The sequence below is a fragment of the Dreissena polymorpha genome, chromosome 1 (genome assembly GCF_020536995.1).
Source record: "Dreissena polymorpha isolate Duluth1 chromosome 1, UMN_Dpol_1.0, whole genome shotgun sequence".
NCBI classification, from domain to species: Eukaryota; Metazoa; Mollusca; class Bivalvia; order Myida; family Dreissenidae; genus Dreissena; species Dreissena polymorpha.
This window is the reverse complement of record NC_068355.1, coordinates 15,061,122-15,205,300: the sequence shown is the minus strand read 5'-3', so window position 1 is coordinate 15,205,300 and position 144,179 is coordinate 15,061,122. Positions and strand designations below refer to the sequence as shown.

The 144,179-nt window shown below is 35.1% G+C and overlaps 5 protein-coding genes across 8 annotated transcripts; 3 read left to right on the top strand and 2 right to left on the bottom strand.

Annotated features, from left to right (window-relative positions):
* Positions 1–13,355: 13,355 nt before the first annotated feature.
* On the top strand, positions 13,356–19,909 carry LOC127865144 (putative nuclease HARBI1). Its single transcript, XM_052405034.1, has 6 exons — positions 13,356–13,547; positions 14,306–14,445; positions 15,194–15,385; positions 15,976–16,048; positions 16,173–16,272; positions 17,350–19,909. The coding sequence occupies exons 1-6, from the start codon at positions 13,356–13,358 to the stop codon at positions 17,448–17,450; spliced, it is 798 nt and encodes a 265-aa protein (XP_052260994.1). The 3' UTR covers positions 17,451–19,909.
* A 21,287-nt stretch (positions 19,910–41,196) lies between these two features.
* On the top strand, positions 41,197–70,736 carry LOC127871942 (inactive hydroxysteroid dehydrogenase-like protein 1). 2 transcript variants are annotated; one of them, XM_052415244.1, is made up of 9 exons: positions 41,197–41,441; positions 45,562–45,684; positions 53,503–53,613; positions 56,451–56,509; positions 57,808–57,852; positions 59,133–59,167; positions 63,868–63,949; positions 64,967–65,194; positions 66,126–70,736. In XM_052415244.1, exons 1-9 carry the CDS (start codon positions 41,231–41,233, stop codon positions 66,291–66,293), a joined length of 1,062 nt encoding a protein of 353 aa, XP_052271204.1. In that variant the 5' UTR covers positions 41,197–41,230; the 3' UTR covers positions 66,294–70,736. The 2 variants fall into 2 exon arrangements, with proteins under 2 accessions (XP_052271204.1, XP_052271202.1); XM_052415242.1 differs by lacking the exon at positions 45,562–45,684 and adding an exon at positions 45,376–45,498.
* A 2,697-nt stretch (positions 70,737–73,433) lies between these two features.
* Positions 73,434–87,116, bottom strand: LOC127871910 (uncharacterized). The gene is made up of 2 exons (XM_052415195.1): positions 86,612–87,116; positions 73,434–86,258 (listed from the first exon to the last, which is right to left on the bottom strand). The coding sequence occupies exon 2, from the start codon at positions 86,137–86,139 to the stop codon at positions 75,556–75,558; it is 10,584 nt and encodes a 3,527-aa protein (XP_052271155.1). The 5' UTR covers positions 86,140–86,258; positions 86,612–87,116; the 3' UTR covers positions 73,434–75,555.
* A 1,051-nt stretch (positions 87,117–88,167) lies between these two features.
* LOC127871971 (delta-like protein 1) lies at positions 88,168–101,639 on the bottom strand. Its single transcript, XM_052415281.1, has 7 exons — positions 101,498–101,639; positions 98,250–98,437; positions 97,160–97,289; positions 96,221–96,372; positions 95,622–95,758; positions 92,454–92,576; positions 88,168–88,701 (listed from the first exon to the last, which is right to left on the bottom strand). The coding sequence occupies exons 1-7, from the start codon at positions 101,531–101,533 to the stop codon at positions 88,520–88,522; spliced, it is 948 nt and encodes a 315-aa protein (XP_052271241.1). The 5' UTR covers positions 101,534–101,639; the 3' UTR covers positions 88,168–88,519.
* A 5,359-nt stretch (positions 101,640–106,998) lies between these two features.
* On the top strand, positions 106,999–133,705 carry LOC127871957 (very-long-chain 3-oxoacyl-CoA reductase-like). 3 transcript variants are annotated; one of them, XM_052415254.1, is made up of 10 exons: positions 107,000–107,228; positions 110,118–110,240; positions 112,248–112,358; positions 113,209–113,273; positions 113,526–113,570; positions 116,818–116,934; positions 119,812–119,877; positions 124,684–124,833; positions 127,009–127,134; positions 127,765–131,590. In XM_052415254.1, exons 1-9 carry the CDS (start codon positions 107,042–107,044, stop codon positions 127,120–127,122), a joined length of 978 nt encoding a protein of 325 aa, XP_052271214.1. In that variant the 5' UTR covers positions 107,000–107,041; the 3' UTR covers positions 127,123–127,134; positions 127,765–131,590. The 3 variants fall into 3 exon arrangements, with proteins under 3 accessions (XP_052271229.1, XP_052271223.1, XP_052271214.1); XM_052415269.1 differs by lacking the exons at positions 127,009–127,134; positions 127,765–131,590 and adding an exon at positions 133,333–133,705 and having other exon boundaries at positions 106,999–107,228; XM_052415263.1 differs by lacking the exon at positions 127,009–127,134 and having other exon boundaries at positions 106,999–107,228.
* The last annotated feature ends 10,474 nt before the right edge of the window (positions 133,706–144,179 follow it).

The window sequence follows — 144,179 nt, the reverse complement described above, 5'->3', positions numbered from 1 at the left end:
CACCGTGAAACACTATTAAAGCAATTTTTTCTAACTCTTGTCATTTGGACTCAGATGTTCAATGCTAACGACAGGATTTTTTCTCACTCTTGTCATTTTGCGTGTAAATATCTAAAGTATATTGACCGCTCGTGACCGAAAACACAGTAAAAGCACGTGTTTCTATCTAACTCTTGTCATTTTTCTTGTGAATAAATTTAGGTTTATTGACTGCTTGCACCGTGAAACACTATTAAAGAAATTTTTTATAACTCTTGTCATTTTTGGACTCACGTGAAACACTATTAAAGCAATTTTTTCCTAATTCTTGTCATTTTTGGACTCAGATGTTCAATGCAAACGACAGGTTTTTTTCTAACTCTTGTCATTTTGCATGTAAATATATAAAGTATATTGACCGCTCGTGACCGAAAACACAGTTAAAGCAAGTGTTTCTTTCTAACTCTTGTCATTTTTCTTGTGAATAAATTTAGGTTTGTTGACTGCTTGCACCGTGAAACACTATTAAAGCAATTTTTTCTAACTATTGTCATTTTTGGACTCAGATGTTCAATTAAAACAACAGGATTTTTTCTAACTCTTGTCATTTTGCGTGTAAATATATAAAGTATATTAACCGCTCGTGACCGATAACACAGTTAAAGCACTTGTTTCTATCTAACTCTTGTCAGTTTTTTGTGAATAAATTTAGGTTTATTGACTGCTTGCACCGTGAAACACTATTAAAGCAATTTTTTCTAACTCTTGTCATTTTTGGACTCACGTGAAACACTATTAAAGAATTTTTTTCTAACTCTTGTCATTTTTGGACTCAGATGTTAAATGCAAACGACAGGGTTTTTTCTAACTCTTGTCATTTTGCATGTAAATATATAAAGTATATTGACCGCTCGTGACCTAACACACAGTTAAAGCACGTGTTTCTTTCTAACTCTTGTCATTTTTCTTGTGAATAAATTAAGGTTTATTGACTGCTTGCACCGTGAAACATTATTAAAGCAATTTTTTCAAACTCGTCATTTTTGGACTCAGATGTTCAATGCAAACGACAGGTTTTTTCTAACTCTTGTCATTTTGCATGTAAATATATAAAGTATATTGACCGCTCGTGACCGAAAACACAGTTAAAGCACGTGTTTCTATCTAACTATTGTCATTTTTCTTGTGAATAAATCAAGGTTTATTGACTGCTTGCACCGTGAAACATCATTAAAGCAATTTTTTCAAACTCGTCATTTTTGGACTCAGATGTTCAATGCTAACGACAGGTTTTTTCTAACTCTTGTCATTTTGCATGTAAATATATAAAGTATATTGACCGCTCGTGACCGAAAACACAGTTAAAGCACGTGTTTCTTTCTAACTATTGTCATTTTTCTTGTGAATAAATTAAGGTTTATTGACTGCTTGCACCGTGAAACATTATTAAAGCAATTTTTTCTAACTCTTGTCATTTTTGGACTCAGATGTTAAATGCGAACGACAGGGTTTTTTCTAACTCTTGTCATTTTGCATGTAAATATATAAAGTATATTGACCGCTCGTGACCGACAACACAGTTAAAGCACGTGTTTCTTTCTAACTCTTGTCATTTTTCTTGTGAATAAATTAAGGTTTATTGACTGCTTGCACCGTGAAACACTATTAAAGCAATTTTTTTCTAACTCTTGTCATTTTTGGACTCAGATGTTCAATGCAAACGACTTTGCGACATCCTTTGCGACAATGCTCCTAACTCTTGTCATTTTGTATGAGCGAGTGTCTAACTCTTTACAAATAAGGCTAACCTATATTTAGCACGGTCCTAATATTCGCCCATCATTCGACATTGTCCGTAAAGAAAACGACGAAAAACGATGTAATTAATTAAACACTTGCCAACGTCAAATGGATTAGAGGTAACCAGCGTCGAAACAAATAGCTCACATATTATATTGATTGTGAAGTGGATTAATCCAAGACTTGTTAACCGAATATCCAGGGTTCGAGCTAACCTTTTTCTGATGAGTTCTTATTCATTATGTCTGTACTATGTTTCATACTTGACTTATATAAACTTACTGCAATTAGTATACTAAGTAAATTATTTGGAAATTTTTTTAAGGTTCATGGGGGGGGGGAGATAAAATTCATTAAAACTTCGCTTTGGTTTTTCTTCATTCAATGTGGTACAATATGGTCAAACTATATATCATTTTAAAGCTAAAGACGGATAGAATAACATAAACACATTTTTGACATTCAATATTTATGTGCTTTATTCATAATTTGGTTTAAAACCAATACATTTTTACAATAATTTAAAAAATCTCAATCTAAAGTTAGGAAGGATATGCACTACCTTAAGTTGAATAAATACAAAGCTATATACATATACAAGGTCAAGTTAGCAACATTTCACAAAAAAAATATTGTCATAAAACAACAAATGAGTTTTTATTCAACTGCCTTTTTTGGATAAATTTCCTAAACAAAGTTCTTAAAATAACTAAAACGTAACTACTTTTTAAAAATCCAGGTATGGTGGATAATAAGAGTCACAATTCTATTTCAAAGGCTTTACAATTTTGTTATTTACCTCTCAACCAAATTGCAAATTTTAAACCATCTCAAATTGAAATAGATTGCATACGACATATAAAATTGTGAAAGAATATAAAGAAATTGGAAAACCGATTGATTTTATATTTCGATTCCTTCTACCCATTTTGAAAGCGTGGCACTCGCTGTGCTCCGTACAAAAACGTGCACAACAAATCGGTCGGAACCACGTGTAGTGGTGAGAAAACCGGGTATGTGTATACACATACCTGAGAAAGCACATACATATTTTGACAGTTGGGTGGCAACTAGTAAAACAACTTTTAACATTAATCAGCAAGAGTTCGCACTAAATAACAGAAATGACCACGTAGAGATATCATCACTTACCCTATTTCAAATATTTTCCAGCTGAAAATTTCCCCCCACACCTCATTTTTAGTTTATTTGTATTGTTTTTTCTGGAGCCGAAGTGCATCTCACAGAATATCCATCCAACTTCCGTTGTTTTTACGTTCGGTATTAAAAACTCCGTTTAAGAGAATTATTTCTAATTTTAGATTGTTAAAGCGATGTATTATTATATATTATCAATAGAATAGTATACCGTGATGAATTGAACGGAGTTACGTATCGATCATTCTGTCAGTCTGTAAGCGTACTATTTTAAGCGCAATAATATATGTACATGTGTTTCGACAACAATTGTAAACATTGGAGAAATACTTCTTACATAGTGATTCTTTTGAGTGTTTATGATGTCTTATCGTGCGGTTTGCAAACATCAACGGAAAGATTACAATCCAATGCATTTGTCATTGTCAACCGTTTGGAATGTCAATTAGGCGATTAACGAGTTTTTATTATGTTTCTTTCAATTTTATTTATTTTAAAATGGCTGCCCCCATGGTGATGAAATGACATATGTTCGAGTTTTGATATTTCTAGATATGTAAACTTTTTTTACTATTTAAGCGTAAAACTTACCCTCGTCAATGTTGATATTATTCACTAGTTATATAATTTTCCGCCGAAATACGTGGAATAAACATGATTCAGATTTTTGAAAATCATGTATATTTAAGTGTTCAAATCTCTTTGTTTTTTGTTTGATTTTGTGGATGGTATGATACGTTGATGTGCAAAATCGGTAGCAGTTTGAAGGAAAAACATCCTTTGAAGCATATATTTATACATTTTCAATGTGACACTCTTCCTTTAGTCAAATTTGAGTAAAATGCTAGGGGTCCCACATTTTTCAAAATGAAGCCTCTACATGAACCTTAAGCCTGAAATATATATTCTATGTTAATGTTATTCTAGTTTTTCCCATTTTGCCCCACATATAATAGCGCAGCAAGTAACAAAATTACTCAATCGCAATGCACACGTGTTCTTTGCTAGATGGGCGAGTAGAATCGGTATTAAAACGGAAATAGTATATACTGCAAAGCTTTAGTAAATGCAGGGTTTTTTCTGCTTATAGTTATCACGAAAATGATTGCACTTTAAGAACAAATTATTTTCGCATATCATAAAATATTTAACATAAGTCCATTCTGAGTCTCGAACTAGCGAAAACCTTGTTAGTGACTTGGCGTTGTTACCATAAGATTATCGTCTTACGGGTTCTTGACTTTCTTTAATAGAATTTAAACAGGTCTCTTAACATATACGTATCAATTATGCACGATATTGATTTGATTACATAAGGGTCGTTTTGAAAATACGGTTTTGTGTAAGTACTGTGTCTAGTATTGAGCAGAGACAGTAAGGTAATAGTTTAGCGCTAAAATGCACGGGTTTCCCTTTACAACTACGCTCCCGATAGGGAAAAACAACAAAAATACAACATATTCTTTGGTAAGTCATTGGTATGACCGACTGACTGATACCGTGTATTACTTTTTTATAGTCATCAAACATACATAAAAACATGAATACACACAAAAGCTTTGTTACAACATACAACATAGTCTACAACAACGCCAGGCATACTGTATGCCGGCACGAGTCCCTCCTCGTAGGCAACTTATAAGGCAGTCACGCCTATCAACAGACTACTTCGACACTAGGCATACTGTATGCCTACACGAGTCCCTCCTCGTAAGCAACTATGAAGGCAGCCACGCCTATCAACGTAGACTGCTACATCACCAGGCATACTGTATGCCTACACGAGTCCCTCCTCGTAAGCAACTATAAAGGCAGCCACGCCTATCGTCTCTTTCGGAGACCGAATCCCCCAGTGCGATAAATAATAATTATTATGATACTGGTATACATGTATAAATTGAATACATTAAATGCGTACGCAATGTGGATAAACGCATGACCTGTTGTAAAAAACACATTCCTGAATTTCAAAATTAGCTCGTACCAGGGTAAAAGCATGTAGATTACACATTTAAACAATAACGTTTGTAATGTTACTCGTACTGTTATTCAAAACAAAATAAAAAATTAACACATGTATCGATCAGTCAATCCCAACGCTGAATGACTGAACAGAGTTACTCGACCACGAGTAAAACGCTCTCTTACAGAGCCACCTATCGGAAACTACATTGACAAGGGAAAGTAGTTTTCGTCTAATTCGCACGTGCTCAAACGACGAAAACAATATTTATCGTTTTGGCATTTGCATGCGTTGTAAATTTATTGATTCGCCGTTCCATGTGTGTATAGACCGTTCCATAATCGATAAATTGACCGCCGCCATATTGTCAGTCATGTGACTGTCCGCCATTACACTGCTGCTAACTTGTTCGAGTCTGCGATTCCAAAAGCCAAAGACGTAGAGAATACCCGCTTCACCGTTGTCGGATAAATAAATAACTTAATGAATTAATGTGAGGCGATTATCACATTTTTGTTGTTTAAATGATTGTTTGAAGTTGAGATTGATTGTTACAAATAAAATGTTTAAAATGCTTTCGTGTATTTGTTTTTTTTTATCTGTAATCAAGTGGTAATCATCGGCGAAAATTTGCCTGTTCAGTCGCTCATACTATGTCTTTGATTAGACTTGTTACTTTTAACGTTTCACAAACAATTCACGCATGTATTGTTGTGTTGATTTTAATAGCCGCAACTTCAAGCAGATTATATTTTAATAAATACTTATAAAAGATTCTCGCGCAATTAATTATCACTAATTGTTTGTAATTGATCTCATTTGGTAAAAATCTACATTCCAAGATCATTACATATTATATTAAGTATGATATTTTTGATACGCCTTCCATTATTGTTCTTGATCTAACTGATATCAGAGATAAAAATTGTGGTTTGGATTTATATTATTTTTTTTTAGATGGAATTTTGTCACGTTAAAAAACGAGCTTTTTATCATGAGAGAGTGATATTGATCTTGACGACCTTTTATGTGATTATTCGGAAGATGAAGAGAATGCGATCTATGTGATATATCTATATTTTCATCTTTGAATCATTTAACAGCTATAAAGCTAAACATACTAAAAATTGTATTTTATAGGTCTTTGAAGTAACGCAAAACAGATGGATAACGACACCAAATGTTTAGTCTATTAATCCACACAAAAAAAACTCCGATAAAAAAACACCTAAATAATATTTCAAAAATATATTATTAAGCGCCAAACGAATTTATTTATACATTTATTTGCAACTTTAAAAAAAGCGGCATAAGCATCAAATTAAAGATTATCTGAAGACTGAAAGGCCGACAATTTGACACAATAAAGAGCTCTAAGCATAAGCCGTAATATTTTTTTTGCAGAAAAGCTTCAATAAATTACAATAGTAATACATCTAATTATAAAAATATACTTATCAATGGCATGAGGACGCTAGTGTGATAAATAAATGAGTGTTAGAAAGTGTAAGGAGTGCTTTGAAAATGAACATACTACAAAGCCATATTAAAAGCAAAGGACATGACAGTACATGTATTTACATGTAATTTTAATTTGATGGGTTTTGTACAAAGAATGACGCTATTGAGGAATATTAACATACAACTGAAAAAACACAACTTTACATGATGCAAATTGAACTGTGTATTCATGTATATTGAAAACTCGTTACTAGTGAGTATGAGTGACACATATCTAACATTTTAACACACATATATTTATATACACATATATATTTTTAAATATTTTTTACCACTGTTTAGTGTCAAATATAATTTATTGTTTTATGATATCGTTCGTGCATTGCCGTAACATCAAATCTTCATACGGAATGACGTAGTTTTAATTAACCGATACCCGCTAAATACGTTAAATGTTTTATTTTTATTTTTTTTTAAATACTTTATTTGTTCATAAATTAAACGGGCTAGTATCTTTACGGTGTACAATTTCTGATATTCTATATTGGACATAACTTTTAATTTGTAAAATATGTAACATATCTTATTTACGCAACTGTTAAGTATGTCGGAGGTAAATTATCTTACCAAATTACTGCTTAATACTACCAGGAAGATGAGACATGGTGGCATCATCAATTGTGTTTAATGACCAGACTGTCATCTGCCACCCAGTGTGGTTTATAACACCATGTGGTTAGTTAAGTCTGGACAATATCTGATCAAAACGAGATAATCGGATTATGCAGAACAAAGGGGCAATTAAACACTGGAATGCAAAGGCATACACGATTTCAAGATTGATGCAAATAATCAAATGAAAAATATTGCATTTAAATTAATAAAATGCTTTTTTTAATGTGTCAATGTGTTAGTTTTCCAAGACAACCAAGACCATGTTATGACGGCCTTAGAATTTAGAAAGAAATTCATCCGCTGAATAATCAGTGCTCTCTTATATATGTTACCGATTGTTAAGCAGCAGTGTAATGGCGGACGCGGAGAGAATTCAGGGGAGATAATTATGTAATGACTAAATTATGGAACGGTCTATTTGACGTGGATTAGATATGGGTGTTTAATAAAGGCTGATTAAGGTTCATGTAAAGTGTAAAACGGCGTATGCTTCACATAGGAATACTTCTATACATATTATGACAATTAATTCAATTTATATGGCAATGGGCTCGTAAATACTTGTAGAACATATCAGTAAATGATAATAAAAAATATGATGCAAAATGTTGCTTTTGAAGAAATTACAGCGCATGCATATAATTATCAAAATAACAAATTGAACAAATTCCTTTGGTCAAAATATTGTATACACTTACTTTTAGGTACTACAAATGAAAAGTCCACATAACACACACCAACAATCCTAAAACATGCAAAAGAAAAACATCAAAAACTGCCAAAAGTTAACAAAACATATTGGGAACTACTTAAAGGTTCATGTAGAGGCTTCAGTTTGAAAATGTGAGACCCCTAGCATTGAACTAAAATTTGACTAAACGAACATTTTTACATATTTGCTTAAAAGGATGGTTTTCCTTCAAACTGCTACAAATTTTGTGCAGCAAAATATCATACAATCGAAAAAATCAATCAAAATACAAAGCGATTTTAACACAAAAATAGACATTATTTTAATAAATCTGAATGGTGTTTAATAAACGTACCCCAGTATATCGGCGGAAAATTATATAACTAGTTAATAATATCGACTTTTATGAGGGCAAGTTACGCTTAAATAGTAAAAAAAATACATATCTAGAAATATCAAAACTCGAACACATGCCTTTTCATGACGATGGGGGCAGCTATTTTTTAGTATAATAAAATTGAAAGAAACATGCTAAAAACTCACGTATCGCCTAATTGACATTCCAAACGGTTGACGATGACAAATGCATTGGATTGTAATCTTTCCGTTGATGTGTACAAACTGCATGATCAGACCTCATAAACACACCAAAAAATAACTTTGTAAGAAGCATTTCACCAATGTTTACAATTGTTGTCGAATCACATGTACTTTTATTATTGCGCACAAAATAGTACGCTTACAGACTGACAGAAAGATCGATACGAAACTCCGTTCAATTCATCACGGTATACTATTTTATTGATTATATATAATAATAATTCGCTTCAACAACCTAAATGTAAAAATAATTACTTCAAACGGAGTTTTTAATAACGAAAGTGAAAACGACGGAAGTCGGATGGATATTATGTGAGATGCACTTCGGCTCCAGAAAAAATAATACAAATACACTAAAAAAAGACGTGTGGGGGGAAATTTTCAGCTGGAAAATATTTTAAATGGGGTAAGTGATTATATCTATGTGTGATAATTTCTGTTAATAAGCTCAATCTCTTCCTGATTAATGTTAAAAGTTGTTTTACTTATCGCGACAAACTGTCAAAATAATGATGTGTTTTCTCGGGTATGTGTATACACATTCCAGGTTTTCTTACTACTTCACGTGATTTCGATCGATTTGTAATGCACGTTTTTTTCTACGGAGCACAGCGAGTGCCACGCTGTCAAAATGGGTACAAGGAATCGATATACAAATGTATAAAAAGTTTCGGTTTGCCAAAAGGAACACATTATTCAAAACGGTACAAGGACAGTACTTGTTCAGAAGGAAGAAAGAAAAAAAACATGATACTTAGCTGTGTATTTCTATGTAAAACTATGATTTCTAGAGTCGTCTGCACAAAACTCATAAAATCGTGTTATTGATGAGCAATATCTCCTTTTATCACAATGATTTCAACCCAGTCAAACATATTTCATATATTTATAAAAAAATTTACAAGTTTATATGTCGTCTGCAATTTCTTTCAATTTGAGATGGTTTAAAATTGTCCATCTGGTTATAGCAAAATTGTTAAGCCCTTGAAATAGAATGGTGACTCTTATTATTCAAAATACCTGGATTTTTAAAAAGAGGTTCAGTTTAGTTATAGGTGGAAGGGATTTTGCTTCACAGAAATCTGAACAGTTGTTTCGGTTTCCAAAAATGTGGTGAACTGAGTTTTGGATGTCTTTTTCTTACTTGATGTAGGCATGATGTAGATTTTCTTTTTTGGATCCTGATAGCACATCCGGCAGTACTTACTAATCGAATTCAAAACGCTTTTGTAAGATTGTTCCTACCTTTGTAATGAGGAATTGCCTCCACTAGTTTTTCCAAATTGGAACGAAGACACTTACAAACTTGATGAGAACATTCTAATTTCTGAACATGACTTCCCCAAACTGGAATTTCTTCATGTATATTGGCATACACTGAATAAACACCATCACCAACTAACCACATATACCGTAACCCATGCATTTTCTCTGCCACACGGAATCCCTCACGGATGATATCAGCTTACATGGCTTGAGAATTGGAGTTCAAGTTCTTGAAGTATTGGTGATGTGGTACTGTTTGATGATTATTTTCAGCATGTGAGCATATGTAACAGTACTTGTTTCTTATACCAATGAACACAATTTTATCAGTTCTTTGTCTAATAATAATGGCAATACCACCTCAATATAGATATATATTTATTTCACTAGAAAGTTTCAGATTTCCCGGAACTATTATACAAATAAAACATACAGTATTCAACAACATGTACGAAATATCTATTCTTATTTCATTTCATTTATCCCTGCTAAATATAAAAGTCTCATCTGAAAGACTGTTCTTAATTATTAGAGGCCGACCCCGGGGATCTAACCTCCAACCTCGAGATCACCAGTCTTGAGCTCTACCGGCTGAGCTAAGGGGGTCAACTCTTAAAGTACCTCACAAGGTAAAGTCTTGTATTGCATATTCCTCTCCCATTTAAATAGCAATTCAAAGTCAAACTATAGCTGAATAATTTATGGCATGTGTGGCCCAGTAGTAACGACGTCAGACTAGCGACCGTAGGATTACCGTAGGAAACGGACTTGAAAGCGATTAATCTAATTTGTAAAAACTTATTCCGCAATCGAGCTAAAATAAATTATCATGCAAAGTAATTTATGGTCTGTATACTATAATCATATATAAATATATATATATATATATATATATATATATATATATATATATATATATATATATATATATATATATATATATATATATATATATACTGACATTCCCTGTATAGCGGGGTGTCGATACAAGACATATATATAAGACTGGGAAAGACGGCTAATTGGCTACCTTAAAACAAATTACGACCATGTGTATGTCCTGCTCGAAATTTAAGCGGCATAAAAACATCCGGTTTCAAGGAAGTCGACAGAACACTATTTCGATTTACGATCTAGCAATACTATTTGTGGGATCGGCACAATGAATAAACATGTTGGGCACACGTACATATAAAACCAAGTGAACACTTACCTTTCTATAAAAACCTTGTTATCGTTCAAAAATGCATTTGTCTTGTCATGTTCACTTGTTCAGCTAGGCGTTATTTGCCGGAAGTTTATTCGGAATTTTTTTTTTTTGAAATTCGATCATTTATACATTATTACCAATCCATTTTTTCTTAAATATTTGTAGTTTGTTTATGAGGTAATTGAAAGTTATGTAATCGAATAAATATCATATTTAAGCAATATTTAACAAATCCGTATATGCGGATAAATACAAATTGCTGACCAAGATGGACGACAGATGAAATTAAATCGGGAGGAGACTCAAATGTATCAATATTCTATTGAATTAGTGCATTTCGTGTAAGTGTCATTGTTATTGAATTAATCTGAAAATTATATATTTTCAGGAAATATATTTTATAACATCATAACTCCTCTTGATCGCATGCTATGCAAGTGGAAACTTAGACTGTTTCCGAAAGCTAAAAATAGCGACTCTTGGGATAGATATGTTCATTTGAAATACGCATAATGTCGTTGTGGGGCTTTATTTACGCAATTCAATGGTAGTATTACCTTAAATATAACTGGCCTTTACTATTGGTGGTTTTATTTGGTTCATGTGTGTGTTTTTTTATGAATTTGAGAATTTGCCATACATTGGAGTATTTTTCTAATAATGACATCATTACTAAGATTTGTGAGTGTTTTTTTTTTTGGAAAATGTATACATATATCGAAAAAATATGTAATTATTGAAACCATATGTAAATTTCATTTATTTATTTTAGATATTAATGATCATTTTAATATTTTTCGTTTTTTTCTATGTGTGGTCATTTTGACACATAACATTAACCTTAACATACCATCAACTCCCATCATATGGTCGTTTGTTAAACTAATATTTTAGCATTGGTTTTTAAATATAGTAGTTTATGTAAGATGGGACCCTAACTCTGTTGAATTGCTGGAGAAGGATGTCGCAAAGTTTGCAGACGTTCTAAAGATTGTTATGCCCCTGAAGGAGGACATATAGTGATCGCACTGTCCGTTCGTCTGTCCTGCCGTCTGTCCTTCAGCCTGTCCGTATGTCCGTCTGTCTTTCCGTCACACTTTGCGTTTAGGTTTTGAAAAATGCTCATAACTTCTTTGTCGCTTCAGAGGTTACCTTCATATTTGCTTGGCATGTGTTTATGGACAAAACCTTTTCATACGCACACAAAGTTTGACCCCTTTGACTTTGACCTTGAGCTAAGGGTCCGCGTTTAGGTTTCAAAAACTGCGTTTAGGTTTCGAAAAATGCTCATAGCATCTATGTCCCTTCAGATGTAACCTTCATATTTGGTATGCATGTGTATATGGACAAGGCCTATCCATAAGCACAAATTTTTTACCCCTTTGACCTTGACCTTGAACTCCGGGCCCGCGTTGAGGTTTCGAAATCTGCGTTTATGTTTCAAAAAAACGTTTTCCGGGGGCATATGTCTTACGACGGAGACAGCTCTTGTTCAACTGAACGGTGCCACGAATTTTGATCAACGTTTCACATTTAAGACATATGAGCGACAGAAGAATTGTTTTTGAATGCATGTGTAACTCAGAATAATACGTCTAATACAAATACTCATGCCTAATGTTTCATTGTTTTATTACTTTAAGGAAAAGAAACTTCGTAAGATAACCAAGAACAATGATGATGATGATGAATGATGCTTTGAATGATTTTGAGAGTATGTAATAAACAATTCAATCATAACTATGAGTAACAATATTTAGAATCGGCCGGGATCGACAACGGATTTAATTGACTTCATGACCTATTGTATAATGAATACTTGATGTATTGACATATCGACAATGATTGTGTCACGGTACGACATAACGACGCGGATTACATCCGACTATACATTGGTAGGCTTCCAGAAAGCTGCACGATACACATATCTTTGCGGATTTCATTATCCTTTACTAGTTACCCATAATCATACCAAGAATCGCCTGTCATTTTGGATAGGTGAACTTCATTTAAATAGATCATTAAAGCTGTAGTCAATTCATTGTACTAAATTGATTTGTTGAAATGCAGTTCTTATGGCATCTTACCGATCAAATTTCTAAGCAAATCGCATTAGAATCGGTAGCATATTTTTTGCGCGATATGAAGCCGGTTATGCATACGGAAAATGGGACAGGAACTCCGGCAGTGGTTCCTTGGCTGTCCAGGCGAACAACACATGGACATGCACCAATTCGACTTGACGCCTTCTCATACGGCTCAGTAACAGGGGCTGCATCCTGTGTTTACTTTCGAACTACATCGGATATTGGCATTGTTTCGTACGGTTGTAGTATTTCTACAAATGTTTCGTAGCCTGCTGCGAGCCGTTTCATCAACGATTTACGACTAGTTGTAAATTACGTTTTACATAAATTACGACGTTTCAGTGAATTAGCGTTTCATCAAGCAAATCGTAAATTTATCTTACAGAAATTTCATACATAAATATACGACTGGGTAAGGGCAACCGTAAATTAACGTAAAAATGGCGGTCGTTTTCCTCGTCGACGATGAAAGAAGATCGCAAAGTACCGATTCCAAGGCTGTTTAGAGAGAGAATAGTTCTCGAAAACTTAAGAGATGAGGACATTGTATCCAGATATCGTTTAAGTAGGGGCGGTATAGAGCGTTTGGTGGTTTTGATTGGGGAAGAAATAGCACCAACTTGCCGGCGATCTCATGCCATTGATCCCGTCACACAGGTATGTAAAAAGTGCGAAGAAACTTTTGATTTACGCAATTATAGTTATAAAATTGTATTTATTTTCAACCAACAAAGTAGAATTTAACCTTACAACTTTAGAGTAGTTGCCCTTTACAAGTTTGTTTACATAGCAATTGACAACAGTCAACACACATTTAATCGCAAAACAATCAAACGATGACTTTTGTATCTTTAATGAATAAAAGCTTATATTGATAATTAGGTTTATCTTAAATTGTTGTGGTGCTTAATCATAATTAATGTTTTACTCATTTTATATTCGTCGATGTGAATTTATCGAAGAAAATAAATGAAGACTTATTTACCCCACCCGCTAATGATGACCTTGTAATACTTCTACAAGTTGTGATTGAAAAATACTTAACAAAACAACAAATGTCTTTAAAATCATACGGTTATCCAAAGAGTCTCTTAAAATAAATTGAATGGTGATAATACCATCATGATTAAGAAAATTACTATGCATATAATTATGATGACATCAAAATACTGTTTGTGTTTGTTTCTATATTGTTTTCATTTGCTAACAATTTATTTAAAGATAATTCAATACTGCACCCAAGTCTGCAGTGCCCAATTATGCCATATAACTCTACAATCCCATTAAGATCTACTCTAAAGCCATTTAAAGTATTTATTTTTATCATATTCCCTTTTTGTGCATTTGTTCCCTTTGTTTGTTTTGGTAATGTGAAAATGAAAAATCATATATTTAATTTATTCTTTTATTTATAGATTTTAGCATCATTGAGGTATCTTGCTAAGGGAGATTTTTACTCGGAAGTGGGTGATATCCACGGAATAAGCAAGTCGAGCTTCTGTCGGATTTTACAGAAGTTCATCTCAGCTGTAAATCAAAAGTTGAAAAATATCAGGTAATATTCCAGACCCATTCCAAAAATGTACTTAATGTATCATTTATTTTTGTATGCGTATAACTGTAGGCTCACAATATATGGATGATAAAGTTGTTTGTGCTATGCATAATGAAGATTCATTTATTTTAGGATAAACCCAGAGTATATTATATTTTCCATTTTCGGATGTTTTCTTCCTGATATATATATCTTGCGCTTATTTGAATCATTTTTACTTGCATGTTTGAGTTTGTATGCCCCCAGATCGCATGATCAGGGTATATTGTTTTTGGCTTGTCTGTCACTGTTTGTGTCTGTCACAAAACTTAAACCTTGGTAATAACTTTTGCAATATTCAAGATAGCAACTTGATATTTGGCATGCATGTGTATCTCATGGAGCTGCACATTTTGGGTGGTGAAAGGTCTGTGTTATCCTTCAAGGTCAAAGATATGGCTTCAAAGCGGGCAGTCGGGGGCATTGTGTTTCACAAACACAGCTCTTGTTAGTTATATCATAGCAATTCAAGTCAATTCATTCTCATCGGATCATTTAAATTATTTAGAATTGAAAATGATCAAGCCTCATTAAAACCTTAACCTAAGCTTATACAAAATAATGTCATAGACTTTCATTTAAGAGCTACAACCTGTAGCTACAATATGATGATCTTAAATTGTAATAAAACTATTTTAATAATGCTCACTTAATTATTTTTATTTTCAATTTTATACTCAGTTATATAAAAATATATTTATATTTTTAGATTTCCACAAGGACCAGCTGTTCTGCTTGTCAAGCAAGAATTTTTCAGAAAATGTCAGCTGCCAAATGTAGTTGGGGCAGTCGACGGGACCCTTGTACCCATTATCAAACCTGCTGAGGCTGAAGAGGCCTATGTGTGCAGGAAGGGGTTCCATGCCATTAATGTACAGGCTGTCGTTGACGCCAACATGAGGTAAATGTAAATATAGTATTATGATTTTTTATCATCAAATAATATATAAAAGAGACATACCATAAATTGAATCAAGCGCAATTGTCATCATCAAATAGTGTTTATTTATGTACATGCCCAAAAAACATTATGGCCCCTTTTATACTTAGATAATTGAATATTAAATTAAATGACACACCCCCAAAGTATACCCTCCTCTCCATGATGGCTTACGTTATACTGTCAAGCACTCGAATAGTCGAGCACGCTGTCATCTGACAGTTCTTGTTATAAACAATTGGTGGCAAGATGAATTATAGCAGATAAATGGTCTGTTACAACATTTTAACTAACTCTTTTGACCTGTTTATTCTTTTCAGCTCAATTCAACAGTAAAAAATGCCCATAATATCTTAAAAGAAAAAAAAACATGCTGCATCTTGAGAAAGGAGAGTCAATTTTAAACTGTGTTCACAGAAGTGCCTTCATATTATTTTTCAGGACCTCCGCCATTATCAGATAAAGACATTGGCAGAGTCAATGCAAAGTATGTACTGTGGTTATCTTTAAAACCTGGTTCAAACTTACACAATCATGTACTATTCTTTAAGGTTCACAGATGTCGTGTCAAGATGGCCTGGTGCGACTCATGATGCTGCGGTGTTTGATAGCAGTGGCGTAAAGGTAACCTAGTTGCATTTATTTAATTTACCATAAAATAAAATATACTTAAGCTAGGTTGGTGAAACTTATTAAGATGCTATATCATAGACAAAGTGACTGTTCAATAAAATAGTTTAATTTACAGGAATATCTGAGCACCAATGATGTGGGTCATCTGCTAGGGGATAGCGGATATCCATTAAGGACCTACCTCATGACCCCTGTACCTCATCCCTCCAATGATGGTGAGCAAGCCTACAACGACCATTTATGTAGAGGACGGATAGTCGTAGAATGAGCATTTGGTGTTTTGAAATCACGATTTAGGTAATTTATTATATAAGCAGCGAAGTATAAGTCTCATCGCGACAGTTGTCAACTTCTATATAATCATTAGTTTCAGCTTAACTACTAAAATGTTTGAATTCATGACTTCATTAAGCTTTTTTTTAATGAATGAGGATTTTTGCATTAATGTATATTTGTTCAAAAAACAACATTGTGCATACCAGTAACTTGTGGATTTTCGGGTTAAAATAAAATGATATTCTTATTCATTTTATTTAAACTCTTCAATATGATCTTCACTCTGTGAAAAGGGGGTTTAATGCATGTGCGTAAAGTGTCATCCCAGATAAGACTGTGCAGTCTGCACAGGCCAATCAAGGGTGACACACTCTGTTTTTATTGTATTTTTATGCCCCCTGTAGGGTGGCATATAGCATTTGAACTGTCTGGTCATCCTTCAAGGTCAAAAGTAAAAAAGTACATTCTGAGGGAACTAATAAAAGGGAAATAATTTTTAAACCTGCCAAATTATAAATTGAAATTTTATTTCAAAGCCAGCATCGTGTTTCTGACAAACATCTCTTGTTCGTTTAAAGGGAGACTCATCATGACAAAAATCCAGTTAAGGCGGAACGTGTCTGCCCTGATTAGCCTTAACGGATTACACAGGATAATCTGGGATGACAATTTACGCACATGCATTAAACCACCTTTTTCACAGATCGTGGCCCATAAACATTATGTGTATCCTCTTTTTATATGAAAGCGATTGTTCCAGTGTATTTAAATTAAATTGGGCATAAATGGTGAATACAGAAACAAATAACATGTTTTCATAAGCTATTGACAATTTGTTTCATAGAGAAACATACTGTATTTCTTTATATGGACATCAAATGGATCTCATTGAAAACCGCAAATTTTAGTCATATAAAATGTCGAAAATTTTGGTGCAGATTTTTTAACGAGGAGTGCCCCCTGCATCTTTGAGTATCTAATTGCTATGTTAAATAAAGATTTGGGTTAATTTTTAGATGTCTGCATCGCACTGGTGGATGCTTGCCTTTCCAGCCTAATAAGTGCTGCGAAATTGCAACAGTTTGCATGCGCCTGCACAACCTGTGCTTGGAATTAAACGTCCCTCTGATAGACGAAGAAGTTGGGGACGAGATTGAGCAGGAGGTTCCAAACAATGCACCAGTGCAGGGAGCAGCAGTCAACAAGAGGCAGCAGCTGATTGAACTGTTTCGTTAAATGTTAGTTCTTTTATGCCCCCCCCCCCCCCCCCCTTCGAAGAAGAAGGGATATATTGTGACGCGCTCTGAGACATAGACAAAACAAGTCTTAAAAATGTGTGTTAATTAACATCTGATAAAGACAAAACAAGTCTTAAAAATGTGTGTTCATTTACATCTGATAAAGACAAAACAAGTCTTAAAAATGTGTGTTCATTTACATCTGATAAAGACAAAACAAGTCTTAAAAATGTGTGTTCATTTACATCTGATAAAGACAAAACAAGTCTTAAAAATGTGTGTTCATTTAAATCTGATTAAGACAAAACAAGTCTTAAAAATGTGTGTTCATTTACAGCTGATAAAAACAAAACAAGTCTATACAAGGGACAAAATTGTCACAAAACCAGGTTTTCATTGTGAAAAAAAAATCTGATAAAGGGAGAAAACTAAAACTGAACTTTTGAAATGAACAAACAAAATTAACCCCCTTTGTAAGTTTGTTTTAAAAAAAAAATCTATTTTTAGTCGTGGCGACCTTGACATTGGAGATATTGACGTGATTCTTTCGTGCGACACACCGTCCCATGATGGTGAACAAATGTGCCAAATGATTTTAAAATCTCACAATGAATGACATAGTTATGGCCAGGACAAGCTCATTTATGGCCATTTTTGACCTTTGAACTCAAAGTGTGACCTTGACCTTGGAGATATCGACGTAATTATTTCGCGCGACACACCTACCAATGATGGTGAACAAATGTGCCAAATGATTTTAAAATCTGACAATGAACGACATAGTTATGGCCCGGACAAGCTTGTTCCGCCCGCCTGCCCGCCAGCCAGCCAGCCAGCCAGCCCGCATTCGCAAATCTAATAACCAGTTTTTTCCTTCGGAAAATCTGGTTAAAAATGTGTGCTGAATGATTTCTCAGAGAAAAAGGGTTAAATACATATGCGTCAAGTGTCGTTCAAGATTTCAAATGGGCGCAATAGGGGGCAATGTGTTTCTGACAAACACATCTCTTGTTATACTTATAAAATTGAAAATTTGTTAAAGTTTTGTGTTTAGGTTCTTTTTATTCCTAAAGTATCAAAGCTATTGCTTTCATACTTGCAACACTTACTAACTATCATAAGGGGACTGTGCAGGCAGTTATGTAACTCTGACTAGCATTTTGACAGAATTATGGCCCATTATATACTTAGATAATTTAACTTTTTTCAGTTGATAATTAACCCTTTCAGTGCGGGAACCGAATTTAAAAGGCCTTTGCAAACAGTTTGGATCCAGATGAGACGCTACAGAACGTGGCGTCTCATATGGATCCAAACTGTTTGCTATTCTGATAGTATTCTTTGAAAAAAAATGAAGAAAATGCTTATTTTACAAATTCAGCAGACGACATTTTAGCAGACGACAAATTTCCCAGCATGCAAAGGGTTACTGTAAGTTTATCCTAAATCGTTGTGTTGCTTTATAAATGATTTATGTTTAACTCATTAAAATCTTTGTTGACGTGTACTTATTGATGGCAAAAATGATGACTTATTTACACCACCCGCCAATGTTGAACGTGTAATACATCTACAAGTTGTGATCGAACAGTTCTTAATCTCAAAGATGTTGAAAATCACACGTTTATTTAGCGGGTTTCTAAAAAAAAATTGAATGGTGATTATACCATCATCATGAAAATCAATATGGCATCAAAATACTGTTTGTGTTTGGTATTTTCAATATTAAAGGCTTGATTGGTCTTTGTCGGCTAGGGTACTATTTGCATGTACCCCGGATACTCTTAAGTTTCCAGATGATAACTCAAGAATTCTTACGGCTAGGATCATTAAACTTAAAAGTTACATTGATCATGACTGCCAGATGACCCCTATAGATTTTTAGATCACTAGGTCAAAGTTCAAGGTCACAGTGACTCGAAGCAGTAAATTGTTTCCCAGATGATAACGCACGAATGCTTAGGGTTAGGAAAGTTCATGGGGATATTGGTCATGACCGACAGATGACGCCTATTGATTTTCAGGACTCTAGGTCAAAGTTGAAGGTCACAGGTATTATAACGTATTCACAAAATAGGTATGAAAATCGTTTCAGATCAATAACTCGTCAAAGAATTGACCGATTGGCTTGATACTGAACATTTGCATTGGCCTTGGTATGATGCTCTGTTAAAGGTTTTTAGCTACTGTTATAAACTGTTATATATAGTTTAATCTCTAATTTAACAATGGAATTTTTTAGTATTTGTATAGACATTTTTAGCATAATAATGTGTACGGTTTTTGATAACAGTTCCAATTACACTTGTATTCAATAAATAAAACAGAAGAACATTCACATTTTAAGAGTTTTTTCTAATATTTTTATTTAGTTTTATTATAAATTGTCAGATGAATTACAACACCATGCGGAGTTGGTATATTGTACTTCCTAAATTATTAATCTACCTGTTCAAGTTTTTCGTAATTTTATAGGCATTTTTATCCTAATGATATGTATGGTTTTTGATAACAATTGCAACTATACTTGTATTCAATTAATAAAACATAAAGAACATTCACATGTATTTATTATTATTTAGAAATTACAATATACCAACTGGGCACAGTGTAATAACTCGTCTGACAATTAATAATAAAATTACATCATTTAGTTTATACGGTTCATAGAAACACTTAACACTTAACATCATCACAGTTAAAACCAATTTACAATAAGGGAAACAATTGCGCATTTAAGAATTTCATTTTCTTTAAAGAAACCAGTTCCTCGAGATTTTTGTTAATGTCTTTCAGTATGGTATTTCTTTCTCTTGATGCAATCAGCATCTCCTCCTGGGTTTTCGTCACACTGCTCCTACATGCTTGACATGTGGCTGCAAGTAAATAAATAAAATACATTATACTTTATTCATTCAACAAAATTATATTTTAAACAAAACATATGGCACATTCATGTATCATTTGTGGTTAACACAATAATAAGACACAAAAATAAGTCTACATGACCTGGTATTGATTCTGAAAGTTATTTTAAGTATTTTGAAATTTATATAGATTTATGAATTTAAACTTAACATTTGTTTGCGACACTAATGCCAAAATTACATCCTTCAGTTTAATGATGTAGAAAAATAATTTTTTTAAATACACAGACCCACAAGTTCATACCCTGGTTAAAAGGTTTATGTAATAAAGTGTAATTAAAAATACAGCAATACTTTATCTCCATATAACCAAGAGTAAAATGACAAATGAAGAAAAAATAGAAAACACAAATTGCTATATTTTAACTGTTGGAAATTATAAGTAGCCAGCTTCACAATAATTAATAGAAACAAGTAATAATTACTATTTGTTGTGTCTGTCTTCCGTTTTTTGTTTTCTAATTTATCACAGCTGCTTGATGCAACTTCTGTTTGAGTTTTTAAATTTTCAGTCAATTGAAGTGGTGCAACATTTTCAGCCAGTGAAACCATTTTGTTTTCTGGAAAAGAAAGAATCAAAACTGCATTTGTGATTGTAACACAGTTTTGCAGCAACAATTGTTATAAATCTATGTTGATTTACAATACGTATCATAAATTATTGTGGACAATTGATATATAATACAGAAAGGCAAAAAGCATTCCTACTGAAAAGGCTTTTTAAAGTAATATATAATGACATTGGCGAATATGGCAAACGACAGCAGAAGCCCTAAATAATGTTATATTGATAACTAAAACACATATAATATTGATCACTAGAGAAAAAATGAAATAAACATATGTTCAATAACTGAAGTTTTAATTGATTTTCTTGAAAAGGCTGACACAATGACCTAAACAATGAACACAATGAACACAAAATATTACCAATGTGTGTACATTGCACTTCTTCAGTCTCAAATTTCTCCTCAATGAAGGATTCTGAAAATAAAGTCAAAATGGAATCAATAAGGCAATGCAAACCTACTTCAACTTTTCATATATTAATAATCCTACCAGTCAATTGTGCTCAAGGAAATGCTAGTACGTTTTCTTTTTTTTATCTTGTTCATTTCCTTGTACTCAATTAGGAGTGATATTGTATTAAAAACTACAGATTAATTTGTAAATAGTAACATATTTATGCTATTTCATAAGCTCAATTTTATAAAAGAGGGTTCACAACATTTTCATGTTGTCATTGTGTCTCTTAGATTAACAAGAGCACCGCAAATGGGATGCAAACGCTCGGCTGTGGGGGCAGTTTTTATTTTTACCTTAACCCTTGACCTTAGGGATTACATTCACTTTAACTTTTCACCACTCAAAATGTGTAGCTCCATGAATTATACATGCATGCCAAATATCAAGTTGCTATCTTCAATATTGCAAAAGTTATTAGCCAATGTCAAAGTTTTTGGATGATGCAGACGGCGGACGACGAGCTGGCTATGACAATACCTCGGGTTGTCTTCATAAACAGCCGAGCTAAAAATAAAACATGGATTTTCGCTTTTCTTAGACAATATGCTATTTTTGCTAATAGCTAACATCTCATGAGGATTTTTATTATATGCTGGTAGTTTATGTATATTAATTATTCAGATTACCTTTAAGATTGTCTAAAAAAACATCCCCCTCTGCAGTGACACCCTCAATGGACGCTTTCGGAATGACAGTCAGCACCTGAAATTGTCGTTGATCCATTTAAAAAGTTCCCTTCATAAAAGATGTAAACTTAAAACAAAAATTGATATGGGATCTAGTTAGAGTCAAAAAGAAAAAACAACAGACCTACATATTTACCTCATGGCCTGAACAAGGCTGATAGATTGTGGTCAGTTAAATGTTCAAGAACTTAATCCATAATTATAGTAATATAACTAAAAAAATTCTACTGTCAATGTTGATCTACAGAAATTTGCAATACAGTCTGGAATCAAAATTAATGAATAGGAATTATTGTCTAGAGTGAAATTCATTGTTTAATGTTCACAAATTAAATTTATAACTACCTTTTCTTCAAGTGGTGACTTGCGCAGGTCCACCACCTGTTTTTCCCACTTCCTTTTTAATTTTTTTTTCTTTGGCCTTTGTGGAACTCTAACAAATATAACATTTATTTTAACTACACTTACAATAAAATGTATTTGTATCAATAAATATATAGAGGATATTTGTTGGATTTGGTGGAATATCGATTTTATTTCACGAGTGATCATAGAAAACAATATTTTCACGAGTGGCGCAGTCACGAGTGAAAATATATATTTTCTATGATCTCGAGTGAAATAAAATCGATATTCCATCAATCGAACAAATTTTCTTTTTATTTTATGTTTTTTTCACTGTTTATTTACATTGTTAATGAGTTCAACTGGATACTTTCGCTGGATTTATGACGTCATTTCGTTGAAAAAATGACGTCATATCACAGTAAAACTGTGACAAATTTCGATATTTGTCACTGTTATTTTTCACTGTTTAAAACAGTGGAATACCAGTTTTATTTCACTAATATTTTTCTATAAACCACCGGAAAGCATAATATAAACATCAATATACAACAGAATTGTCAACATCATAGAAGCAATTACAAGTTATTAAGACACATGAAATTTACACTGAGGTTTAAAATACTGCATATTTATATGGCATATGGAAAAAAAAAACACTTTAATGCTTTGTTGAAAATTGAATGAAACATAAATCACACACACATACAACTTACTTTTAGGTCCACCCATTTTCTTTTTGCCTCATGCAAACTTCTACCGGGTCCAACTGCATTTATGCTGCATGGAATTAAATAACATTGAAAACTTTTATCTGAGAAATCAATTATTTATACCATGAGACAGTAAGTAGGCACAAAAAAACTTATTACAACATCTTTAAAATTTTGGTTGCTCAGCTATAGAGAAACGAGCCCAGAACCATGTACTGTACATGTTTTTGGCATGTGTATCTTATACATTCTTGAAATAAAATATAAGATAATTGAACAACAACATTACTGACATGACATGACAATGCATTACGTATGTCTCATTCAAGTTATTGTGAGCCAGAATTTAATAATTTCCTAGGCCTAAATAAATCGATATGAAACTGCTAATTGAGCTTCAATCGCCTTTCTGCATAGAAAGAACAAAAACGACTACTCTAAGCAATATAGTTTAACTCATGAATATGAAAATATGCGATAAATTTAACTTCAACTTTAAGATCAACAAAATGAACAAGTTGTCAACTCACATTTCAATTGTTTCCTTCCAAAACAAATCCTTTTTCCGGCGAGGTATAAAACCCGGAAATATCCGGAAAACCCGGAAATCTTTAAGGTAAAACCCGGAACCGATATAAATAACTTCATTATTATTCGTCCGATATTAATTATAATGGTACCGTTGTAAAGAAGATCCTCTACAGATTCTAACCATATCAAAATATTTTATGGCAGGGTCGTAGTCGGCTTGTAAATCGCGGACAAAGTTGGCCTGTTTTAACGTTTTTTTTTAAACACGCAAATGCCGAAAAGAAAACCCGGAACCGATATAAATGGTTATAACTTCATAATTATTCGTCCGATATTAATTATAATGGTACCGTTGTAAAGCACAGGTGGTTAGCGTGTGGCTATGATATTAATTAGTGAAAACATCATTTTGAATGATAAATAATCATATTATAACGAAAAATTAACTTGTCTGAAAAAAAAAATTTCACTATCAAATATATATATAACAAGGTATGCAACTCAAAATCACCCCAAAACGGGGTGCATCGCTTTGAACAGCCATATCTTCATCAATTGTGCAGCGATTTTCACGATCTCGGTCTTATTCAACGCAGAAATGAATTTCCTTTCTGGAAATGTATATGTCTTGCAATATTTTTACAAATGCTGGGTCAACTTTTAAGAAATAACACGATACACAACACGCATGACCCAGTTGACAGTGATCATGTATTCTTTAAGACTGAAATCTTCACGGAGTAAAGGGCAACTTCCCTACAAAGTTCATGTAGTTCGATACCATAATTCAATAAAACGTATGAAAAAACATTATTACCGTTCTTGTCGTTACATTCTGCATCAAGACTAACTGTCCAGCGCCGTTTGAAACCTTTGTTTACATACATTTCAACTAACTGACATTTTAAACATACGAGTGATTTCATTGGTCCAATGCGGAGGTGTGTCTTTACAACTGGATATTTCATTCATAAAGAATACATGATCACTGTCAACTGGGTCATGCGTGTTGTGTATCGTGTTATTTCTTAAAAGTTGACCCAGCATTTGTAAAAATATTGCAAGACATATACATTTCCAGAAAGGAAATTCATTTCTGCGTTGAATAAGACCGAGATCGTGTAAATCGCTGCACAATTGATGAAGATATGGCTGTTCAAAGCGATGCACCCCGTTTTGGGGTGATTTTGAGTTGCATACCTTGTTATATATATATTTGATAGTGAAATTTTTTTTTTCAGAAAAGTTAATTTTTCGTTATAATATGATTATTTATCATTCAAAATGATGTTTTCACTAATTAATATCATAGCCACACGCTAACCACCTGTGTTGTAAAGAAGATCCTCTACAGATTCTAACCATATCAAAATATTTTATGGCAGAGTCGTAGTCGGCCTGTAAATCGCGGACAAAGTCGGCCTGTTTTAACGTGTTTTTGTACACACGCAAATGCCGAAAAGAAAACCCGGAACCGATATAAATGGTTATAACTTCATTATTATTCGTCCGATATTAATTATAATGGTACCGTTGTAAAGAAGATCCTCTACAGATTCTAACCATATCAAAATATTTTATGGCAGGGTCGTAGTCGGCCTGTAAATCGCGGACAAAGTTGGCCTGTTTTAACGTTTTTTTTACACACGCAAATGCCGAAAAGAAAACCCGGAACCGATATAAATGGTTATAACTTCATAATTATTCGTCCGATATTAATTATAACGGTACCGTTGTAAAGAAGATCCTCTACAGATTCTAACCATATCAAAATATTTTATGGCAGGGTCGTAGTCGGCCTGTAAATCGCGGACAAAATCGGCCTGTTTTAACTTTTTTTTATCACGCAAATGCCGAAAAGAAAACCCGGAACCGATATAAATGGTTATAACTTCATAATTATTCGTACGATATTAATTATAATGGTACCGTTGTAAAGAAAATCCTCTACAGATTCTAACCATATCAAAATATTTTATGGCAGGGTCGTAGTCGGCCTGTAAATCGCGGACAAAGTCGGCCTGTGTTAACGTTTTTTTTATCACGCAAATGCCGAAAAGAAAACCCGGAACCGATATAAATGGTTATAACTTAATGATTATTCGTCCGATATTAATTATAATGGTACCGTTGTAAAGAAGATCCTCTACAAATTCTAACCATATCAAAATATTTTATGGCAGGATCGTAGTCGGCCTGTAAATCGCGGACAAAGTCGGCCTGTTTTAACGGTTTTTTTTTACACACGCAAATGCCGAAAAGAAAAACCGGAACCGATATAAATGGTTATAACTTCATTATTATTCGTCCGATATTAATTATAATGGTACCGTTGTAAAAAGAATATCCTCTACAGATTCTAACCCTATCAAAATATTTTATGGCAGTGTCGTAGTCGGCCTGTAAATCGCGGACAAAGTCGGCCTGTTTTAACGGGTTTTTGTACACACGCATATGCCGTAAAGAAAACCCGGAACCGATATAAATGGTTATAGATGCATTATTATTCGTCCGATATTAATTATAATGGTACCGTTGTAAAGAAGATCCTCTACATTTTCTAACCATATGAAAATATTTTATGGCAGGATCGTAGTCGGCCTGTAAATCGCGGACAAAGTCGGCCTGTTTTAACGGGGTTTTTTTTACACACGCAAATGCCGTAAAGAAAACCCGGAAGCGATATAAATGGTTATAAATGCATTATTATTCGTCCGATATTATTTGTAGTGGTACCGTTGTAAAGAAGATCCTCTACAATTTCTAATGATATATAAAATAGTTTATGGCAGGGTCAGAGTCGGCCTGTAAATCGCGGACAAAGTCGGCCTGTTTTAACGGGGTTTTTTTACACACGCAAATGCCGTAAAGAAGACCCTGAAAAGGAAAAAGGGGTTATAAAAACATTATTATTAATTCGTAATTAATTATAATGGTACCGTTGCAAAGAAGAACCTCCACAGTTTCTTACCATGTTAAAATATTTTATGGCAGGGTCAGTGCCAACCTGTAAATCGCGGTCAAAATTGACCGAAAAATACCGTTTTGTTTTTGTACACAAAACAATGTCTTGAGGAAAACACGTAAAAGCTAAAAGGGGCTATAAAAGCATCCTTTTTCTAACCGACCATACATTTTTGGTACCGTTGTTATGGTTTTCTTCCACTGTTTCTAAATATGTAAAAAAAATTGTGAGAAAGCATAATATGAAATAAGGCGATGCATCAAAGCGAGCTCAATTAATCTGTAATAGAAGAAACCACGGACTCTAGATGACAATATACAATATACGCACCGTGAAGAAACTAACACACAACTTATATACAGATAATATTTGAATTAAATCATTAAAGGCACTTCCTAGCAGAAGAACCTGGAGTTCGTAAAGACTGTTATTAAAAAGTAAGGAAATGAACTTTCAATTATTACTTTAATCAGCAATTCAACAACAAACGGGCCATATTAAAGGGTTTCATGTGACCTAATGAACTGAACCGTTAGCCCAAAACCCCGCCCAAAACAGATTGTCATACTATCCGTTGCCAGCCTTGCAACCACAATTTACCTACGAAGGTCAGATCGGGATTCGAACCCGAAACCACCCATTAGCCATCTAAATAAGATATGATTCCGGCCTGGGTTGCTCTACCAATTAAGCTATTCTGACCGTTTGAAAAATATATGGGTAAACTGCAATTCTGTTGAATAGCATGATTAACTTGCTTAGAAAAACGTTTCCAAAGAATTACATGTACATTTCATTGAAATTGTTTTATGATTTAGAACGATATATTGTCAGTTCAAAAGGTCACACGAGGCAATGTTTGAAAAGCCCACAAAAGCTTCCGTTTGTAAAATGGTGATAATTTGCCGACTGTGTAGTTCATATAAACCCTTATTTTGCACAAATCTGGAAGAAACATATATGGATCGAAAACCAACTGCAGTTAAGAGCAACAGAACAGTCCTTGTAACTAAGTAACTTTTTTGTTTTAAAATCGCACAAAAGCTGCTGTTTGTAAAATAGATAATATCACCTTATGTCGGCACACATCTGAAGTATATATGATTCGAATACCAACTGCGGATAAGAGCAACTAAACAGTCCGGGGCAATTGCACTTTACCGGTACGCACTATAACCCAAGCCCTTATAATTAGTGTTAAGTTGCGTAAATTTCGGAATCCATGATGGCAGCGTACCGCTAAAGTGCAATATAGTCAACATAAATAAGGAGTTAAAGCGGGACTGCACGATTTGTGTCAAATATGTTAATCAGCAATTAAACAACAAACAGGCCATATAAAACGGTTTCATGTGACCGGACGAACTGATGAACTGAACGGTTAGCCCAAAACCCCGCCGAAAACAAATTGTCACACTATCCGTTTCCAGCCTTGCAACCACAAGTTTACCTACGAAGTTCAGATCGGGATTCGAACCCGAACCCACCCATGAGCCATCTAATGATACCGGCCTGGGTTGCTCTACCAATTAAGCTTTCTGACCTTTTGAAAAATATGTAGGTAAACTGCAATTCTGTATAATAGCATGAATGACTTGCTCAGCAAAGGTTTACAGTTATTCGCACATCCCTGCTCATAGCAAAACACAATTGACTAACATAAAATCTTTTTCCGTAAATTTATAAATCTTTAATCGAAACATCTTCATTCATTTTCATAAGATAATGTTTTATTAATTTTGCATTGCCTTGTGGCTTTAAATTTAAATTAGCAGATTTGTGACGTATATCGTGTGTGGTCATTTCAGTGACGAAAAAAACTAGTTTCACCTCAAAATATTTAACATACAGTCCACACAGGCTAAACAGGGTCGACACTCTTCGCTGTTATGACATTTTTCGTTTAAATGAAGTCTCTTCTTAGCAAAAATACAATTAAGGCGGAAAGTGTCGTCCCTCATAAGCCTGTGCGAACTGCACAGGCTAATCTGGGACGACACTGTACGCACATGCATTATGCCCAGTTTTCTCAGAATACGACACATAGTTTAAACGCATTTTCGATAGAATTAGCGACGACATATGAACGTGGTTTGTTTTTAACAGTTAATTATTTATTCAAAGCATCATCAAATGCAAAACGTATTTAGGATTGTTTGTTTGTCATGCATTATTGTAAACTTCGATAAGATTAAAAAAGAGCATACATGTGTATGTGGTTAAAAAAAATTAAGATAAATTGAAAGAGAGCATAATGTGGATGTGCATTTCGTTTGACTCTCTGGCTTTTAATGACAAGTCGGACGTGGCATTTTAGTTAACAGTAAAATATTTGTTAAAACATCGAACGAGCCCAAAACGCATTTTGGATCTTGTGTTTGTCATGCATACTAGATAACTTCCATAGGCATAAAATAACTCGCTTCTACGTGATCGCGGTTTGTAAAAAAAAATGGTCAGAATGGTTAGCGTTTGAAACAAACGTTATCAATAATGGTGTGGTTTAAATTAAATTGCGAAAAAGTGACGGAAGTACAAAAATGGTTGTGCATATCATTGTAAATATACCTTTAGACTTTTTTTCGTTGTATATTCGGAGTCCAATGCAATCAATGACGATTTGTCCGGTATACTTATTGAATTATCTGTCTATTTGTAAATCCAGTATGAAATTTATCAAACCCATTTTGATACTTAAAATACTTTCAAATATATATGCATTTAAATACAAGCAAAGTTCGGATTTCAATACACATATCTATACTTAGATTCTTAAAACCATACCCATATCAGTAATTTTAGTCGAAAAACTCACCCCGTATTTTTGGCACATCCCTATATACCCGTATATAGGAAGTTATCCCCCCCCCTCTTTTTCCGGGGCTGGATGTCGAAGGCATAAATTGCATTTTATTGGACGAGATAGATTAATTTGTTATAATGGAAATGACACTTCAAAAGTAACTGTACTGGAGGATATCATTACATTATATCTAAATAGATATCATATATCTAAACATTAAGATATAATTGTTGTACCATAATCACATACCTTTATCTCAGTGCTTGTTCATCTCAAATTACCATGTGCAGTATGGACACAACCATTTTTCATCTTGGTTTGTCATTGTGTACCCAACACATCTTTTGTGAAACCATCTATTCAATTTGCATCTTTTATTGTCACATTCCACCATATCGCCAACTATTTCAGGCAACTTACAAGCGCAAAAAATCTTAATAGAACAACTTTTTGCTATTTTACACGGAATTTTTGGCATTTTTTCTATTTTTGGAAATGTTGTAAAATGTTGTTTAGTAATACATTCTAATAAATGTGCTCTCATTCTTGGTATATCATATCTGATAATTGAAAAATCTACATCATAATTGTTGTGTAACACCTCAGTAAGATTTGCAATAGCAAAAACACCACAATCTGTGTAATAAGGTTGACGTTGTACGTCGGGTATTTGTACTTGTACACTGCGCTCTCCATTTTCATAGATTTGAGCGATTTGAATTGAAATACTACTGTTTAGAGTTCTTGGAGATTTTAAACTGTCCACCACAATAACATGTCGATCTTTCTGTGATTGGTATGATAATACCCAGTGATTACTGGCGTTGTAATGTATTTGGGCGGACGGGGGATTTTGTTTCGTTAAACGTTTATTTATATCCCAGGTACCTAAATCATGATTAAAGTACGGAGCAAGAAGTGTGTTCTGCATCCCACTGTCAAGCGCGAATTGTTCTTTTAGCATTTGCTGACATTTGTTTATTATTGGGTCGTTCAGCCACCCAGATGGATTTTTAACTAGCTCTAAATCTATTGTAGATATATTTGCAATTTCTACATTATCGTCTTCCGCGTCATCAATGGTCATTTGATTAAAACACGTCTGTTCACTGGTAAATGAATCATCGCTGCTTATATTTAAATGGTTTTCTTCTTCGAGAACGTCTTCTGCAATTGAACTTAAATTGTTGTCAAACTTTATTTGTTTACAAGAAGTGAATGAATTGTTGGTGTTCCGGCTTCTTTTTTTAGACGTTGGTGTTTTGGGGGTTGATGCTATTAAATTGGCGAGCTTTTGTTTCAGCGATGTGTCGCAAGATTTTCCAGTTGGTGTCATGAGTATTGAATCGGGTGCTGGGTTAATTTCGAAGTCGGCTTTTTTCGGTTTCTTTTGTCCCGTTTTTTTGGCAACACGCGGTTTGCTATTTTTTCGAAGAAGCGTGAGATTTTTAACCGTGCGTTTATCACAGATTCCATCAATACCAAAATATGAATCATTTTCTGCACACGTGAAATGCAAATTATTTCATTGCGAATGAGATGCTAATAGACTGATGTAATGACAGCGATGAATTGAAAGAATCTGTTTGTCTTACATGTACACTATACATGAAAGGAAGGTATCATTAATCTCGTTTATTTTATATATATTATTATGAAAAATTATTCCGTAAAAGGCATAGTCAAACGGAAAAACTTTTCATGGTTATTATAATATATCATTTCTTAACTAAAATGAATGATATATCTTTGGATAGTTGTCAATTTTGTGGTTTAAAATTGAAATGTCATAAGATGTAACGTCTCTTACAGAGTATATTATATATACGATTTTGTAGTGACTGTCATGTTTTATACATAGCACACACAATGCACCCATATCCGATTTTTCGTCATTTAAAGTCAAAAGTTTCAATTGGTTGCATCAAAATATCACTCACTACAAGTTGGTTTTTAACTACTTCAAAAAATGAAAATGTCCCTTTAATTGACTATAGAGGATTTGACACCATTTTGTTAATGCTGTTAGTACAGATGACATAATAGTTTCAGATTTTAATTCGCACCTTTCGCTTAACTCAACGTTCAATGGCACGCGCACTTATTATTGTAACTAATGCAAGCTAAAATTAATATGTGAATACTTTCTAAAAAACCACTATCCTGCGAAAATGGATCTTATTTAAATGTGGTTCCCTCTTATGTTGTCCGTCGACTTTAAGAATAATGTGTCAGTAATAAAAGTATTGTACATATTCACATGCTTTGTAATAAATGAAAGATGCAAATGTGTCCAATCATCTTTTTCAGTGCGCTTAATGTAGCTTCTTTACCTGTGACTACGTGCTTATTTTTTCGAAGAAATGAAAGATTCAAATGTGTCTTATTGATATAATACTACATGCTATACTGCCAGGGTCATGCGAAAATGGATCTTATTTCTTAATATCCAACTTAATTAGCGCCGTCTTTATTAAGGCTATGTCTATTTAAAGAACAGATTACGGGGCGCCTAGATTACAGTGAAGTTTATACTAATGTGCAACAATGATGTGGGTCCACTCTCGTTGTTTATTTTAAATGTACATAACAATTTGGCAATAAATGACATCAGTTATTTTCAGTAAATCCAATTTGTTCATAACAGTAGCCAAGTGCCTGAGATAGAGCTGATAAATAGGGATAACCACAGCGGGTGGCTAATACACAGTGTAGACTTCCCCTGTTTTATTATTGGAATTGTTTTTTATCTGATTGGCATTTATGAAGTGTATTAATTCGGGTCTGTTGGCGATCATTTTATGTGCAAAACTGTGTATCTTACATACTTTCAATCGTTATGCTTTTAAACACAATTTCATGAAACCATTTAATTAAATACATTGGCGCGTTGGAACATGAATTATAAATCAAGCTGAGTGGTATCAGTTTTTAAATCGCATAACTCGCTTAAATCAACGTTCAATATCACGCACGCTTAACAAAATTATAAAAACATCACGTGATTCATTATATTGGTTTAAAAAAGTATGTACACATATGATATGTATTGTTATATTTTGTTTTTGTTTTTAATCAACAAGAAAAAATAAAACATTGTCATATATATAGCGCTTTACCTTTGCAAAATTCTACATTACATAAAGAAGTATCGTATTTGTTAAAGTGAACATGCTTGACATATTTATAATGCATTATTACAAGTAATATAGTGCACACGGAATTTGACCTTTAACTTTATGCAATCCACATTTTTAAGCGTCGTATTGTAACAGTAGCAGACAACAGGCATCAGGTTAATAAGAATAACTGATGTATTTATAGAACGTGAATAAAATCACCAAGTAACATGTTTTGAAATTACAAATAATAGTATAACATTATTCATCTATCAATGGTCATTAAAAGCTATGTTTAAAAGCAAATAATATCAAAATGTTTGCCGAAATAAACAATTGTGCTGTGTTTGTGTCACGCTCTATTGGTATTTAAGTCGGTCCATACAATCACCGAAAAGCACCGAAAGGCACTCAATTTCTCTCTCTATATATGCAATATATCGTTTCTAGCGTGTGTTAACGGGTTTAATTAGTTATTAATGGTTATATGAATGTATGTCTATACTACATTTTGCCCAAAATTGGATTAATATCGGCAATATACCGACCGAATAGCAATTCATGTGAAGACCGAAAAGCAATCAATTTCTTGTATATAAATGAAAAATTGCGTTTCTATTGTGTGTAACGGATTAAATGAGTTATAAATGGTTATATTTTATGCATACTTATACTACCTTTTGTTTATTATGATGTATTAATGCCCAAATTTGGATAAATATCGGCAATATACCGCCCGAAAAGCACTTCATGTGACGACCGAAAAGCACTCAATTTCTCGCTATATATATGAAAACTTGCGTTTCTATTGTGTGTAAACGGAATAAATTAGTTATAAATGGTTATATTTCATGCATATTTATACTACCTTGTGTTTATTATGATGTATTAATGCCCAAAATTGGATAAATATCGGCAATATACCGACCGAAAAGCACTTCATGTGAAGACCGAAAAGCACTCGATTTCTCGCAATATATATGCAAAAATGCGTTTCTATTGTGTGTTAATGGACTAAATTAGATAAAAATGGTTATATTTCATGCATATTTATACTACCTTGTGTTTATTATGATGTATTAATGCCCCATATTGGATAAATATCGGCAATATACCGACCGAAAAGCACTTCATGTGAAGACCGAAAAGCACTCCCGCGACAGCACAGAATCACCGAAAAGCACTCAATTTCTTCATATTTACATGAAAGTAAGCCATAAGTGCCGTTTATAATGGATTGAAAACATGTACGTATTAATTAAGTCATTAATCACTTCGTTAAATATTGATTTAAGTGTAAAGATCACGCACAATAGTATTTTTATTTGCAACCGAAAAGCACTATCGCGCCAGCATAGAATCACCGAAAAGCACTCAATTATTCTATATATACATGAAAGTAAACTATAAGGGCCGATTTTAATGGAGTGAAAAAATGTACATATTTATTTAGTCAATAATGACTTCGTTAAATGTTGATTTAAGTATAAAAATAAAAAAGGCAGTTCTTCTTTTCATTTGCATCAAATTAAAGGTTAAAGACCGAATGTTTAAAAAAAAACTGCTATTTTATGAATATATATCAAGCACGTACACTTAACCAAAAAATACGATATTTCTTTATTTAATGTAGAATTTTGAAAAAGTAAAGCGCTTTATACATAACAATGCTTCTTTCTGGTACTTCTTGAGTAAATAAACAACAATGTACAGCATATTATATTTGTACATAATTTATAAAAAGAACTATGCGCGTCCCATTGAACGTTGAGTTAAGCGAGAGTTGAGAATTAAATTACACATTCATTGTTTCATTATTTCTTTTTTAAATTGAAATGATTAAAAAAATAAGTCAGAAAACCAGCTTTTCTGCATTAAATGACCTTTAACAAAACGCCATCAGACCCGAATGAATACACGTCATTTATTCCAAGCAGGTAAATAACAAATACTATAATAAAACAGGGGAAGTCTACACTGTGTATAAGCAACCTGCTGTGGGTATCGTATCAGCTCAATACACAGGAACATGGTCATAATGGCTACTGTACTGGAAAAATTGGATGTACAGTCAAAATAACCAATTTCGTTTAAGTCTACACTGTGTATTAGCAACTTGCTGTGGTGATCTTATCAGCTCAATACACAGGAACATGGCTACTGTACGGAAAAAAATGGATTTACAGCCAAAATAACTGATTTCATTTATTGCTGAAGTGGTGTGTATTTAAATTAACAACGAGCATTTATCCACCTCACCGTTGCACATTATATTAAATTAATTAATTTAATGAACTAATTAACGGCGGCGCTAATAAAGTGTGAAGGTGGAAATTAAGAAATAAGATATATTTTCGCATGACACTGAATACACACGATACATGGATAAAATATAAATAAGACACATTTGAATCTTTCATTTCTCCAACAAAATAGCACGTAGTCACATATATAAGATAGCTTAAAGACCAGAAAACAATATAAGTTAGACACATTTGCATCTTACATATCTTAAAAAAAACAAACATGTGAATCTAAAGCAATACATTTATTACTGACACTACCTATTCTATATGTTGGCGGACAGCATAAGTTCAAAGAAGGAACCACAATTAAATAAGATCCATTTTCGAATGATAATGATTGTATAGCAAGAAGTCATATATTAATTCTAGCTAAACTTGCATTAGTTAAAATAATTGTGTTCATTAAGTTCACATCAATCTGTTCTGTAAAAAGAGATAGAACAGATTAAAGACGGCGCTAATAAAGTGTGAAAGTGCGCGTGCCTTTGAACGTTGAGTTAAGCGAGAGGTGCGAATGAAATTACACATAATTAAAAACTGATACTATTGTGTCACCTTGCATTGTGCTAACATCAATAACTCAAAAGTGTCTCGATGCTCGCGCAATAAATGGTTTTAATGGAACCATTAAAATCGCTATTATTAATACAAAGCACATTAACTAAAATTCATGCTGCAATTTCTATTTAAGAGTTTCACGTCAATTAGAAAAACTTAAAACATTTACATCAATTTACGTATAAGATGATAAACAGCATGAAGTGCTTTTCGGTTGGTACATTGCCGATATATTTATAACTTGCTACCAGTTGATTATAACTATATATTTTATTTGATATTTTACATGACTGTCTTAGTCCTCTAAGCCGAAATGATCCGTAAACTAAAAAAGTTTCTTTGTGTCGTATTACTTAAACTAAATTTTGATTCACATCGTGCATCGAATCATTTCTGTCGGTCATGTCGGTTGATATTCATTATTTTTCTGGGATTGTTTTAGTATGATGCTGCTGCCTTTGCAAATATAACAGAATAGTTTATTTTTGACTTAAGCATGTGAAGCTCATCGTTATTAACATACATATAAATAACAGCATGCGTTGAAGTACACACAAAAACACACATAATTTTAAAGAATAAATAATCTAAATAAACACGAAATATATTTCGTGAACATATTTCGTGAGAATGGTACATGGATGGGTTTAATACACAGTGGTCACACAATGTTATGCATATAGGTTTACAAAAATATAGATACAGTTACATATTTCTGACCTTATTTTTTTTTGTGAAAAATGTACTTCTATTTAACACTACATATATATGACATTTTCTCTTATTTTAAAGCATGTTAAACAATACATGGCTAGCTTTCTTAATACAGTTTTGTTTGTGCTATTAAGTAGTTTAATAAACATGAACATATTCGGTCGGATTCTATAATATTTCGGAATTAATGCATTCCTAACATCATTATAATAAGGACATTTAAGAACAAAGTGAAATTCATCCTCGATGTCATTTAGGTTACATAATATACATTTGCGTTGATCTCTGTCAATAAGTGTATATTCAGTTATTATCCTTTATAAAAGTGCGGCTCGTGTGAATTTGTGAATAGCAGAAGCATTTGTCTGCTTAATTAAGATCCGTGTTAGTGTTCGTGTGTCGTATGAATAGATATCGTTGCAGGAAATTACAATGATCCGTAAATTTAAGATCTGTACAGTATTGACGAAATCAGAATGAAGTATCTGGCTTATTTGGTATTTTTCCACACATGTTTTTCTTAACTTTTATTTAATTTAAATCCGTTTATAGGAACTCTATATATATATATAGCGAGAAATTGAGTGCTTTTCGGTCTTCACAGGAAAAGCATTTCGGTCGGTATATTGCCGATATTTATCCAATTTTGTAGTATAGACATACAATCATATAACCATTAATTAACTAATTAAACCCGTTAACACACACTAGAAACGATATATTGCATATATATAGCGAGAAATTGAGTGTATTTTCGGTGCTTTTCGGTGCTATTCGATGCTTTTCGGTACTTTGCGGTGATTGTATGCACCCGTAAATAACTATGTATAGACATCGTGAACAATACATAGTGAGCAATCTACCCATATATACAATATATAATCATATCATAATATATATATATATATATATATATAAATATATATATAAATATATATATATATATATGTACTGTGCACGGTACTTACCGAAAAGAAAGGCGCAACTTCAAAAACGTCCCTCTCGTACATAAACTGGAGCGTTTTATATCCAGAATACGAGAACACTGTGTACGATCCCTTACACAAATAATCAGACAAGTACTTTGTCTGGCTATGTCCCACTACTAAAGGCATTGTTAGTAAATAAAATCAAACACAACAATTCGAGCACAAGGTCAATTAACACACTTTATATCAACACCGATTCATAAAATGTTTATATGATTTATATCGTGATCAAAGCTAGACTTGTATTGCAGTTATGATTTTTTTTAACAAAAAACTTCTTATTTAAGTATTCGGATCGGAACGATTTGACAACAAGCTGTATATCTACCCAAGACCCAAATCTTCGATTGACAGTAAGTAAGAACAACATGCCAAGAGCAGATATACAAGGGTGGCACTAACCTGTGATCGCGACCATTGTATCCTTAATTGGCAGTTGTTGTTACTGTGTCCCCGGAAAATTTCAGGGTATTGCATGAATCATGTCACGAAATTGACATTTAACTGGTAATATCAATGTCAAAAGTAGCAGTAACAGACATAGTTACCGTGACTTAGTGGTCTAAGGTGCCCATCTACCTACCCAGGGGTTGTGGATTGATATGGCATCTTTTCATATTGGTATTAACACGGCCGTAGGAATAGGTCCATTGTTTACATTACAATGGTATCAAATAATGTATGGTCGGTTGGGAAAGTGATGATTTTATCACCTTTTCCGGGTAGTCCTATAGGCATTTGCGCGTGTAAAAAACGTTAAAATAGACTTTGACCGCGATTTACAGGCTGAATCTGAACCTGCCTTAAAATATTTTTAGATGGTTAGAAACTGTGGAGGTTCTCCTGTACTACAATACCATTATAATTAATATCGAGTCAATAATACTGTTTTATAACCCCGTTTACCTTTTCCGGGTTTTCCTTAAGGCATTTCCGTGTGTAAAAAAACCCGTTAAAACAGGCTGACTTTGACCGGGATTTACAGGCGGACTCTGACCCTGCCATAATTTATTTTGACATGGTTAATAAGTGTGGAGTATCTTCTTTACAACGGTACCATTATAATTAATATCGGACGAATAATAATGCATTTATAACCATTTCGCTTTGATGCTTCGCCTTATTTCATATTATGCTTTCTCACAATATTTTTTACATATTTAGAAACAGTGGAACAATACCGTAACAACGGTACCAAAAATGTATGGTCGGTTGGGAAAAGGATGCTTTTATAACCCCTTTTAGCTATTCCGTGTTTTCCTCAAGACATTGTTCTGTGTTAAAAAAACACGGTATTTTTCGGTCAACTTTTACCGCACAGCGATTTACAGGTTAACACTGTCCCTGCCATAAAATATTTTAACATTATTAGAAACTGTAGAGGATCTTCTTTACAACGGTACCATTACAATTAATATCGGACGAATAATAATGCATTTATAACCATTTATATCGGTTCCTGGTTTTCTTTACGGCATTAGCGTGTGTAAAAAAAACCGTTAAAACAGGCCGACTTTGTCCGCGATTTACAGGCCGACTACGACCCTGCCATAAAATATTTTGATATGGTTAGAATCTGTAGAGGATCTTCTTTACAACGGTACCATTATAATTAATATCGGACGAATAATAATGAAGTTATAACCATTTATATCGGTTCCGGGTTTTCTTCTCGGCATTTGCGTGTGTAAAAAAAAAACGTTAAAACAGGCCGACTTTGTCCGCGATTTACAGGCCGACTACGACCCTGCCATAAAATATTTTGATATGGTTAGAATCTGTAGAGGATCTTCTTTACAACGGTACCATTATAATTAATATCGGACGAATAATAATGAAGTTATAACCATTTATATCGGTTCCGGGTTTTCTTCTCGGCATTTGCGTGTGTAAAAAAAAACGTTAAAACAGGCCGACTTTGTCCGCGATTTACAGGCCGACTACGACCCTGCCATAAAATATTTTGATATGGTAAGAATCTGTAGATGATCTTCTTTACAACGGTACCATTATAATTAATATCGGACGAATAATAATGAAGTTATAACCATTTATATCGGTTCCGGGTTTTCTTCTCGGCATTTGCGTGTGTAAAAAAAACCGTTAAAACAGGCCGACTTTGTCCGCGATTTACAGGCCGACTACGACCCTGCCATAAAATATTTTGATATGGTAAGAATCTGTAGAGGATCTTCTTTACAACGGTACCATTATAATTAATATCGGACGAATAATAATGAAGTTATAACCATTTATATCGGTTCCGGGTTTTCTTCTCGGCATTTGCGTGTGTAAAAAAAACGTTAAAACAGGCCGACTTTGTCCGCGATTTGCAGGCCGACTACGACCCTGCCATAAAATATTTTGATATGGTTAGAATCTGTAGAGGATCTTCTTTACAACGGTACCATTATAATTAATATCGGACGAATAATAATGAAGTTATAACCATTTATATCGGTTCCGGGTTTTCTTTTCGGCATTTGCGTGTGTAAAAAAAACCGTTAAAACAGGCCGACTTTGTCCGCGATTTACAGGCCGACTACGACCCTGCCATAAAATATTTTGATATGGTAAGAATCTGTAGAGGATCTTCTTTACAACGGTACCATTATAATTAATATCGGACGAATAATAATGAAGTTATAACCATTTATATCGGTTCCGGGTTTTCTTCTCGGCATTTGCGTGTGTAAAAAAAACCGTTAAAACAGGCCGACTTTGTCCGCGATTTACAGGCCGACTACGACCCTGCCATAAAATATTTTGATATGGTTAGAATCTGTAGAGGATCTTCTTTACAACGGTACCATTATAATTAATACCGGACGAATAATAATGAAGTTATAACCATTTATATCGGTTCCGGGTTTTCTTTTCGGCATTTGCGTGTGTAAAAAAACCGTTAAAACAGGCCGACTTTGTCCGCGATTTACAGGCCGACTACGACCCTGCCATAAAATATTTTGATATGGTTAGAATCTGTAGAGGATCTTCTTTACAACGGTACCATTATAATTAATATCGGACGAATAATAATGAAGTTATAACCATTTATATCGGTTCCGGGTTTTCTTCTCGGCATTTGCGTGTGTAAAAAAAAACGTTAAAACAGGCCGACTTTGTCCGCGATTTGCAGGCCGACTACGACCCTGCCATAAAATATTTTGATATGGTTAGAATCTGTAGAGGATCTTCTTTACAACGGTACCATTATAATTAATATCGGACGAATAATAATGAAGTTATAACCATTTATATCGGTTCCGGGTTTTCTTTTCGGCATTTGCGTGTGTAAAAAAAAACGTTAAAACAGGCCGACTTTGTCCGCGATTTACAGGCCGACTACGACCCTGCCATAAAATATTTTGATATGGTTAGAATCTGTAGAGGATCTTCTTTACAACGGTACCATTATAATTAATATCGGACGAATAATAATGAAGTTATAACCATTTATATCGGTTCCGGGTTTTCTTTTCGGCATTTGCGTGTGTAAAAAAAAACGTTAAAACAGGCCGACTTTGTCCGCGATTTACAGGCCGACTACGACCCTGCCATAAAATATTTTGATATGGTTAGAATCTGTAGAGGATCTTCTTTACAACGGTACCATTATAATTAATATCGGACGAATAATAATAAAGTTATAACCATTTATATCGGTTCCGGGTTTTACCATAAAGATTTCCGGATAGTTCCGGGTTTTATACCTGCCCCAAATTTTACTTTAGTTTCTTACTTTATCATAATTCCGGGATTTAGACGTTAGCACATATTCATGTCTTATCAATTCGTCTAAAACATTAAACCAGAACAATAGACTTAAGTTTTAAACATGCCTTCGAGTAAACTATGATAAATGTTTAGAGAGTACAAGCCTCGATTATTTATTATAATGTAACCTTTAAGCGTAACCCAAATTCAATTTAGTGGAGTGTATTCTATAACAAGCGTCTAACGTACAGAGTTCAAACATGGCTGCTATCGACCGGTTCGAGTTCCTGTTTCAAGAAGTTGTTAAGGTTTTTGGTGATATTCGGGATGTGTTTGCATATGTAGGAGCTATATATACATCCAGAAAATTGTTGCATATTTTACGAAGGATTTGTGGTTGTCTCAATGTCCATTTCGTCAGCCGACTTTCAGATAAATGTGACCTAGCACAGAAGTTTGGAGAATGGGCAGGTATGAGGCTGCACACAAATAATATTTATGCTATCTGTTGAAAAAATAGCTTAATTTGATGCATAGCAAGTTGAACTCCAAAATGTTAGTTTACCAACAACGTCATTACCTTCATATGCGTCTAGAATTCCACCCAGGAAGGCATGATTTAGCCTTAATAAGAACATGTTATGAGGGTGTGACCCCTTATGTACCATTCCCTTTATGTACCAGTCCCTTTATGTACCACTTTGAGACTTTATGTACCACCTATATATTATGAAGGTGTTGTCCATTCATTCATAGCAGTGTGAATGGGCATTAATATGTGTTGATTGAGTCAAATTTGAGTTAATCAAATATTGTCTTCTACAACATTGCAATTCATTGTACTCAATCATTTATTTCTTGCTATCAGACAAGTTTTGCCAATTTGGAAAAAAAGTTCAATAAAACTGATTAACTTAGTAACTCAGTTCTTACTAAGTAAAATATTGCTAAATTATATGTTAAAAATAAAAATGTAGCAATCTAAATTACATGTACAAAATAATAAAAAAATCTCAATTAGAGTTATAATTGAAATTTTGTTCACATTCATAAATTGTTTTATTTTCAATAGCAAAAATAAAATGATAAAGCTAAAATGAAATGAACCTTATGCAATGGTTACAGTATCTCTAATGAAGACTAATGACACTTTCTGGTGCTCAACAGCTCTAAATTCCCCACATATGCCAGGTGTGAAATGTCATGTTTTTTGAGTAAACATCCCAAACCAAATGGGTCCTTCTTCACAAGTGACACATTCCTCAAATAATTAGACCAATTAACAACAACATTTATACTTTTATACTTTTATTTTATTTTACATAACAATAACATAGTCCAGCACATAATCTCATAACACATTTTCTAAATCAAATCATAATTTTTTATTGTTATTCTGTTATATTGTAATTTTAATACATATATAAATACTTCATACATAAAAGTAGCACATGAAAAGCCAAACACATTTATCATTCACAAAATTGAAAATGAAATACTTTTATTTGATTTTTGGCAAACGGTACAAATGAAAATATACATTAAAGTAGCACATGAAAAGCAAAGAGCATTTATCATTCAAATCATTAGAGGTTTTTTTTCATTTATTGGCAAACAGTACAAATACAAGCATACATCATAGTACAAAAAATAAATGAAAAGTTCATAAAATAAGGGAGTTTATTTTATTTTTTCTTTAAACAACAGTACAAATACAAACATACATCATAGCACATGGGAAATTTAAATATACTTAAATTTCAGGTAAGAATATGAATCATTTATTACTACTGGGGCTAATAATTTATACTAAGACAGTCACTGACACACAAGCTGGCATAAAATATAAACTATGGCAATATATTAGTCTAAATTCATAAATAATATGTCACAAAATACATTTAATTGTGAGCACACCTTCATATTAAACCATGTAATATTTATCTCTATATATTATATATGTGGTACATAAAGGGTCAGATAGTGGTACATTAGTCTAAATTCATAAATAATATGTCACAAAATACATTTAATTGTGAGCACACCTTCATATTAAACCATGTAATATTTATCTCTATATATTATATATATGGTACATAAAGGGTCAGATAGTGGTACATAAAGGGGTGGTACATAAGGGGACTGGTACATAAAGACTATAAAGGGTGACATCCTGTTATGATGTTTCTTTCTAAATATTAGACTTTGTTGTTTATGTTAGGATTTATTGGGATTTATTTGGAATAAGCCTATCATAAACTTAAATAATGCCATAAGGCTTAAAAAGGGGCAGGAAAACTTCTGTAATTAAGAGTCACAGGATCGTAAACTAAGTATACAGTTATTCAAGAGTCGGCCTAGGGTCACCGTTGCACATATGCTCATAGCTACCATGTGTGTAAGTTTCAAGGTTCTAGTGCTAAAAGTGTAGGAGATAGTGGCTAAACAAATGGACAGAAAAGCGAAAATAAATCTAATAAAACATATCTCAACACTCTCAAAATATTTCTTCTACAAGAAATGTTTTTATACATGTAGTTCATGAAATAATCGAAAGATGTAACTTCTGCTGGGAATGATGAGATTTGCCCCCTTATCCAAATGCTTAAATCACTCAGGGTTTTTTGGGTTGTGGGGGAAGGGGCCTTTAGCCCTTATGTGGGGGAAATTTTCAGTTGGAAGGTTTTGTGCTTGAGAATCATTTAAACAAATTTTATCATATATGTATGTAATATATTCAAAAGCCACAATAGCCTATTTTAGATACCAGGATGGGGTGCCAGGGCCCTCAATCTATCAAATCTGCCGCCGAATTTCGGCGGCAGTCCCCCACCTGAAAAGTATACTTTTTTCCCCTTTTGGGGGGAAAAATTCCCCCTAAAAAAAAAAAAAAAAAAAAAAAAAAAAATTTTTTTTTTTGTTTTTTGTTTTTTTAATAGAAAGATATGTCTCAAGATTATTATATCTCAATTCTATTTCAATTTAATCTTATAAACATACTTTATTATGAAAAATGCAATGAATATAGTGCAAACATGTACAAATGTAATAATGAGAGAGTAATTAAAAAAATCCCCAAAAAAGGGAAACGCCGCGAAAATTCCCCCTCCTAAGGGCTGCGGACCCCTTCCCCCAAAGTAGTGTGAGGGCCCTGGGTGCCGTTTCATAAAACATACACTGGTGACTAGAAGCTGATTCTTGTCACCCCAGGGTGGCATGAATCGGCTTCTAGTCACCCCTGGGTGACTTGCGGGCCATTTCAGGTTGACAATGACCCTATGAGCAATAGTAGCCAATGTTTTTGTGTATGCAACTATTTGTACATGTTCAAAGCAATGGTTTGATGTCGTTGGCATTTTTATTGGTTGGAAATGTGCCCTTCACACAGGCAAAAGACATCAATTTGCTTTCAAAAACTCAACCATGACACCACTTATTAATATCCTTACCTTTCCAAAATTGTTGTGATTGTGTTTTTATTCCCCCGAAGGAGGGCATATAGTGATATAGTCTGTCTGTCCGTCACACTTTGCGTTTAGGTTTCGAAAATTGCTCATAACTTCTATGTCGCTTCAGATAGCAATATCATATTTGGCATGCATGTGTATATGGACAAGGCTTTTCCATACGCACACAAATTTTGACCCCTGTGACCTTGACCTTGAACTTAGGGTCCGCGTTTAGGTTTTGAAATCTGCGTTAAGTTTCGAAAAAAGCTCAAAACTTCAAGCTTTTATAGGGGGCATAAGTCATCCTATGGTGACAGCTCTTGTTCTGTACTTTTTTTGATGAATTAATCTTTGCTGAATCGCACTACATTTCCGGATTTTTTAAATAATGCGAAATATATTCAAAAACATATAAAACTAACTCACCCTGTAGAATTATCCTTGAATTTTAAAAACATCCGGTCCTAAGTGCCACCTTGGAAGTAGCATTGGGTCAAGTTAACATATTTTAATGCATTAACAGGGTTAAGTGATCAAATTGGCATTTTATGATTGAATAAAATGTTAATATTTAAAAATTGTATTTTTACCAATTTACGAATAGTGACTATTATGCAATGGTACATCAAAAGTGTGTGCAAGACAATATGTTTTTTCACATCTGTTAGCATGACAGGCATACTTCTTTCTTCTAATAATCAGTGATTTACATATGTTTCACCAAATTTTTGCTAAGACACTGGGACATAGCCCTGCATTTTACTTGATTTTAATGTTTTTGTGTTTTAGCTTAGAAAAGCACAAACAGATGATTGGAATTTTAGGAAAAGTGGTACTGATTTTGAAAATCAGACAAAAGGACATTGTGAAAGGCCTGATATAGGAATAATCTAATGCCTTAAATCTAATCTTAAATTATTATGGACAGTGTGACAACTTTGTGAATCTCTTTGCAGTCATCACAGGAGCCAGTGAAGGAATTGGCTTGGCTTATGCCAGAGAACTTGCCAAGCGTAACCTCAATATCATTCTTATCAGCAGGCGCTTGGAAAAGTTACAGGCAGCAGCAACAGCAATTGGTAATGAGCTTCAATAATGGCGTAACTGTTTATCATTCTTTGATATCTTTAACACTTTTACAGTGGTGACAGGTAGCAGTGAGGGAATAGGGCGTGCTTATGCTAAGGAACTGGCAAAAAGAGGAATGAATTTGGTTCTTATTAGCAAGCCTGAAAATAGGCTGTACAAGGCAGCAAAGCAAATAGGTATCATAAATATTGTTGGTTTTGTCTTTGGCCTCAATGTTCTTGATGTTGTCAGGTGTTTCCTACTTTATATGTCCCCCACCACTATAGTGGGGGACATATTGCTTTTGCCCTGTCTGTTGGTTGGTTGGTTTGTGTGTTTGTTTGCTCCAACTTTAACATTTGCCATAACTTGTGCAATATTTAAGATAGCAACTTGATATTTGGAATGCATGTGTATCTCATGCATATTTTGAGTGGTGAAAAGTCAAGGTCAAAGTCATCCTTCAAGGTCAAAGGTCAAATATATGGGTCATATGGGTTAAAATTGCTCATTTAATGTACACTTTTGCAATATTGAAGATAGCAACTTGATATTTAGCATGCATGTCACATGTATCTCATGAAGCTGCACATTTTGAGTGGTGAAAAGTTAAGGTCAAGGTCATCCTTCAAGGTCAAAGGTCAAATATATGGGGACATAGTGTTTCACAAACACATCGCTTGTTTGTCTTACACTGCATAGGAGAGATTCTTTTTGTAGTTTGAAAGGGCAGACATATAAGCTTATTTTTATTGTAACATCACTCTCATTTTAGCTCAACTGAGCACAAAGTGCTTCGTGTAAGCTATTGTGAACATTCTGTCTCTTGCATTTGTCTTCATGCTGTGTTAAGTTGCAGTGTGCTACTTCAAGCTTGTTACCACCTTAGAGGCCATAATTTTCATCCAATCTTCGATAGAATTTTGATCTGACAAATATAGGTCAAGCTTGAATCAGTGTCACCTGTGTGTAAAAACTAGGTAACAAGGTCAAATCTTAGAAAAATCATGTGACCCTCTCTAGATTTCTTATTTACGACACTATCTTGATGAAATTTCAAGACCAAGCTCAAATCTGGGTAACAAGGTGTCCAAAAACTAGATTGCCATGTTAATTAATATTAGAAAAAACTTGTTATGTCTATATAGATATAAAAACATGTATTGCAAAATCTTTATGAATCTTGGTGACAATCTTTATCTTGACATTTTCCAGGCAGGGTTCCAATATAGGGTACTGGCACTCATAGGTTGCCATATCAAATCTTATGAAAAGTGTAGACACCACACTTATGGCTCAATCTTGATGAAACTTTGGCAGTTTTTTATCTTGGCATTTCTTAAAGCTGAAATTAAATCTTCATATTTTGCGTCGAAAAAATAGGGTTACCAGGTCAAAGCTTATAAAAACTTAGTTACCACTAAGTGACTTTAGAGGCCACACATATGACTCAAGCTGAGTGAAATTTGGGCAGGATGTTTATTTTGACCGTTTCTAGGTTAAGATTTAATCTGGGTCGGGTGTGTCTAAAAATAAGGTTGTTAAAAAAATCGGTTCCCCGCTGAAAGATACATTTTTAACTCTGTCTTGATGAAACTTTGTGAAAATGTTCATCATGTCAACATGATGTCCAAGGTTTTAATCTGGATCACATGAAGGAAAAAGCTAGATCTCAGGGTCAATTCTTCATGATTTGGTGACGGTGAGCACTTAAAGGCCATTATGTCCTTCTTGTTTTTTTATTCTTATTACTGATAATCATTTTTCCATAGCATTGGCTTATCTGCTAAAATTGGAACATTTTATTCAATTTGTCAGATGGTTATTTCCTTGCAACCTTATAGCTCTTAATCTTTCCAGATAACAGAAATGTAGGCTTAGCATAATCTTGTAAGGTTACTTGTTTTAAGAATGAATGATATTGTATAAAGGTATTAAGAATGTGTAAAAAAAAAATATAACAGGGCGAATATGTCCATTTATTATGCCCCCCTTCGAAGAAGAGGGCGGTCCGTCCACCAGGTGGTTGTCAGATGATAACTCAAGAACGCTTGGGCCTAGGATCATGAAACTTCATAGGTACATTGATCATGACTCGCAGATGACCCCTATCAATTTTGAGGTCACTAGGTCAAAGGTCAAGGTCACAGTGACCAGAAATAGTAAAATGGTTTTTGAATGATAACTCAAGAACGCATACGCCTAGGATCATGAAACTTCATGGGTAGATTGATCATGACTTGCAGATGACCCCTATTGATTGTGAGGTCACTAGGTCAAAGGTCAAGGTCACGGTGACCCGAAATTGTAAAATGGTTTCCGGATAATAACTCAAGAACGCATACGCCTAGGATCATGAAACTTCATGGGCAGATTGATCATGACTCGCAGATGACTCCTATTGATTTTGAGGTCACTAGGTCAAAAGTCAAGGTCACGGTGACCCGAAATAGTAAAATGGTTTTCGGATGATAACTCAAGAACGCATACGCCTAGGATCATGAAACTTCATAGGTAGATTGATCATGACTTGCAGATGACCCCTATTGATTTTGAGGTCACAAGGTCAAAGGTCAAGGTCACGGTGACCGGAAATAGTAAAATGATTTTCAGATGATAACTCAAGAACGCTTTTGCCTAGGATCATGACACTTCATAGGTACATTGATTGTGACCCGCAGATGACCCCTAGTGATTTTCAGGTCACTAGGTCAAAGGTCAAGGTCACAGTGACAAAAATCGTATTCACACAATGGCTACCACTACAACGGACAGCCCATATGGGGGCATGCATGTTTTACAAACAGCCCTTGTTTATTTCAAGCTTTGTATTCTTCAAAATTTGAAATATTATTTTAATTTGAATTCCATTATTTATTCCAAATATTGTATGTAAATAAGTAAGAATATATATGGCTAAAAGTCCGTTTACATTTCCCTTTAGGCAAATCTCGCAGTATTGATAATGTAGAATGTATATGATTTGTTGATTATCGTAAAATGAGAGTTTATAAAACGTTCGTTCTTTTATGTTAAGCCATCCATTAAAATAAAAACTAATCATATTTTTTAAATACGATAATTAAACTGGGAAATTTATTAACTTAGTTGTACAATAAATAATTCTTCCCAAAAACACTAATACAGTAAAAACTCTTTTTATGACCACTTCGGTATTACGACCAACTCGCTGAGACGACCACCATTTTTCAGTCCCAATATTTTCCTTCTATATTTCAATGGTCGTTACATTCACTAATTCGACCAACCCGCTAATCCGCTATTACAACCACTTTAATCAGTACCAATGAACGAAATTGCTCTGAATTGACACCCACCAAACGACCAGTAATGTTTACACCTTACTTGATTTGGTGCTGTGGTTCAATCGGGTTTGTGTACAAAGCCATTGTGACCCAAATAACCACAATTGACGACAACTGTTTTTGGCATCGATTTGCGACGCAGGTGATAGATTTTCGGCACTTGTTATTCTTTTTAACCCTTGATTCTTAATTGACTTATTAGCTATTATACTCGAGTATTTGATGAGTATATTGGTAATTGTTTGGTAAACACTTAAAAGATTAAATACGGCAAATAATTTGACAGTTAGGATAACTGAGTAAGATGGTTTTGTTCGTGATGGATATAAAAACCGACCAGTATACCATATCGTTGTTCAAAATGGATAAGCAAAAACGGAAAGACTTGTGTTTAAAAGAAGATTGATTTGATCAACGCGATTGATGGAAAATCTTAACTGCAGTTGGCCGATTTATTTGGCATTGGAAAGACTCGGGTGTGTTAATTGTTATTTTTTTCCGTCTTTCCAAAACGTTCTTTGCTTGGCTCTGTGCTGTCATTTGGTAGTTGGACACGAATCCGCTTTATGAGATTTTTATGCAGCTTATAACTTATTATGTTGTGACCAAACAAAATTGCATAAGCCATAGGAAAAAAAGCGCTATTAATAGACATTGCCCGTTATTAGAAACTCCTGTTTAAGCTATGTTTGAAAAAATATGTCAGATGTGAAATGTTGTCTGCAATCCTTTCTTTTAATTGTATAACTCATTCTAAATGTTTTTATTTTTCCTTTGTAGATTCAAGCTATTCTAAAAAGAACAGCAGAATTCTTTAAGTAAACCTTAAGGTCATATAAGGACGGTGTCATGATGAAAAGTACATGTACATGTTTTTTTCACTTCATGTTTGAAAAGCGGGACATATTATCTTTGCACACTGCATAAATAAATTACTGTTATATTTGATGCAAAAATATTAAAATTCATTGAATATCAATGTTTTTGTATTATCTGTCCATCAAATTCATGAAAACTCAGAATTAAGACCACCTCCCTATTAAGACCACTTTTCAAAAGTCCCACAGGTGGTCTTCATAGCGAGGTTTCACTCTACTTGTATTAAAAAAATGCTTTTGATAGTTCTATTTAACATTTTCTAGAGGTCTTTGCTTAAATTGGTTGAATGTTGTTTCAGTATTATATAATGATATGTTATTTAGGTAGCTGTGTTGTTTCAGTCGCATAATGATGTGTTATTTAGGTACATATATCTGTGTTGTTTCAGTCACATAATGATATTTTATTTAGGTATCTGTATATTGTAACAACTGCAATTTGAATCGTCAGGCAATGTATTATTTTATCACCTTTCTTTGTTTATGCGTTAAATGTTTTGGCATATAGTTTAGAATGCAAGTATTAATTTTTTTGGTCAAGCAGAAAGAAAATAAATATAATAACTTCTTGTCTAGATATTATTGGATTTGCATTACTTTGATAATAATGCAATTAATTATTGGTGACTTGCACGAATCTATTATCATTTTATTTATGACACTTTGTAATATTCGATTGGACGTCATTTTGACAATGTTTCATCTTATTTAAAAAGGTATTATACTATATTCTTACATGATGCAGTACATTCTGAATTTCATTTTTAGCTCATGAGCTATAGTCATCACCTTGGCATCGGTGTCTGGTTAAGTTTTGCGTTTAGGTCCACTTTTCTCAGAAAGTATCAATGCTATTGCTTTCAAACTTGGTACACTTACTTACTATCATAAGGGGACTGGGAAGGCAAAGTTAGATAACTCTGGAGTGCATTTTGACAGAATTATGTGCCCTTTTTATACTTAGAAAATTGAAAATTTTGGTTAAGTTTTGTTTTTAGGTCCATTTTATTCCTTAAGTATTAAAGCTATTGCTTTCATACTTGCAGCACTTACTAACTATCATAAGGGGACTGTGCAGGCAAAGTTATGTATTTCTGACTGGCATTTTGACAGAATTATGTGTCCTTTTTATACTTAGAAAATTGAAAATTTGGTTAAGTTTTGTGTTTAGGTCCACTTTATTCCTACAGTATCAAAGCTATTGCTTTCATACTTGCAACACTTATTAACTATCATAAGGGGACTGTGCAGGCAAAGTTATCTAACTCTGACTGGCATTTGGACGGAATTATGGGCTCTTTATACTTAGAAAATTAAAAATTTGATTAAGTTTTGTGTTTTGGTCCACTTTACCCCTAAAGTATCATAGATATTGCTTTCATACTTGGAACACTCGCAAACTATCATAAGGGTACAGTAAAAGGACAAGTTGCATAACTCTGGTTGTCATTTTTACGGAATTATGGCCCTTTTTTGACTTAGTAACTTTGAATATATGGTTAAATTTTGTGTTTTGATCCACTTTACTTCTATAGTATCAAGGCTATTGCTTTCAAACTTCAAATACTTTCATGCTATCATGAAGTTACTGTACCTGGCAAGTTGAATTTTACCTTGACCTTTGAATGACCTTGACTCTCAAGGTAAAATTATTAAATTTGGCTAAAATTGCCATGACTTCTTTATATATGATAAGATTTGATTGATACTTTGACAAAACTACTCTTACCTGACATACCAAAATAGACTCCACTCAAACTATTCCCCGTGCCCCCCCCCCCCCCCCGAATCCCCCTCCCCCTAATTTTTTTTATTGTTGTTATGATCAACTCACAAATGACCACCACACCCTCACACTCTCCCCCCCCCCCACCCCAGCCCCCCCCCCCCCCAATTTTTTTTTTGAAACAGTTAAAAAACACAAATATTTATTTTTATTATTTTATTTTTTAAATACGGTCCGACCATCGCACACAAGAATCCCCTCCCCATCCCCCCCCCACCCACCCCCCCCTATTTGTTTTCAATTTTTTTCTTTTAAGATCATCTCACAAATGACCACCACACCCTCACACTAGTATAACCCCCCCCCCCCCCCCCCCCCATCCCCCCCCCCCAATTTTTTGTTTTGAAAGGGTTAAAAAAACACAAATATATATATTTTTATTATTTTATTTTTGAAATACCGTCCAAACCATCGCACCCAAGAATCCTCGCCCCCCCCCCCCCCCACAATTTTTTTTTGCATTTTTTTTTCGCATTTTTTTTCGCATTTTTGGAAGTTAATGTAATAAATGTCCACACCCCCACACTATACACCCCTGTTCACTCCACCTTTCCCTCCTTTGTGATTTAAATTGAGAGTCCCTTCACCTTTAAAAAGAAAATAGATGAGCGGTCTGCAACCGCAAGGCGGTGCTCTTGTTGATCTACAGAATAAACCATTCAAAAGAGTCCCTAATAATCATCACAGAATATCATATCATAATAAAGGGATCTTGCTGCCTGTCATAATAAGGGCCAAATGTGACAAATTTTAAAAGTGGTGATAAAAAATTGTTATATCCCCTTCAAAGGAGACGGGGTATATTGTTTTGCACATGCCAGTCGGACCGTTGGTCGGTCTGTCCACCAAATGGTTTGCAGATGATAAATCAAGAACAATAAGGCCTAGGATCATGAAACTTCATATGTTCATTGATCATGACCAGCAGATGACTTTTCTCGATTTTCAGGTCTTTAGGTCAAAGGTGAAGGTCACAGTGACTTGAAACAGTAAAATGGTTTCAGGATGGTAACTCAAGAACCCTTAGGCCTAGGATCATGAAACTTCATAGGTACATTGATCATGACTGTCAGATGACCCCTAAATAATTTCAGGTCACTAGGTCAAAGGTGAAGGTCACAGTGACTCGAAACAGTTTAATGGTTTCTGGATGATAACTCAAGAATCCTTTGGCCTAGGATCATGAAACTTCATAGGTACATTGATCATGACTGTCAGATGACCCCTAAATATTTTCAGGTCAATAAGTCAAAGGTCAATGTCACAGTGACTCAAAACAGTTAAATGGTGTCTGGATGATAACTAATGAATGCTTAGGCCTAGGATCGTGAAATTTCATTGGTACATTGATCATGACTGGCAGATGAACCCTATTGATTTTCAGGTCACTAATCATCTTGATATTTTGTCTTAACATCGATTTTATAGATATCTTGGACAAGTTTGAAATTGGTAATGGTCCGTGGACAAATATGGCCGCCAGGGGGTGGGGCAGTTTTCTTTATATGTATATAGTGAAAACATGTGAACTGTCTAGAAGACACATTTTTAGCCCAATCTTCATGAAATTTGGTCAGAACATTTGTTTTCCGGAAACGACGGTTGAGTTCGAAATTGTTTTGGTTCGGTTAAAAAAAAACATGGCCGCCAGGGGGGGGGTCTTTTACCATATTTTTACATGTATATAGTAAAAAAGCTTGTTTGTTTTGCCTAATCATCATGAAATTAGGTCATCAATATTATCAACAGTTCCGATATTTTGACTGAATCCTGCCTTAGCCTCTATGAAGACATAGTAGTTTTTAGCCCAATTGCTAAGCCTATTGTTAATTACCTTAGTGAATAATTTCCCCTAATTAAACATACATAAATTACATGAAATGTTTATCTTTTTTGTGAACAATTTCTTAGTTTGATGTGTTATTCCAGACTCACTTGCTTTGTTCAAATCTTCAAGTTGTCCATTCTTTAGCAAACTTTTTATTCAAATACAGCCATTGGATCTGTAAGAGTTTGTTGTTACAGAGGAGGAATTCCATGTTAAAACACAGTGTGTAGCTGTGGATTTCTCTGTTGGCAAGGATACTTATAATGTGATCTGGGACAAAATAAAAGACAAGGAGATTGGAGTTTTAGGTAAGTAATTCTTTGGTTTATGTGTCCAGATGTGATCTTATTTTAAAGGCTTGCATACAATATGTATGGAACTTAATTTAATGCCCTAATATTTTATTGAAGCATAACAAATTCAGAGATTCTTATAGCTTTGAACAAGATTAATAGTGTTAACTCTACAGTTAACAACCTTAAAGGGGCCTTTTAACGTTTTGGTCAATTGACAAACTTAAAAAAGTTGTTTCAGATTCGCAAATTTTTTGTTTTAGTTATGATATTTGTGAGGAAATAGTAATACTGAACATTTACCATGCTCTTAATATCCATGATATGCATCTTTTGACGATTTGAAAACCTGAAAATTATAAAGCGTTGCAACGCAAAAAGATTGAATAATTTTGAAAGTTCTGTTGTTGTCGTTATATTTTGTGAAACTAAGGGGATTGCTTATATAAAGTAAAAATATGCATTCCTACAAAGTATGAGCACGGATGGCCAAGTGGTATAAGTGGAAGACTTTACTCCAGGACTTAAGGGGTCAGTGGTTCGAGCCCAGTTGAGGGTAACTTTTTTTTATTGTTTTCTTGTTGGTTTTTTGTCCCCTACCGGTTTCACCGGAGAGGACTTATGGTTTGCACTCTGTGTGTCCGTCAGTCTGTGAGTCTGTCACACTTTTCTTGATCCTGTAATAACTTTAAAAGTTCTTAATATTTTTATGCCCCCTTCGAAGAAGAGTGTGTTTATTGTTTTACTCATGTTGGTCTGTCCACCAAATGGTTTCCGGATGATAACTCAAGAACGCTTAGGCCTAGGATCATGAAACTTCATAGGTACATTGATCATGACTGGCAGATGACCCCCATTGATTTTCAGGTCACTAGGTCAAAGGTCAAGGTCACAGTGACTCGAAATAGTAAAATGGTTTCCGGATGATACTTCAAGAATGCTTAGGCCTAGGATCATGAAACTTCATAGGTACATGTACATTGATCATGAACGGCAGATGACCCCTATTGATTTTCAGGTCACTAGGTCAATGGTCAAGGTCACAGTGACTTGAAATAGTAAAATGGTTTCCGTATGATAACTCAAGAATGCTTAAGCCTAGGATCATGAAACTTCATTGGTACATTGATCATGACTGGCAGATGACCCCTATTGATTTTCAGGTCATTAAGTCAAAGGTCAAGGTCACAGTGACTCGAAACAGTAACATGGTTTCCGGTTGATTACTCAAGAATGCTTACGCCTAGGATCATGAAACTGCATAGGAACATTGATCATGACTGGCAGATGACCCCAATTGATTTTCAGGTCAAAGGTCAAGGTCACAGTGACTCAAAACAGTAAAATGGTTTCCGGATGATAACTCAAGAATGCTTACGCCTAGGATCATGAAACTTCATAGGAACATTGATCATGACTGGCAGATGACCCTTATTGATTGTCAGGTCACTAGGTCAAAGGTCAAGGTCACAGTGACAAAAAACGTATTCACACAATGGCTGCCACTACAACTGACAGTCCATATGGGGGTCATGCATGTTTTACAAACAGCCCTTGTTTCATGAAATTTGAAACATGGATAGATGGCAATAAGGGCATTATGCACGTCATTTCATGTGTTCCTACGTCAAAAATTCTGGTTGCTATGGCAACAAATATTAGAAATATATATATATATATTTCTGACAATGGTGGAGCCAGTAGGGGACATATATTGCTTGGCAATAGTCTTGTTAGTGGAGATTTTTAGGTCCAATGTTTAAATTTATCAATATAAAGCATTTAATGAAATCTTCAATGCATGCCAAAATCTCTGAAAAGGCCCCTTTAAAATATTTTCTGAGCTGGAAAATGTACTTAGCGTGGTGTGACTGTTGTTTAGGCTTTTTTAGTTGGAAACCTTTGCATTTTGAAATTATTTATTATGCCCCCCTTCAAAGAAGAGGGGGTATATTGTTTTGCAATGTCGGTCGGTCCTTCTGTCCGTCTACCAGATTGTTTCCGGATGATAAGTCAAGAACGCTTAGGCCTAGGATCATGAAACTTCATAGGTACATTGATCATGACTGGCAGATGACCCGTATTGATTTTCAGGTCACTAGGTCAAAGGTCAAGGTCACAGTGAGTTGAAATAGTAAAATGGTTTCTGGATGATAACTCAAGAATGCTTAGGCCTAGGATCATGAAACTTCATAGGTACATTGATCATAACTGGCAGATGACCCTATTGATTTTCAGGTCACTAGGTCAAAGGTCAAGGTCACAGTGACTTGAAATAGTAAAATGGTTTCCAGATGATAACTCAAGAATGCTTACACCTAGGATCATGAAACTTCATACATGTAGGTACATTGATCATGACTGGCAGATGACCCCTATTGATGTTCAGGTCACTAGGTCAAAGGTCAAGGTCACAGAGACTCAAAATAGTAAAATGGTTTCCGGATGATAACTCAAGAATGCTTACGCCTAGGATCATGAAACATCATAGGTACATTAATCATGACAGGCAGATGACTCACTAGGTCAAAGGTCAAGGTGGTTTCCTGAGGATAACTCAAGAATAATTAGGCTAGGATCATGAAACTTAATATGTACATTGATCATGACGGGCAGATGACCCCTATTGACTTTTAGGTCACTTGGTCAAAGGTCAAGGTCAAAGTGACAAAAAACGTATTCACACAATGGCTGCCACTACAACTGACAGCCCATACGTGGGGCATGCATGTTTTACAAACAGCCCTTGTATTATATGTTTTGTTTGCAGTTCTTCTCAACAAAGATTGCACCATGTATTTATCACTATTTTAGAATGTTGTAAAATATTGTCTGGTGGATGTGTGTTTCAGTAAACAATGTTGGTGTCATGTATGATTTTCCACAACTGTTCCTTGATGTTCCAGAAGAGGTAAGGTCTGTTATTGACTTAGCTTTGTTAATTTTGCACAATGGTATACATTATACTGTTCATATAGTCTGGGTAATTTATGTACATCAGGCGTATTTTGTTTTTATTTGAACCTATACTTGGTGTTTGTACATAGATCTTGAACATGCTCTATCCTATACATGGTGACGGTGTGTGTACATAGATCTTGAACATGCTCTATGATCAGAGCCTCCTGAATAGTTACATTTGTATCATGATGGACATCATATTTATAGAATAAGATTAGAATGACTTACCATATGTACCAATAACCAGAAAGAGATATGGATACGTGCATGGATATAAAATAAGGCTGTTTTGTCTACTCCCTCATCTGCAAAAAAGGTAAAGGTCACACTTAGAGGTGTTAGGTCAGAGTTTGATACGAAGCAGCTTTTCAATATGTTTGCTTTGTCATTTATAAGGCAATATTTTGAAAACACTGCTTGAAAAGAACACCTTTGTGAAGATGGCCTGTTGTGTGTTACGCCAGTTCTGTTACCTCAAAGGTAAAGGGCATCACTTTGCGGTCAATTTCATTCTTAAGCACTTAAAAAACTATAAAATGACTCAATTAAAATCAATGTTTCACTGTCAGGTGAAAGTTTAAATTCGGTCATAAAACAGCTTTTCCAGACTTTTTTTTCATAATTCGGCATGTTATTTAAAAATTTGCCACAAAAGTTCATCATCTGGAGAGGTTAGTCAATGGTCATGGTCACATTTAAAGGTCAAAGGTTAAATTTAAGCATTCATCATGCATTTATAAAATACCACACATGTTAGGCATGCGAAGTTGGCCTGTGGCATGAAACAGCTGTTGCCTTAGTTCCAAGGTCAAGGTAACTACTAGTTGTAAAAGGTTAGTTGAAACAGTTACTTACAGGTCAGATGAGCATTTTTGGCAAAGTACTGTTTGTCTTCTCTGTCCCTTCATAATTTATCATGCAATTTAAAATCTTATGTTATATACTACATGTTATTGACTAAAAATGTTAACCATATGCAGAAGATAAGTCACACACATACAAATTCCTTGACCCAATTGAGCAAAAGTCATGGTCACTCTTTAGGTCAAGCGCCAAATATGTGCAGTTTGTTTAATAATTACAAGAATTATTAACAATGTTCTCAACATGTTGCAGATGAGCATGTACCTAGTTTGAATACCAATATAAAATTAAAAACATAGAGAGTCTGTTCAAAACCAGTTTGCAGTGTGGTTAAACTTTGTTCTTACAAAGACAATATATGAACTTTCTTTCATATGTTTTCAGCGACTTTGGCAAATTGTGAATATTAATGTGGCAGCAGCGACAATGGTGAGTTGAAATTCTCTATAGTTTAATGTTGCCAGTCATGAATTTAAAGCCACACACTTTGCCTCTGACCTTGAAATGAAATACATGTTAATCAATACATATACTTTAGATGCAATTTGAAAGAGTTCAAAATTGTCATTAAATCTATAGCCTAGTGAGCAAGTAATTTTACCGCTTTTAAACCAAAAGTAGGATTTCTATTAGTATAAGTCCATTTGACAAACGCGATTATTTATAAGTTTTAAAACACAAAAAAGACGGATTTCTACCTTGTAACCACCAGATATATTCTAATCAGCAGTTAACATTAAATCTTTAGCCTAGTACCAAGTAATTTATGATTTTTTAAACGGTACCGCTCTTCAACAGAAAGTAGGATTTCTATGTGTATACGTCTGTTTTTACAAACACGATAATTTTTAAGTTTTAAAGCGCAAAAAAGACTGATTTCTACCTTGTAACCACCAGATATATTCTAATCAGCATAGATAACATTAAATCTATAGCCTAGTTAGCAAGTAATTGATTATTTTTCAAAAGGTGCCACTTTTAAAACCGAAAGTAGGATTCGTAGACGTATAAGTCCATTTTGACAAACGCGATTATTTTTAAGTTTTAAAGCGCAGAAAAGAAGGATTTCTACCTTGTAACAACCAGATATATTCTAATTGGCATACATGTAGATAAAATATGTTTCTTATTTATACATAAATTAACTATGCCAAATAAGTTGTGCGGCTTTAAGTCATGAGCATGGAAAGTTATTGGCAGGTAGTATAACTTATCTTAGTAAGTGCTGTTTGTCCCCTACCGGTGAAACCATAGGGGACTTATGGTTTGCGCTCTGTCTGTCAGTCAGTCAGTCTGTCTGTCACACTTTTCTGGATCCTGCGATAACTTTAAATTTTCTTCATATTTTTTCATGAAACTTGAAACATGAATAGATGGCAATATGGACATTTCATTTTGTTCCTACGTCAAAAATTCTGGTTGCTATGGCATGGCAACAAATATATACATAAAAATCTGTTAATGATGCAGCCAGTAGAAGACATATATTGCTTAGCAATAGTCTTGTTTTAAATATACCCGTTAATCAAGTGAAAGGTGTACTTGTTTGTTAGATAAGGACCTTTGAGTGATTCATTTAAGTTGTAATGCATTCAATTTCTCAGTAGGTTATTCTTTGGACACTGAAATTTGGATGCCTATCTCTTTAAGAAATTTTGAGTTCAGAATACAGTTGTTCTAGTATTCTCTCTGTTTTTTTACTTCTGTAGATGACACATATGATTCTGCCACAGATGGTTGAAAGGTGAGTTACGCTTTACTAGTATTTGGGTTATACAAAATATCTTTTTGGGTGATAAACAAAAAGCAAATCAAAAGAGTATGGTTGTGGTAAATATTCATGATTATACTCCATCTCTCCCTATGTTCTTTTCAGTTGTTGTACTTAACTGATGGATTCTAATGGCAAATAAAGTTTAATCTAACCACTAATACTCTTGTTAGCATACATGTACATGTACTTATGATATCAGATTTTGTCTATCGATTTTCCTTCTAAGACTATGAAATAATAAATCAGGAACGAGGGATACATATTAATGTATTTAAATACACAAAAACGTTCATTTACGTTATGCATGGTGAGATTTTGTAATCACCTAATGTTCCTCATATGTCATTATTAGTTAATATGTGTCTTTAAAATGTCTAGAGGCTGCATTTATCGTCAGATCTTCATCAAACTTGGTATGAACATTTGTCCTAATTATATGTTTGCTGTTCTACAAGCTGTGTCATGACACAGGTAAAAACATTGATCACTTAGTCGATTAAAAAAACAACAAGACATTTGACAAATGTTCATGAAACATTGTCAGAAAATTAGTCTTCATTATATCTTTGCTGAGATTGAAACTAGGTCATATGGGGTCAAAACCTAGGTCAATATATCTAATTATTATCCCCACGCTTTTTGAAAAGCATGGGGATATTGTGGTTATCTCCTGGGTCTGTCCGTCTGTCTGTCCCTCCTGGCCACTATCTCCTCTTACACTATAAGCACTAGAACCTTGAAACTTACAGACATGGTAGCTATGAGCATATGTGCGACCCTGCACAATTTGGAATTTTGATCAGACCCCTGGTTCAAAAGTTATGGGAGTTGGGGTGGGGCCGGGTCAGAGATTTTTCTGCGACCGCGATTCGAAAAAGGCTCACTGTGTCCTTTCAGATATTGCTTTCACATTTGGTATGCATGTGTATCTAGACAACACCTATCCATGCACACATACCATTTTTTACCCCTGTGACTTGACCTTGAACTTGGGGTCAGTTTTAAGGTTTCGAAATCTGCGACCGCATTTCAAAAAAGGCTCATAACTACTGTGTCCCTTCAGATATTGCTTTCATATTTGGTATGCATGTGTATCTAGACAACACCTATCCATGCGCACTAAATTTTTAGCTCACCTGTCACAACGTGACATGGTGAGCTTATTTGACCGTGTGATGTCCGGCGTCCGTTGTGCGTGCGTGCGTGTGTGTGTGCGTGCGTGCTTCCGTCAACAATTTGTTTGTGTAGACAGTAGAGGTCACAGTTTTCATCCAATCTTTATGAAATTAGGTCAGAATGTTTATCTTGATAAAATCTGGGTTGGGATTGTATTTGGGTCATCTGGGGTCAAAAACTAGGTCACTAGGTCAAATAATAGAAAAACCCTGTGTAGACAATAGAGGTCGCAGTTTTCATCTAATCTTTTTGAAATTTGGTCAGAATGTTCATCTTGATGAAATCTGGGTTGGGATTGTATTTGGGTCATCTGAGGTCAAAAACTAGGTCACTAGCTCAAATAATAGAAAAAACGTCAACAATTTGTTTGTGAAGACAGTAGAGGTCACAGTTTTCATCCAATCTTAATGAATTTTGGTCAGAATGTTTATCTTGTTAAAATCTGGGTTGGGATTGTATTTGGGGTTCTGGGGTCAAAAACTTGGTCACTAGGTCAAAAACTAGGTCACTAGGTCAAATAATAGAAAAACCTTGTATAGACAATAGAGGTCACAGTTTTCATCCAATCTTTATGAAATTTGGTCAGAATGTTTATCTTGATGAAATCTGCGTTGGGATTGTATTTGGGTCACCTGGGGTCAAAAACTAGGTCACCAGGTCAAATAATAGAAAAACCTTGTGTAGACAATAGAGGTCACAGTTTTCATCTAATCTTTATGAGATTTGGTCAGAATGTTTATCTTGGTAAAATCAGGGTTGGGATTGTATTTGGTTAGTCAGGTGAGCGATTCAGGGCCATCATGGCCCTCTTGTTTACCCCTATGACCTTGACCTTTAACTTGGGGTCAGTTTTCAAGTTTTGAAATCTGCGACCGCTATTCGAAAAAGGTTCATAACTACTGTGTCCCTTCAAATATTGCTTTCATATTTGGTATGCATGTTAATCTGGACAACACCTTTCCATGCGCAATTTTTTTTTTATCCCTGTTACCTTGAACTTGGGGCCAGTTTCCAGGTTTTTAAATCTGCAATCGCGATTCGAAAAAGGCTCATAACTACTGTGTCACTTCAGATATTGCTTTTTATTTGATATGCATGTTTATCTGGACAACACCTTTCCATGCACATAAAATGTTTGACCCCTGTGACCTTGAACTTAGGGGTCAGTTTTCAGGTTTCCAAATATGCGACAGCGATTCGAAAAAGGCTCATTACTACTGTGTCCCTTCAGATATTGCTTTCATATTTGGTATGCATGTGTATCTAGACAACAGCTATCCATGCTCACACAATTTTTTACCCCTATGACCTTGAACTTGGGGTCAGTTTTCAGGTTTTAAAAATCTGCGACCGCGATTCAAAAAAGGCTCATTACTACTTTGTCCCTTCAGATATTGCTTTCATATTTAATATCCATGTGTATCTGGACAACACCTTTCCATGCGCACACAATTTTTTACCCCTGTGACCTTGACCTTGAACTTAGGGCCAGTTTTCAGGTTTCAAAATCTGCGACCGCGATTCAAAAAAGGCTCATAACTTCTGTGTCCCTTCAGACATTGCTTTCATATTTGGTATGGGTGTGTATCTGGACAACACCTTTCCATGCGCATACAAAATTTTACCCCTGTGACCTTGAACTTGAGGTCAGCGTTCAGGTTTCAAAATGTGCGACCGCGATTCGAAAAAGGCTCATACCTGCTGTTTCACTTCAGATATTGCTTTCATATTTGGTATGCATGTGTATGGACAAGACCTTCCCATGTGCATGAAATTTTTACCACTGTGACCTTGACTTTGAACTTAGGGTCCCCGTTTAGATTTTGAAAACTATTATGTGGTTATCTCGGCTGTCTGTCCGTTTCGTTCTGGCCACTATCTCCTCCTACACACTATTAGTACTAGAACCTTGAAATTACACACATGGTAGCTATGAGCATACCGTATGTGCCACAGTGCACTATTTTGAATTTTGATCTGACCCTTGGGTCAAAAGTTATGGGGGCTGGGGTTTGGGCTGGGTCAGAGATTTTCACTCATTTTTTTAGGTTATTTTACATTAACTTCTTCATTTCTACTCTTCTACACCCATTTACTTCAAATTGATACTGAACATCTCTTACATGTATGACAATATGGTCAATCTCAACTATGCATGGCCCCTTTACCAACCCTGGGGCGCCCATGGGTCAAACATGCGGTGTGGGGATACGCGTAGGCCTCTGCCGCGCCATTTCTAGTAGAAAACTCTTCTGAACTTACTCACAGTGCATTCATACTCCAATCTACATGCAACTTTGGTCAGAAATGCTTCACAATTATATCTCAGCAGAGTTCAAAAGTTGGTCAAGTTGGTAATACTTAATAATAAGGGAAAATAAGGATACAACTTGCTATCACTCTAGAGGCAATTTATTGCTCAAGCTTCAAGTAACTTCATAAGAACATTTTACCCAGTGCTATCTTGGGGAACTTAATTTATAGTAACATGGAGTCAAACAGTAGGCCCCTAAGTCCGAGTTAATATAAAGTTGTTAACATTTTACTAACTTAGGGCCATATTTTTTGGGCCAAACTTTTAAACCTATTTCAAACTTAGTCAAAAACTAGGTAATGTACAGTAAAAAACTAGGTCATTAGGTCTAATTTAATTAATAAATTAAACATTTTGGAGGCAACATATATTTACAAGTGTTAGTGAAACTTTGCCTGAAAAATGTTCCCAATGAAAGGTTGGTTGAATTTGAAACTTGGTCATATAGGTTCAAAAACCCCGGTGGGTCAATAGCTGGGAGATGTATTATTGCAACTAGACACATAGGCGTTTTGTATTAAATACATCTAGTTCTTATTATCTAGGTATAGAACTTTGTTAGTTTTGTTCAGGGCTATATCTTAGATATGATACAACATTTCAACATGAAATTTCATGGATAAGAAGAAATCAATATGAAAAAGTGCCATGCACAAGATCCAAGCACTTTCGTTTCTTTGTTAAGAGTAATTGCATTTTGTTGTTTTTGTATGACATAACTTTTAAGGCTTTACCTCACTGATACAATGTAGACAACAAGATTTAAACATGAAACTTCATGGGTGTGCAGATATCAACAAAGAAAATTGCAATTCATAAAAACAATTACCTTACAATTAATTATTACCTTATAATTATCAATCTACACTTAATGATTATACTGTGTATCAAAAATTTGCACAGATCCGTACACAAAGTTTATTTGGCGGATGATATCAAGTCAACAAATGTGCTTATTTACTTTTGTTTTTAAAGGAACATTTTCACAGAATGGCAATTTCTAAACATAATTAATTATAATACATTCAAAAAGGATGTTCTATTTTTTTCAAGCAAACCAAAATATTTTTCTTATTTGAGTGTTTTCCAGATACAATAGTTTTGTTAGTAAAGTGTCGGTTTTGTTTAGGTCCCTTTGAATGTTTTAAGATGATTTATAGCTTCCTGTATGTGATTTCAGGGGTAAGGGAGCCATTGTGATAGTGTCTTCAGGGGCTTGTACACAGATCACACCTATGATGACAGTTTATGCTGGAACTAAGGTAGACATTCCTCGTGGTTCCAAATATGATGTTGGTGTTGCATTTTTTATGCCTCTGGTAGGGTGGCATTTAGCAGACTGTCCGTCAGTGTGTCAGTATGTGTGTATGTCAGTCTGTCCGTCCATCCGGAAAAAACTTTAACGTTGGCCATAACTTTTTCAATATTTAACATAGCAACTTGATATTTGGCATGCATGTGCATTTCATGGAGCTGCACAGTTTGGGTGGTGAAAGGTGAAGGTCAAGGTCATCCTTCAAGGTCATATGTCTAATATATGGGGCCTGTCAGTCCGTCCGAAAACTTTTACATTAGCCATAACATTTTCACTATTTAAGATAGCAACTTGATATTTGGCATGCATGTGTATCTCCTGGAGCTGAACATTTTGAGTGGTGAAAGGTTAAGGTCAAGGTCATCCTTTAAGGTCAAATGTCTAATATATGGCATCTGTCAGTCCGTCCAAAAACTTTAACATTGGCCATAACTTTTTCACTATTGAAGATAGCAACTTGATATTTGGCATGCATGTGTATCTCATAATGCTGAACATTTTAAGTGGTGAAAGGTGAAGGTCAAGGTCATCCTTCAAGGTCAAATGTCAAATATATGGTGTCTGTCCGTCCGAAAACTTTAACATTGGCCATAACTTTTTCAATATTGAAGATAGCAACTTGATATTTGGCATGCATGTGTATCTCATGAAGCTGCACATTTTGAGTGGTGGACGTTCAAGGTCAAGTTCATCCTTCAAGGTCAAAGGTCAAAAAAATAAATAATTCAAAGCGGCGTTCTCATGAAGCTGCACATTTGAGTGGTGGAAGTTCAAGGTCTATCGCTGAAATGAATTATATTGTGAATTCTTAGCACTTAAATATTTACCAAATTAGTTGTAAACTATTAAAAATGAAAACAATATATAATTTACATTACACATTTCAAATAAGTTCACTTTAACAAATGTCATAGTTAAGTCTTATTTTTGTTCAATGTTCACTACATGTATTTAATATTTTCAGAGTTTTCTAGATTATTTTGCTCAAGGCCTGAGATACGAGTACAAAAACAAAGGTATAACAATTCAGTCCTTGCGGCCATTCTACGTTAATACAAAGATGACAAGATACAGTAAGACTCTCACGAGTCACAGTTTTCTCGTGCCTTCTGCTGAAAACTTTGCAAGCCATGCTGTGGCAACCCTTGGTCACAGTGGACGTACAACTGGCTATTGGCCACACACGTTACAGGTTGGTTTGAAACATGCACATGTTTATTTTTTAACCCTTAACCAGGTTGATACGTTTTTGACGCATTTGTAGTCCCTGAGAAAGTTAAATTTAATTGAATACCTTTCTTACTTACTTAAGTTTTAAAGGCTTCATTTCCAACCCATTGATACTGATAAGCATCCAAATGCATAAAACCTGAACGGACCGATAGTTTCTCGCAGACTGTTCTTGTTTTATGCTGTTTGCACATAGCTTTTTTCACTTTGCTTCTGAGCCATTTTCACTTTGCATCTGAGTGGGAAAGAGGTAGGCAAAATGGATTTGAAAAAAAAAATCATTGAATAAAAAAAAATGAAAGAATGAAATTACCATCTTATGAATACCGGGTAACTCATTTAATTTTATTGTGACACTATGAGATATATTATGGTTTTGTTTTGTTTTAATCATGTGTTACTTGCTTCATATTCATTATTCCTACATAAGATGTACAAGTTAAAGTACATTTATATTGATAAGTTAAGCTTGGTATAACAATTTATCAATAAAGAATGCAGATTTGAATACTGTTCACAATGTTGATGTTTAACAGCCAATAAACACTCTTTAGTCATTTTGATGTACAGTTAATAAACCGCTCAGACTTTCTGAAAACACTATCGAGACAATTATACACTGATATAAGGGCATTCTAGAAATTAATAAAACAAACAGCATGTTTACCAAGCATTAACAGGGTTTAAGCATACTTATTTCTTACCTGGTATCAGTGTTTTAATTTTAACATTTATGTTACTTAAGTAAATTAATCCTAAATTTTTTTGCCATCAGACTAAAATTCTGTTGAAGTTTTAACATGTTCATACTATGATAATTATAAGTGATGAATAGTTAAAATGATGAATTGTTTGATTTTTTTGAATTCAAAGCTATTCTTCTTTCAATGCAGATGTGGTTGTTCGAGTCCATACCTGAATGGCTGTGGATGTGGGGTGCCTATCGCCTAAACCAGGCCCTACAGAGGCAGGCATTGGAACGTCTAGACCTCAGGAAGCCCAGGGTCAAGTCAGCTGACAGCATGGACAACTTTGAAGAATTACTGCAGACCAAGCCATGATATGGAGTCTGATTGTGTGATTATAAGATACTATACAGTGCTTTGATTTACTTTAAAATAAGATACTCTGCAGGGCCTCTCCATTACCTATGGTTGGATGGTCTGATAACTGGTAATGCTATTATATTCACTAGATAAGAATGATGTCAGAAACACTTCATTTCACTACTGGACCTTGAATCAGCTGGTCTGAGTATTAGATTTACCATGATGACATTTTGATGATATGAAGCCGCAGTAATCTTCTGTCTGGGTTGGCATGGTCCAATTTCAGATGTATCTTCTAATGTTCTAGAGGTTAGGAAAAACACACTAATTCGTTGTAAGGTACCGCTGACTTATTTCAAGACTTTTAAAAATAAATGAACTTAAACACAATTATGATTTGAATGGAATTACCATTTGTGACTTATTCGGTCAGAATTGTGTGTATCTGTGAGTGACTTTTCCCGTAGTCAAACGATTGGGTTGTTTGATTACAATGAAGAGTGCTTTTATACACTATAATATCAGAAATCTGCAGACATCATGTTCATAGTGGTGTTCTCTGATTATGGTCGCAACTATTTTAGTGCTTAATCAACACTTGACAATATCAAATTTATGTAGATTTGTTATGTGTTTACACACTTTGTAAGAATTTGAATGTGTTTTCTAATATAAAATCAATAATATTGAAAATCTAAGGAGAAAAACTTGTTACTGTAAGAATTATCTACATTTAACATCCTTTACCAAATTGAATACCTAAACAATCAGTGTTCCTTATAGTAATATCCACAATTTCAACGCTAGATGTGTTATGATTACATAAATTTTTGTAGATACAAAATGCTAGTTTTTATCAGAGACGTAGATAACATGTTACAGAGGTGTCAATTTTCAGGATTATTCCTGAATTCAGGATTTAAGCCCACAAGGAAAATTTTTGATAATGATATAAAACAGAGGACTGTTTTGGTTATTTTAAGCATTCTTGTCACAAAATGTCATCTTCAACACAAATTATTGACCTTTGGAATTTTGTTTACAAAGGAAAGATAATTTAATTAATAATTAAAACTCTTTTGACTCTGTCCCCCAAATTCTAGGGTGATTTTCAGGATTTAAGATTTAGGCCAATTGACACCCCTGATGTTATCTACGTCTCTGTTTTTATTTATTTGTGACACAATTAATATATCTATTCATACAACACACAAACACTAAAATGGTTCCATGTTAGTGTTCATGTGTCGTATAAATAGATATCGTTGCGAGAAATTAAAATGGAATTAAATATGCAAAACAATAATAAAAACAAGCATTTTATATCTACAAACATCTATTCTAACAGACCACGTCTGGCATTGAAATTTCGGAAATTGCCATAAGGAACAATGATTGTTAATTGTTTAGCTTTATTTTACGAAATATTGTACAAACATTTTGTTGATTTGAACTAGTCATGTTATTTTAATTGAATTGAGTGGGTTGAATATCCTGGTCAGATGTGTAAAATGTATGCATAATATGTTCTTTGAAGTCTTACCTTTGTAATGGTAAAGTAGCTTGAAATGTATAAGCAATAAGGCATTGTGTTGTTTATATAATGTAAAACAGTTTATTTTTTTGTTTTTTTTTTTATTTGAAGATGCTTTTTTGTGTGTCCCATGTATGGAAACTAACGTATTGTCACTCAGTAGTTAGAACTCTCTTTTTAGCTCACGTGAGCACAACGTGCTCATGGTGAGCTTTTTGTGATCGCTTTTTGTCCGTCGTCAACATTTTGCCTTGTGAACACTCTAGAGGCCACATTTATTGTCTGATCTTCATGAAATTTGGTCAGAACATTTGTCCCATTGATACCTCAACTGAGTTCGAAACTGGGTCATGCTGGGTCAAAAACTAGGTCACTAGGTCAAAAAAAAGAAAAACCTTGTGAACACTGTAGAAGTCACATTTGATGCTCAATTTTCATGTAACTTTGTCAAAATGTTTGTCTAAATGATATGTTGGTTGAGTTCCAAAATGGTTCCGGTCCGTTGAAAAACATGGCCGCCAGGGGGCGGGGCAGTAATCCTTATATGGCTAAAGAGAAACCTTGTGAACACTCTAGAAGTCACAATTTTTGCCCAATCATCATGAAACTTGGTCAAAACATTGGTTTCATTGATATATCGGACGAGATCGAAAATGGTCCAGATCGGTGAAAAAACATGGCCGCCAGGGGGCGGGGCAGTTTTCCTTATATGGCTATAGTAAAACCTTGTTAACACTCTAGAGGCCACATTTATCGTCCAATCTTAATGAAATTTGGTTGTAAGATTGGTCTCAATGATATTTGGGATTTGTTCGAAAATGGTTACGTTTGCTTGAAAAACATGGCTGCCAAGGGGCGGGGCATTTTTCTAATATGGCTATAGTAAAACCTTGTGAACACTCTAGAGGCCACATTTATTGTCTAATCTTCATGAAATTTGGTCAGAAGATTGGTCTCAATTATATCTTGGATGAGTTCGAAAATGGTTATGTTTGCTTGAAAAACATGGCTGCCAGGGGGCGGGGCATTTTTCCTTATATGGCTATAGTAAAATCTTGTTAACACTCTAGAGGCCACATTTATTGTCCGATCTTCATGAAACTTGGTCAGAAGATTCACACCAATAATATCTTGGATGAGTTCAAAAATGATGCTGATTGGTTGAAAAACATGGCTGCCAGGGGGTGGGGCATTTTTCCTTATATGGCTTAAGTTAAACCTTGTTAACACTCTAGAGGCCACATTTATTTCGAAAATCTAGTTCGAAAATGGTTTCGGTTGCTTGAAAAACATGGCTGCCAGGGGGCGGGGCATTTTTCCTTATATGGCTATAGTAAAATCTTGTTAACACTCTAGAGGCCACATTTATTGTCCGATCTTCATGAAACTTGGTCAGAAGATTCACCCCAATAATATCTTGGACGAGTTCAAAAATGATGCTGATTGGTTGAAAAACATGGCTGCCAGGGGGCGTGGCATTTTTCCTAATATGGCTATATATCATGCTTTAGTAAAACCTTGTTAACACTCTAGAGGCCACATTTATTGTCCAATCATCATGAAAATTGGTCAGATGTTATGTTCCAATGATATCTTGGATGTGTACAAAAATGGTTCCAGTTGGTGGTAAAAAACATGGCCGCCAAGGGGGCGTGGCATTTTTCCTTATATAGCTATAGTTAAAACTTGTTAACACTCTAGAAGCCATATTCATTGTATGATTATCATGAAACTTTGTCAGAAGTTTTGTCCCAATGAAATTTTGGACAAGTTCGAAAGTGGTTCCAGTTGCTTGAAAAACATGGCCACCAGTGGGTGGGGCATTTTTCCTTATCTGGACTTATGAATCTTCATGAAACTTTGTCAGAATATTTGCTTAAATGATATCTTGGATGTGTACGAAAATGGTTCTGGTCTGTTGAAAAACGTGGCTGCCAGGGTGTTCACTAGTCATGAAAGTTGGTAAGAACATATTGTTCTAATGACATCTTGGGCCGCACAGAACAGGTCAGTTCCTTTGAATCTCAGGTGAGCGACTTTGAGCCTTTCAGGCCCTCTTGTTAGTTGCTGGATTTAGAGTTTTCCAAATGAAATTAAACTGCTTATTATTTAATGAATACTGTTAAAGTTAATTATTGGAAATAATTGTAATCATTCTTACTGAGATTTGCCTGTTGCTTGAAGCTGTAATTTAGAATTTGTTGTAAGAAAATGTAAAACCTGTGATTGATTTATTGTTTTCTCCTTTATGCATATTGTACATTGTATACGTGACTTTTAAAAGATTAATATATTATATGATGCATTGGGGAAGTACAAGTTTTAATAGTTATGTAAAATGACAGATGAATCAAATGTTATATATATATATATATATATATATATATTGTTCTTTCGTAAGTTCTTGTGAATAAATTGTTTTGAAAACCTGGAATTCATGTTTGTGTATATCTTCGCTTTTTGCTTTTTGTAAAGGAATAATCATACAAGAAAGGATTCATGCTTAACAAATCGTTTTGGTGCAGTGATCCTATCATGTGTAGATCTGTGATCCTATCATGTGTAGATCTGTGATCCTATCATGTGTAGATCTGTGATCCTATCATGTGTAGATCTGTGATCCTATCATGTGTAGATCTGTGATCCTATCATGTGTAGATCTGTGATCCTATCATGTGTAGATCTGTGATCCTATCATGTGTAGATCTGTAAAGTGGTAGAAGAGGTAACACATGCAAAGGGATCTTCAGCAAAACATGTTTAAATGTTTTATGTCAAGTGATATTTAATTGGCGGGATTAGTTTGTATCAAACATCGGGGATTGGTGATTTCATTAATTGCTCTTTGGCAGATTTTTTTGTTTTGTTTTTTATGCATCACAGTCCATCGTTAAATTTAGGACAGGTTAATATGAAATTGACATGCTTGTTGTTTTATATGTTCTATGGCGTTTATAAAGAATACTTTCTATTGACGCTAACTAAAGAACTCATGTCTCAATAAAGCTTTAGCAAACATCAATGTTGTATGCATTGCAATTCGCCAGTCACATGAACTCTGTGTCATAGTTTTTAGCTCACCTGAGCACAACGTCGCCTTTTGTCCGTCGTCTGTCGTCAACTTTTGCCTTGTGAACACTCTTGAGGCCTCCTTTATTGTCCGATCTTCATGAAACTTGGTCAGAACATTTGTCCTAATGATATCTCGACCGCGTTCGAAAGTGGGTCATGCAGGGTCAAAACTAGGTCACTAGGTAAAAAAACAACAACTTGTGAACATTGTAGAAGTCACATTTGATGCCAAATCTTCATGTAACTTTGTCAAAATGTTTGTCTAAGTGATCTGTTGATTGAGTTCAAAAAATGGTTTCGGTCCTTTGAAAAACATGGCCGCCAGAGGGCGGGGCAGTAGTCCTTATATGGCTATAGAGAAACCTTGTGAACACTCTAGTAGTCACAATTTTTGCCCAATCATTATGAAACTTGGTCAAAACATTGGTTTCATTTATATCTCGTACGAGTTCGAAAATGGTTCAGATCGGTGAAAAAACATAGCCGCCAGGGGGCGGGGCAGTTTTTCTTATATGGCTCTAGTAAAACCTTGTTAACACTCTAGAGGTCACATTTATTGTCCAATCTGATTTTCATTGATATATCGGACGAGTTCCAAAATGGTCCAGATTGGTGAAAAAACATGGCCGCCAGGGGGTGGGGCAGTTATCTCTCTATGTATATAGTGAAAACATGTGAACACTCTAGAAGTCACATTTTTGGTCAAATCTTAATGAAATTTGGTCAAACCATTTGTTTCTTAGATACGTCGGTTGAGTTCGAAAATGGTATGGATAGGTAAAAAAACATGGAGGGGGGGGTCTTTTTCGTTATGTTTATATAGTAAAAAAAGCTTGTGAACACTCTAGAAGTCACATTTGTTTGCCTGATCATCATGAAATTTTGTCTAAACATCGATTTTATAGATATCTCGGACGAGTTCGACAATGGTCATGATCAGTGAAAAAACATGGCCGCCAGGTGGCAGGGCACTTTTCTCTATATGTATATAGTGAAAACATGTGAACAGTCTTGCCCAATCTTCATGAAATATGGTCAGAGCATTTGTTTCCTGGATATGGAGATCGAGTTCGACAATGGTTCGAATCGGTAAAAATAACATGGCCGCCAGGAGGGGGTGGGGGGTCTTTTTCCTTATATTTATATAGTAAAAAAAGCTTGTGAACACTCTAGAAGTCACATTTTTTTAAACTTTGTCAAAATATTGGTTTTATTTATATCTTGGTTGAGTTTGAAAATAGTCGTGATCAGTGAAAAAACATGGCCCCCACTCCATATAAGAGCACATGTAAACAGTCTAGAAGACAAATTTTTTGCCCAATCCTTATGACATTTGGTCAGAAGATTTTTTCCTGGATGCGACGGTTGAGTTCAAAAATGGTTTTGATCCATCTAGTAACATGAACGCTAAGGGGGGTGGGGTCATTTTCTTTAAATTTATATACTACAAAAGCTTGTTAACACTCTCAAAGTCACGTTTTTTGGCCAATCATCATGAAACTTGGTCAAAACATTGGTTTTATTGATATGTTGGATGAGTTTGAAAATGGTCAGTGGAAAGACATGGCCGCCAGGGGATGGGGCAGTTTTCTCTATACCGGTATGTATGGGAGAAGCATTTTCCTTATATATATATTTTCTTTAATCTGGTTATTAAAAACATGGCCGCCAGGGTTGGTGGGGTAATTTTCTATATAGGCCTATTGTGAATACTTTGGAATACCTTATTTTTAGCTCGGCTGTTTTCGGAGAAAACTCAAGGTATTGTCATAGCCTCCTTGTCGTACGCCATCCGCCATCTGGGCGTCGTGCTTAAACCTTTACATTACCTCTAAAATTAAAGTGCTTCCACATACAACTTTGAAACTTCATATGTACATGCACCTAGACGAGTTCTATACGCCACACCCATCTTTGAGTCACTAGGTCGAAGGTCAAGGTCACTGTGATCTCAAATATAAAAATTGAACTTTGCCTCTAACATAATATTGCTTCCACCTACAACTTTGAAACTTCATATGTCCATATACCTTGATGATTTATACACGCCTCACCAAATTTTGGGTCACTAGGTCAAAGGTCAAGGTCACTGTGACCTCTAATATAAAACTTTAACTTTGGCTCTAACATCACAGTGCTTCCACATACAACTTTGAAACTTCATATGTAGTTGCACCTTGATAAGTTCTACATGCCACACCCAATTTAGGGTCACTAGGTCAAGGTCACTGTCACCCCTTAATAAAAATTCTGACAAGCTTTCGCAGCCCAGCGTTGGCACCCGTTATTCGGTGCTCTTGTTAAAGTCAGTCTTCTCATACCAATAATTTGAAATATTTGCTGAAGAGTTTTAATCTTTGTTTCTTTCCATCTTTATCTCAGATGAGCGACACAGGGCCCTTTGGGGCCTCTTGTTGAAATTTTATTCGATAGCTTTTGAGCTTGCTGTCAAATGCGTCAAAACAATGCAGCGTAATTTCTGGCGCCTGGATATATATTAAAAATTGAAATTAATATACAATTTTGTGAAAATAAAAAAAGCATGATTCTTCACATTATGAAGTCTATTTATTTATAATTTAATTCATTTAAATCATATTGCAAACAAGACAAGACGATCAATTAAGACACAAGTAATTGGATGCATGTGAAACATTAGATCAATTACAAGCGTCAACATTCAATTATACGACCCAGCAAACCATAGGCCCATATCACTTACATGTGTCCTATGCAAACTTCTAGAACACATTATCGCATCTAGCCTATCCACACACTTTGCCAAACACAGCATACGCTATGAGCTGCAACACGGGTTTCTCGAAAGGCGGTCCTGTGAGACTCAGCTTGTGGAGTTAGTAGATGACTTAGCGAAAACTCTTTCATCAGGTAAACAGACAGACCTAATCCTGGATTTTAGTAAAGCCTTCGACAAAGTCAATCACCTCAAATTACTGCATAAACTTAAGATACATGGTGCTTCTGACCAGACCATATCCTGGATCCATTCCTTCCTAATTGGCAGATCCCAATCAGTTGTAGTAGATGGTACTAAGTCTGACCAAGTCCCAGTTACATCTGGAGTGCCTCAGGGATCTGTCCTCGGCCCTCTCCTCTTCCTTCTATACATAAATGACCTCCCTTCCCTTGTTACATCCCAAGTTCGCTTCTTTGCTGATGAAACTGCCATCTATCTTACAGTGACATCCGAGGCGGACTGTCAAAGGTTACAAGACGATCTCCGCAAACTAGAGAAATGGGAAGAGCTATGGGACATGGCGTTTAACCCTGGCAAGTGCCAGGTTCTCCATGTCACACGGAATCGAAAGCCCATTGCGTACCAATACAAGCTCAATGGTCAAATCCTATCCCCAGTTAAGGACGCAAAATACCTTGGTGTCGACATTTACCATGATTTAAGTTGGAACACACATATCTCCAGGATCACAACAAATGCAAACAAAACATTAGGTTTCCTCAAACGTAACATCAAGACAAAACATGAAAAGGTCAAATCACTATTCTATCAAACACTAGTACGTCCCCAACTTGAATATGCTTCCCGCGTACGGTCACCACACACTCAGGTCAACAATCACAATATAGAAATGATTCATCGGCGAGCAGTCAGATGGGTAAAAAATGACTACACCCATTACACCAGTGTCACACAACTGCGTAATACACTCAACTGGCGTACCCTTGAGAACAGACGCATAGATGCCAAACTCGTTCTTTTCTACAATGTCTACCACCATCTTGTGGCCATATCCCTCCCATCTTATCTTGAAGTCCTAACCAGGTTAAACAGACACATGCATCCCCTCAGTCTCCGTCAAGTCCATACAGGTTACGATTACTTTAAGTACTCTTTCTTCCCCCACACCACAGTATTGTGGAACAGGTTACCCCACCCCGTCGCAATGCTGCCTGACCTTGAGAGCTTCAAACAGGCAGTAGCCCAACTTAGCCACTAAATCCATGGGCATTGTTTTTATCCATTTTTATCCCTTTTATACTATATGACTTTTAAATCTCCTAACAACCTAACAACACTATCCTTAGTATTGTACAAATTTTTACTTTGCTGAAAGATATCTTTCTCAGCTTTCACTCTTTAACTTTACTAACAGCCAACCCGCACCCTGCCCATAATACTCGCGAGAGGCGTGAGGCAGTACTATGAAATAGATAGATAGATAGATAGATAGATTGATAGATAGATGGATGGATGGATGGATGGATGGATGGATGGATGGATGGATGGATGGATGGATGGATGGATGGATGGATGGATGGATGGATGGATGGATGGATGGATGGATGGATGGATGGATGGATGGATGGATGGATGGATGGATGGATGGATGGATGGATGGATGGATGGATGGATGGATGGATGGATGGATGTGTCTCAAACTTAATGCATTTTGTAAACATTGAGGCAAAATACAAACACATTCAGAGTGTCTGCAGTTTCAAAAAACAGCATTTACAATAATGAAAGCAATGAGATTTGTGTACGATAACATAATTTTAGTAACGTATCCTTATATTTTGTACCAAGGTGTACAGGTAAAGGTAGAACAATAAACCTTTATAACATCCAACAAAAAATTATTTACGAATATAGTTATGAACATACATTATTGAAAATTCATATCAATCCTACTCGGGGATCTTCAAGGACTCGAATATATTCCATAATTCCGTTGAATATTGTCTATAAACACCCGTGTAGTAATTAGCTAGAGAATCATAGTATGCATTAGTTTCTTCGTTCACATTGTCAACCGTTTGTTCAATAATAGTTTTTCCACGTTCAAACAATCGTGTCAGTTGCGCGTACGCATTGTTAAATCGTTCCTTGATATACACCTGAGCATTAAGGAGCGGCTTAACAATGTAATGGTCAACCCCAGTCTTGCAATAGGACCACAATGCCTCGACCCTCTTTAGTGCAGTTTGGAGGAGTTCGCGGGAGTTCTGGAACGCAGTAACGGTCACTGACGTAGATATATCCTTCACCCGTTGATATGTTTGCAACACAACCTTTTTGCTGTACTCGTACGACCGATAAACGGTTACTCGTATTTTCGCCAGAGTTAACTTCGCAGGGCCATTGGCCAAACTAGTATTGTGACTGTATTCGTAAGTTTCCTTGTGAGGGAATGGATACGTATTGTTAGAAGTTAAATCGACTTCGTAACGGACTTTAGCAACATGGGTTGTTGATACAGATGTATGTTGGCTATCGTAATGTGACTGAATCTCTGACCAATCAGTTGACGTAGTTGTGGTCACTTTAGTTGGAAGCTCGGTAGGCGTTACACGGTTAAAAAGGACATGTATTAACAATGGAACTTGAGTTTTTGCTTCTTCAGTAGACCCATCATGCGTTGAGGTAATGTCTGTCTCCAAACGTTCGTTCTGATAAGACGTACTTGCTATGATGTTCAGTTTAGTTACATATGCTTTCGGTGAACTCAAATCCACTACGTCCGTAGTTTGTAACACCGCCCCTGACACATCTGGTGCTACAGATGAAATTATTGGTAGAATTGATGATTCTGTGACAGTTTCAGACTTGACTCTGGTTACAGTTTCGGTGGTTTGTTCTTCTGACTGTGTTGAACGTTTCATTTCTTGTGTAGTGTCTATTATATTGAACCATTCAGTATTATCAAAATATTGATTTATCGGGTTGATCGTGAATCCGTTGTCAATATACGTATCATCTCCTCCACTTGAAATCCGTTGAGAAGTTTGCAAAAATTGTTGCGTCGAAATTAAAGTAGACATTGACGTTTCTACATCCAGTATAACGTTTTCTGTTGTCTGTTTAACATACGGCGATTTTGTCGTTGTAATGTGTATTGTGGCAGTCTCTTCTGTCACTACTGGCCCTGGTATGGATGATGTTTGGAAATAAGTGTGTGAAGCCTTCGGAGGTATGACAGTACTGGTACTATTATCCAGAACTCGTACAGTAGCAGGATCAACAGTGATGCTAGTAAAAGATACATTCGTAGAATGTATTATGTCTGGGTCTTCTTCACTGGTAAATTGCGCCAGTTGTTCTGTTGTCATCTCGCCATACACAATCACTTTTACATGTGTTGTTTGTCCATCGCTTTTCAATGTTTTATCGGATAGGTTCAATAAACCGTCTAAGCTTTCTGTAAAATTATTGCCTTCAGTGTAAATCTCAATATTTGTTTTGGAAGACTGAGACCTAGAGGAAGGTGATCTAGTGGTATATGAGTTGGGACTGGTATCATTTGCATTATACTCTGTTACCCCTGCTTCTGCTAAGGAGGATACATTTTCATTTGTCAAATATGCTGCGTCAACTTGGGGTGTTTGGGATGTGTTTAAAGGTAATATATCAGACGAATTTGTGGATGTTTGTACATCATGTACTATATGACCGACATGTGAATGTGGTGATATGGTTTGTTCTGTGTATTCTGATGATTTATCCATGCCTTTTGAAGAGGTGATACCTGTTTCGTTCATTGAGATTCTATCAGTTCTACTATGGGTTACCTTGTCACCTGATACGAATTTAGTCGTTTGTGGAAACTCTTTTGTCTGTTTAATCGACATCGTATCTGTACGTTCTTGATTATCTTCCGTCTGATGAGTTATTTCTGCTGGCGATATTGTTCCCAGGGTTGTAAGAGATGAAATTCCTTGTCTACCTGACTGATTATTAGTAGTCCTGTGAAAAAATGATTTGCTGGTTTTGTGTGTATATGGTTGATTTGTTTGCTCCAGCCTATTTATATGCTCGCTATCGGTTGTTACATCATAAAGGTCTTGCATTGTTGATGTCAAATCTGTGTATAAGAAAGTCGAAGTTTTTAATTTAACTGCAACAGCATCAGTGATGCTCGCATCGATTAAAATGTTTTCTTGGCTCGTCGGTTTGGTTTGTAATTCGGTTTGAGAAAACACAGCATCAGTTGTGAATTGAATATTATCCTTCTTTGTTTGTTGTATGGTAGAGAATGGCTTTACTATTGAAACATCGAGCGAATTCGACGGAAATTGACCTATTGTGTCTTGTCTACTAACTGTCGTTTCTGTAATGTCAGTTTTTAAAGTAGCTTCTGTGTTTTGAACACTTGATTCTGCTGTTGATGTCATTTGAAATAATGTCATGTTGTGCTTATCCGTTGACGATATTGTTTGGTGTAGACTTTCGTCAATAGCTCCAATGTCGATTGATACGTCAAATTTTGGTTCCAATCTCGGTTCAATGGTTTGATGTGAAACGTCTATTATATTGAACCATTCGGTATTATCAAAATATTGATTTATCGGGTTGATCGTGAATTCGTTGTCACTATACATATCATCTTCTCCACTTGAAATCCGTTGAGAAGTTTGCAAAAATGGTTGCGTCGAAATTAAAGTAGACATTGGCGTTTCTACATCCAGTATAACGTTTTCTGTTGTCTGATTAACATACGGCGATTTTGTCGTTGTAATGTGTATTGTGGCAGTCTCTTCTGTCACTACTGGCCCTGGTATGGATGATGTTTGGAAATAAGTGTGTGAAGCCTTCGGAGGTATGACAGTACTGGTACTATTATCCAGAACTCGTACAGTAGCAGGATCAACAGTGATGCTAGTAAAAGATACATTCGTAGAATGTATTATGTCTGGGTCTTCTTCACTGGTAAATTGCGCCAGTTGTTCTGTTGTCATCTCGCCATACACAATCGCTTTTACATGTGTTGTATGTCCATCGCCTTTCAATGTTTTATCGGATAGGTTCAATAAACCGTCTAAGCTTTCTGTAAAATTATTGCCTTCGGTGTAAATTTCAATTTTTGTTTTGGAAGACTGAGACATAAAGGAAGGTGATCTAGTGGTATATGAGCTGGAACTGGTATCATTTATATTATACTCTGTTACCCCTGCTTCTGCTAAGGGGGATACATTTTCATTTGTCAAATATGCTGCGTCAACTTGGGGTGTTTGGGCTGTGTTTAAAGGTAATATATCAGACGAATTTGTGGATGTTTGTACATCATGTACTATTTGATCGACATGTGAATGTGGTGATATGGTTTTTTCTGTGTATTCTGATGATTTATCCATGCCTTTTGAAGATGTGATACCTGTTTCGTTCATTGAGATTCTATCAGTTCTACTATGGGTTACCTTGTCACCTGATACGGATTTAGTCGTTTGTGGAAACTCTTTTGTCTGTTTAATCGACATCGTATCTGTACGTTCTTGATTATCTTCCGTCTCGTGGGTTATTTCTGCTGGTGATATTGTTCCCGGGGTTGTAAGAGATGAAATTCCTTTGCTACCTGACTGATTTTTAGTAGTCCTGTGAAAAAATGATTTGCTGGTTTTGTGTGTATATGGTTGAGTTGTTTGCTCCAGCCTATTTATATGCTCGCTATCGGTTGTTACATCATAAAGGTCTTGCATTGTTGATGTCAAATCTGTGTATAAGAAAGTCGAAGTGTTTGATTTAAATGCAACAGCATCAGTGTTGCTCGCATCGATTAAAATGTTTTCTTGACTCGTCGGTTTGGTTTGTAATTCGGTTTGAGAAAACACAGCATCAGTTGTGAATTGAATAGTATCCTTCTTTGTTTGTTGTATGGTAGAGAATGGCTTTACTATTGAAACATCGAGCGAATTCGACGGAAATTGACCTATTGTGTCTTGTCTACTAACTGTCGTTTCTGTAATGTCAGTTTTTAAAGTAGCTTCTGTGTTTTGAACACTTGATTCTGCTGTTGATGTAATTTGAAATAATGTCATGTTGTGCTTATCCGTTGACGATATTGTTTGGTGTAGACTTTCGTCAATTGCTCCAATGGTTAGATGTGAAACGAGAAAAACTGTCCCATTCGAATCAAATGAAATATTGGCCATTTGCAATGGCAATGTTGTCTGTGTTTGGCCAAGTGGGTCAGCTTGTAATGTAGTCAAATGCAAACTAACGGAAATATTCGATTGGGCTAAATTCTCTTCTGATCGCTCGGAGGATGTTGGAATATTTGTTTCAAACAGATGTAACTTTGTAAACGACTGAGTGAAATTGTGTTGCTTGGCAAATGACAATCCTTTTATGTCAGTAGGACTTATGGGTTCTGCTAAATAAACATCCGATTCACTTGTTTCAGAGGTACGATTTAGAGACGATGAAATGATATCTGAATGCATACCTACGTGTGTAAAGGTTTCGTTAATTGACGGTGTTTGCTCCGTAAATGGAATATGACGATCGTCTGTACTTTCATGTGTATGTTTCGTATCTGCAGTTATGAAAGAATCTAAAGTAGTCGATGTATTATCGACGAAATCGTCTGCACTTGCCATAGTTACTTGAGTTGTTGTTTCCGTGAGTCCACTTTCAAAATCAAATACATGTCTTTGCGTAGTAAAATCGATCAAAGTACCGGCTTCACTTTCCTTATCACTGAAATCATCAACTTTTGTTATTAATATATCAAGATAAGTTACTTTGCTTATGGAACTGGTTCCGCTTTCCAACGCTTTAGATATTGTGGTCGAACCTTCATACATTGAAAGTGGATGCATTTCTGAGGCAGGTGTAGAAGAATTGACAAGTAAAACACCAATCTCATTATGTGTTTCATCATTGGAAGGGGTTGAAGACACATCAGAGGCAATTGGACGTGAGTGATGAACATGTTCTGTACTCATTTCAAAAGTTCTGTTCTTATTGGGAATACTTTCACTTTCTTCAAGAGGCGTTATTCTATATGTAGTTGATGTAATTTTAGAACTATATTGTTTTGCTTTCCTTAAATGCATTCTTGCTGCCATCCAGGGATTATGTGGCATTTCTTTTTTCTTATCACGTGGTTTATACATCTGTTCATTCTTGCCCTCGAGATGCTTCCTTGCTGTCAAAGCAGAGTTCAAATTACTTGCGTCATGTTCTTCCTTATCGTCAGTTATGTCTGGTTCGTCTGTATACAGATCAAATGCGCCTGTTGACGATTCACTTTCAACATAAAATACGGTGTGAGTGGAACCGACCGTGGTTGGAACTGAATCAGTTCGACGCTCTGTACCATGAGCTAACTTGGTATATAACGGGGAGTCAGTTTCCATCTTTAAAGATGACCTAGTAATTTCCTTCTCTTTTGACATGATTGACGTGCTAATTGTTGTTGGAACCTTTTGCAAACTCAATTCAATGCTTGTGTTTACTGATTGGACAATTGTCGGTGAGCTTGACGTGCCGTCAGTGATGTGTGTAGTAGATAAAATTGATGGCGTTTCTCGATTGCTTATCCATTCCTCCGCCAATTTTTCGGACATCGAAATACTGGTAGATGTATGTTGTGAAGACCTGTGTGTGACGTTCTGCCCATCTTTTAGAAAGTATGGTGTACTTGAATTTATTTCAACAGTTGTTTGTGTAGAAGTCTTTTGTACTGGTGCAGTAACATTTATATATTCGATCTCGTCATCGTCATCAATAAGATTAAATTCACTGTACTGAACTTTTTCACCAGTTTTATCAACTTCAATTTCTTCTGAAGTTATTTCCCAATACTGTGTTGAAGTTTTACCCGTTGAAGATTTATCTTTCGAAATATTTATTTGTTCATCCCATGAATTAGTTGTGAAAACAGTCGAAAACCTATCTGCTAAAGATTCAGTTACCATCTGTCCTACAATCCTTGTGGTTTCATCTTCACCGCTTGAAGACATTTCATCCGGGACATATGTGTTAATAGTATCGTAGCTTGTGTTCGCCGTGAATTCTACACTTCTTGTCGTGGATTCGTTATCTGTTAAGTCAGCTTTGAATATTGCATCTCCAGATCCGAATTCGTTACCTAAAGAAATTGTTTTATTATCATACCTATGTGTGCTGTTTGAAATGTCATTAATGTAAGAGACGCTAGCATCTCTGGTTTCCGTTCGTCCACTTATGTCATCGGAGAAAATCGATTCGCCAAATCCCAATTCGCCGCTTGATATTTTATCATTGTCATAAGTTACCTTTAAATCACTAGTTGTTACTTCATAACGAGATACTGTAACGGTAGTCAAAATATGTTCACTGCTGGGTATAATATCGCCTTTGGTATCATTTTCGCCATTTGTAACGGATACAGCAGTTATTTCGCGGTGGATAAGTTCCTCTTTACTTATCGGTATAGGGTCATGTTTACCAATAATATCACCATATTCTTGTTTGCTTGAAAAGTCCATATCACCACTTGAAATGATGTCTCCGTAAGTCGATCCCTGCTTTGACAAAGTCACACCACTTGCAAAAAGTCCAACATATTGTTTTTCTCTGATTGAATCTCCTGCTTCGACATATCCCCGGTCTCCGCTTGAAACTATAATTGATGAAATTGCTGTACTCTCTTTTATATCCCCACTATAGATTCTATATTCCATATCAGTATTATTGCTATCACTGAAACTTTCGTTGGAAACAACTTCACCCGATCCAGTGTACCTCACATCAATATTTTCACCCGATCCAATTTCTTTAACGCCTGTTGTATCTGCCCTTGAAACAATATCGCCTGATCCAATGTCTTTATCATTAAATATATCTTTATTCGAAACAATATCACCTGATTTAATTTCACGATCATCAAATACATATCGACTGGAATCAATATCAGCGGATGAAATATTCTTATGTTTTAAAATATCTTCCCTGAAAACAATATCACCGGATTCAAGTTCCTTATGTTCAATTATATCTTCATTGGAAACAATATCACCGTATCCAAAATTCTTATGTTCAAACATATCTCCGCTGGAATCAATATCCCCAGATCCAGTTTCTATATGTTCAATTATATCGCCACTGGAAACAATATCACCAGATCCAATTCCCTTATGTTCAATAATATCTACAATAGAAACCATATCACCAGATTCCATTTCCCGATGTTCAATAATATCTCCGTTAGAGACGATATCGCGAGAACCAATATCCATATGTTCAATAATATCCCCACTGGAAACAATATCTCCAGATCCTTTTCCCTTATGTTCCATTATATCTACACTTAAAACCATATCAACAGATCCCATTTCCTTATGTTCAATAATATCTCCACTGAAAACCATATCACCAGATCCTATCTCCCTTTGTTCAATAATACCCCCACTGGAAACAATATCACCAGATCCAATCTCCATATCTCCCCTGGAAACAATATCGTCAGATCCAATTTCCTTATGTTCAATAATATCCCCACTGGAAACCATATCACCAGATCCAATTTTCTTATGTTCAATATTATCTCCACTGGAAACAATCTTGCCAGATCCAATTTCCTTATGTTCCATTATATATCCACTTGAAACCATATCTCCTAATCCAATTTCCTTATGTTCAATAATATCCCCGCTGGAAACAATATCACCAGATTTGATCCCCATATCTCCACTGGAAACCATATCACCAGATCCAATGTCCGTATGTTCATTAATATCTTCACTGGAAACCATGTCACCAGATCCAATTTCCTTATGTTCAATAATAGCTCCACTGGAAACAATATCGCCAGATCCGATTACCATATGTTCCATTATATCTCCACTTGAAACCATATCAACAGATCCAATTTCCTTATGTTCAATAATATCTCCACTGGAAACCATATCACCAGATCCTATCTCCCTGTGTTCAATAATAGCCCCGCTGGAAACAATATCACCAGATCCAATATCCATATCTCCACTGGAAACATTATCGTCATGTCTAATTTCCTTATTTTCAATAATATCCCCACTGGAAAACATATCACCAGAACCAATTTTCTTATGTTCAATAATATCTCCACTGGAAACCATATCGCCAGATCCAATTTCTTCAGGTTCAATAATAGATGCACTGGAAACAATATCACCAGATCCGATTTCCTTATGTTCAATAACATCTCCACTAGAAACAATATCGCCAGATCCAATTTCTTTATGTTCAATAATATCTTCACTTAAAACAATATCACCAGATCCAATTTCCTTATGTTCAATAATACCCACGCTTGAAACAATATCACCAGATACAATCTCCATATCTCCACTGGAAACCATATCACCAGATCCAATTTCCTGATGTTCATTTATATTTTCACTGGAAACCATATCGCCAGATCCAATTTCTTGATGTTCAATAATATCTTCACTGGAAACCATATCACCAGATCCGATTTCCTTATGTTCAATTATATCTCCACTGGGAACAATATCGCCAGAATCGAGTTCCTTATGCTCAATAATATCTCCGCTTGAAACATTATCTCCAGATCCAATTTCCGTATGTTCAATAATACCCACGCTGGAAACAATATCACCAGATTCAATCTCCATATCTCCACTGGAAACCATATCACCAGATCCAATTTCCTTATGTTCAATCATATATTCACTGGAAACCATATCACCAGATCCGTTTTCCTTATGTTCAATAATATCTCCACTGGAAACAATACCATCAAATGAACTTGTATTACGATCGATAATATCAACCATGGAAACAATATAACCAGATCCACTTTTCATTTGTTTATTTGTTTCTGTGCTAGAAAATATATCGCCTGATCCGATTTCCATTTGTTCCGTAATATCGCCGCTTGCACTAATATCTCCAGATATAATTTCAATAACACCTCCGCTTGAAACAATTTTATCTGACCCCATTGTTATATCATCAACAATATCTCCACTCGAAACAATATCTACAATGTCAGAAGCATTGCCAGAGCTGAAATTCATCGATCCAAATTCGTCGGATTTGATATCAGTACTAAATAAGAATTGGCCCGAACCCATGGAAAAATCTGCATTAAGTGTAAAGCTTTCTGATGTGACAACGAGATTGGTACCGCTTGATTTAATGTCGCCGGATCCTCTGTCTTTCTCCCACTGATTGCCAACAATTGTAACGAATTTTTCAAAATCTTCTTTACCACCGAAAACGATGTCTCCATTTGTAAATACGCCTGTTGTATTTTCAACAATAAAGGTCTCGTAATCAGTTGTTTTTTCTTCGCCTGAACGATTAAGAAATGCTGTAAATTCATTACTTACTTCAAATGCTTCCGATTCCATCCCGTCATTTGAACTAGCAATACCATTTTCGTCTACAAGTCTTTCGTGTATACGTGTTGCATTTCCTCTTATATCATTGAGTCCGCTAGTGGTTTTCTTTCCAAAGACAGTTGTTTGATCTAAATCGATTTCATCGGTCAGTAAATCTATGTTATTTGCACTTTCTGTTGAAACGTCATTGTCAACATCATCAGTCACGCTTTCCCTAATTATAGCTAAATCACACAGATCTCCGTAAAAACCACCGTAACAAACGCAACTAAAGCCATCAAATTTATCAATACACGTGCCATTGTTGAAGCATGGTGTGCTGTCGCATTCATCAATCTCCTCTGAGCAGTTTGTTCCTGTAAAACCTGCGGTACAGTCGCACTCGTATGTTCCTATTTTATCATTGCATACCGCACCGTTTGCACATGGCGATTCAGAGCATTCATCGATTTCATTGGAGCAGTTATTTCCTTCGTATCCTTTGATACATATGCACTCGTACGTTCCTACTCTATTTACACATATTGCGCCATTTTGACATGGCGTTGCTAAACACTCGTTTATATCCATGGAACAGTTTTGTCCCTTAAGCCCTTGCGCGCACACACATTTATATGACCCAAATGAGTTCACACAGAGTCCGCCATTTGCACACGGCATTTCCAAACATTCATTTATATCTATGGAGCAATTAACTCCTTTAAGTCCGTTTGTACATAAGCATTCAAAGGAGCCAAATTTGTTAATACAAATTCCACCATTTTGGCATGGTGTCTCTAAACACTCGTTTATGTCCATTGAGCATGTAGCACCCTGAAAACCATCTCCGCACACACATTCGAATGACTCATATGTGCCTTTGCATCTTCCGTCATTTTCGCACGGGTTATTTTCACATCCATTGATTATTTTAGTGTCGCAATATCTTCCAGAGAACATAGAATCGCACTTGCATGCAAAATCACCAAACGAGTTTACGCAATTACCATTGTTTCCACATATTTTCGGATATTCCAAGCATTCGTTGATATCTTGGCTACATACTTTACCCGTCGTTCCATTGCGGCAATGGCATAAAAAATCATTAAAGCGGTTCTCACACGTAGCTCCGTTTACGCAGTAATTAGGCTCGCATAAATCTACAAGGTCCTCGCAAAACATGCCAGTGTATCCGTAGTCACACAGACATAAGAACGACCCAAACTCATTAAGGCAAACGCCACCATTTTGACACAGTGGGAAACGATCGCATTCGTTAATGTCTGTATCGCAGTTTTTCCCTGAAAAGAAATGTTTAATAATGAATGTACGAGCTTGTAAGTTTTTAACTGGTGGTTTTCTAATCTTTGCAACACGCGCTGTGCTGTATACATCAACGAACCTAACTTTGATTTACATATGGGTCTATGTAAGAAGAAAAAGTGAACATGTTTTTCAAAATGGAAAGCGTACAGTGTGTACAAGTATATGATCCCGCATGAGTTAAATAGAAAGGGTTATTTATCAGAAACACTTGCACTAAGTCAATATTTGTAGCGTTTTAAACAATAAACAAAGTAAAATGTCATATTATTTAGGCCAAAACTTTAAATAAGAATAAGAATGAAATAAATTCCTTCTCGCGGTTCCCTACCTGTAATTCCTTGTCTGCAGCTACAGACGTAGTCACCGGGCAGGTTTATGCAAACCTCTGCGTGTATACATGGGCTTGCAAGGCACTCGTTAACATCGAACTGGCATCGATCACCATAGAAACCGGCTTGGCACACACATTTGTACGTGGCAACACCGTCCTGGCACGTGCCCTGTACAGATAATAATTTGTATCATAATACATGTTCTGTTAAAGTATTATACACAGTAACGACTTCATAAGATGTAAGCGTATTCATATACATAGCCACGTTGCCACAAATGAAATAACAGTGCTAATGAGCTGTTAAAATTATGGCTACCAAAATATGATTATTGGCTAGTTTTGAAATTGTTTTAGCGTGACACTGGTTTAAAATTTCCGCGTATTGCAGTAAATTATACATACTTTGCATAAATCCTTCAATTTATATTTCTTTTACTGTACGTATTAGTTGAAAAGTCCGGCCATGTTTTTCAAAACAGGTAAATTGATGTTAAAGACGTCAATTAAAGAATGATCTTTAAGAATCAGTTTAGGCAATCAGATAAATACGCAATTTAGGAATGCATTGACCTCATATATTATGCCCATAACCTTCAAATGCGTGATTCTGTTTCCACTTTGCTGATAACACTGATAACATTTAAGTGATATATATATATATATACCTGAATGTGTCCTTGTCTATTATAGGAACGGATCTCCCAATGGTCAGAGCAATTATGCAGCTGATATTTCATTTTATTTAAAATTTAACATTTCGTAACACCAGTCGTAACGTCAATTTGATAGTTAACAAGATATATTGATTTATTTTAAATATTTGTGAATAATGACATAATCATAAATTCATGATTCCATTGCCTTACATGTCGATTTACATGTACTTCAAAACGTTGGCAAAACGATATTTCACGAACAAATAGGCGGAGCAATCTTCGTTCGTCGAATCAAACATCGTACGACCAATGCAATTTACAAATGACATATTATGGGCACATCAGAACTATTTTATAATACGAACGAATAAAAAAAAGCTCCCAATAAAAAAACTCAAATTAAATGAATCCTATGTGTAGAAATAAAACCTTCGCCCCAAGAGGACCTGGTATTAAAGCCCGCGAATGGTAAACTCTATCATTTCAATTGTGTTCTCTCTAGTATAATTATTTTATACTTTTCCAAATATTTAAGTTTTGTTATTAATAAACCATTTACCGGTAATACGAGCATCATGAATAAAAGAAAAAATATGAACAATTTATTTGAGTTAACCTCTACACAATTTTTCATGTCTTTGAATTTTGGAGGCCAATGTACAGGTGCGCAATTCCTATATAATCTCTGTTTGTACCACAAAAAGTTGATTATGAACTATCCATTATTTTGATATTCTTAACATGTGTTTACCATTGATACATAGGGTATAACAAGTATACGTTTAATGTCTTAGAAACCTTAACCGTGTGTAGTTTTGTTTGTAGTTTGATGTATTATGTAGAACACCATAAAACATTAAATATGCGAAGTAAAAACAGAAATCAATTGGCGTATTACAGCTTTGGTATTTTCAAGCTAAAGTTCAAGATTTAAAGGAAATGAATATAATTACTAAAATTGACTTAAAGATAAATGTTGCAGCTAAAACACTATATAATAACTGAACTCGACTTAAAGATATTTGTTGCTGCTTGGACGTAATACTTGAGCTATTGAATTGTATCTTAAGTTTATCGCACGATATTTAGCAAGACTGGCTTCCGATTTATATATGTTATCCCGGTCTCCATAGATTTGAAAACCCATAAGTAGGTTTACACAAAGTTGACCCATTTTATTTGATGCTTTTAGTGTTTCATTATTTGAATCTGCAAATTGCTTGTTTTTTCTGTCATGCGGGGGAAGTCAGTCGATCACCTGGTTTAAACATGGGGCCGACCGACATTCGTTTAGTTCCACCTCGCATAGAATGCCTGCGAAACCGGGCGGACACTCGCACAGGAACCCATTTGACGCGTCTTTGCAGCGGCCTCCGTTCACGCACGGCGAGCTCGAGCATTCATTGACTTCATGCTGGCATGTGTGGCCTTGAAAATAAATACATACCATTTAAAGCATCACATTGCCCAGTGATATAGCAACAACGTTCCTGTTTACACGTTTGTATAATGTAGTGCTATAATTGTTTACGTTGCATAACACATTTATGACTAGTAGTTGTAAGTATTGCACTGATCGTTAACTTTGCATAACAAATTTATGACTCGTAGTTGTAAGTATTGCAATGATCGTTTACGTTTCATAACACATTTATGACTCGTAGTTGTATGTTTTGCAATGATCGTTTACATTGTATAACACATTTATGACTCGTAGTTGTAAGTTTTGCAATGATTGTAAACGTTGTATAACGTATACTTACGGCTCGTAGTTGTAACTTGGCATTATGTATAACGAGCTCGTTATACCAGAATGTTTAATACGTTTAACTTTTTATAAATTACTTATTTATAATATTCCACGTATACCAAACAAACGTTATATTATGTTGGTGTGGCTGTTCCCTTCTTGTCGAAAAAAAGAGAAACTTAATATATTCCAGATATTCCTTAGAAGAATTTCATAGTCCAATTTATTTTTAAGTTTCTACATTTCTATACTTCTATTGCGCTGAAATATTGTCTATCAAAATAAGGGCAAAGCTTGAAATTGAGGGAATCAAAATTAATGACATGGAATACAAATTGTCACAATTTGCCGACGACACTTCCATACTTGTTGGCTCTAAAGCATCTCTGAATAAAACTTAAGATGTACTATTACACTGTACACACTACTCAGTTTTTTATAATCAATTTCGAAAAAGTGGTCTGGATAGGTTAACATAAGTTTAGCTCCGAAAGCATTAAAACAAGATGGAAAATAATTTGGAACCAACTTCATTTGACATGCTTGGCATAAGAATTTACCTTGATCTAAAAAAAAAGATATAGAACTAAATTACAGCGACAAAATAACGAAAAATTAAGCCTTATTTATAAACTGGTCTAGAAGGATTGTATCGGACGAATTCAATTTAAAAAAAAACTTAAATGTTACCACCTTTAACTCATCTCCATCTCATTGTTTCCTTGGCAAATCCACCACAAAATTTATCATCAGAGATCAACGAATTATTTTTTTATTTGTGTGTGGAATGACAAACCACGACTAAGCCAAACTATTTTTACTAGAGAATATAAAGAGGTTTGACTATAATTGATTTTTTTCTGTTGTCATTTCTCTCAAGTGCTCGAGGATCGGTAGACTTGTTTACGGGGATTGAAAATAGTTTAATATTGTTAATGCATTGATTGATTAAAAAAAGATGACTTTTAAATGGACTTTTTCTCCGCAGTTCAACAAATGCATTCAAGGTATCTTTCCAAAATTCTTCTTTTTCTTTTTTTGATTACGTTTTCAGGATAGTGACTTCCACAGTTGCACAATTTTTGAACATCAATTATTGTATTAAAGCGGGTATATACGATTTTTTATATGTGTTTAATTGTAATATATTGATAAAATATGTTACAATAACACAAAATAGGCAAGAAAAATTATACATTAAAGCCGAATATCATAAAATGCAGCAAAGACAAATTAGCGCCCCGAGCTGATTGAGACGTACATATTTTCCTACAATAACCGAAGCATTCGTCTTTGTATTAGGATCGAAGTTAGTGTTCGTGTGTCGTATGAATAGATATCGTTGCAGGAATTCAAATAAACCGTTAAACTAAGTTTAGATTCACATCGTACATGTATGGTATACATGTTGGCGAATTCGGCTGTACAGCCGTTTTCAATTTCAGAATTAAATATCTGGCTTATTTCGCATTTTTTGACACATGTTTTTCTTAACTTTTATTTTAATTCATATTGAAATATTTATATATAATAAGTTTTTTTAAACATATTATATAAATTCACAATTATTGACAAAATCGTATATACCCGCTTAATAACAATGCATATCCATTTTCTATTCCAAGCCGCAATTCTACGTATCCATAAGCATTTTAGAGCATTTACAAAAAACAAACAGATCAATCATCTTTAAACCGCCTTCTGCATATTCTTTAAGTAAAATAGTTTTGCTAATTCGCGGTTTGCCATTCCACAAAAAAAAATTTAAAAAAAAAGTTATTTCATCTATATTAACAAATTATGTGGTGGATTTGGCAGCGAAACAAAGAGATGGTTTAACACAGGTAATGCTAAGGTTTAAATAAATTGAATTTTACCAATCGCGGTTTAAATCCGCCTAAACCAGTTTATTTAATAAGGCTTTAATTTTTGCTATTTTAACAACATATTTATTTCTATAATTGTGTTAAGGTTAATAAGAAACGTTAAACCTAACATGTCAAAAGTTTGTTAGTTCGAATTAAGTTTCCATCTTGTTTTAATGCATTCAGAGCTAACTTAGTTTTTACCTATCCAGACTACCATCTTTTGATCGAAATAAACTTTTAACCCTGAGTAATGTGTGAAGTGTGACAATCCATCTAAGGTTTCATTTAGAGATTGTGCAAAGCCAACCAGAAGTATAAAATTTTGATATTTTGCATTCTTTGTCTTCGATTTCAATTCCCTTTATATTATAAGTTGAAATTAGTGAAATAGATTATATTTCAGCGCACAGTACGAAAAAGTAGCAACTAAGCGGATCTCCTTGTGTACCGCGTTGTGTAAGAACAAAATTCTGATTAAAACCCACGTTGCGTTAAACAGTGAGTCGAATGACTTTTCAAAATCTATTAGCAGCAGCAGATCCGGGATATTGTTTTCATCTGTGTAACTGAGAATATCGTAAATGAGTCTCGTGTTCTCTCCTATGAACCTATCCTTGATGAAACCAGTTTGGTCATTGCTTATTAGTTTATCTACGTATATCTTCAGCCTGTTTCCGCTGCTTCCGGAACAAAGTTTATATACGGTATTTAGTAAACTTATAGGGCACCAGTTCTGAAAAAAATTGTCTAGGTTTATTTACCTATTGGAATGCATGTAAGTATGTATTATGTTTGAGTAACGGATACATGTCCACTTATAAAAGCATTATTAAGAGCTCTGCAAACAAAAGTACCCATTTTTTGCCATTTTTTTTAAAGTCAATTGTTAAACTTTAAGAACTTGGGCTTTTATTGTTTTCTTAAAAGTTTGGGTATTTTTATTGCATTTACAGAACTATAAAAATCATTATCATGAATATAAAAGGGACCTTTTCACAGATTTTGGCATGTATTGAAGTTGGTCATTAAATGCTTTATATTGATTAATGTAAACATCGAATCTAAAAAGCTCCAGTAAAAAAAATGCAATTAAAGAAAGAAAAAAATGTAACCCTCATCTAAGCTCGAACCACTGACTTCTGGAGTAAATGTCTCACGCTTATACCACTCGTCCATCGATGCTCTTTCAATGAGTGATGTATTTTATACTTAACATAAGCATTTCTCGTAGTGTTACAAAATATAACGACAACAACAGAACTCTCAAAATTATTCAATAGTTTCGCGTTGCAACGCTTTATAATTTTCACGTTTTAAATCGTCAAAAGATACATATAATGGATATTTTAGAGCATGGTACTGTTCAGTTTTACTAGTTCTTCGCAAATATCTTAGCTACAATGAAAATTTGCACATTTGAAACATTCTTTTTTAATTTGGTTATTTTTTACCAAAACGTGAAAATTCCCCTTCAACATTTCGGAACTTGTATACTTATGGATACTTATGGATTGCATTAGTATAAGTGGGGGTTCATAATTCTGGCGCTAGTTAATGTTTACCTGTTCTTCCGGGTGGGCACTTACAGCTGTAGTAGCCCAGCCCATCCACACATGTTGCACCCAGAGCACACCCGTGCCCCACGCAGTCATCGATGTTGGTCAGGCAGTCCGCGCCCGCCCACCCTGAAGTCATCGGACACACATACAGATAATCGGAATGCATATAGTCCAGCAGAGATCCTATAGCAGTCCTTAAATTACAAGCAGTAAGTGAAAGTTTATTTTACCCATGTATCTTATGAACATAAACAAGTAGTTTTAATATTAATTTACGACCATTAGTACTCAGATGATATTGGCAGCACAATGGTCATATCGTTGGGATACAGGCCTGAGAAAGTACGATTTTGTACGGTTTTTAGTCGCATGGTCGAATATTATAAAAATATCAATTTTTTCTTAATAATAGTTAAACTGTATCTTCAAGTTGAGCTTCTAACAATAAGGCTGATTTAGACACGACGAGACAATTCAGAAAGACTGGGTAAATTAAAAATGAAACTGTCACCGGCAACCTCACGAAATAAACTGCCATTGTCAATAAAACAGTCACACAGTCGATATAATGTTTTGTGCTGTTGAAAATATGGAATACGTACAAATATAATCTTTAAAAACCAAATACAAGAATGGTAATATTCAAAGTCAAACCCAATGATAAAAACGTTACGTTTTGATCGCACACCTGTCCACCATAATAACTGAGCTATTTTTCGCACTTAATAGTTGTATGCATACACTTAATGGTATGCGTTTAGGGTAATACGGTTAAAACATCAGTTAAGTTAGAAAAATTAATATGTTCGCGAACGCTTGTTTATGTAAAAATTTGAAAATGTTCCTACGTTACCTAGTTCAAATTTTATTATATTTCCTCGAAATAAAGCATATGTTCTTTTCATTTACTGCTTTTGATTAGCAATTTTATATTATTTACTTTGAAGATATTTTATATCCTTACTATTTTCTGATTGATATTAAGTAATTTTGTTAAGAAATCAACATTCCAGCGCCATGGGATTTAAATTGTAACTTGTTGGCGCTTATTTAAACTTATTGGCACTACCGATACGCCGAACGTCTATGACCGTCTTGGCTTGAGTCGATTTGCCCAAAGCAAAAACAAGGCATATTCACTGTGGCAGGTGATTTCCCAAGTTAACCTTGTCAGGGTAACAAAATAGATGTAGAAAATGCAGATGTGTTTTCAAGTATAAAAATGTCGAAAGAGGCGTTTGAAGAGTGGTCTGAGATTGATTACTCATATACATACAGCATTATATTTTATTTTTATTTCATATCGTTACGTCATTGATTCCTACAAATGATTTTGAAAACACGATAATAAAATGCTTGACACATAAGGAGATCAAAATACTGGGGATTTAAAATACTGGACTTTAAACTATTCATATTAGACGCCGAAAGGTTGAAGTATAATCTCCTTTTTCGAAAATGATTAAACTTAAATTTGCTACGCATTTATGCAAAAATGTGTGCATATTCAGTTATAGCTTCTTTGGGTATAGGAACACAGGTGGTTAGCGTGTGGCTATGATATTAATTAGTGAAAACATAATTTTGAATGATAAATAATCATATAATAACGAAAAATTAACTTTTCTGAAAAAAAATATTTCACTATCAAATATATATATAACAAGGTATGCAACTCAAATTCAGCCCAAAACGGGGTGCATCGCTTTGAACAGCCATATCTTCATCAATTGTGCAGCGATTTTCACGATCTCGGTCTTATTCAACGCAGAAATGAATTTCCTTTCTGGAAATGTATATGTCTTGCAATATTTTTACAAATGCTGGGTCAACTTTTAAGAAATAACACGATTCACAACTCGCATGACCCAGTTGACAGTGCATGATCATGCAGTCTTTAAGACTGAAATCTTCACGGAGTAAAGGGCAACTTCCCTACAAAGTTCATTTAGTTCGATACCATAATTCAATAAAACGTATGAAAAAAAACATTATTACCGTTCTTGTCGTTACATTATGCATCAAGACTAACTGTCCAGCGCCGTTTGAAAACTTTGTTTACATACATTTCAACTAACTGACATTTTAAACATACGAGTGATTTCATTGGTCCAATGCGGATGTGTGTCTTTACAACTGGAGATTTCATTCATAAAGACTGCATGATCACTGTCAACTGGGTCATGCGAGTTGTGTATCGTGTTATTTCTTAAAAGTTGACCCAGCATTTGTAAAAATATTGCAAGACATACATTTCCAGAAAGGAAATTCATTTCTGCGTTGAATAAGACCGAGATCGTGAAAATCGCTGCGCAATTGATGAAGATATGGCTGTTCAAAGCGATGCACCCCGTTTTGGGCTGATTTTGAGATGCATACCTTGTTATATATATATATATATATATATATATATATATATATATATATATATATATATATATATATATATATATATATATATATATATATATATATGATAGTAATTTTTTTCAGAAAAGCTAATTTTCCGTTATAATATGATTATTTATCATTCAAAATGATGTTTTCACTAATTAATATCATAGCCACACGCTAACCACCTGGGTATAGGAAATCATGTTCAACATGATACATATAAAAAAAATTATAAACGAAAACAATATTTAAGACATTATTGAAAAAAAACATTCAAAATAAGTATTTCAGGTTTTACTAAACAGAAGTGAACACCACTTATCACAGTATTGCTATCAAATATCCCCACCGAAATATAAAAATCCCATCATGGGAAAAGTTAAAATAATTCTTCAGGTTTTACCAAACAGAAGTGAACACCACTTATCACAGTTACTGTATTGCTATCATATATTCACACGAAATATAAATATGCCAGTATGGGAAAGGTTAAAATAATTTTCCAAATAGCGTTGGACCCAGATATTAGTGTTTATCGACAAAAATCTAGCAAGAATTTGCCAAAAGGATGTCGGCATGATAACGTGATATTCGTGTCGGCATTCACTACACAATTACGAGACGAGAACAACACGCATGTTTATATGCATGCATTCATCTACTTGCACATATAAACACATACAAAAACTAACATATATTGACATAGGCAAGTAAACCAATATATGTCGTTTGACATTAAATGACAGTGGCATAAGAATATAAAGATCCGTCCGTTACCATTCAGACAAATCTTGTCCCCCGACACTGGGTCACAGCGAAAATGACCCGTGACGTCATCGGTCTCTTTACAGTAGAGGTCGCATGCAGGTCCATAAAAGTCCATTGCGCAGAATACCTTTAGCTCTACATCTAATCTGTTGTTATATGGAAGAAAAACAAATGAAGTGAATTGTGTATGGTCGCCCCATTAGCCATGACTCGTGAACAACTATTTAAATTTCACCTTTTACAATCGGATCAAAAACAAGTATAGGTATAAAGAATATATAGAAGCGTCTGGAACTATTTAAATTATAAACAGGTATACTAGCAAAAACAAATGTATATCATATCATGCAAGTCGTAAATAAATGGCATTTTATATCTTTTAATACTCATAATGCAAATATAACTGCAGGTGTATTGTAATATCATCATATATTTGTAAAACGCGCATATAGATGTCCCCACTTCTTGTTCAAAAGTAGTATAGAGAAAAAAATAACATTTGGAACTGACGTTAACTCAACCATTGGTTTGGCGTCAAACTCCATTGGCTTACAAACATGCATCCTAAAATAATGAGGTTTAACTATCAAAATGAATTCGGAACGTACCTGGTTCTTTCCCCCTGCAGCGTGACGTCATGGACAGGTGCGTCTATTTCCCGCCGCAGGTCACGAGTGTTGTACTGGTACTCCACTCGATCTACCAACTGCTCCTCGGAGTCGCTGTTGTCATTGATCTTTATTTTAAGTTTCACAACCCCCTGGATGGAAGAAAATATATGTTAGCCGCGCTCTGTGAAAAGTTGGTTTACTGCATGTGCGTTAAGTGTCGTCCCAGATTAGCCTATGCAGTCCGCACAGACTAATTAGGGAACTTTGCTAACAAGAGACTTTCTTTTAACTTTCTTTTAACGAAAAATATATAAAATCGGAAAGTGTCGACCCTGATTAGCGTGTGCGGACTGCACAGGCTAATCTAGGACGACACTTTACGCACATGCATTAAATCTCTTTTTCTCAGAGCACGGCTCATATACAATATAAAAATATCTGAAATAACAGTATGTGTGATTAGTGGACACTTAGTTGGACAGAACAAAGAAATACAATGTCATGTCGCATAGAAGACACTGTAGATAACAGTAGAAAATTATAGTTTTCGCCTACGTATATAAGAATATTCCATGATGAACAAACCCAAAATTACATAGCGTACACGAAATCACACGAAAACTTGAGGTTACTAGCATTTAATTGCAAAAATGGTGTCAGTTATTTCCAATAGAATATTGTTTTCTTTAAGCACTAAACGTCGGCGTGACAAAATTTAAAAAGTCGTAAACAATGTAAGTGTAATGGTTACTTTCTTGCGCCGATGTTGCTGCTATTTCGGTGGAAAAACAATATAATTATTTCGATACATTTAAATAAAAATATATGCATTCGATCTTTTTATAAAAACATATCATTATCTCTCAAATATTCAAACTGCTTAAATTGTATTTAAGCGTAAAAATAATTGCGCATCATGTACATGTATGCACCTACCGGCCACGTTTCAAACGGAAATTTCAATGGATTCTCATCGTATCCAATATGATCATCGAATGTGATTTTGTTTCCCTCTACGCTTTCTGTCTTCTTGGAGCCATATTCACAGGCTGACATACTGCTTGATCTGTTGTAATACAAAAAATAGTTATTGTTATAGTATTTTGTTAAATGGTATCGATTTCGTAAATATTGCACTTTCTCTTCCATCAAAAGGCGGCCTTCATAAACCGGTTCAATCCCGTTCATGACACCGTTTTTAAGATCTCTATCAAAAGACTGATTCTACCTACGACCCTGTAGTATCTTAGTTTGATATCTCAAGATTCCATGCAATCGAGCTGAATAAACTACTGTGTATACTAAGAGAAAAAAACGCAGCCACAGTAACGGTCAGATGGGGTTTTGCAGTACGCAACCTCGACAAATTAAGCATATTTAAGTAAAAATAAAGTTCTTGACATTGCAATTATGATTTTAACTTTGCCCCAAATGTTGATGTGACAGAAAGTAAAATTTGGCAGGTAGTTGAGACTGCCACTAAGTCCAGACGTAAACGAACCTCGAAAAATCAATGCATAACAAATAAAAAGAAACCCTAAGGCCATACTGCGCTCACCTGAGACCCAAGGAAAATACACTTACCTTATAGCAGGTATTGCTCACACGTTTCAATAAAAACATATGTGGTGAACTTCCAAAATATATGGTAAAAAAAGGTTTTTTTAAGAAAGAGAGCTATTTTCTAACTTTTTCAAAATAGCTTTAGAATAATGGTTCTGAGCAATTATCGTGAAGACTTACCGAACCAGTGAAATCTAGAGTGTACACATGCTGATATGTCAATTAGGCTTACTGACTTCGCTTTTGACAGTGAATTACCCATTTTCACACTCGGTCTAAATAATATTCAGACCAACGTCCTGACTAAGTTTCATGAACATTGAGCAATTAATATTGCATCTGCAGTGATCAAAAGGTTAGTGTTGGCGACACAAGACGATCGACAGACGAATAACTAAGAACGACGGATAAAAGACGATCACAAATGCTCACGAGAGCTAAAAGTAACAGCATCTGGACGTACTGTGTAACGTTTCCCATGCATATGACAAAGGCGTGTTTGCAGGGCTCGCCGCAGTTGGTCTTTTTTCTCGATCCCCACAACCAGGGTGCCGGCCCACAGCATGTTCCGTCGTATCGCTGGCCGTTGATGTTGACGAATTCGCGGAACTTTGTTTGGATGTACCCGGTGCCGTCAACGGCGGGCAATAGCTGTAAGAAATAACGAGCCGTGTTCTGGAAAAACTAGGCTTAATTCGTGTGCGTAAATTATTGTCCCGGATTAGACTGTGCAATGCGCGGGACGATAATTACCCCTTGTATGGGATTTTTCGTTTAAACGAATGCTCTTCTTAACTAAATCTAGTATAGGCGGAAAGTGTCGTCTCTGATTAGAATGTTCGGACTGCATATTCGTATCCAAGACAACACATTACGCACATGCATTAAGCCCAGTTTTCCCGGAACGAAGCTAAAATATTAACAATGATTAGGTGCAAGTCTTCGTGGAGAGGTTCGGTGGTCTGTAACACACTGCCGCCTTGGTCGTATGTTTGATCCCAAGCTTGACCCGCACATACTTACTCGCCTTTCGCACGAGACTTTACCGAGGTTCTGAGTACAAAGCGTTACAGACCTGGTACTTAAAGACCACGGGGTCGTCTCAAAATCGGAGCCTCTCTTGCATCTCGAACTTACTCCGACACTTAACATGGAACGGTCATATGGGTAAATCTCGGTGAACTTGTTATTATGTACGTCACACGTAATTGAGTATAATTGCGCTAGAATTGAATCTCGTATTATCAGTATTCGTTCCATCAATAGATCTTTTTTCAAACTGATGAATTGGTAATTTTATGAATTTGTTTCCCATATTTCACACACAAAAACTTGGAAAAAAAGTTATGATATTTTATTGTAGATTTTTAATTTTGAATAAATAAAGATATATGACATATACATTATATATATATATATATATATATATATATATATATATATATATATATATATATATATATATATATATATATATATATATATATATGTTTTACAGCGTGTTAAAAAAAGTCGACTCGACATCGTAATTAAACATCTTCGTCTGTTCTTTTAGACGAAACAAAGGAACGGACCTTTAAGAAGTTTCCACTGGCCTGCATAATATATCTTAAAGCCGAGGAATGGGAGTAATATGGTGATTTACCCATATGAATGAGAATTTAAAAGCATCTCTAATACTTACGAGTTAATACTGTTGTGAGTGTTTGCTGATTCTTCCGAACATTTTCAGTTTTTTATGTTAACGGCATTTTTACTCTGTTTTCAGTCGTTAACTAGAGCTATCACAATGAGCATTTTATCACAATTTGAACTAATTCATACAATCTAAAACTGGTCCGACTTTGTAACATTTGTTTGAAACTGCTAGAACATCAGGTCTCAATCTCAAAATACTAAGTAGTTTGTGTTGTGAATATATACTGTTAGCGTGCGTGCGCACGTTCGACTGCGCAATTATCATAATTTGTCAAGTTGTGGGATGGAATTTTTCGAAAATAACTTTTTTAGCGATATAGAACCTTATTCACGTACACAATTTTAAAATGGAATTACCTTGTAAAAGGTGTCAGTCGAAATTCGTAAGACGTAATAACGCCAGACACTCGGAATACGCAGAGGAATAAAATCATTATCGTGAGAATCGTCAGACTGCTAAGGTAAGATTAAGCAACCATTCTTTCCATTTTTATGCCCCCGAATGAGGGAATATAGTGACCGCACTGTCCGTCCGTCTTTCCGTCACACTTTGCGTTTAGGTTTCGAAAAATGCTCATAACTTGTATGTCGCTTCAGATGTAACCTTCATATTTGGTATGCATGTGTATATGCACAAGGCCTTTCCATACGCACACAAATTTTGACCCCTGTGATATTAACCTTGAACTAAGGGTTCGCGTTTAGGTTTCTACATCTTTTATCAAAGCGTTTTTCGCGGGCATATATCATCCTATGGAGACAGCTCTTGTTTGAATATAATTTCAATTGACAGGTGACAATCGATTCGACACTATATTATGTTTACTAAATATCGTTCGCATGTATCTTAAACGAGTTTCGGTGAACAATAGTCCACTTCGGTGTGTCCAATGTGTCCAACTTTATTCAAAACAGAATACATGTACAGGCAAAATATCGTACACATCAGATACGTTTTTACGGTCAAAAAGGTAAAACACTCTGCAATGTTTCATTTTTTGGACAAACGTATTGAGCACATCCTCACCCATGAACAATTCAGCCTAGTTGGCCGCCGAACTGAAATATTTTTTGATACGACGAAACAAATTAAAACAAATAGGAATTCATTTTTATCATCATGTTGTGAACTTAATCAAACACTTAATTGAATAAAACAAATAAATGTCATTAAGCATTTAAACAACGGTAATTTTAAAACAAATGTACATATATGTTAATGCCGTTATAACTGAATATAAGAGTACATATTCCATTTGTCTATTTTGGACGGTAATATCGTACGGTGCATTATTGCCCAGCCGTAGGTTAGATATCCATACAGTATATATAGGATCTAGCACGAGTTGTCATATCATACCATATTTTATTAAACGAGTTCAGGCATTTTGTTTGTAAGCTAGCAATTTCGTGACGTCATTTGACGTTGCAGCGTCATTTCGGCAAAATATCAAAATGCGATTGGTCAATCAAACGAAACCTAAGCCAATGAAAACGCTAAAAAAGTATATTACACATGTGTAAGACAAAAATATGTGTTATGGTTATATTACATGGGAAACAGGGTATAGCATGTGATAAATATAGTTTCAACGGTTAAAAGCCTCTTATGTTTAGCCGGGCTCCGTGAAAAGGGGGTTAAATGCATGTGCGTAAAGTGTCGTCCCAGATTAGCATGTGATAATTAGCACAGGCTAATCAGAGACAAAGCTTAACTGGATTTTTTCTAAGAAGATACTTTCTTTAAACAGAAAATATAACATAATCGGAAAGTGTCGTCCCTGATTAGCCTGTGCGGACTGCAAAGGCTACTCTGGAACGACACTTTACGCACATGCATTAAACCACCTTTTCACAGAGCTTGGCTCATTTTGTTTTGTTGAATAGGATTTGTCTTCATGTTAAAGTGTTTGAGTCATATCAAGACGGTAAAGTAAACTGCTAAAACAATTTCAGTTTAAACTGGTTAAAACCTCATATAAATAAGAATAAAAATCGTGCATCAATACTTACGTATATAAGCAAAACAATATTCAGCAAAGCAGGCATCGCAACAGGTAGTTAAAATAAATCAGCGCACAAATTTAGACAACGCGAAGACAATGAGTTTTACCGCATTTCTATAATTCCTTTCTGAATGAAAGTCGGTCTAGCAATACTATACTTAGGCATAATATCAAGCTGACCCATAGAATATATATGTTACTAGAGGTGAGTCAACAACGTTGTATGTACAGCTTAAATAATGTAAACGTTACATCACTTTACCTTGTTACTAACAGTCTGGTCTCCAAAGATCAAGAGTCCTGACACACCACGGCGCGTTCTTGTGGAAACGGAAGTCTTATAAAACACTTGTTGTTAATTGACTCCCGTTGTTGAAGAAGCACTAACGATTTATAAGAGTGGAGGACGTTAACCTACTGTGTACCGAGTGCTCCAAATTGTTGCTTATATTTGTAAATAGTATGTGAACATTATTTATAATATTAAGCACGACTTATTAAACGTCGTACTACTTATTAAAATAACGATCGTTTACGAACTCATTAACGTAAGTCTCAAATTGAATGTCAGCGACGTCGGATTGCATGAAATTAACTTAAAGTAACATTACTACACAAAATCAACGAAAATTTCGTACATTATTTCGTAAAATAAAGCTTAACAATTAAAAATCATTGTTCCTTATGGCAATTGCCGAAATTTCACCGCCAGATGTGGTCTGGTAAAATAGATGTTTGTAGATACAAAATGCTCGTTTTTATTATTGTTATGTATTGGTACAATTTTAGTGTTGGTGTGTCGTATGAATAGATATATTCGCGGGAAATTAATATGGAATTTATTGTGTCACAAATAAATCGAAACGAGCATTTTGTATCTACAAAAATCTATGTTATCATACCAAATCCTGCGTTGAAATTGTGGCTCTTGCTATAAGGAACACTGATTGTTTAGGGGATAACTTTATTTAACGAAATTCTTTACGAAATTGTCGTTGATTTTGAGCGTTATAGAGACTTTAAGGAATCCCCAGCAACTGTCGCCAGCAACGTGATTGAATCTGATATATTCGGGCGTCGCAAAATGCTAACACGACCAAGCAGACACATTTAACCCTTTCCCACTTAGATACGTATTTTACCGCATGTGTAGTTTTTAGAAAGTTATATTTATTTGAAGACCTTCCTAACTAGATTTCAGTTTTAAAGGCTTCATTTCCAAGCCTTAGATACTGATGGGCAGCTAATATCATACAACCGGAACAGACTGCGAGTTACTTGCAGGCTGTTCTGGTTTTATAATGTTTGAACATAGCCATTTTCACTTTGCTTCTGAGTGGGGAAGGGTTGAAAAGAGACGGAACAACCCTTACTTCATTGCGGCGTTGATGTTATAAACCATTAAATGCCCAAGGGCGATGTCGTGGTCCATCTAACAAAAATCAGAGAAGAACTTATTCGGTATCAGCGCTTGTTCTGTTGTCGAGAATTGTAGCATGCGCGTCATACCTAAGTATACCCTGTCGCAGTTGGTGATGCTTTTAGGTACCATACCTTCGCGGTCTTCAAAAACGTTCGCTGAAGTGTCATTTGCTTTCAGTTTTGCTACCGTTAATGCGTTCAGTGTCTGGTCAAAGTCCAGATATTCCTTTTTTATGAAAGGCGAGCAATAAGATGATTGTCACGAACGTTAGTGTCAGGAAGCACGGATCGAGTATTCAGCCCATTCACGAGTAAACGCGACCATTTCAATAGAGAACGATACAAGTTCTGCAGCTAGAAATATAACTGATTAAAGAGACATCAAACAGAACAAGACGACGATGACAGGCTGGAAGTGACTGACACAGAAGTGGAGAATAAATTCGGCTGTCTACCTTCTTATTCTTTTAGGACTGTCTGAATCCAAGTCGATAGAACCTCTGAAGCCAATTTATAAACTACTGTTTCTCGGGTTATTACCGCTGTCGTTGATGCTATTTTCGGACTAAATGACCGTTTAATTAAGTTCCCAACCAGCGACGAAGACCGACGCCGAGTGACTTATTATTTCTTCCTGGTTCGGGGATACCTTTCTGTCATTGGTTGCATTGACGGAACCCATAAAATTGCAGATGCCGTTAAACAATTCATAGCGAGTAAAGTGGATATAAAAAGCGAATATTAGTACGAAATAAACGATTATCACTTTACTTCTGATATAGCTGAAATGAGCGGCATTTAAAAATCAACAAAAAATAATAAACATAATAAATCGGCGAAAAGCACCTGTCATTACATGGACGTTCCCAGTTTTATTTTTGTCACATGATTGCCCCCTTTGTTTTTATGGCTTCAGTACAATTAATATGTAAAATACAATTGATATTACGATTTTTCGGCTGATTAACCCAGCTTTTCACTTACATAATACTAACAAGAAATATCTAGAAAAACACAAGAAACATGAAAATAAACGAGTGCATATATGTCCGCCGGCAATACTCGAATCTTATTTAATTGCATAATTATAGTATAGTGAATTATTGTGCTCATGCTTAATAAACTGGTCTAAATGGATAAATATTTCTAATTAATTTTATCAAAATTGGTCCTTATCATGCAAATGTTGAAAACATATTAAAAATCGATGATTAACATACCACAATAATATCGCCGAATATCTTTATTTAGTATCTTTCTGATCAAAACAGACTTCAAGTGCACAAAGTTTACGAGACGGCGTTTATATAAAGATTTTTGCAACTGACCGCAAACTGACCTTGATACCTTGCGGATTGGAATGCGATGCATTAAAGTTAGGTAACAATTCTGCTGCTGAAACGACGGTTTGTTTACGCCAACTGTACACGACCAAGGCAACAGCTGTGCCTAAAATATTGATATATCGACAAAGCGACTAAATGAACTATTTACTCCATCAGACAAAAATAGCATAGATTCCAATTTTTTCCTTCAATGAAAAGATCGCAACCCCTTCTGCGAACTCCGGTGATGAACTGTATATAAACTCTGACTTTCACACACTGGCCGCGAATTGACCCGAAACCTCGCGGGCTGAAATGCAATGCAAGTAAGTACTAAATATGAGAATATATAGCCTTCAGTATAAACGCTTTTGCGCTGGTAATTCTCTGAAAATAAAAGGTGAACGAACAAACTGTATTTATGTCGAAAATTGATTGTAAAACTGTTCTATCTATTGAGCCTTTTCATTAGAGATAAAATTGTTTCATGCAGTAAAACAGTGTTACAAAGACGCGGATATGTTTCCAATGTTCTGGTGTTATACTTAAATCAGCCAATGGAATAAATGAAGTGTATGCATTCGTACCTAGCCGCGGGAAATTTTACTTGAATATTATTGGACACTTACAAAGGTCAAGTCAGGGTGAAAAGCTGGCTTAATACAGCTTACGCCGAAAAAAACAACCTTGGCCGCATCACTGCTTCGGTGGTGTACAGAGTATAATATGTAACTCTGCTCAGTATAAGGAATTCCGTACAACTCTCTGCATGCTCATACAACACATAGGGTAACACACATTTTAGGTCAGGTACATGTACAGTGACGCATTTAAATCTATCTCGCTGAATTTCCGGGTTAGTACTCGGTCACTTAATCTTTCATTGCTTCCACGATGAGGAAACAAACAATACCGAAATAGTGCTGTGTGATGATAAAAGAGAAATCGTTCAATTATCTAACAACAAATATTTGCCGTACTCGATTAGTCAAAACAATACATCAATGCGCGATGATTTTATTTTTGAACTCTTCTTTCTCTGCTTTGAGATAACTACAACTTTGTAATTTATTTTTAAAATAAATATTTAACATATTTCTTACTAAATACGATATATTTTCAAAACTTTTGGTGTGACATGTTTAAGTATCGAAGTGTCACCAGATAAGCGAAAACAAGGTCGAAAAAATATAGTGAAAGAACGCTTTAAAATAGACTGTCCGAATTATGGACAAATACCCGTATTTACGAATGCTGCTCATCTCGAAGTATTGTCAGGAGAAAGCTAATGTGACAACGAAGCCTTGTGTGATTTTATACGCTGGTCAAAACGCCATAAGACCCATTTTCCAACGACGCGGCTCTGGTCGTGCGATTTGAATGTGTCGAAAAGAAACCGAGTAAAATCTAAATATCTTGATGGCGAAAAAATAAAATCATTGTAAGCGTTGTAAGGATACATATCATAAGATCTCCCTTAGTATATGATTTATTAACGAACACTGGTGTGTGGTTTGAATATACGTGAACTTAACCAGGAACCTATACAAACAGGTCCCTGACTTAACAAAACACAATTCACGCGTCGGATGTGCGGCATTTGAAAAACAACAACCTTTGTTTTTAATTTAATTACTCAGACACGTACATTTTCTTACTTAAGTCAGGCAAAATATATTGTTTAAAGATAGTCCTTGTTTACATTGATATATAATGGCTATTCTATTCAGCTTCAGGGACCTATGTTTGTATAATCCCTGTTTTATTTAAATCTAACATCACCACGTGCTTTGAAATGGAAGCATGGGTCGTAATCACTGCGGGATAATGCTATGATCCAGTCAATTTTCAGTGATATATCGAAATACGCGCAGAGATTTGATTGATTCATAGAATAGCTCGATATCGAATTGCAAGATACCGCGAGAAGAAAATGGCTAATAGAAGTTTGGTAATACTTGTCATAACACAATCTCTTGCACGACGGTTACATTACATTCACCTTTGTGTTGGGCTCGGAACGGACTATTGTTATGAAAGCGTCTCATTTATCAATCGTGATACTTCGGCTATCTCGGATTCCTCCGTAAGATTTATGAAATAAATCGTCTGCTGATCCAGAGTGCTCATTTATGTCCAATCGGGACACCTCGGACAATTCCGCCATATCGGCGATCGTTTGTGTGACGGTGTGGTGTAGTCACTGTCCGATGCGTTCAGATTGATTTATGTCATGATCATTCCGAGCGTTCATTATTGAGGTTACAGAAAACTAAACAATCTCTTGCACGACGGTTACATTGAATTCACTGCATTAAAGAAAACCATCTCATACCATGATATCTAAAAACAGTCTTAATTCATTATTATAAAATTGATATGGGGTTTTTTTATGTAAAGAAACCAACATACAAACACACGTCGAAGCAATTCCTAACGTCACTAAAAAAAAAAAATATGTTCACATTTGTGAAGTGCGTGGAATGATTCCATCTGCGTAAATGGGCAATAAATTAGTTTCAAAGAGTTGCATTAAAACTCGCAAGTTTTTGCACGATTTATCGTACATTTAAAAGTCATATTTCTTAATTTAATGCATGCGATCTTAAATATCCAATCAAATATACATTGAATGCGTTTGTTCGGTTTTACCTATTTTATAGACAAAATGGCAAGCTGAGCATTTCGCAGAGTTGTATGTGAGAGCAAGGAACGACAACTCTGCGTGGAGATTGGTCATAACAAATATTCGGCGTGTTTAGTTCAACGCGATACGACCTTTAACCTTTCGAGAAGCGTCCAACATGGCGACCGAACTGGTGCGATCAATCTTAGGGTCGGCGACTGAATATCTCGCAGTAGTTGGTGCCATTTCGGCCTCCTACGTTGCTTTGAAATTTAGTATTACTATTTTGAATTGGATCCAACTTTATGTTTTTGGAAAATGTCGTGATGTTGGTGTTAAACTCAGATCGTATGGGCAGTGGGCAGGTATGGGCTTATTTTAAGTTCAAAGGTTACACACAACTTATACGTCTATGGCTCAAATAAATTGTGTCAATGCCATTGCGTATATTTTACCCGCACATAATTTATTTTTGATTGCTTATTACGATCATTATGATCAACACATTAAATCCAGTATCAATTTCAAATGATGTGGCTACAAGTACCAGTACCAGACAATCACCTGTGAAAGAAAAAAGCGCTGACTGATCTTTAAATCAAATGAGCTTGATTTGGGGAAGTTGGGCTGGGTCATGCTCGATTGGTCATTGTCAGCTTAGGCACTACTAAACAGTATCCTGGGACTCTTTAGTATACTAGAATCAACCCGGGGCTCTAAACTTATACTCAAACATCCTCCGCTAATATTAGGTTGTGCCAGAGTTTTTTTCCCGACAAAAATCTCATGTTGTAAAATCTTACAGCTGAACACCATGAAACAGTGTTGTTTTTGTCAATCAATGAGTTCTGATTACAAAGCAAAATTTGCTTTGAACAAAACCTGCCTCGACATGCTATTGAGGTTTGATAATCATACATGCCAGACGTCCCGATCTTGGCGTGACAGTTCTGCTTTTGGGGGTGTTTCTCCTGGTGTTCCGATGTGACACAATTTGCCCTGACATTCATAAAAACGACAAACATTCTATAACATCACACTAAAATTAGCTATTTAGACACCGTCGTGCTAATTTAATTGCCATCGCTAATCCCTTTATTGCCCCTATTAACAAGCTAAAGAAACTTCAGCGTACAGTTTATATAGTTTTGACATACCTGTACTCTGAAGCCAACCCCGTATGGAAAGTCAACCAGAGTCGTAACATATTTATGTCACGCTATAAATCAGAGAATGCTCATTTTCTTGGATACATTTCTACATATATTGGTGAATGAATATAAATTACTGCATCAAGGAATATTTTAAGGTTCAAATGTCTCAAAATTATCTTACTTATGTTTGGTGGATTATAAGACTGATTTCAGTGTGAATCAGGCAGTTTTAAATAATATTTACTTTGAGTTTGTATTTACACTACAATTTGTTTACAAAACAAGCCAGAATAATCTGAAATACTGGGAAATGTCATTTGAATTTGAAAACACTTGAGCACATGGTATGTTACTAAAAAATAGAAATAACGTCATATGACCGTGAAATCTTGGGAGATTCGCATTTCAAGAATGTCGGTCACATCGCTGTTTTTCTCGATATATAAGAGCAGAATATATTAATTTGAAATGTTTAAGATAGTATTTTGTGAAAGAATATATCAGTTAAATGTGAAAAATGTCAATCTTTCCGATCAAGTGGTTAATTTGGGCCAATAACTGCATTTAAAAGCTGTTATGGACCGGTCTTTGTTAACTGTAAACTTTTCGTGAATTTCTGGTTGACTTTTCTAATGGGGTTGGTCCATAACTGTAAAGTCGCGCCGGTCAAAAATCATAAAAAGCGACATTTAAAGTTATGGTAGTCAGAACTACCTATTAACAAACCTTATCTACTAGTCGAGTGATCCAGTGTTGTTTTTGACACCTTATCAGCGATTTATCGGCGAAGTACTGATTTTAACAGGCATTCACACCATGGTGTTTTTTATGATAGGGGTCTCTTATTGCTAGCGAGAGATGCATCGAACGTAGTGTATTAAAAGCAGACTGCTTTTGTATTTCATGGCCAAAATCAAGTCCAAAGATACTATTACGCAGTATTCTGTGTATTATACCACCTGAGGCTTAAAAACCCATCAAAACACCAGCTTTGTATTATCGGTTAGCGCTCGATTTTTTCGATATACTAAATAAAAAAAATTGAGCGCTAGCCGATACATATTGATGTTTGACATAAATTTACTTTCGTTTTTGACCGATTTTCAGAAAATAATTTATACATATTGCATCAATCTAAATTTAGAGTTAATTGATGATTGGTTGAATGAAAACAGTGCTTGATTCGCGCACATAGCGTTGAATGATTACACATGCATCTGTCCCAAATTGAACTCAAATAGTGGCAGGCTCCAATTTCAGGTTATGGATTCATCCACATAGTGCACATAATTTACTTCTGGAAAATGGAGAACATCTGTGTTCATAAACTCGTACACACATTTATTGTAAAAACTTGCCAGAAATAATGCGCTTTTTTAAGTAATAAACAGATTAATGACTACAGTAAAGGTGGCATGATTGATCCTTTTAGGTGTCCCGCTTTTTGGTCAAATGTCCCGACTTTTTTTAATGGAATGTCCTGATTTGGACCTGAAAATGTATGGCATGTGTGTTGATAATATAAGGGCAATTTAACAGAATATTGCATAAATATGAACATAATTAATTAGAAAAAATGAGGCAGAGCTGACAACAAACAATTTAGTGTTAGTATTGTTAGGTATGTTTTAGTATATTTTCCATACCTCAGTCCTGGGGTACATTTAAGTATACTTAAAGAGTACTCTGGGTACTTTTAAGTAGTACCCGAGCCATCAACGACAAATTTATTGAGCAGCCTTACTCACTTGGTAGAGCACTGAATTTAAATCCAAGTTGGTTTAACTTATTGGTAAGGAAATGTTTATATGGCCATTCATCTCATGGCTGCTGTGATACAATGAAATATTTTTGATTTGTGAAATGCCTTGTCTCTGTATTTAATGAGAAGTATGAAAACATTTAACATCATGAGAAAAGTGAATACATTTCTCAGGTTAACTTGGAATTTTGAGTAAATTTCATGATTTTGTAGAAATAAAAAAATGTAATTCTCTTGAAATGAGGGGCGTACATTGTATTACCGGTATGTGACCCTCGGCCTCCTCAACAGGGAATAAATGCCTTACTTTTGACTAGCTTTCTTTTATACTCTTGTAGTTGTGACGGGTGCTACAGATGGCATTGGCAAGGAGTATGCCAGGCAGCTGGCTAAATACGGCATCAACATAGTGCTGATCAGTCGCACACTTAGTAAACTGCAAGATGTTGCCAGCGAAATTGGTAAAATTCGAAATTGAATCTTTATTATATCTGCATTGTGGAATATTTACAGGGTGGCCTTTTTCTAGAATTGCCATCAAAATAATAATAACGAAACTTAAGTATTCAGACTATTTTTATAGTAAAATAATTAAAATAAAACTCGTAGAATAAAAATAAATTATGCCTGCCTTGGGCTTGAACCCTTGACCCCTCAAAGCACATGATAGCTCTCTCCCATAACTCCATACAGACTTTTTCTTTGATGTGATTAGTTCAAGCGCTATGTTGGTGATACATGTTTTTGCATACACAAAATTAAACATAAACCATGTTTACGTTCAAAAGTCATGAACAGTGTTTGGAAAAAAAAGTTTGTGTAAGGTAGTTTGTTCCTACTAGTTACACATAAACACAATGTTTGGTTTTGCATCAATATGATTAAACATGACTTGTTGTATACTATTAAACTAAAGTTAACATTCGTGAGACAAATTTATCATGCATTTGCCTGAGATTGCGAAAATATTTAAAATGTTTACATTAAAATGGTATGTACTCGCTTAAAACCTAATACTTTTATTGAAATGATAGAAATGGTATAGAAATAACAGTTGATCATCTTGCCAATATATATAGAAAAGAATTCTTGGTACAGTTAGAGTTGATAAATCTAATTTAAAACATTTATAAAATACATCTAACATCTTTGATACCATTTATTATTATTTTAATCTTACAGAAAATACATAAGTCTTCATGATCTTCTCCCTGAAATGGGTGTTTGTTGTTTTAGAAATGCTGTTTTCATAGACAGTACCATTATACATTGTATATGGGGTCATTTCATGATCTCAAGAAGCATTTATTATCCCCCGCCATAGGCGGAAGGATATTGTTTTGGCATTGTCCGTCCGTCCGTCTTTCCTTCCGTCCGGAGCCATATCTTGGAATTGCTTTGTAGCAGATTTCATTGAAACTTGGTATGAGTATATATATGGATAAGAGGATGATGCACGCCAAATGGCATTGTACACCATCTGTTAATAACGGAGTAATGGCCCTTTGTATCTTAAAAAAATGCTTTTTTGAGTGTCAAATATAACACTTATGTGTCCAGAAGCATATTGGTGAGGTATATCAATTCAATGAATTTTCTCGTTTACATACTACCAGACTAGTTAATGTGTTTGCAGTCAGGACACATTTTAGGTCTGATACAGTGTAAGAATAATTTTTATTGCGAATTAAATGGAAAATTTTGTAAACAGGCATATGGTATGATAAAGCTTCAGAATGAAAACAACATACATGTGTATTTATATCGGTGTTTATAAAATACGAATGTTGAAGTGCACACATTTCAAATGAATCTGCTTGATCCAAAGTGTTTAATTATATAATAATTACAACTTCTGTCACATTCATAGGAATGCTGCATTCTGAGATGATAATTTGTTTATGTGATCGGTTTTTCATTTTCCAATGAACCCACTTCATTGCAAATTTAAACATGAATACTAGGCTGAGTCTTCGTGGCGCTACTTTCAGGTCATTAACAAGTTGCCAAAATGATGTTACGTTTTGCGGGAAACTTAATGGCGCTGTTTCTTATTGGTCAATAGCAAAATAACGTTATACTTTTTGCGCAAACTTCACCGATATACTCGTTTGACGGAGATGAAACCTAAACTGAAAATAGATTCATACGCTAGATTAAAAATGACTTTTATGACCCTTACCTTGATAGAATTTCAGCTTTAAGATCATTTTGTGTGGTAATTATAAGAATTGAATAGGCTATTTCCTCATTTCATCCGTGTATGAACTGTCAGGAAAAATACACCTAATAATGCTGTCGGCGTTTATGCAAATTAGGCGTAATTTTCCTTACACTTCATACACCGATGAAATGCAGAAAAATGCTATTCAATTCTTAATTATCGTGCATGACATTTTCACGGACTCTAGATGAGATATACGCTCGGTGGCCATTTGGTATAAATTCAAGCTGTGTGACAATTTCAGAGTCAAGTTTCCGTGTGAAGACCAAGGTCATAGCAGCTGACTTTTCACTGGGCACATCCATCTATGAAAACATCAGGTCCCAACTTCAAGGCATGGAGATAGGCATTCTAGGTGGGAAAAGCTAGATCCCAGTCTGTCAGTTTGTTTTGATTCATTTGGCCACATTTGATCCCTTTCCCACTCAGAATCAAAGTGAAAATGGGTGTGTGCAAACAACGTAAAACCAGAACAGCCTGCGAGCAACTCACAGTCTGTTCATGTTTTTTATTCTGTTTGCTGCTCATCAGTATCTAAGGGTTGGAAGAAATGAAACTTTTAAAACTTGAATCTAGTAAGAAAGATCTTCTTAGGGACTAATAATGCGTCAAAATACGTATCTAAGTGGTAAAGGGTTAAATACAGCTATTAATCATATTAATAGTAAGAACAGGGATTTTTAGGGGGCTGTTTTGATAGCCAAAATTAACAATTGGCCTGGCTATAACCCCAATTGCAATCTTTTCCTCCCAAATCCAGTATCAAAATCCCAAATGACATTTAGAAATAGAGCTGGTAAGTATATGATATAAATAGTTTGGAGATGTGATATCCATTTATGTGATATCTTAATGTTTAGTATTTTCTGTTTTGTTTAAGTTTTATCATTACTTGTTTCAAAGTTATAAATATATCAATAATACAATTAAAAGTAAATTTGTATGGGTAAAAGTCATAATTTTAAAATGGCGAGAAGATACAAACATTGTTTTGTTGTAGACTAAGTTGGCTTTAGTGTGTTTGCTAATAAAATTTTAAGTTAACAAAAGTGTTGTTGCCTGTTCTTTTCTCTCTTCGTTAACCTTATTAAAAATGCTTACTTTGTGTTCTAAAATACTAAATTGGATCTGAAGTAACAATTTCTTGACTTACTATTTGAATTTCCTAAAATTTGTGCAATTAATTCTTCTTAATTCCGTTCCAGTTAACAATGTTGGGCTGTCATATGATTTTCCGGAGTTCTTCCTTGATATTAGTGAAAGAGAAAAGGTAAGCAGGTTTGTTGTGTAAGTATTATATCATTCATATGTGTAAGAAAATATGTTTGATATGCTGTTGAATGAAATGAGAGTATTTTTTGCATAGAAAAATCTGAATAAGCTACTTGTGCAAGCCACTGCACAGAATTTGTAATTAAGTAGCCTCAAAATGTATGAAATTCTGAGTTATTTTATCAACCAGTATTTAATCATGTAATTGCTAATTATTTTTAATACAATTTCTGTTGTATTATTTTTTCAGTTGTTCATGAACCTTCTACACGTCAACTGCACATCTGTCACCATGGTAATAGAAAGATAAAGCGGGAATCTTTCATGGTCAAATTTGCCTATATAATTTGAGATTTAAAATTGATAGGACTAATATTAACCTTAAATAGTATTGCTGTTCACTATTAGTATTACTAGGAAATTAATATGCACAAATGGTTTTGTCTATATAGCTTAAGATCAAATACTTCTTTATAATATTTAAGAAGCAAACATAACTTGGATCGATATAAGTTTTGGGATTGCAAATCTTTTTTGGCAGAAGAGAAAAATATTCATAGAAATAAAAACAAAAAAATCCCAGGTTAATTCTCTTTACAAACAATTAATTTGAGACAATTTAGCTTTTAGCTCACCTGATTGCCGAGGTGAGCTTTTGTGACCGGTCTTTGTCTGTCGTCAGTCGGTCAACATTTGTTCGTAAACTCTCTAGAGGGCACATTTCTTTTCCGATCTTCATGAAACTTGGTCAGATGCTTTGTCCAAATAATATCTTGGTTGAGTTCGAAACTGGGTCATGCCGGGTCAAAAACTAGGTCACTAGGTAAAAAAAAAGAAAAACCTTGTAAACACTGTAGAAGTCACATTTCATGCCCAATCTTTATGAAACATTGTCAAAATGTTTGTGTTAATGATATGTTGGTTGAGTTCAAAAGTGGTTCTGGTCCATTGAAAAACATGGCCGCCCGTGGTGGGGGCAGTTTTCCTTATTTGGCTTAGAGATACCTTGTAAACACTCTAGAAGTTACAATTTTTGCCAAATCATCATGAAAGTTGGTCAAAACATTGGTTTTATTGATATCTCGGACGAGTTCGAAAATGGTCCAGATTGGTGAAAAAACATGGCCGCCAGTGGGTGGGGCATTTTTCTCTATATGTATATAGTGAAAACATGTGAACACTAGAAGGCGCATTTTTGGTCCAATTTTCATGAAATTTGGTCAGAACATTTGTGACATTGATGACCCCTATTGATTTTCAGGTCACTAGGTCAAAGGTCAAGGTCACAGTGACTCGAAATAGTAAAATGGTTTCCGGATGATAAATCAAGAATGCTTACACCTAGGATCATGAAACTTCATAGGTACTTTGATCATGACTGCCAGATGACGGCTAATGATTTTCAGGTCACTAGGTCAAAGGTCAAGGTCACAGTGACTCGAAACAGTAAAATAGTTTCCGGATGATAACTCAAGAATGCTTATGCCTAGGATCATGAAACTTCATAGGTACATTGTTCATGACTGGCAGATGACCCCTATTGATTTTCAGGTCAGAAGGTCAAAGGTCAAGGTCACAGTTACTCGAAATAGTAAGATGGTTTCCGGATGATAACTCTAGAATATTTACGCCTAGGATCATGAAACTTCATAGGTACATTGATCATGACTGGCAGATGACCCCTATTGATTTTCAGGTCACTAGGTCAAAGGTCAAGGTCTCAGTGACTCGAAACAGTAAAATGGTCTCCGGATGATAACTCAAGAATGCTTACGCCTAGGATCATGAAACTTCATAGGTACATTGATCATGACTGGCAGATGACCCCTATTGATTTTCAGGTCACTAGGTCAAAGGTCAAGGTCACACTGACTGAAAATAGTAAAATGGTTTCTGGATTAATACTCAAGAATGCTTACGCCTAGGATCATGAAACTTCATAGGTACATTGATCATGACTGGCAAATGACCCCTATTAATTTTCAGGTCACTAAGTCAAAGGTCAAGGTCACAGTGACTCGAAACAGTAAAATGGTTTCCTAATGATAACTCAAGAATAATTAGGCCTAGGATCATGAAACTTAATAGGCACATTGATCATGACTGGCAGATGACCCCTATTGACTTTCAGGTCAAAGGTCAAGGTCACAGTGACAAAAAACGTATGCACACAATGGCTGCCACTACAACCGACAACCCATATGGGGGGCATGCATGTTTTACAAACAGGCCTTGTTTTTGTAAGCAAAGTTTGATGTTTGGTAAGGGGTGTCAACTCAAAATAAAGGTCACCAGGTCAAATCTTACAAAAACAAAAACACTCCATATGCCAGAGTTTTGGTTCAATAATGACGAAACTTGACCAGGATGATTGTCTGGAAAATATCTATGTCAAGTTTGACGTTTGGTAAAGATTGAATGAACCGACTCCTCTCAGGTGAGTGAACGAGGGCCATCTTGACCCTCTTGTCTTAATTTAGTCTCAGACACTGATTTCTTATTAATGTATGCTTTGACAAATCCTCTCTTAAGTTAAAGAGGACTAAAATTACTAGCAAAAGCTCTTAAATTATGATTAACCCTTTCCCACTCAGAAGCAAAGTGAAAATGGCTGACGTTATGTGCAAACAGCATTAAACCAGAATAGCTTACAAGTAACTCGCAGTCTGTTCAGGTTTTATGCTGTTTGCTGCTCATCAGTATTTAAGGGTTAGAAATGAAGCCTTTAAAACTTGAACCCAGTAAGGAAGGTCTTAAATTAATTGTAACTTTCTAATGGACTACAAATGCGTTAAAATATGTTTCTAAGTGGGAAAGGGTTTAAATAAGAGCTGAGGTATACAAGTGTGTATTTTCATAGGTAAAGGTGTATGCCTTCCACTGTTTTGGTTCATACCAATGCCAGACACACTTGAAAAGCTCAGAAAAATCCAGCACTTCGTCCTAGAACAGCTTTTGTTATACTTATGGTCTTCTAATTGCATAATGATATCTTTGTTTTGAATTCATCAGAACTATGGCAGCTTGTTAAATAAGAAATTGTGCATACAAGTACATGTACAAGTATTTTCGATATAAAATCAGAACTTTTTATCAGAGCATAATTGATTTTGCATTTAGAAAAGATTGTATTTACAGGTATGACTCTTTAACGTAAAGAATATTCATATCTTGAAAGAGTTAAACTGATTATGCAGCATTTTTCCCTTTTCGTTGGGAGTGGTACCAATACAGATCAGACTTGGGTAAAAAGTGTGGTTGTCATTCCAACCTGGACATTTAAATCCTCTCTGCAAAAACTGCTTGAAACAATCAGTTACAATAAACAATCTGTTAAGCAATCTTTTAATGAGGTTAAATAGATTTTATTAATGGATTATTACTTTTTGTGATTTCCTTTGTTGTTGTTTTGTCAGATGATTGTGAATTTATTATATTAAAAAAAAAGAAAAAAAAAGAACATTGGATTGGGTGGGTTCTTTATAATTTAGGTAAACAAGTTTATGTTGAGTCACCTGCAAATAATTATTTTGTAATTACAGATGAGCAGTATAGTAATGCCAGGCATGGCTCAGCGAAAGAAGGGTTTGGTGATAAACATAGCCTCTGCAGCAGGGAACATGCCCACCCCACTGTTGTCTGTGTATTCTGCATGCAAGGTGAGTGGCGGTAAACGATCAAACATAGCCTCTCAGTTCTCCTGCAAGGAATATACAGCAGGCTGCCACTCCAAGGCTGCCCACCCTGCCCTATGGAACCCTGCCATGCCCTAATTTTTATATAATCCCATTATTATACTTCAACATGTTGTATTTAAAGTTTAAATCAATAAGCTAATGTTTTAAGAATATATATGTGCGTTGCTCTGTGAAAGGGGGGGTTTAATGCTTGTGCGTAGTGTCCTCCCTGATTAGCCTGTGCAGTCCGCACAGGCTAATCAGGGACAACACATTCCGCTTTATGATATCTTTTGTTTACAGAGAGTCTCTTAGCAAATATCCAGTTTAGACAAAGTATTGTCCTTGACTAGCCTGTAAAGACTGCACAGGCTTATCTGGGACGACACTTTACGCACATGCATTAAACCCCCTTTTTCACAGGGTGGCTCGTGTGCTTAAATGATCCTGTATATGCCTTAGGGAAAATAATTACGACTGATACCGAGTTATCCATATAAATATCCTCCCAGAGACTGTAGTAATTTATTCTGAGCAGTCCTTCGCGTTATAAAGCTGAGAGTTTAATTATTGCCACTTATATGACTGAATGCCCTGAAGAGCACCCTTCATTTTTGCCTCTGTTTTCCTACATTGTCATTGACGACTGTCACTAATGCTGTTTGTTTTGTTTTCATGTAAAAATATAACAAAGTTTTTAACAGTCTTGTGTAGTAAGCCCCACAACTCTTTTTATGCTCCCCCAACATTTTTTGGGGGGAGCATATCGTCGCCGCTTCGTCCGTCCGTGTGTCCGTCCGTCCGTCCGTGCACAATTTTTGTCTGGGCTATTTCTCAGCAATGTTTCAACATGTCCATTTATAGAACTGATTCACCTCGTTTTTCTGACATTTATTCGACACGTAATGCGCTTTAACAAATTTTCGTTGAATTAATTACGCACACTTGTAAATGTTTCGTCCGATAATCGATAGTTAGAAGACTGATGATGGCAACCGGCCGTGATCCTCGTGGACAACGTGAATTTCATGCATAATTCCGTCAAAACATTTATTTGACTTGTAAAGTGTGTAAACAAATTATCGTTGAATTTATAACGCAATGGTTAATATTTGTTGAAATCTCAAATGGGAATAATTAAATTTGTAATCCGAAACCCATTACCGTAAGTCGATGTTAACGCGTTTTTAATCCGAAACACACTTCCGAATGTAAATGTTACCGCAACGTTAAATATTTTTGCTTCAAATTAGCAGTGCAATTAATTAAAAAGAGCGCGAAAATTATACAGCATATACAACGTCGCGTCTATTGCATACAAATGGCGTGTATTGAGCGTTTTAACAAGCACACAACAGGTCAGGGGATTGACGCATATTCAGAGGCAATATTTCATCAAATCTATAAAAAGTCACTTAAAAAATGGCAAGGTTTGTGTTAAAGAAATAACTGAAAGCTTTTATCGTAAATATTTCCCAGAAAGAGATTGATAAAAACGGAATAAACGGGATTATCGGGTAATAAATAGAAACTTGAAAAATAGTAAGTATACAGTAATAAGAGTCGGGTTGAAACGGATCTATTGGGGAATCTTTCGAGTCGGGATTTTACAATCTGTGCGGAAAGGTTTTAAAAGAATTAAACAATATAAAAAAATATATTTTTAAATGACTGGGGGATTTTTTTGAAGAGTCATAGCGCACCAAATGGAATCTTTTGACGCTGTTTTTCTTTGAGTTATAACGCACCACAGAACGTGAATTGACACGTTAAATTTAACGGGACACCCCTCCCGAACCTACCCCCGGGGCGCCTGAACAAATTCCTGGGGAAGGCACTGTAACTGTACATATAGTGCAATTCTTGTCCGGGCTATTTCTCAGCAACTAATGACTGGAATTCAATGAAACTTTATGGGAAGCTTCACTACCAAGAGGACATGTGCATATTATCAGCCGGTTCTTGTCGGATGATTTTATACAGACTTATGGCCCTTTGAAATTTTCCATTAACTGTACATATAGTGCAATTCTTGTCTGGGCGATTTCTCAGCAACTAAGGACTGGAATTCAATGAAATTTTATGAGAAGCTTCACTACCAACAGGAGATGTGCATATTATCAGCCAGTTCTCGTCGGATGATTTTTCACAGAGTTATGGCCCTTTGAAATTTTCCATTGTACATTTAGTGCAATTCTTGTTCGAGCTATTTCTCAGCAACTTATTACGGGAATTCAATGAAACTTTATGGGAAGCTTCACTACAAACAGGAGATGTGCATATTATCAGCCGGTTATGGTCGATGATTTTTCACAGAGTTATGGCCCTGAGAAACTGTACATGTAGTGCAATTCTTGTTGGGGGCTATTTCTCCCCAACTACTGACTGGAATTCAATGAAGCTTTATGGGAAGCTTAACTACCTTGAGGAGATGCGCATGTTATTTGTGGGTTCTGGTTAAATTATTTATTTAGAGACTTATGGCCCTTTGAAATTTTTAAATTGCTAAACCATCAAGACGTTTCCTTTTATCTGAATATATAGTGCAATATTGTGACAAAAAAAAACTTTGGGGAGCATCACCCGTCTCCGACGGTTTCTTGTTACAAAAGTTTACAATCTAAACCATAGTTTCCTATAAAAGCATAACACTTTAATCTAGATCATATTTTATATAGCAAGTATGCTTGTAAGTCTTGAGGGAAGAAAGAACCCTACTAATGTTGAGTTCAACAAGTCATTTTTCAGGTTCACAAAAAAGTTTTAAAAAACAAAATCTATTGTACATATTGACAACTCGGCTGCAAATTGTTTAGCATAAATGTTTAACAACAATGTCTTGTGTGTTATGTTTTTCAGGTGTATGTGAGATACCTGTCTGAATGCTTAAACCATGAATACAGAAACAAGGGCATTGAAGTCCAGGTGTGTATTCAAGAAATAGGTGGTGGTCCTTAACCCTTTCCCACTCAGAAGCAAAGTGAAAATGGCTTTGTGCTGTTTGCTACTCATCAGTATCTTAGGGTTGGAAATGAAGCCTTTAAAAGTGATATTATGGGCATCTAACAGTTTATAGGTGTCTATCGCAAACGTTTATTTTTATGCCCCCCCTTCGAAGAATGGGGGTATATTGTTATGCACATGTCAGTCCGTCTATCCGTCCACCAGATGGTTTCCGGATGATAACTCAAGAACGCTTATGCCTAGGATCATGAAACTTCATAGGTACATTGATCATGACTATCAGGTGACCCCTATTGATTTTCAGGTCACTAGGTCAAAGGTCAAGGTCACGGTGACTCGAATCAGTAAAATGGTTTCCGGATGATAACTCAAGAACGCTTACGCCTAGGATCATGAAACTTTATAGATACATTGATCATGACTCGCAGATGACCCCTATTGATTTTCAGGTCACTTAGTCAAAGGTCAAGGTCACTGTGACTCGACACAGGAAAATGGATTCCGGATGATAACTAAAGAACTCTTACGCCTAGGATTATGAAACTTCATAGGTACATTTATCATGACTCGCAGATGACCCCTATTGATTTTCAGGTCACTAGGTCAAAGGTCAAGGTCACGGTGACTCAACACAGTAAAATGGTCTCCGGATGATAACTCGAAAACCCTTAAACCTAGGATCATGAAACTTCATAGGTACCTTGATCATGACTGGCAGATGACCCCTATTGATTTTCAGGTCACAAGGTAAAAGGTCAAGGTCACAGCGACTCGAAACAGTAAAATGGTTTCCAGATAACTTGGAAGTGCTTTGGCGAATTTCATCGAAACTTGGTATGAGTATATATATGGATAAGAAGATGATTCACGCCAAATAGCATTGTACACCATCTGTTTATAACGAAGTTATGGCCCTTTGTATCTTGAAAAAATGCTTTTTTGTGTCTAGAGCCATATCTTGGAAATGCTTTTGCGGAAGTGTGAAAGGAACCTTTTCACATTTGATAAATTGACAAAATCAAACCAATTGTTTCAGATTTGCAGATTTTTATTTTTTTAAATTCAAAGAATTAATAATACTGTGCATTTACTGCTCTAAAATATCCATTATATTCATCTTTCGACAATCTAATAATCTGAAAATAATAAAGCGTTTTAAATGAGTAATGATGGAATAATTTGGATTTGAAGAGTTCTGTTGTTATGGTTGTATTTTGTAACATTAAAAAGATTGCTTATATAAAGTATAAAATACATCCCTCGCTATACATATCAACACGGATAGCCGAGTGGTTTCAGCGCTTGACTTTTACTCCAAGGGTCAGTGGTTCGTGCCAGATAGGGATTAATTTCTATGCCCCCAGTAGGGTGACATATAGCAGTTGAACTGTCTTTCAGTCCGTCTGTCTGTCTGTCAGTCTGTGCGTCCGTCCGAAAACTTTAACATTGGCCATAACTTTTGCAATATTGAATATTTGATATTTGGCATGCATGTGTATCTCATGGAGCTGCACATTTTGAGTGTTGAAAGGTCAAGGTTATCCTTCAAGGTCAAAGATAAAAGAAATCACACCAGCGCAGTAGAAGGCATTGTGTTTCTGGCAAACACAGTTCTTGTTTTTTCTTTCTTTACTTTTATTCTTGTTTTGTACTGGCCCTTTTCATTTCCATTGTTTACACTTGTCAATTTAAAAAATTTAATGAGCAACTTTGAAACATGCAAAAATCTGTGAGCAAGTCCCTTAAATCATAATAAAACTTTTTGAAAATATAAGAATCATAACTGAGTGTCTTAGAATCTTGGCAATTTTATTTTCTGCTTATTGCAAGTTTTTGCTGACATGTATATCTTAGATGAATTTAAAAAATGCTATCTAAGTAAAATACTTTATTGGAAAGATGAATATGTTCATGAAAAAAAGAAAACTTCTTTTGTGAAAAATATTAATGAAACACATTCTCTATAAGTGTTTATGCACTGAATCTTAGTGATGATGTAGAGAAACAAATGATTACAATCCATGACAATTATAATTTAGTAAAGACTTAGGAACAGACAACATGGAACCTGCTGCCACTTTGTCAAACAATGAGTCTGACAGAATCTGAACGTCAGCAGGGCTTTTGCTGGGTTGTTTCTTTTTATCGCCTCTTTTCTCAAACTTTCGCATTTGGCGACTATTGCGAATGGCAGCAGAAGCCCTGGTCTGGCAGACTATTGTCACATCTGTCAGACAACAAAATCTTACAAAGAAGAGGAAGTTTATGCGATAATACTACTTAATTTATTTGACCTGAGCACACCATAAGCTCATGGTGTCTTTTGTGATCTGTACGATATCCTTGTCAGCATTTACCTTGTTAGTACTCACAAATTACTGCCAAATAAACTGTACAGTCTTCATGAAAATTGGTAAAAAAAAATCTTCAATAACATCTCCGCCTAGTTTAAAACTGGGATATGTGGAGTCAAAAACTTAGTCTCTAAGCTTATAGGAAAGGCTTTTGAAAACTCTAGAAGTCATATTTTTTGTCCGTCATAAAACTTGCTCTGACAGTATATTTGTTCTATGATGTCATAGCTGAGTTTAAAAGTTGTTCAGGTTCATAAAGTAATATGGCTGCAAAGGGTAATGTTATGTTCCTTTTTAGCTCACCTGAGCGATAGCTCGAGGTGAGCTATTGTGATCACTCAGCGTCCGGCGTCCGTCCGTCCGTCTGTCTGTCTGTAAACAATTTGTAAACATCTTCTTCTACTAAACCATTGAGCCAATTTCAACTAAATTTCATGTGGAGCATCCCTAGGTCATGGGACAAAAGAATTGTTAAAAAAAAATTGATCACATAACCAAGATGGCCGCCATGACCATATATGGTAAAAACCTTAAAAAATCTTCTTGTCTGAAACCGCTCATCAGATTTTCAAAAAATTTCACAGGGATGACCTTTGAAGGCTCCCCTGAAAAAGTTGTTCAAAAAAATTTGATTCGTCAAAAAACATGGCCGCAGGAGCTCGTTGAACTTTGCATGTTTATTCGTTTTTGCCTATTTTGTGAAAACTTTCAAAAATCTTCCACATTTTTTTGTCCGATCCTTTCCAAATTTGCACAGTGTCTTTATATCAATGAGAACACAAACCCTACAAAAAATGAGCATTATTGGTCCATGAAGTATAGAATTACCTCCCCTTGAATTGAGAAAATGGTGTTTATGCAATAAAGTCCAAATTTTTCATCCAATTCTTTCCAAACTTGTAAGGATTTAGCATGGTTCAAACAAGGGAAACAACTACGGTTTATGCATGTTCTTTTTATTACAGATTTGCCTCCCTTTAATGCATTCAAAATCTCATTTTACAGCAGAGATTCTAAATCTGACCTGTAAATGAGCCCCATATTTACTGCCAGTGCTAGGTTGCCTTTTCCCATTTGATCATTCTTAAGTGTTGGTCTTGTAATGCTGCTACTGCTTCTGCTACTGCTACTATTACTACTACTACTACTACTACTACTACTACCACTACTACTACTACTACTACTACTACTACTACTACTACTACACCACCACCACCACCACCACCACCATTCACAGTGACAAAAAACGTATTCACACAATGGCTGCTACTACAACTTATAGCCCATATAGGGGTGCATGCATGTTTTACAAACAGCCCTTGTTTCTATGGGATTTTAACCACAACTGTTCATGTTTATCTCCGACACATATTTTTAGGTCACCTGTCATGAAGTGACACGGTGAGCTTATGTGATCGTGTGATGTCCTGCGTCCGTTGTGCGTGCCTGCGTGTGTCCGTGCGTCCGTCCGTCAACAATTTGTTTGTGTAGACAGTAGAGGTCACAGTTTGCATCCAATCTTGATGAAATTTGGTCAAAATGTTTATCTTGATGAAATCCGGTTTTGGATTGTATTTGGGTCATCTGGGGTCAAAAACAAGGTCACTAGGTCAAATAATAGAACAACCTTCTGTAGACAATGGAGGTCACAGTTTTCATCCAATCTTTATGAAATTTGGTCAGAATGTTTATCTTGATGAAATCTGGGTTGGGATTTTATTTGGGTCATCTGGGGTCAAAACTAGGTCACAAGGTCAAATAATAGAAAAACCTTGTGTAGACATTAGAGATCACAGTTTTCATCCAACCTTTATGAAATTTGGTCAGAATTCTTGATGAAATCTGGGTGGGATTGTATTTGGGTCATCTGGGGTAAAAATCTAGGTCAAATAAATAGAAAAACCTTGTGTTGACAATAGAGGTCACAGTTTTCATCCAATATTTATGAACTGTGGTCAGAATGTTTATCTTGATGAAATCTGGATTGGGATTGTATTTGGGTCATCTAGAGTCAGGAACTAGGTCACTAGGTCAAATCATAGAAAAACATTGTGTAGACAATAGAGGTCATAGTTTTCATCTGATCTTAATGAGTCAGGTGAGCGATTCAGGGCCATCATGGCCCTCTTGTTAAAGGTAATTACTGTTACTGTAAACCTGAGATTTGAATTATTGTATACTCAGCCATTTGTGTATGTAAACTACTGATTTCGGCACTCTTCTATCACAAGTAATGAAGTTTTTGTTAGTTCGTACACGGCATAAATTCAAATTCAATCATTTTCAAATTTCATTAAATGTTTAAGTTGCATTTTAATAATGTTGCAAAATTAATAAATGGTCAGTTTAACAGAATGAAGCAAAAATTGTCCAAAGAATTATTCTGTTTATCTTTGTATTGGACGCTTTTCAGTGTATAAACCCATACTTTGTATGCAGCAACATGAGTAAGATACGCCGACCTAATCTGATGATCCCGTCTGCTGAGACTTACGTCAGGTCGGCCCTTGGAACTGTTGGAGTGACAGAGAATGATTGCGGATATTTTCCGCATACCTTGATGGTAAGCTTGTAATATGTTCCTGTATATGTCTGCACATTTTCGTAGTTTTTTTTCTTGCACTTTTATAACTAACAACACTCTTAAAAAAGTTATGCCTCTAGGGAACGTGGCGTCTCATCAGGATCCAAACGGTTTGCTATTCTGATAGTATTCTTTGAAAAAAATCGAGGAAAATGCTAATTTTTGAAATTCAGCAGACGACATTTTAGCAGACGACAAATTTCCCAGCATGCAAAGGGTTTAGATCTCATTTGTGGAAAATGTATATTCTTTTTCCATTGGGAATCGGGCTGTATACCTGTACGCTGTTTTGATGAAAAACCCACTGCTGACAAGTTAACTGTCATTGTTATATAGGATACTTTAATATGAAAAACAACAAATAATTTCATTCATTTAAAAAGTATGGTTTCGGTTTTGAAAATGGCACTTGATTACATGTATATTGATGCAATTATTTATTAAGTAAATGTAGTGAGTGTCTCGTCTGAAAAGGTATAAGCACAACATTCTGTGGTTTTCATGAGTAAACTTATTAGTACCAGTAATAGGGTCTATGTGTTTATAAGAAAATTAAAAAAGACCAACATCTTGAATACCTTGGCAAAATAACCTTGATTGGGGGAATATTAGGGTCACTCTGTTGGTCAATTAATTGCTTTGTTGGTCAATCTGTGGGCATTTTATGTTTTAAAATTGCTTAGCAAATTTCTTTCATATTTCATAACGAAATTATTTGAAACTTGAAATATATATTGCCTCCATGAAATGTAGGTGAGCAAAACACAATTTTCATATGCAGTGATCTTATTTCTGAGTTACTGGTATGTGCCTTTAAACTAGGCAATTGGCATGGCTGCCTTGTGAAGGTTATATGTTTGTGAAGGAAATTACTCAAGTGATGCTATTTAGAAGTGAAATGTTTCATCACATTTAAGAGTAAATTCTCAAGACTTTTCACTTGCAGTGATCCACTTATTTCTCAGTTATGTGCTCTTAAACTTTGTCATGTGCTGCTTGTAACAAATCCTTAACCCTTTCCACTTAGATACGTACTTTCATGCATGTGTAGTCCCTTAGATAGTTATATTTAAGTTTACTAGATAACTCTTACTAGATTCAAGTTTTTAAGCTTTTTAAGCTTCATCTCCAAACCATAGATTATGATGAGCAGCAAACAGCATAAAACCTGAGCAGATTGTGAGTTACTCGCAGGCTGTTCTGGTTTTATGCTGTTTGCACAAAATCATTTTCACTTGGGCTCTGAGTGGAAAAGAGTTATGGCGTATTATAATGTCTGTGACAAAGCTTCAGTTCAATTTTACAGGCAACTGTTACTGATTTTTTTAGTTAAATTGGTAATTAAACACATACTTGTATTATAGCTTTTTGCCACTGATTTATATGCAATAACAATCAAAAAAGGCATTAACAATATTAATTTACCTTTTCTATTGAAAGTAGTCAAAATTAAACTTTTTTATGCCCCGGATCTAAAGATCGCGGTATATTTTTTTGGCCTGTCTCTCTGTCATTCTGTCATCAAAACTTTAACCTTACATTAAAGTTCTGGAATAACTTTTGCAATATTGAACATAGCAACTTAATATTTGGCATGCATGTGTATCTCGTGGAGCTGCACATTTTGAGGGGTGAAAGGTCAAGGTCATCCTTCAAGGTCAAAGGTAAAAAAAACAACAACAAAATCTTTAACCTTACATTTAAGTTTTGCAATAACTTTTTAAATATTGAACATAGCAACTTGATATTTGGCATGCACTTGTATCTCATGGAGCTGCACATTCTGAGTGGTGAAAGGTCAAGGTCATCCTTCAAGGTCAAAGGTCAAAATTTTAAACTTTAACCTTTGTTAAAGTTTCTTCATTACATTTTAAATATTGAAGATAGCAACTTTATATTTGGCATCCATGTGTATGTCATGGAGCTGCACATTTAGAGTGGTGAAAGGTCAAGGTCATCCTTCAAGGTCAAAGGTCAAATATATGGCTTCAAAGTGGCGCAATAGGGGTATTGTGTTTCCGACAAACACATATCTTGTTTTGTGGTAAAATCTGTTTTGTGATATCAGGGATACATTTTTTTTGTAATAAGGATATTAAGTATAATGATGATACACTTATTTCTATATGCTGAATTAAACAGTGTATTTTGCAGGACATGGCAGCTAACCTTCTTCCGCATTTCATTGCACAAAAGATCAATTTCAACACCCTTCTGTCTGCTAGCAAACGTGCAAAAAAGAAAGCTGATGCTAAAAAATCAAGCTAAAAAATATACACTGTAAGTTTTATTCTATAATATTGATGAACTGAACATAATATTTGAAAATGAACTCTTGCAGTACAAACAAGAACAAGATCTATCATTGCTTGTACATTTAGATCTTTAGTGTGATGTAAATTTGTGATTGCTTCAAACCAAGGCTTACAAGAGATGATACAATGTTTCATGAAATAAATAACACATATTAAGATCAGATTTTCAGATTATAACTAACAAGACGAAAAAGCCGTGTTATTTAACATTAGTTTTGTTATGCCCCTTCAGCCCAACATATGGGCACTTTCCAAATACAAAAAAGCTTGAGCAAAATAACAGGGCCTGAATGCATGTTACTATGAATGTTAAATACTTGTTAAATACTTGTTAAATATTATAATAGTGCTGTTTGTTTTGCATTATAGTTTTGGCAGCATATTATGTCATCAAAAACATTTATATATGAGCAGGTATTTTGCTAAAAATTAGGAGATAATATTGATATAAATTTGCAAGAATTATTATTTTAGTTCCAATTAACAATCAAAGCTATGAGAATCTTCCGTGTACTGCTTACAAACATTTAAGTCATGTTAGATTTGCCTCCCTTTCATATTGAGCCATGTCATAACTGCCTCCTTTTTATTTTAGGTTACAACCCACCAAGTCAGAACACAGATAATTAGCATCTTAGGTTATCTATATAAAAAAATACCGATCCACCAACAATTTGTTAAATACATGTATTACTAACACATTTTCTACAAATGGATGAACACTGAGTTTGCTTTTGTATTTTGACATTGTATTCATTTTATTCTGTTTTTGTTTGTCAAAGTATTTAAAAATATGCTGGGTTTTTTTCCTATCGACAAAGCTCAAAAGCTCATAAACACTGCAAGACAATATGTATTTCAAATGTTATTACTAAATAAGTATGATTAGCAGATTTAGGAGATTTGTTGTTAAGAGTGTATTTTCTAGCTTTTTTTAGACAGTAAAAACTTTTTTTTCCATGCCCACATCATGTTTTATAAACAAATTTATAATGAAGGTTTCATATAGAATTTTTTAGCTCACCTGTCACGAAGTGACATGGTGAGCTTATGTGACCGTGTGATGTCCGGCGTCCATATGTGCGTGTGTGCGTGCGTGTGTGTGTCCGTCAACAATTTGTTTGTGTAGACAGTAGAGGTCACAGTTTTCATCCAATCAATGAAATTTGGTCAGAATGTTTATATTGATGAAATCTGGGTTGGGATTGTATTTGGGTCATCTGGGGTCAAAAACTAGGTCACTAGGTCAAATAATAGAAAAACCTTGTGTAGACAATAGAGGTCGCAGTTTTCATCCAATTTTTATGAAATTTGGTCAGATTGTATATTTTGATGAAATCTGGGTTTTGATTGTATTTGGGTCATCTGGGGTCAAAAACTAGGTCACTAGGTCAACAACTAGGTCAAATAATAGCAAAACCTTGTGTAGACAATAGAGGTCACAGTTTTCATCAAATCTTTATGAAATTTGGTCAGAATTTTTATCTTGTATTTCTTTAGCTTCATGAATATCATTTATGTGCCTAACCAGTAGTTGTATTTTTATGCTTGTAGTCTTGTGTGTATGTATGTTTTGAAATAATCTGCCTAAATGGTAGTATTTAATGTAAATCAAAGCATCTTTGTACTGCATGTAAAGTGCCTATATTTTACAAATAAAGTTGTTTAAAAACTGTTCATGGTTTATTTGCCAAAGATAAAAACATGTTTAATATTGATAAGGTTTTGGAATGAAAGCTGTGTATTTTAAAAAGTTTAAAGCATGATTAGATTGTTGTAATATTTTGGTATATAACAGTGTAATGTGTTTGTTATTTCCCTTTTGTAATCTGTTTCATAATGTATCCATAAACTAAACACACTACAATGAAACTGTAATAATATGTAGACAGTTTGTTTCATTTGTAATATGCGGTGTAAAGAGAAAAGCACTATTGAAGAGTTAGTACAACAACAACATTTATTTCAGAAATAAAGCTTACAACAAAGTTTTGTGCACAACGTGCTCATGGTGAGCTATTGTGATCGCCTTTTGTCCGTCGTCCATCGTGCGTGCGTCGTAAACATTTGCCTTGTGAACACTCTAGAGGCCACATTTATTGTCCGATCTTCATGAAACTTGGTCAGAACATATGTCCCAATGATACCTCGAATGAGTTCAAAACTGGGTCATGCTGGGTCAAAAACTAGGTCAAAAAAAAGGAAAACCTTTTGAACACTGTAGAAGTCACATTTGATGCCCAATATTCATGTAACTTTGTCAAAATGTTCGTCTTAATGATATGTTGGTTGAGTTCAAAAATGGTTTCTGTCCATTGAAAAACATGGCACCAGGGGGCGGGGCAGTATTCCTAATATGGCTATAGACACACCTTGTGGACACTCTTAAAGTCACAATTTTTGCCCAAACATCATGAAACTTGGTCAAAACATTGGTTTCATTGATATCTCGGATGAGTTAGAAAATGGTCAAGATCGGTGAAAAAACAAGGCCGCCAGGGGGCAGGGCAGTTTTCTCTATATGTATATAGTGAAAACATGTGAACGCTCTAGAATTCACATTTATGGTCCAATCTTCATGAAATTTGGTCAGAACATTTGTTTCCTAGATACGACAGTTGAGTTTGAAAATGGTTCGGATCGGTAAAAAAACATGGACGCCAGGGGGCAGGGCAGTTTTGCTTATATGGCTATAGTTAAACCTTATTAACACTCTAGGAGTCACATTTATAGTCCAGTCTTCATGAAACTTGGTCTGAACATTTGTTTTTATGATAGCTAGGCTGTGTTTGAAAATGGTTTCGGTCCGTTGAAAAATATGTCCGCCAGGGGGCGGGGCAGCTTTGCTTATATGGCTATAGTGAAACCTTGTTAACACTCTAGAAGTAACATTTATAACCCAATCTTCATGGAACTTGGTCCAGGATTTTTTGTATTGATAGCTTGGCTGAGTTCGAAAATGGTTACGGTTTGTTGAAAAACATGGCGGCCAGGGTAGCGGCAGTTTTCATAATATGACTATATTAAAACCAAACTCTAGTTGTAATGCGGATGTTGGTGCACAATGATGATGATGATGATGATGATGATTATGAACATGATGATACTGGTAATGGATTCAGAAACATTAACAACAACCCAAATATCTAATTATAATTATTGCATTACTCAAATAAAATATTGCCATTACTTATGATTGTTTTCTATATCTTTGCAGAAATTTAACATATTGTTAAAACCAATAAAACAACAAGAAGTGTTGCATATGAATCTTTTTTGACTTTTTATTCACTTATCCTAGGCTACTCTCTATAAAACTGATTTATACCTGTGCCTGCATTGTTGCCAGGTGGTAATTGTGTAACACTCCTGGAAATTGACCTCAATTAACTGGGCACTTTCATCAAAGACCTTTGTGTTGATTTCAGATGGAAAAATAATAGCTTTGTCGCAACGGGTAACAAATGACTGTTTATTTTTTTTTAAACACAAAACTACTGATAACGCTAAATGTATATATCTGCCGAGACAGCAAACCTTTTCTTTTCACAAAACAACGTTAACAACCCTTGTTTCCTGGATATGACGGTTGATTCCAAAAATGGTTTTGATCCATCTAGTAACATGACCGCCGGGGGGGGGGGGGGTCATTTTCCTTATATTTATATACTGAAAAAGCCTGTGAACACTCTTCAAGTCACATTTTTTGGCCAATCATCATAAAACTTGGTCAAAACATTGGTTTTATTGATATGTCGGATGAATTTGAAAATGGTCGTGATCAGTGGAAAAACATTGCCGCCAGGAGATGGGGCAGTTTTCTCTATATTTTATTATTTTCCTAAAATATATTTGTTTTAATCTGGGTATTTACAACATGGCCACCAGGGTGGGTTGGGTAATTTTCTATATAGGCCTATTGTGAATACTTTGGAACACCTTATTTTTAAAGTCAGTCTTGTCATACTAATAATTTGAAATATTTGCTGAAGAGTTTTAATCTTTGTTTCTTTCCATCTTAGTCTCTCAGGTGAGCGACCCAGGGCCCTTTGGGGCCTCTTGTTATATTATTTAACAAAGGATCAAAATCCTAATAGTGTGAGATATGACAAACATCGGTGTTAACTAATAGATTGAATAAAAGCTTAGTATGCTTATGTTTCTGACCTATCTGAAATGCTAATAAATTGTTCAACAAATTGAACAATGTAATAGGAACTGTGATGAAGATATATATATGCCTTTCCTTGTTGAACACTTCGATGAATAGGTCACTGCTGTTGTTCGGCACTGAAGGGCGGGAGCCGTTCTATTGGTCTTGTTGTCCTGCTTATTTTTCTGGGTTTAAGACGTTCAGTCATAGCAATAGTACACTTTTTGTTGCATAATTTAGACATAGAAAATAAATACATACATTTTAATACCATAGTTATTTTGTCTACATTAACCTTTATCATATGCAGTTGTGTACATGTATTAACATTTACTAGCATTAGAGTCAGAGCTCCAGATAAGAGGCGTATCTGCGTATTTACGCATTGAAAAAAATTAAAAAAACGCATTAAAAATCGGCCCAGTACGTAACAAAACGCAATACAAATCCTGGTACGTATTTTAAACCGATTAAAGTGCGTAACCGGTTTTAACAATTAACCAGTTGAGTGTTTAGTGTAAGTTAACCTTTGAATCAAAAGTAAGTAAATCAAAATAAGCTTGTTATAAAAATGGCGGCCATCATGTTTGTGGATCAAAAAAGGGCCGTTTTAAGCGACCAGCGGCTCCTGCGGGAATATTTTTAAAGAAAGTCTGTTCATATCGTCATTTTAAATTCATTCTGTTTGCATTTAATACTATGAATAACAAATGATAATATTTCTAGATTAAACACGCCATTTGTTTTGTCAGTTTTCTGTGGAAACAGAAAATATCCCAGGCCTAAATATTCCTAAATACCTTTAATGGCTTAAACAAAGGAGTAAAATGCGCTTTACCAATAATATCAGGGGGAGAAATACCATTTAGACAAAATCTTATCTAGAACTCTGATTAGAGTGAAGCAATGTAACAAGAATTGAAGCTAGGTATTTTTTTAAGAAAACATGATTCTCAGAATATTCATTTTAATGAATGAACAACAATTTATAATTCTGAAGGCTACGAATATGTTAAGTTCGTTGGGTTATAATTCTTGTTTAAAAAATAAGTAAACTAATAATTTTATTATTTCTACAGCCTGACTTTGTATTGATATATAGTAATAATATCTAATTGAAGCCCATTTTTGTACATACAGTAATGTGTTTTGACATTGCGTTTTCTCTAGATACTTGAAAAATATGGTAATTGTGTTTTTTTAGTTAAACAAGGTAAGAGTTGCAAAGCTTTACATGTCTGGTATAGGATAAATTAACACCACTTAAGGCACTGTTTTGCCTCGTCAATACTAATGCAACTTTATCCAAGTTCACATAATATAACAAGGATAAGATCGTCATTGAAAGCTAAGTGGTAAGTCGGCTTTTTGTTCTAAAGTAACATAAATTGACAGTTTTCTCTTTGGACAATACACTAATATATACACACACACAACGGCAACTCTCCCAACGCCCATCAGTATTCGACCATGGAAAACATGTTTATAAAAACAAAATAGTTTCAAATTTAAAACGTTACTACTACATTGTATTTGAAATATATAACCTTTCTAACAGACTAATTGTTGGTTGGGATGATCTGTTAGCGACTGTGATGTTAGCATCCTCTTCAAGGCCGCGTATATCTTCATAAAAGTTCTGAATGTGATCATCCAACAGAATATTTTAACAAATGTATTTTAAGAGCTTTTGCTTTATTGAAACGTTCTTAATTTTGTTTCATCGCTAGAACAAATGCTGGGCATATTTTTTGTTTGTTTGCTTTTGTTTTTTATGGGGGGGGGTCTAAAGAGCTCATAATTGCAAGGGTATCAGTTTGAAGTGTATGTTCTTAATAAATTAATGTTTGGTGTATCTTAAAACATTTTTTGTCGGGCACCAGTTTTCGTAATGCACTGGCGCTAAGTATTACGTTTAGAAGAATTTCCATTTTCCAGCGTCAAGACAACAAACGCTATCTAAAATGATCCCTTTTTTCTAAAACATATGCATTATTTTCTTAAACACAGGACTGGGTACTGAGCTTCTTACCTCGAATGGTGTGCGTCATATTAGCAGGAGAAATATTCGACCAGATTCGTAAACGGCACCACATATTCAAGGAAGTGTAACTCATGCCAATACTACGATTGTGACCACGAAATACGGAAGGATTATTCTCTCTTGGTTCGAAGTATCTTGGAAATTCGAACGAATAATAGTTGTATGATGTCAATATTTGTGTTGTGACATGGACACAATTACAAACATGGTGGCTTGGTGGAAATTGTCGGAAAAAAATACCAAAGACCGAAACTGTATGGGCCAATTCCCCGTCAGCTTGGAATAATTCTGTGACCGTCTGTTCACTGACAGTATTTTCAGATAAAAAGGTTTCCATCACAGTACACACGTTCTTCTTACAAACTCTTATTTGACTATAAAATACTATGCGTGCTAATGCCTTTAAAAGATGTCAACCAACTTTTTTTCGCGATTGGTTGAGAACTGTAACGTTCAATCTTCAATTGGTACTTAAATTTCTCAAGTTAGCGACCCAGGGTCTTTTAGCATTCTTTTCTATTTATTCTTTATAAATTTTTACTTAAGAAGACTCTAATATATTTTGAGTTAAATATTATAAAAATTGAAATATATTTTTAATGTAATTTTCATGCGGTATTTATAGTTAATCTTTAGAACGAAACTTCTCTTTATTTAATTGAAGTAACTCTTTGTAAATGAATTGTTTCGGACATGTGATGCCAATAGTTCAATAACCTTGGATTATTCGGTGATTTATGTTAGGCCAAAACAAATAAGGTCCGTTTCTGGTCTCCTTGGGAAAAAACAGGGTCGGTAGGTAGGGATTTTTTTTCGGGTACTAAAATGGAAGGCTACTAAAGCTTATAATAAGAAATGCATGTATATATTTGCTTTGTTTGCTTGATATAACATCTTATATGAACGATATTTTTTTGGCGACCCCAATAAAAAGTCGAGGGTCGGCGCCGATTCGGAAGACGCGGTCGGGCGACCGGTAACGGACCTACTTTTTTGGTTTTACGCAAACGTATGAGAGCAATAGTACACAAACGTATGCCAGCGGGCACCATCAATCCAGGTCCCGAAGGACTATCAGATCGTACTTTTTCGATATTTTCGGTCATTTGATTTAACGCTTGTCGTCACAAATAAAATTAAAATCCTAGAAAACAAAAGTAATGCATGTATCGATAATCACCACTTGACATAACAAGACGTCGCGGATTGAATGACCTACGTATGGTCTGAGTCGAGCCAATCATATCTGCGCAGAGGTTCCTCATGTAGGTCACAAAACCCGACTTCAATTGCACAAATAAACCAATCTTATCAAGCTCGATTAAATGATACGCATATCGAGTTCACCTGATTGGATATTGCAAAGAGTTATGCCAAATGGATATTGCTAGACAACAATCGATGTCACACAATATAAATAACTATTTTGAGTATAAAATCGGACAGTTGTGCATTATTAGCGCACCATTTCTACCAGTAGGGCAGTATTTTGGTGAAAATCATACTCCCAAACAAATGCAGTCAACGTCACAGGAATTATATTTATGGACCCTTGGGTCGGTTTTATATCCGCGTGCAGTATTGTTTATCCCTCTGTCGATGTATAGTGGGTGGTATCCTCCGCTGCCCGTCCAATTGATCTTTGTCCGAGGTGTCATATAAATTGTTTAATTGCTATCTGTTAGGAAACATTTTTTTCCGAACTAGAAAATCGTCTTCAGTCGGCGACCCAAACGATCAGTACTGAGTAAAAGAAGAATGTCAAAGACCTATACAATTTGCGATAAATGCAATTATTTAATTCTACTAGCATTCGCATTTATTCCATCAGCTCTGGTAAGAAAACTGGACTTTACAAAGCCGATAGTTTCCAATGCTTTCCAAAATGTTACTGAATATAACTAGATCTCTTGATAAGTCTCGAACAAACTGTCAGTAGTATTGCAAAAAAAATATGAACGTAAACGTTAAAATTATAAAACAAAAAGAAAGTTTTCATGATTTTTTTCGTTATTCACTCGCGTGTTCCTTATGCGATACAAACTCGTTATTCTCTTTATGCGCGGCGTATGCACGTAAAGTCTCCCACTTATCTGTTAACAGTTTTCCACTGTCCAGCTGTTTTAGAATGTCAAACCCAGGCTCAATGCTGGCTGAAATGATCTTCGAATAGCGCAGATATTTATATCATTACCCGCCATCAATCAGTTCACGCGTTTGTAAAATCATTATTGCCTATAATTCCTCTTATTATTTTTTGTTTCGTTTGCGCGTAATGATGACCAGTTATTTCGCACCATGGTTTCCACTGGCAGTGCCAACATCGTACGGCATTAACAGGCCCAATGGTCATAACGGTCGACGGTCGTTTGTAGTGGCGCGTTAGTGCCATCGTATTATCCTATCAAGTGTTTCCGGCGACAGAAACGATTAAGAACAAATTTGATTAAGTATAATTAAGATTGGGTCCGGTGGTAACAAAGGTTTTCTCTTCACTACGACGGCCAGAGGTCACTCATCTTTATACTACTTTCGACTAGGCACGTCAGATTCCTTATGCAACTATTTTATTGCGACTGTTATTCGATTTATTTTTTTATAATGAAATAATCTTTTCTGGAGCCAAATTTCATATAAAATTCAATAAATGCTCATCAATATTAGTTCACGACGAATATTCTGAAAATCATAAGCTTTGACACTTATTTTGTCTGTGATTAAAGTTGGCATGTGCTTAAATTAACTTGATCGCAAACTTAAAGTTTAAACCTGTTAATGGTTTTAACAAAAATCTAACAATTGTCTCAGCTTAACAAAAGTTTCAAACACTCAATCATAAAAACGCCAAAATACTTAAAGTGAAATTGTTCTTGAGAATCGATAACATCGGCTTTACAGAAGGGGGTTTTAAAAGCAGGCGCGTTTAATTAAATGATAGATTACGTCATTAAAATTTAATAGCGTTGAAATCATTAGATTTCGGCTTTTACACCGTTTTGATAACGACGTAAAATTACTGACATATGTACCCAAGAAGTCACACAGGGCAGTCAATAAAAACACAATTGATTTCGTTATTTCAGGGGAAAAAGCCCGGCGATAAAAAAAACTAATTTAATCGCGGAAAGTCATTTGACAAAGGGTTTTAGAACAGGTTTAACGGTTTGTTGTTTTAAGCTTTCAACTCACTTTCTTTCCACAAATATCATTTGTTCACTAACAAGGTAGAATCCTTTTTCTAGTTTTCTTTTTGAATACCGTTTTGAATTTTTTGTTATGTGCTCTGGGTCAAATGCCGTTTTAAAAGCGTAATTAATATCAGAGCGTTATGTGTTTATTTCTTTCATTCCAATGCTTTGAAGTAGTCGATACTGGTTCTGTTTAAGGGATTCAAGGGTATTTATGACAAGTGCGGCTTTTTTTTCTGACGCGTAATGTACAGATATATGCATCTTGAACGAACGATTTTATTTATCGTTTAAGGTTCATGTAGAGGCTTCATTTTGAAAAATGTGGGACCCCAAGCATTGAACTCAAATTTGACTAAAGGAAGAGTGCCACATTGAAAATGTATACATATATGCTTTAAAGGATGTTTTTCCTTCAAACTGCTACCAATTTTGTACATCAACGTATCATACCATCCACAAAATCAATCAAAATACAAAGCGATTTTAACACTAAAATATACATTATTTTCAAAAATCTGAATCATGTTTATTCCACGTATTTCGGCGGAAAATTATATAACTAGTGAATAATATCGACATTGACGAGGGCGAGTTACGCTTAAATAGTAAAAAAAGTTTACATATCTAGAAATATCAAAACTCGAACACATGCCATTTCATCACCATGGGGGCAGCCATTTGTAAATTCATAACATAGAAAGAAACATGCTAAAAACTAACTCATCGCCTAATTGACATTCCAAACGGTTGACGATGACAAATGCATTGGATTGTAATCTTTCCGTTGATGTTTGCAAACTGCACGATCAGACCTCATAAACACTCAAAAGAATAACTATGTAAGAAGCATTTCACCAATGTTTACAATTGTTGTCGAATCACCATACTTATTTTATTGCGCATAAAATAGTACGCTTACAGACTGACAGAAAGATCGATACGTAACTCCGTTAAATTCATCACGGTATACTATTCTATTGATAATATATAATAACACATCGCTTTAACAATCTAAAAGGAGAAATAATTCTTTTAAACAAAGTTTTTAATAACGAAAGTGAAAACAACGGAAGTTAGATGGATATTCTGTGAGATGCACTTCGGCTCCAGAAAAAACAATACAAATAAACTAAAAAAGACGTGTGGGGGACAATTTTCAGCTGGAAAATATTTGAAATAGGGTAAGTGATGATATCTCTACGTGGTCATTTCTGTTATTGAGTGCGATCTCTTGCTGATTAATGTTAATAGTTCTTTTACTAGTTGCGAACCAACTGTCAAAATATGTTTGTGTTTTCTCAGGTATGTGTATACACATACCCGGTTTTCTCACTACTGCACGTGGTTTCGACCGATTTGTTTTGCACGTTTTTTCTACGGAGCACAGCGATGGCCACGCTTTCAAAATGGGTAGAAGTAATCGAAATATAAAATCAATCGGTTTGCCAATTTCTTTATAATTCTTTACAATTTTATATGTCGTCTGCAATCTATTTCAATTTTAGATGGTTTAAATTTGCAATTTGGTTGAGAGGTAAATAACAAAATTGTTAAGCCTTTGAAGAAGAATTGTGACTTACTATCCACCATGCCTGGATTTTTAAAAAGTAGTTACGTTTTAGTTATTTTTAGAACTTTGTTTAGGAAATTTTTCCCAAATAGGCAGTTGAAAAAAATCTCATTTGTTGTTTTATGACAATAATTTTCTGTAAAATGTTGCTAACTTGACCTTGTAAATGTATATAGCTTTGTATTTATTCAACTTAAGGTAGTGCATATCCTTCCTAACTTTTGATTGAGATTTTGTAAATTAGTGTAAAAATGTATTGGTATTAAACCAAAATATGAATAAAGCACACAAATATTGAATGTCAAAAATGTGTTTATGTTATTCTATCCGTCTTTAGCTTTAAAATGATATATAGTTTGACCATATTGTACCACATTGAATGAAGAAAAGCCAAAGCGAATTTTTAATGAATTTTATCCCCCCCCCCCCCCCCATGAACCTTAATATTCAAATCAATCCACCATTTATCCAGTCACTTTAATTTTGTGAGCTTTTGTTGAAATCTAATATATTTTTCTTTAAACAAAAACTTTTTTTTCAAACAATAGAACGATGCAGAGCTTGTAGTGTATTAGTGGGTATCGACAACAAAATATGTTCTATTACTGCTTGAAATCAGAAGTGCTTGGGATTTAATTGTTTGTATCCAAACTTCGCGTTGAGCACACTTGGAAAAGAACTAAAATGGAACAGAAACAAACAAGATAAAAATACTGCATCGTTAATTGTTACATTTACAACGGCATGTTAGTTCTACTAATAGTCCATCTTATCTGACATTTTAGAGCATTTTGATCGGCTACGGTTCTGCATTATGAATACCGTCATCGGGCGCGCCTCGGCGATGTTTCGGAACCACAATGAGGCCACAATAAAGAATATCATTTAGCCATAAATTGCAGCGATATTTGCGCAAGTTCCGCAGTCCAGACGACGATGTTATGATAATCAGCTTGACAAGCCTATTAACATAGCCATTTCTTACGTCTTCGGCCAATTATCACTCTCCTATTGGAGACAATGTAATGTTTATAGTCCGATTGCCACGTCGAACGTAAATTGATGTAAAATCGGGATCCCTGTTTAGCCGGACACGCCCCCACTATTGGCTTACAGTTGTGGGGCCACCTGGGACCACTAACAATGACCGTCGGATGGGGTTCAGGGAGGATAGCGGGAACGAAGCGGCTGGACACGCCCAGTTATGAAGAGGGGACAGTTTAACTTTGCTTCACGGGGTTTTGACACGTACCCGATATTTGATAGGCCGCACGCACGTGGAGTTAGATGATTAACACCGCTATGATTCCAGCGTTAAAGTGTTAACTTGTTCAAGAGAGTAAATTTGGGTCGTGTTCTGAGAACACTGGGCATAATGCATGTGCGTAATGTGTCGTTCCAGATTAGCCTGTGCAGTCCGCACAGGCTAATCAGGGACGACACTTTCCGCTTTATGACATTTTTCGTTTAAATGAAGTCTCTTCTTAGCAAAAATCCAATTTAGGCGGAAATTGTCCCTTATTAGCCTGTGTGGACTGCAAGGCTAATATGGGACGACACTTCACGCACATGCATTATGCCCAGTTTTCTCAGAACACGACTCATTTGATCAACGTACACATTGGGCATTTTTATCGTTATGTACGCATCATATGTATTTAAAAAGGAAACACACATATTTTACTAACTGTATTAACAAGTGCATATCATTGAAGTATTAAAATCTGTGTCACTTGTGTAGTAACACTTTAAAAAAAAACTTACAAATAAATCCTTATCAACATAATATTTCAACACATCTGAACTTGTAAGATACCAGTATATTAATATATTTATGAACATGCTTTATTTATTGAATTAAATATAACAAAAATTCTACCGTATGGCGAATCTGTTGTTGAAAAGATACACTGTTTCTTGTTTCAATCTGTTAAGCCTGTATGTTGCGTTGTATAGTTAAATATATACAGATAATACCAGGATGTGTCTATTTTATGACAAATAAGTGTGAAATGAATCTCTGAATTCTATTTAAAGGGCCGTTTAACATATTTTGGCATGTTTTGAAGCTTGTCATTAAATGATATGTTGATAAATTTAAACATTTGAACAAAAAATCTCCAGTAAAAAACAACAAGAATACAATTTAAAAAAAGAGAAAAAAAGTAACCCCAACAGAGCTCGAACCACTGACCCCTGGAGTCCTGGAGTAAAATGTCTCCCGTCTAGACCACTCGACCATGCATGCATTCTTAGAGCGGATGTAATTCTTACTTATACAAGCACTCTTCGTAGTTTCCCAAAATATAAGGACAACAGCAGCACTACAGAACCAAAGTATTCAATCGTTTCGCGTCGCACAACGCTTTATAATTTTCAGGTTTTCAAATCGTCAAAAGATGCATATAATAGATATTTAAGAGAATGGTAAATGGTCAGTATTACTATTTCCTCAAACATATCATAACTAAAACGAAAATTTACGAATCTGAAACAACATTTTTTTTTAATTTTGTCAATTTCCCAAAACGTGAAATCTGGGTAACGGCCCCTTTAAGAACCCTGAATGTGCTTATGCTTCTTTCGTTTGTTGCAACAGCAATTAACTTAGTTTTATGTTTACAGGTGATAATTTATATAGTTGCCACACATGAAGAAACACACTGAACCCATCTTTAAGAATAGCCGGGCAACAAAGTGGGCAAACAGTTGTTGGTTTCTTGTGTTTTAGACCATCTTTAAGAATAGCCGGACAACAAAGTGGGTAAACAGTTGTTGGTTTCTTGTGTTTTACACCAACGTTAAGAATGGCCGGACAACAAAGTGGGCAAGCAGTTGTTGGTTTCTTGTGTTTTACACCATCTTTAAGAATGGCCGGACAACAAAGTGGGCAAACAGTTGTTGGTTTCTTGTGTTTTACACCATCTTTAAGAATGGCCGGACAACAAAGTGGGCAAACAGTTGTTGGTTTCTGGTGTTTAACAACATCTTTAAGAATAGCCGGACAACAAATTGGGCAAACAGTTATTGGTTTCTTGTGTTTTACACTTTATCTAGAATGATTTGATCCCAAAAGTTACCATTTATATAATGAGTATGCTGAATTGTAAAATGGTTGTCGTTATAAAAACAAAATATCCACTAATTTGATAGATGGCCACCCAACGTCAAGTTTTGTCAAGCGCAATTAAGATTTAAATGTACCGGTAAATAAGGTTAAACATGTCATTTGCATAATCTTTTGGCTGACTTTATTCTTAATATTGTTTGAAAATATTTTAAATATAAGACCTTTCAAGTGATTTATTAAGGTAACACAGTGTCTTAACTTGAATGAAACATACAAATAGCTTTGTTCATATTCGATTTTACTTGATTTGTTTTGTTTAAGCTGTTTCTGTCATCACGGACTCTAGATGTTAATATAAGTTCCGTGCTGTCAAAGTGTGACAATCCTATATTTATGAAAAACAAACAAAATTCACAAACTTGATCGTATTAAAGGGGCCTTTTCACAGATTTTGGCATTTTTTAACTTATTCGTTAAATGCTTTATATCGATAAATGTAAACATTGGATCGTAAAAGCTCCAGTAAAAAATCAAGAATATATTTAAAAAAAGGAAAAGAACATTGCCCGGACCAGGTTTCGAACCAGTGACCCCTGGAGTCCTGCCAGAGTCCTGAAGTAAAAACGCTTTAGCCTACTGAGCTATTCCGCCGAGTACACACATGTGACGTATTTTATACTTTATATAAGCAATCTTCGTAGTTTCACAAAATTTAGCGACAAAAACAGAACTCTCCAAATTATTCAATCGTTTCGCGTTGCAACGCTTTATAATTTGTAGGTTTTAAAATCGTCAAAAGATGCATATAATGGCTATATTAGACCATGGTAAATGTTCAGTATTACTGTTTCCTCACAAATATCATAACTAAAACGAAAATTTGCGAATCTGAAACAACTTTTGTCAATTTACCAAAGCGTGAAAAGATCCCTTTAAGGATGGTCATGTCCGGAATACACTTCGAATGCGGACTATTCGATTCTATTATCTAACTGTCGTCTGTGGACTATATTTCTGAAAAACAAACAAAGTTCGCAAACACGATCGTATTTCGGAAGGTCATGTCCGGAATACACTTCCAATGCGGAGTATTCGATTTTACCATCTAACTGTCGTCGGTGGCACAAACGTTTTTTATTAATCCACTTTTAGCTTAAATGAGGCGTGTACGATTTGTTGATGAACACCTGTTCTGTGAAAGTGAGTCGTGTTCTGAGAAAACTGGGCACAATGCATGTGCGTAAAGTGTCGTCCCAGATTAGCCTGTGCAGTCCGCACAGGCTAATCAGGGACGACACTTTCCGCTTTTATGACATTTTTCGTTTAAATGAAGTCTCTTCTTACCAAAAATCCAATTTAGGCGGCAAGTATCGTCCCTGATTAGCCTGTGCGGACTGCACAGGTTCATCTGGACGACACTTTACGCACATGCATCATGACCAGTTTTCTCAGAACACGACTCAAGTGCATCCGTGCGAATTAACCATCGTGTCCGACATAAGTGTGATAAGTGTCTTGAATTTTATCTAAGTAAGAGCATGTTACAATACTTATACCAATCCTTTCAAATGTAATCTATCAAAACAGCAAAAGAAAATTCCCTATCAAGCGTGCGTCAATCAGGTTTTCCGTCAATTGTAGTAATTGTATTAATTAAAACGCTTAAAATGATGAACGAGATACAAAAGACCGTAAAACTAGTATTACAAACGGAGCAAAATGCAATAAGCAAACGATTATATTAAAATCCATTATTTTTTTCCGAATATTCACCCAAACTGATTGCATTATAACCGTAAATAAATTCCCAAATTAACGCCTCACTAAATCATCTCTTGGAACAAATAAGCGGACACACTTCTTCGTAATCCTAAAGTTATTAAATTCTCGCGACGATTCGGGCAATATAGCCACAACCATGTGACACTTTTCCCACTAAAAAAGGCAAATTTCTAATATTTATACCTAACAGCAATGCTATTCATTTCGCGAGACTCTGTAAGATGCCCATTTCGGCGTATTTAAATGCTTTGATAGCGGCATTAAGTTGACGGGCTGTCACGAACAAATTCCGTGTGCAATGGGGTAACAGTAATTAAACCAGTCTAACCCCCGGGAATAAGGATATTCTTAAAGATATTTAAAAGCAATTTACGGTTACGAGCCATTTTTGCGTTGCAACTAAAAAAATACGAATCACACGATGTCTCTCTTAACTTTTCGGCTGAAGGACAATACTATATGGGCATTAAGGATATGAAATACTGCTTCGTGGTAACATGAAAACATAAGCTTTTCTAAAAGTCTTTAAAGGGGCCTTTTCACAGATTTTGGCATGTTCTGAAGTTATTCATTAAATGCTTTCTATTGATAAATGTAAACATTTGATCGTAAAAGCTGCAGTAACAAAATAAAGAATGAAATTATAAAAAGGAAAAAAACTGCCTGAAGCAGGTTTCGAACCAGTGACCACTGGAGTCCTGCCGAGGTTCTGAAGTAAAAACGCCTTTACCTTCTCGGCTATTCTGCCGAGTATTCGTAGGAGACGTATAACTTATAAAAGCAATCTTCGTAATGTCACAAAATTTAACGACAACAACAGAACTCTCCAAATTATTCAATCGTTTCGCGTTGCAACGCTTTATAATTTTTAGGTTTTAAAATCGTCAAAAGATGCATATAATGGCTATATTAGACCATGGTAAATGTTCAGTAATACTGTTTCCTCACAAATATCATAACTACAACGAAAATTTGCGAATCTGAAACAACTTTTTTCAATTTTGGCAATGTATCAAAACGTGAAAAGATCCCTTTAAAGCTCTGAAGAAGTTTCGTACACGTTCATTGTGTTTTATGTGTGACAAATAATGTCATCATTACGTGATCGAGTGTAAAGAATCCATACAAATACGCTTAAAACTGCCTAAATTTCCGAGAACAGTTATGCGCATGAAGGTTACACTCTTTTTTTATCTGAAC

Bases quoted from the DNA above. Each gene is read 5' to 3' on its own strand.
- LOC127871942 (XM_052415244.1), top strand. From the start codon at position 41,231: ATGGCTGCTATCGACCGGTTCGAGTTCCTGTTTCAAGAAGTTGTTAAG. The intron at 41,442-45,561 runs GTATGAGGCTGC...ACACTTTTACAG, and splicing joins GAAGTTTGGAGAATGGGCAG to TGGTGACAGGTAGCAGTGAG. The intron at 53,614-56,450 runs GTAAGTAATTCT...TGTGTGTTTCAG, and splicing joins CAAGGAGATTGGAGTTTTAG to TAAACAATGTTGGTGTCATG.
- LOC127865144 (XM_052405034.1), top strand. From the start codon at position 13,356: ATGAAAGAAGATCGCAAAGTACCGATTCCAAGGCTGTTTAGAGAGAGA. The intron at 15,386-15,975 runs GTAAATGTAAAT...CTATTCTTTAAG, and splicing joins GTCGTTGACGCCAACATGAG to GTTCACAGATGTCGTGTCAA. The intron at 16,273-17,349 runs GTGAGCAAGCCT...GTTAATTTTTAG, and splicing joins ACCTCATCCCTCCAATGATG to ATGTCTGCATCGCACTGGTG.
- LOC127871971 (XM_052415281.1), bottom strand. From the start codon at position 101,533: ATGCCTGCTTTGCTGAATATTGTTTTGCTTATATAC. The intron at 98,438-101,497 runs GTAAGTATTGAT...TATTTCTTACAG, and splicing joins ATATTGTTTTGCTTATATAC to CTATTGCCCGCCGTTGACGG. The intron at 95,759-96,220 runs GTACGTTCCGAA...ATATAACAACAG, and splicing joins CTGCAGGGGGAAAGAACCAG to ATTAGATGTAGAGCTAAAGG.
- LOC127871957 (XM_052415254.1), top strand. From the start codon at position 107,042: ATGGCGACCGAACTGGTGCGATCAATCTTAGGGTCGGCGACTGAATAT. The intron at 112,359-113,208 runs GTGGGAAAAGCT...ATTCCGTTCCAG, and splicing joins CATGGAGATAGGCATTCTAG to TTAACAATGTTGGGCTGTCA. The intron at 124,834-127,008 runs GTAAGCTTGTAA...TGTATTTTGCAG, and splicing joins ATTTTCCGCATACCTTGATG to GACATGGCAGCTAACCTTCT.
- LOC127871910 (XM_052415195.1), bottom strand. From the start codon at position 86,139: ATGTTTTGCGAGGACCTTGTAGATTTATGCGAGCCTAATTACTGCGTA.